This window comes from Bactrocera neohumeralis, chromosome 2 (assembly GCF_024586455.1).
Source record: "Bactrocera neohumeralis isolate Rockhampton chromosome 2, APGP_CSIRO_Bneo_wtdbg2-racon-allhic-juicebox.fasta_v2, whole genome shotgun sequence".
Classification (NCBI taxonomy): domain Eukaryota; kingdom Metazoa; phylum Arthropoda; class Insecta; order Diptera; family Tephritidae; genus Bactrocera; species Bactrocera neohumeralis.
Window position 1 is genome coordinate 30,083,572 of NC_065919.1, and position 121,896 is coordinate 30,205,467.

The 121,896-nt window shown below is 37.6% G+C and overlaps 1 protein-coding gene across 1 annotated transcript; it reads left to right on the plus strand.

Moving 5' to 3' along the window:
- The first annotated feature begins 28,612 nt into the window (after positions 1-28,612).
- On the plus strand, positions 28,613-120,778 carry LOC126767967 (protein tipE). The gene is made up of 2 exons (XM_050485802.1): positions 28,613-31,718; positions 114,403-120,778. The coding sequence occupies exons 1-2, from the start codon at positions 30,949-30,951 to the stop codon at positions 114,470-114,472; spliced, it is 840 nt and encodes a 279-aa protein (XP_050341759.1). The 5' UTR covers positions 28,613-30,948; the 3' UTR covers positions 114,473-120,778.
- Positions 120,779-121,896: the final 1,118 nt, after the last annotated feature.

Here is a 121,896-nt window from a genome sequence, read left to right on the forward strand (position 1 = left end):
TAAAATTAGTTAATACCTCCGAAGGTACTAATTGTTTTTCGCGATATGCGGGTTAAGATTCTAATTACTGAAATGAGCCTCCATTTGCTATATATCGCAGGGTCAAAGCAATGATGTCGTGAACTCTTCAAAATACTTCTCATTTGCAGCTGCTCCACTGAGTTCACTAAACCTTACAGATATCGTTGAGAACATATATGAAAATAAATAGTTTATTTCAAATAATAATAAATTATATTATGTTATATTACTTTGAAATATCATCATCAAATCAATGTGGACAATTATCATCCTGCAAAAATTGTTGAAGTCCTGTCTTTCCTCCCACAAAATACCTCAGTAAATTGATATAACGAAATTAATTAATATTTACATTCAACGTTTAAGCTGTTGTTTATATTTTTCTTATGCCGGGGTAAAAGTTTTGGAATCCGAACTTTGGCATCATATTTCAAGTGCAACTCCTTTCCGCTAATCTGTTTGTACCCTTTGTCTAGTTATTGGCAATTTCAATTGTGCCTTTATCTGGCCGCAACTCAAAGTCTTAATTGTAGCTAAGGCGCGCATCAAATTTAGAACCGCACTCTTCCGATTATTTTATGGTTCTATTTTTGCTGAGTTTTAAATAATAACATAATTCATGTATATAAACTATGGGTTTTTCGCTATTTCAAAAACTTTTACACCATTCAGAGACATTGTCAAACAAGGAGTAAAATTAGTATAATGATCCTCTGAAGGGTAACTCTGACCTAGTCTTCCTTTTCATCCTCCTCCCCGTAAACACGATGATGTCGTGAAGCTGTTCAATAAGTATTTGTTGTGCAGCTGCTGAATCACTGAGTTCACTAAATTCTCTTCAAATATCGTTGAGAATGTATTTCAAATGTTTTAATGAATTTGAAATTTGGTGTCTTTCGACCGAGTATTTATAAATCAATGTGGACAATTATATCCCACGCTGTCCTGGTCAACTCAACATAGCCTCTTTTTTCAAAAAATATGTAAATACACCCAACTCTTTTTTTTCACGGTAGATACGTTCCTCAGAAATCCGTGTAAAAAAAGAGGCGTTTCCTATAGTAAAATGGGGGTTACGTTCCACGTTTTCTGAAAACCGTGTAAGATGGAATGAAGAACTATATTTACTTCGAAAAACCGTGTAAAAAATTTTGAAAATTATAAAATTTCAGATATACATACAAATTGTATGTTCATATAGCATTTTATTGAGCATTAAAACTTAAAATACATAATTCATGTATATAAACAATTGGTAGAGCAAGCAAAAAACAACAGAACAGAACAAAAAACAGGAACAGAAAAATTAGAATAGAAATAATGAACTTGATAACAAACGTAATTATTTGCGACGACCTGGACTAAAGTCGATATCATCGCTGGAGATGTACTTATGTAAATATCATGTGAACAAAATGTGTAGGTAAAGTATATCGAATTTAATGGGATTTTCCCAGTTATTCAATGTATTATGTAATGGTTCATTTGAGCAATGATATCAATAAATAGTGATGTTGATTATAACGTTTTGTAGATCAAAAATTTTTAATAATTTTTTTTCAACCGTTTAAAAAGAAACCGTGTAAAAAAGAGTTGGGTTTAATAAATATAATTAAATTAACTTATATTTAAACATTTTATGCATGATAAAACCATAAGTAAGCTCACCAAAGTAAATATAAGGTTTTTACTTTTGTTTTTTGTTTTTTAGTTCGAGTCGACCGCATCTCTCTCTATTGGTTAATTACGTATTTTTTCATTGGTAGGAAATTGTGCATCACTCTCTACGATGACCAAATTGCCGTCCAGGATCTAGCTGTAACAATTCAATACATTTGCCATATTGTATAAAAAATAGAACGTTTAAATCTTCAAAGAGAGAAGTATAGGATACTTGCGTCTTTTATTTATTTATTAAAGGAAATACAATTATGAATAATTATACTACCTATAAAATATAACAGCACTAGCGACAGGGCCTTCGGCTGAGGGATTAAATTAATTTGTACATTTGATTATCAAATATTAGTAATGAGTTAGGGTTATGACCAATGTTAAAGTATATAGGATATACATGAGTTATAAATATTACAGTCTCCAAAGAGTGTATCTACATATATATACATAAATAGTGTAACTATATATACAAATGTTTAAGCTAATATTTACAATGTGGATACTTATGATTAGAAGTAGTTATGAGCAGAAGTTTACTTAAAATTAAGTTGTAGTGTATGAAATATATAGAAAGCTGTGATAATGATATTAGGTTGATTTTAGATAAGGTGCTTTAATTGGGCTCTGGAGATGAAGTTGTAGATATTTTTATGTTGGCAGTTGTTGGTTCTTGGAGAAGTTTCGAAGGAGAGGTGTCGATGAGATCCCGTCGTATGTTGCAAAGTGTAGGACAGAGGTTTAGTATGTGTTCTACGGAGTTTGGTGAACTGTTGCATAGCCGGCAACCAGGCATTATGTTCCGATCCAGAATATGTTGGTGACTTCACTTAAGATACAGTGTCCTAAGCGAAGTCGTGTGAAAATTTTGATCTCCGGGACGCTGCAAGCGGAAGGGTATGCAGCTTTTCTATGATCAGGATTTATGAGTCGATAGCGGTTGTCAAATGTATCCCATGCCGCTCTCGCTTTAAGCTTTAAGTAGTTTCTTACGAATCGCAAAATGTCGTTGCTTTCGTAAGTTTTCACGTAAATGCATGGACTACGAGTGACGTTTTTTGCTTCTTTATCAGCGAGTTCGTTACCTGGAATGCCACAGTGGCCTGGAATCCACATTAGTTTAACTTTTCTTTGGCCATCAATTAATTTGTCCCGAATTTCTCTGATTAGAGGGCTACTGTTGGATGTATTTTGGACGGCTGTGATTGTTGCAAGACTGTCGGTACATATTACAAATTTGCCTTTGCAAAGTGATGACCAGTGGATAGCTTCTTTTATGGCGTATGCTTCAGCGGTGAAGACCGAGCATGGCGATAAAAGTAACCCCTTTTTAATAATTTTCGAGTTCTCCGAAACCACTGCATAAGCAGTGTTGTGGGAGTTTTTGGAGCCATCTGTGTAAATGAATTTCCATCCTTCTGAAATGAGCACTCTTTCACGATGTATAAAGAGTTGTTTGTATACCTCACCATTCGTGGAAGCTTTGTTCCATCTCATTAATTTGTCTTCTATAACAGAAGAGGGAAGAGTCCATGGTGGGTGTTTGCTAATCTTCGAAGGCTTAGGTGTAAGGGGTATATCAATTTCATGGGCGTACTTTAGGACAAGGTGTATAGTTGAAGGGAACTTGAGTGTTCGTTTGCGTCGTGTGGCCAACCGTACGTCGTTGAGCAAATTAGCGTTAGCGCCTAGATAAACCTTTGGAATTAACTGCATTGTGCTAAACTTCAGTCTTTCGTTTATATGTGGCATTCCGGATTCAGCAAGTATGCTTATGGTGCTGGAGGTTGGAAAGGCCCTTAGGCTACGTCTTACTGCCATGTGATAAGGTGCATAGAGTTTTTTCACAAATCGCTGCCAGCATGATGCCCGTAGATTGGTAGTCCGTAGTCAATAACCGATAAAATTAGAGATCTCACGACGTTAATTAGTATTGTAGGATGAATGAAAGAATGTCGTGAAGATAAGAACTTAATTATATTTAACCTATCAAAAAGTTTTTTCCTTACATATAAACAATGTTTTTTGAACTTAAACTTAGAGTCGAAAATAAGTCCTAAAATTTTAATAGCATTAACAGTAGGTATACTTATGTTCCTAAATGTGATATTAATATTATTACAGTTTTTTTTACGACAGATGTGTAAGATGTTACATTTATCTAATGATAACTTAGCGCCAGATGTGAGAGACCAATTAGATATATCATTAAGTATTTCCATAAAAGTTAGTTTGACGTTATTCAAATCAAGATGTTTTGAAAATATCAGAATATCATCTGCATACATACAATGGTCGACTTGGTAGTTTGAAAGTATCTGGCTGATTTCATTAAATACAATTATAAATATGACTACAGATAAAGGAGAACCTTGAGGAACTCCATTTTCTAGCGGAGAACAGTGAGAAAAACTATTGTGAACTTTAACCCGAAACTTACGATTAGTAAGAAAATTTTTGAGGAGATTGTATATTTTCGGTCCTAATTTCCAATTTGCTATTTGCTTCAGAACTTTGTGAAGACCGATACGATCGTAAGCTTTTTCAAAGTCTAAGCTTAAGCAAGTAACGTGCCCCTTGTTGGAAATAACTTTAGAGCAATGGTGCTCAAAGTGTAAAAGGGCGTCTATTGTACCTTGGTTTTTTCGGAAAGCGACTTGGTTGTGAGTGATTAGTCTATTTTTCTCCGCGTACCACATCAATCGTTTGGAGATTATTTTCTCCAAGACTTTTCCTAAACAAGATAGCAGTGAAATAGGTCTATAACTCGTGATTTCTGATGGAGGTTTCCCAGGTTTAGGTATTGGAATGATTTCAGCTATTTTCCAACATTGAGGATATATACCGTCTGAAAGTATTTTATTGTAAAGATTAACTATTCTATTTTTAACGTCTTGCGGGATGTTTCTTAGCATGTCATAGGAAATCCTGTCTAAACCAGGCGTTTTACCCTTGGAGGTGGAAATTGCGTCATCAAATTCGGCATTGGAAATATTTGATTCTAAATTTAGCGCTGAATTACTAAGGTTGTCGTTAAGTGGGAGTATATGGCTTAAATATTTTTGTTTTTCAGCCACAAACTGTTTAGTAAAAGTAGAGTCACATGAATAGGAGCTCCAGTACGAGGCGAACGCGTTCGCTATGATATTTCGGTCGTTTGTTAATCCAGATTGGGTGTTCAAACAATTAATTGTGTTAGGTTTTTTCCCGCCAGACAAGCGTCTTATATCTCGCCATACCTGTTGAGGAGAGGTTTTCGGATTGATATTTTCAGTAAATTCTTCCAGACTATTTTTCTTTGCCTTTTTGGTTTGTCGTTTAAAAATAGCATTGTCGCGTTTATATGTTAAAAGGTCTAGAAGGTTACGGGTTTCTTTATACTTATACCAGCTTTTGCGTTTTAGTGATCTAAGATTTTCTAGTTCACTATTCCACCATGGCTTATATCGGTGTTGATATGTATTATTGGTTTGAGGTATGGTGTGGTGTGCTGACGAACATATTATTTTCCGAATATGTGCCGCCTCTTGGTTGATATTATTAGAAATAATATATTTATTAGATATAGATGAGCAAAGATCTTTGTAACTCTTCCAATTGGCTTTGTTGGTTAGAAATATTGGTTTGAACTTCTTTGTTGGCGTTTCTGCGTGAAACCCGATTTCTGTCATCAAAGGGAAATGATCACACTACCATGAAGGTCACTAAGGACCTTTCAACAACATAAAGGAAAAATATTTGAGGAACATGTAGTAACGTCTACATGAGTGAAAGATTGATGGGTGGAGAAGTGTGTGGGGCTGCCATCGTTTAAAACTATGAGATTACTGCATAATAGAGCATCTTCGACTTTTGTACCTCTATCGTTTGATAAAGGGGAACCCCAAATCGTACTCCATGAGTTGAAATCACCCATCCAAAGTACATGACTTTGTGGTGTATTCAAGATGTGTAAGACATCTGAGGAGGAGAAATTTTGTTTAGGTGGAATGTAGGTATTAATTATTGTTAGTTTCGGGTTGATTAGTATCTCAATAGCGATAGTGAGTAAGGTATTATCCGTGAAAGCCATTTTATGTGGTAAATTCTTTTTTACCAAAATTGCCACACCTTGCTTGCTGGATTGGAACTGAGGGTTATTATAAAAATATCCATTGTAGCCACTTGGAGGTTTAGGATAGATATTATGACGTAAATGTGTTTCTTGTAAACATAAAACTGAAGGTTTCAAGTCGTCAATAATTAGCTGCAATTCATGATAATTATTAAAATATCCGTGGATGTTCCACTGCAAAATTGAAATCATTGAAAGAAAAATAATCGGTTGCAATTGTACTTGTAGGAGTATTATATATTGTTATATGTGTGTAAATATGTATTATTGTGGGTCTTGGCCGGAATTTATTAGTTACGTAGCCCCACAAAAAATAGTCTAAAGTGAACTTACGGGTCCATTTCTTGAGATGAATTGTAATCGCGAGCTTGTTGTATGAATGGGAAGAACCGAGGACTTTTATGCGTGAAAGGATATATTGAATGTGAATGAAGCAATTGGGTTTTGTTGTATGAATGGGAAGGAGGACTGGGATTTATTGTTTTTTTTTTTCGATGCTGATATGTTGTTGGTCGTCGTTGTTGTAGGTAAAGGTACTTGGGGTATTATTGGTTTCTGTTGGATAGTGGTTTTGGGAAAGAATTTCGTTGTTTTTTTGAGCAGGTAGAAGGTTTTGGTACTCGGTTATACGCTGTGATAAGAATTCGTAAAGTCCGTTATCACTGTTTGGGATTTGAGGAAAGGAGATGATGTTTGATGTTGGATTTTGTTGTTGGTCTAGATTAAGCTTTGAACTGGTTTTTTGGCTTACGCTTTGAGTTGTTTCTTTTAATGTGTGTTTTTGGTTGTTATTTGTTATTGGGTTATTGACAATAGATGCGAAAGAAGGGCCACCAACAATTGATGGAGTTTGATTTTTATATATGTTAATCGCTTCTTTCATTGTACATTTGTTTTGTACTTGTAATTTTAATATTTCTTTTGATTGCAAAAATTTGGGACAAGATCTGTCGAAAGATGGATGATTTCCCGCGCAATTTGTACACATTGTACGTGTGCATACGTCAGGGTTGTGGGGGGGTAGATTGCAATGTTCACACATTTTTGGGTTTTTGCAGCGTTTCGCAGTGTGATTTAATTTACCACAGTTTTTGCATTGCATGGGGTTAGGGAAATAAGGTCTAACCTTGACTGAATGCCAAGTGACATCAATGTGGTTGGGAAGTTGGTACTTGTCAAAAGTAAGAAGACAGACTCCGGTATGTTTTAGTTTTCCATCTATGTTTTTGGAGAATTTGTATACTCCTACAACTCCTTGGTCAGATAGATTACTAATGATTTCTTCTTCACTTAGATCGATTAAGTATGGGGCATAAATTGTTCCTTTAGTATAATTGAGTTTTTCATGATATTTTGCATTCACTTCACAGACACCGTGTAAAAATTTAGTACGTATGAACTTTTCGGCGGTTGATTTGTCTTTTAGTAATAGGCATAGACTTCCATCGCGTAATTCAATAATTTTCATAATTTCTTTGCATACTATTTTTAATGCAGAATGAATTGCAAAACAATTATACCTATTTAATGGTTTATTTATGTCAACGGACGATATGATAACGTATTTAGGATTTCTCACTTGTATTTCTGGTAGGCTGGGAAAAGGCTCAAATTGTTTTTTTATTTTTTTCCGTTTTGGTTGGGGATCAGATGCCAGCAGGGCGAATCTGTTATCCCCAAGATTAGGGGGCCCGGGGGCCATTGTTTTTATATTTCACACTATAAACTTGTGTCCACTATATTTTACAGTATTATAGAAAGTACTGATTAAGATCAATAGATCAAACTAAGATCAAAAACAATTCACTTAAAGAATCAAGCGCAAAAAGGACCGCGAAAAAACACGTCTGCTCGATACGAGTGATAGTCACTGAGTATGTCACTTAAAGAATCAAGACAAAGAAAAAACAAAACAAAACGGAGTACAGAGCAACAGGCGGAGGTACTAACAGGCTACTATACTGAAGATAGTATTATTGGCTTACTCGAGTTTGATGCCTGCATAAACCCGCCGGGAGCCGAATTTGGTCTGGATATAAGTGGCGATGTTGAACCACAACTTTCAGCTCCACCAAGTTAATGCTACAGCTGAAAAGGGAAAAATTGCGGGTTTACAAAGAAGAAGTTTTAAAAAGCCAGCAAGATCGCAGATCAAAACTGCAGTTAAAACTTGCAATTTTAGAGCTAAAAAAAAAATCTTTAAATAATTCTTAACTTTTATATTTAGATCTAAGTTTAAGTGCCTTAAAGAGACTGAATTAATATTTTTTTTTTTTTATATTGCTATTTCAAAATTGTTTATACTTCTAAGTAGAATAGGTAAATGAATTATATGATATTTTTTGTCAAAGAGTAATTTTTTTTACGTAGATAAACATGAACAATGAATTCCATAATAAATATTTTGAATAAATAAACTTCTAATTTATTTTTTTTAATTATATCTAAAACGTTCTTAATATACGATTTTTAATTGCTGCTGCTTCCGAGTCGTTATCAGATTCAACTTCAATGACTCCACCATGACTGTCGTTTGACTCATTAGGAAATTCTTCAGGAAAAAAATATAACGTTTTGCTTTTTTAGTCAAACATATACATATGTAACCAAGTATTGCGAAGACCATTTTCGACTTGCTGTTCTAAATATGCTTTCAATGCTGATATGTTGAAAATCATTGAATCATGCATTGCCCCCGGATTCTTTGCATTTATATACCGTATGTTCATTGTATGATCACAAACCTGTAATTAATATAAAAGCCAAAAATGCTCAACTACAAATTTACGATAAACTTGTTTGCATACTTACAATCATAAAAAAGAATCCTTTTCTGTTGAATATAAATGCTGCAACTTGCTTGTGTGTGTACATTTCCCCAGGAAATCTGGTATTGCTATAAAAATGTTATTTTACTTGTTGCATTTCAGCCTCGGTATAATTGAATTTTATCCATCTTTGGCAAATGAAATTCTCCAGGCCATCGAGTACCTCAGATAGTACCACAGACACCGTGGGCTGTGCAAGTCCAAGCATGTTTTCATTCCCTATTCTAAGTTGATACGATCCCTGAGCACAAAATCGTAAAGCTGTTGCCAATTTTAATATATTGGGAATAGATTTCGCTCGTGTGCATCGCTGCAGCATCTCCTCTCTAGCGGACAGCAAATCAACAAACGCCTCTTCCGACAAACGTTTTTTATAAATCTACAAATAAAATTTCCTAAATGTTGAACATGTAGAAACCTCTAACAAATAGCATTGTACTTACGTAGCGGAATCCAATTCCAAAGGGTTGGAAGCGTCCCTTAGCTTCTTTCTATTTCTAGCCAATTCCATCCTCCTCTGAAGAATCGCCAAACCACACCTCAGTCGTAGTCATATTTTATTTTAACTTTTATTTATATTTTCTTTATTTATAAAATATTTGTTAGTTTTACTTTCACACTTCGTAAACAAAACGCTTTTAGTTTTTACACCATTTGACAGATGTATACTATCGTGAACATTCAAAATGACTGCAATTCACAATAACGCCAATCTTCATCGAATGAGCGTCGTAATACCAAATGCAAATTCGTTCGACCAGCATTTTCGATCGTTGTCGAAGATCGAATGCAACTCATAATAGGGGCCTAATTCTACTAATAGGACAACTATGCAACTATATAAATATAAGTTTCGCTTGTTTGGTTTTCAGATTTTTCATAAAATACGGCCCCATACGATCGAAGCATCACCAAAACCATGTAAATCAGTATTTAGCAGTTCATTGTACAAAATACGTCTACGTCTAGATATTCGTATTTGATTTAACAATGGAAGTTCGCCTTTGATTTTTAACCAAGTGTCCACTGTTTTCTGTGACGGCTTTTCAATCTTGTCGTTGCACTTCCAGTTGCAAGTTATACGAAAGTGGTCGTCGAATGGAGTCCAAGTGACACCTAATGCTTTAACTTTGTTGTTAGTTTTCTTGCTTAAGTCAAGTTGATTTTCTCTGTCTTCAAGAGGAATATTTTTTAAAACGTTGAATCCATATTTATTTAAAGTTAATTTGATATTATCTAGCTTATGTCCCTCTGTAACAGGATCAACAATGTAAAAATATGCATTGATAAACTCCGCTACTTCTGGGTAATCATTTCTCTCCATTTCTGCAATTTTCTGCAAACATTTAACTGCTAAATAATACTGCACCTGCGCAGTACCATACGTAACTGTTTTAAGAGTGTATGTTGGCAGTATTTCGTTATCTTCATCGCGCCAGTAGATTAATTGATATTTTTCATCCTTTCGGCGAATCCATATTTGCCTAAAAAATTCTTCGATGTCTGCTGTGAAGACATACCTATGTTTTCTAAATCCTTGTAAAATTGTAAATAAGTCTTCTTGGAACTTAGGTCCAGAATGCATTATTGAATTCAATAAAATAGTATTTTTTTCTTCTTTTATCAAATCAACGAATATGTCCGCACCTAAAAGTAAGTCAATTTAACTGGAACATTAAATATAGGGTCGGCTAGTTTTATATTCTCTGGAATTTTTTTAACTTTAATGAATTTTGTGGGAACATGAGACACAATATTTTGTACCACAATGGTGTCTAAAATTGTTTCGAAAGGGTCTATTAATGATTTTAAATGACGATTAACTCTTTCATTTTGTCTTGTTTTGACCAACTCCTTCAATAGTCGTAGATTCTCTCCTGGAAGGAAGTTTTAATTTAGTTTTCAGTTCTTTGGTTATAAGGTGAACTTGAGACCCACTATCTAATAAAGCACATGCCTTTACAATTCTTCCATCACGGCCTTCTGCTTCTAGTGCATTCCCTTCATGATTCAGAAACGACTGTAGTGAATTTAAGGTACGTATTTCCTTAGGGTTTTAAAGGGAATTTTCATATCTAAGTCTTAAATTGTTGTCTAATTTTTGCACAAGCGTATAGTTTAATAAAGCTTGTAACAAATTATCTGCAGACAAACCGAGGCTTTCCAATGCTTGTGTACTTTCAGAAATTTTTTTTTTGAAATTTTCGTACACTAAAAGCAGTCTCAGTCACTACTGGTGCGTCTAAAATTTGTTTGAAATAAGTATTTGCTAGTAACCTTTTATTAGTAAATTTTTCATTAAGAAGGTTCCAGGCAACTGAAAAATTTGTCGAGGTTGAAGGCAGATTTGCAATACAACTTGCAGCCGATCCTCTTAATTTAGTTTTTAAAATACACATTTTATACGTGTCTGAAACATTTTGAGAGACTACGAGTTGCTCAAACAATTCTTTAAAAGTTTGCCACTGAGCGTAATCTCCTGAAAAAATGGGAATGTTAACTTGAGGCAACGTAAAATTGGCAGCATTTTTTTTGTTAATAGATTTTAATTTGAGTTTGAAAAATCTATTTCTTAAATCATAGAATTTACTTGTTAATGCTTCATTTTCGAGCTGGCTAATAAATTCAAGCACAGTATCACGAGTTTTTTCTATAAGTCTTTCTATTTCTAGAGAGCATATTTCGTTTATTTCGCAGTCTTCAATACTTTTTTCTAATTCTGTTAATAAGAGTTGAAGCCTGCGAACTAAACCAGGATTTGGAAGGCATTCCATTGTCTTGGGAGCACTATTTTCTTGAATTGTAGCAATCAATTCGCTTACTTGGCGTCCGCTGTCAAATAAAGCGTACCTACCGTCCCTTCAACGTCATTTTTAAAATAGTTATAATTTTATTTTTGGGATCTTTGGATACTTCAAAATGGTTTCGTTGAAACTCTGACCATTTTTTGTCCAAACTATCTTGGACTTTTTCTAAATTTCCTAAATCTTCATTTATATCCATACTCATGGACTTAAAATGAAGTTTTTGCAGTTCTTCTGCTAATTTAATTTGGTTCTCCATTTTCCCAAAAACAAAATAAATAATTCTATATGAATTATGTAAATAAGAAAATGAAATTGTTCTTACCGTTGTAGAATGTGGATGTGATTTATGATGTGAATTTGGTTATTATTAAAATTTTTTTTTTGATTTTGGTTTTTAATTTTTTTTAAACACACTTTTTCACTTTCACTGTTAAACAAGAACGACGGCTTAACTTCACGTACATATAAAACAGTACTCAGCTCTGGTTGCCCAGAGCTCCTTTATTTATAGAATTTCTTATCCTAATGCATGTATGCACCACATGCAGAGTGCATACACATATCTTAATACTAATCTACTGTACATACCGACAGTATGTACACATATCTTAACCCTTATGTTAGTAACCAACTTTACCGACGTCTTTTAGCAACCGGGTACCGGGATACCCAAGATCTGAGTATTAAAAATTTTGTTTGTTTTATTAAACAAAAAAAATCTAAACAATTCTTTTCTTCAAATATTAATAGTCGGTGACAATTTAAAGAAAAAAAAATAAAAATAACAACTTAGAATCGTGAATGACATCTGAAACCTATTTGGGACACCCCAGGTAGTCGGCCGGCTTTTATTGTTCGGAGCCGAGCAGATGCCGTTCGAGAGAGAAAGAAAAACTCAAGGTTATTTCTTTGTTTTCTGTCGCACACTAGGCAGCTCCAATTCGTGATGTGTGGACAATGTTAAATTCAAATTTAGCTCAGATGTACAAACCATCAGCTAACTTAACGATTGATGAACAGCTTTATCCATACCGTGGTCGTACTGGATTTACTCAGTATATTCCACCGAAACCAGCTCAGTATGGTATAAAGATCTGGTGGATTTGTGATGCAGAAAATGCGTATCCTTATCAAGGGATCATGTACACTGGCAAAACAGATAATACTCGAGAAAAAATCAGGGTGAAAGAGTAGTGAAAGAATTGGCGGCTCCGTACCGAGGTAGTGGTAGAGACATATGCATGGATAACTTCTTTACTACTGTACCAGTTGCTAAACATTTGTTGTCGTGGAATATTACCATTGTTTGCACGCTAAAAAAGAATAAACCTTACATCCCTAGTGTTATGGGAGCGAATAAGACACGGAAAAAAAAAAAAGCTGTCATTCTGATATCGACAATGCATTCAGATATATCAGTTTGTGATGACGCTAAACAAAAACCAGAAATAATAAATTTGTATAATGAATATAAAGCTGGAGTTGACACAATGGACCAAATGGTGCGGAAATACACCATTCAACAACGATCTTCGAGATGGCCAATGGCAATGTTCTTCAACATGCTAGATATTTCTTCACTTGCGGCATATATAATTTATTATGAAAATAATAAAATGATTGCCAAAAAAATGACAGAACGTCATCAATTTATGCGTAAACTGGGAGCTTAAAATGAAATATTGAATTTTTTTGAGCTATTCACACAAATACACCGCGGTGGGTACCCGGGTACCCGGTTACTAACATAAGGGTTAAACATAAGTGTTCCCAACGGCATACACAACTATTTCTTAACTATTATTAGTTTGGGATCATTTGCGATCCTTTACATTGCATAGATTAAATACTACAGTCTCTAATCAATATACCCGAAATGAACATTTATCACACTGTTAATAGAAATGGGTATTTGTAAATACATATCTACGTTTGAGACTAGATTCGTATGTGCTGGCGATAATGAACATAAATATTTATAACATGATATATGTTTCTATACAGATTTACAAAAATATCTTATTTACAATTGTGGCCTTTACGGGGCATCTCGACAGGATATAATTTATAGAATACTACCTGCATTGCCGTGCCTATTGCCTGTGGGGACTACACATTGCTCATTGCTTACTAGATATAGAATACTAGATAGTTTGCCATATATCGTAAGCTATAAGCTGTCACTTCAGCAGTTTGACAGCGCAGTTTTCATTTCTATGAAAATTTCGAAGAGGCAACATATCCCATTTGCACATATGCCGACGGCATTTTCATTTCGGTAATATGAAAATTAGAAGAGCGAGTATTAAGACGGTTGTGTTATATTATAAAAATAAAGTACATTTTCAAAATAACATTTTCTCAAAAAATTAATATTTAGTTTAATATTGTTAATTTACAGAAAAATTATGCAAATTTGGTTGGGAATGAGCGAACTCTTAAATTTAATAAACTTATACAAGCATAAATCAAAATATCATTCCTCATTTTAAATTTATTATTTTAATTGGCATATAAAATTTATGCCACAATTATTATACGTATATAGTAGTCTAAAAATATGAATTCTTATTTTTCCCAGAAATACATGTGGGACAAAGAAATTCGACCGTGCGGACTGAACGTTTTTGACACACGACAACACTGACTGAACGAAAAATGAACTCGAACGGGATAAAACCAATAACGGACTTCACTTGAATAGCGGACGGCGACCAAGAAAGTAAAGCACCAGTTATTTAATAAAACATTGATCTTTTGTACGAGCGAGATTTTGAATTAAATTAATTTGTACAAGCAATTTGAATGCTTGTGGAACTTTAAAAGTCATTCTTACAAAAGGATTGCTTTGAAAAGAAATGCCTGGACGCAAATATCCAAAGAGTGTGGGAAGGATATTGTGGAAATTAAAAAAAAAAATTTTAAATCTGCGAACGAAATATGTCGTGGAAAAAAGAAGGTGGACGGGTGTAGAAAGTCCGGGATGTCGTACACCACATCGAACCACATCTATTTTATTATAAAGAAATGTCGCTTCTAGACCCTGTTGTAGTACTGAGGACGACTTCAGGTAATGTAAGAATAGTATTTTCAAATATTATAATATTCAAAATTTGTTTTCATATGTATATATTTTCAAAAGGTAAACGCAAAAGTAGACGGTGAATCTGAAGAGAGTGTGTTCAATCAATCAACGATTGGTAATTTTGAAGTGGATTACCAGATACCATCGCCATCACCAGTGGACAGTTTACCAGCGTGCTTGCCGGCTCCGTCCTCCTCACCTGCTCCATCCACTTCGGCGGTAGTGGCTAGGAGACGGAACAAGCGAACATCCCATAGTCTCATCAGTTTCGAGAAACGAGAATGAGACGGTGTTTTCACCATTCTCGAGGACAATCGCAATGCAGTTGGAGCAATTGCCACTTATAGAAGCGACGGAGGTGATGTCGGAAATTCACCACATGGTAACACGGAGGGTTGTTCTCCATCTATCAACACGCAGAGTCGAAAGACCTCAATCTGACATACTGCAATTGGCGATGGACGACGCGAATATCGAATAATAATGTGATGTAAGTTGTATTCTCATAATTACCAATCACAAGTAATTAATATTGTGTGTTTTGTTACAGATATTTCAAATACAAAAAAAAGGATTTTACTAACATTAATATTTGGTATTTTTGTGATATTTTTTATTTTATTTTATTATATTTATGTTAGATGTAAGATTACAATTTTTGTAACTTGAAATATGTAAGACAAAAAAGAAATACAAGACTGAATTTTTAAATTTTTTTTTTTTGTTTTGGCTATAGGTTTTTTCTAGTTTCAAAAAATGGTTTGCCTCTTTTATAAAAATGGTTTCTGTGAAGAAATAAAGACAGGGTTTTCCATGAGAATGATCTCATGTTATGTATTTAAAAAACTGTTGGGAGAAAGGATAATTAACTTTTTCTTTGAGAATTTGGTGATGTTAGTCAATGTCATTTAATAATTCATTAAAAATGGAGTATTTCTAAGAATTCGGAGAAAGAATTCGAATTCCCAAAGAAAAAGTTTATTATCCTTTCTCCCAAGAATAATTGAAATTCCAGAGCATCGGGGAATTCCCATGCATTGCAAGAAACACAAGGAGATGAATAAATAGTAAATATGTATACATAATATATAATAGGAATTAGTATTTTTATTTCGCTGTTTTTTTCTTTATTTTAATCCATTGGAAAGGAACATCTCCATCACTAATACAATATTTACATACATTATCTCTTATTTTATTTAATTCCAAACTTCGGTTACAAGCTGACACATGTTCAGTTCAACCCAAAAATATCGTCGCCAATAAAATAAAATGGTGTTTGAGAAATTTGCCCTTTTAAAGGTTTATCGGATGGTATAATAAGTTGGCCTCTGGAAAGGTTATCATATAATGAGCTGTTTTTATATGCCACAACATCAGATGCTCTTCCCTTTGCTCCAATATCGACATAAATAAATCGGCTATGTGCGTCGACCACTGCAAGCAAAATTATGCTGAAAATCCCATTATAATTAAAGAAGTCCGACCCAGAATGGGGAGGCGTGCTTATACGTATAAGCTTTCCATCGATTGCACCAAGAGTGTGTGGAAACTGCCAAAGTTCATCAAATTCATTAGCCTCATTTAGCCATTCATTCTCTGTGATTGGTATCTGCAGAGGAAGAATATTTATTTGAATATATGTACGTATGTACGTACACTGAAATTAACTTTATAACTTTACCTTTAGGTACTCTTTCTGAAGAGCGCTTATTATAGAATTCAATACCTCCGAAATAAAGGTACTAATTGTTTTTCCAGATATGCGGGACAAGAATTCTAATGAACAAAATGAGTCTCCAGTTGCTATATATGGCAAGGTCAAAGCAAGGCGAACTCTTGATGAAATGGCACATCTCATTTGCGTATTTCGTTTTCGTATTCCTAAATCAATCTTATATGTGTACATACATACATATATGAATTTAAATAGTTTAGTTTCAAAAACTAACTCAAATATAAATTATATTATATTATACTCGTATTACCTTTAAAATAATATCATCAAATTGGTCAATTGTCATACGAGAAAAATTGTTAAATTCCTGTCCTTCCTCCCATAAAATATCTGTTAGTAGATGCACTTCCAAATCATGAAGACCTCTTAATTCCAGAAATGGATTTACCCAGTATTTTGGTCTTCTTTTTTTGTTTCCTTATGTACTTCATAAAGCCTTTTCAAATTTTTAAGCGCTTCTATAGCTGTTACCTTCCTGCTCGACGTCATTTCGCAAATGATTACGTTATGATAACAAATGCCCACTTAAACTGTTCAATAGCTCAAAACGTGCGCTACATCAGCTCGAACCTACCTACCCTACGCCTTTGCGCAAATGATTATATTATGATAGCAAATGCCCACATACAGAATTGGCAAAGGCAATAGCAATACGTTTGACAGTTTGTATTCTATAAATTCTATCCTGTTGAGATGCCCCGTTAGGAACTGTTCAGAAATCTGAACACCCCATACGACCGCGATTATCCGCAAGGTACAGAGCCAAAACAAACATTCCTCAAGTCGCTACCCGGCAGCACATGGGGAAAAGACAAAGCAACGTTGTCGGCAACAAACAAGGCAATCGGCCGGCTGGTCCTCAATGACACCGCACCAATATGGTCGCCTGGATGCAGTGGTACGCAGATGAGGAAACATGACGTCGACGACAACCTGGATAACCCTTACCATCTTACCGATATACCGTTAAAACAACAACAACCATCCTATCTTCTAAGTTGCTTCAAACTGGACACAACGTGAAATTTTGCTAAAATCGGTTCAGTAGTTTAGGAGTCCATCGCGGACAAACAACGTGACACGTAATTTTTCTATATTTTTCATAACTTACTTTTGGTTAAATTCTGTGCATTTGCACAATAACAAAAGGGATTAGACGAAAGAAAATAAGGAAAAACTTTGAACCCTAAATATTTGAAAAAATTTTAATAGAAAAATTATTTTTGAATTAAATAAAAACAAAAACACATTTACGATTTGTAAGTGTGCTTTATTGCTTTACAAAAATTCTATTATCATATCAACAAAATTCTGTCGATTGCTATAGTTATCTTTTACAAAAACTCTTCTGATCACGTGCCACTGCGATTCGATTCTTTGGGTATGTGTCCCGTCTGGGACGACAGAAGAATTTTCGGGATCGCTATGGTTTGCCCTTCGGTGCGCATACTCATGATCGGATAAGCAATTATATGTCCTCTAAAAGCCGGTACATAAATTCGATCCTTCCGCCACGGGCTTCCTTTATATGAGTATGTGCACCTCGGGAGATCTCACATTTTCGGGACACACTTCCAATCTTAAATTCTCACTCCCATCCTCTTACCTTACATACACATATATGTTAAGTTAAGTTATATAAGTTATATTTCCTTTAATATATATGCTTTTTCCAAATTTACTCTTTTCAATTTGGACAATTTTTCCGGGACTGCCAAATTTCCCGAGAATTTCCTGTTGGTCTATTTGGTATAAAACAACGGCTTCCTGGCAATAGCTGTACCAATCGCTTTAGTAGCCGTGGACAAAATGGCGATAAAACTGTTTTTTCTCTCTTCAGTTTGATACCAGTGTGAAGCATAGGCGATCATTGAATACAAGATCTCTGGCAATGGTATTTTGGCATCTTCAAACCAAGTGCCTTTTGCCCTTGATACCGTTGATCTAAATGAATCCACCGTATTATTCCCTGCTAAAGTTGGGACCATTTTCTTCCGCAAAAGAAACGCACTTTTCCCTTGTGTTAAAAATTTCCAAACTTTAGTAATATTCCACATTTTCTTAGGTTCTCCCACCGTGAGAACATTTGTTGTACTTCTACGTACACCGCGACTGGTGGAAGGTTCATCGGAATCTACAGAGAATACTAAATTTAAAAACTTAAAATTTAGCAATATTTGATAACGTGCCTATGATGATTTGCACTAATTTTTTTTTATTTGTTTTATAAAAAACAAAATTTTTTTAAATAAAAAACTAATTTATTCACTGACCGAGCAGCAGAAAACTTCCTTATTTCCTTCGCCAAATTTAAAAGTAAAAGCGAAACAAAAAAAGAAACAGTACTTAGTCTTAAAAGTAACAGTACAATTGCTGCTGGAATGATTCCCGTTAAAGAAAATGAAGCGTTAAAAAGGAGGTCATACCCTTCCCAGCATTATAACCTTTTAACCAAGACGACCTTTGGCCACGCTTTAAAAAAAAATAACCCTGGTCGATCCAACACCGGGTTGTTCAGAATTCTTTCGGGTAAAACTCCTTTCTGCAACTTTTTTCATGGATAAAAAATTGCTAAAGATTTTTGCGTTTTTCATTTATCTATTTGTGGTACACTTTATTCCTTTTCTTTCGTTGACAAAATGGCCGATATTTGTAATTGTGCAAATGCACAGAATTTAACCAAAAGTAAATTATGGAATTAATGCTATATTTGCAATAAATGTTAAAAAATTAATATACAGGCACAATATAGTGAAGTGTTAATAAGTGAAAAGTGCATAATATAAGTGGAAAACTCAATTAATATATACAAATTATCAATTTAAAAGTAGTGATTTTTTTTAATTCAACAATATAAATATCAAAAAACGGCAGCTATTTATATTTTTGTGATCTAGAGAATGTCCTCTTTCCACTGATACCAATTTTAACCCTGAAAACGGGGGAGGCTATTCTAAAACCCCGCCATTTCTTTTTATGGTGCAAGCCATAGAACGTCTCGGGTTCTCGGGTTCTCGGGTTTTCTTATAGAGCAGTGTAGTAACATAGTTGTGTTCCCTTATAGGGTGGTGAATGTTCCTTCATTATAATTTACATTTTAGACAACTAACATTTGTGCTTTCTCTATTTAACATTAACTTGCTTTGCTTTTTGTTTCTCTTACAGCGCCATCCATCGTAACAGTTAAGCAACGCTTTCTGAGTGTAAAATGGAATTTAGCTACTCCACAAACAAACCGTTATGTCGTATACTATGGTTTGAAACTCTGGTGGCTTGATGCAGTGCGCCATCTAGATGTCAAATATAAAATTATAAAAGTCAAATAAATAGAAAAATTTAATAAAATAAATCAAGTTTTCCAACTAATCGATTGTTTCAATCCATTAAACAAGAGCATCTTCATGCCGCCGGAAAAATACTGAATAAGTGGAACAATCAACGCAACCAGGAAAGATAACCAGACTGATTTCCGGCTTTTTTGCATACTTAAAATATCGCTCGTTGTATTGGTTTACAGCAATGTGGTTAAGTAGCACTCTTGTTAGGATCCTAGAATCTACTGCTAGTAGAAGAGAGAAAGAAGATGGAGAGGTAGTAATTCACTTGCGAAGATATGTCATGTCGCAATTACCGGACAGTGGTCAGCTTCGAACTTAACTAATGACTGACGACCACTTAGCTAATTCTTGATTCATCCCGTAAGTCCTGAACGGAGGAATGAATTTTCGATGTCTTGTGGTATCGGCATAAATTTCGGATTCTTACACTTAGTGACTTTTTATACTATCCAATTATCAATAGTGTAACATAAATATATAGTCTTTTTTTTAAATTTCTTGCCGGCATTTTGTGTTCTTTTAAGCTTCAAAGATTTTGTATACCATTTAATTTAGGGCCTTGTGACATTCTAGTTTTCAACACTCTCTTCACGTTTTATTAGGTGCGCCGAAAGTTTGGGAACATCATCATGCTAAAATAAAGGCATTCTTCAAGGCAACCTGTGCTTGCCCTAGAACGTAAATTTTGTCCAATTTTGTTTCAACGTGGTCCGACCAAAGAGAGAAGGGTGTCATAAATATGTGTAGGGTTAGAAGGTCATGCAAGGAGGTGGCTAGTGCCATGCGGAGACACAATTTACGTTGGACATATATATGTGTGATATTTTAGGGACTATTCTGCATAAGTGGGAGTTTAACTTGCTACGAATCAAGAACGGAGCTGCGCAAATGTCACTCGTCTCTAGTGGCTACTCGAGCCCTTCGACTGAAAAGGGTGGTGGTTTCACTACAAGTACGCCAGTTACTGAAAGCGATTCGGGGAAGGTAGTCAGTGCATGTCTGTAGTTAGTTGCGTCCGAAGTCTGGTAGGCGTATTGTTTTAATTCGTCGACGTAGTTGAGAAAGAACCTCTTGATGCTCCTAGGAGACGGTTCAGCTCTAAGCAGACTCCTTAACTCAGGACATATAAGCCCCACTATCCAGGTGTGCGATGGAAGACATCAAGAGGCATCCTGTAGTAGTCCAGAGTGCAGTGGTCTGACATGTTTGCAATTTTCTCGTCTGCGCTTCAGAGCATCCAGGCGACCATATTGGTCCAACAAATTTTTTTTGTCTTTTCCCAATGTACTGCCGGCTAACGCCTTGAGGATTTTGTTGTGGCTCTGTACTTTGGCAATAATCACGGACGTGTGAGGAGTGAAGGACCACAGACTATCGAAAGTGACACCTAACATCTTAAGGTTATGGAATCTTCCCGCTATCGACTTCTATATTAAGGTGAAGTCTGTACTCCTTCGTCCAGTTTGTGAATATGGTTAGTGGGGGATATGGTAAGTTCCGTGTAGCGAGTATCCGAGAAAGGTTGAAAAGATAGCCATTTACGTTAGACCACATGCCATCGATTCCATTGCCCGACGTCAATATCGTGCATTAATCTCCGTTCGAGGTTATGGAAGCTCCCTCTGATGGCTGTGGGAGTTTCGAGATGTAGAAGTTAAACAGTAGCGGGGAGAGGACACCACCCTGCGGAACCCCCCGTTTAATTCTTCTTAGTTTCGATTTTTCATCTCGAAATAGTACGGATGATTGACGACCGCTCAGGTAGTTCTTAGCCCACCTCTTCAGTCCTGGAGGGAACGTAATTTTTCGATGTCATCGAGTAGCGTTGTGTGATTGACTGTGTCAAAGGCTTTTGACAAATCCAACGCCACGAGTATCATCCTCTCGCAGGGTGGTTTTTGGTTAATACCATGAACTGTCTGGGCATTTATGACGCAACGTGCTGTGGTGGTGGGGGAGAAGAGTTATCGGACGATAGCACTCCCCTTTGTTGGCGAGTTTCCCAGGATTAAGTAGTGAAGCCACTCTTCCGATTTTTCACAGTTCGGGTATTTGAAGAGTGGTCAGTGACAGGTTGAAGACTTTGGTGAGGTAGTTTACTCCCGTTAATTCCATCAGGGCCAATAGATCGGATAATACATCGTTTGGCTTTGTCTGTCGAATTTTAAAATTGAGATCCCTTATTCGGGGATTACAAGGATCTACATGGCGTAAGGAGTCGCGCTCATTAGCTAAATCCTGGAGCAAGCCTGCTGCAAGGCGTTGCTCCAGTGATGACAGTCTTATATTAAGACTTATCGATCTAAACGGGGTTAGATCTCCGAAACAACAGCCCTTGACCGGTTAAAAGCCGAGTCACTTCCGGTAACGTAGAACCGGCTATTGTGGAAATTGTATATTACATCCTAGTTGTCTGTGATCGTCATAAATTCTTTTTTGATGGTGACCACTGTAAACGTGTTAAGGATTACGATTTAATGCACCTGGAATATCCGGTTCCTTAATTGAGAAGGTGCCGCTGCCCAGCTGGTTGATGTCCTCTAGAGCAAAGGCTGACAGCACCGCCGTCCAAGCAGTGCGATGAACTGGACAAGGACTGAGACGAGGAGATCCTTGTGGCATTTACTACAGTGGCCATATAAAGGAGCGTAAATATGGTGGGGGATTCATGGTGGGAGAGGGACTCCGTCGCCGAGTACTGACATGCACCCCGGTGGATGAAGGTCTAGCCACAATCCGCATCAAAGCGAGGTTCTTCAACATATCGCTGGTTTGCGCCCACACCCCGATGGAAGAGAAAGACAATGTGGCCGAAGATGTTTCCTATGAGCGCTTAAAGCGCATCTATGAGAGCCGCCCACGCCACGAGGTCAAAACCGTTTTGGGCGACATTAAGAACAGGTTGGGCAAAGAAGGTATCTTTGGCACAACGGTTGGTAAATTCAGCTTCCACGGTGGAACAGCTCAAATCGGTTGAGGCTGATCGACTTCGCCGGTTATCTGTAGTATTAGATTCTCCGAACCGAAAAACCACCAACCATTTCATGCTGTTATGGATGGAAGACACGTCTCCAGTGTTTTAGATGTGCGTACGCTCAGACGTCCTAACATTGACTCGGGCCACTATCTTGTTGCAACCAAGATACGCACCCGCCTCTGTGCAGCAAAGAACCCACATCAACAAACAAAAGGAAGGTTCAACGTCTAGAAGTTGCAATCACAACAATTAGGTGACCGACTTGCACTCCTGCTCTCTGAGAGCACCCATCAGCAACTCGTTATAAAGAAACTATGGGTCGGCATTTCAAACTCCTTATGTACAACTGCAAACGAAACCATTGGTTTTCCTACAAAACAAAAAAAAACTGGTACGATGAGGAGTGTCGTGTCGGTGTGGAAAGAAAACAGACTGCCTACTTCGCAACATTACAACACCTGCGGGATGGGATAAATACCGAGAGTTGAAGAGGGAAGCGAGACGCATTCGCTGACAAAAAAAGAGAGAGACCGAAATGCGTGAGTACGGGGTAATGCTCGAAATTTCTACGAGAAGATGCTGCAACTAATTGAAGGTTTCAAGACCAGAGCATACTTTTGTAGAACCCCCAAAGGTGACCAGGCGAGCGAATTACGAGACAGCGGCTACGCTGGCTAGGTCATGTTATCCGAATGTACGAAGACACTCCAGCCCTGAAAGTTGTCGGCGCAGTCGAAAATGAACAACGACTGGCGCGCTGTTGTCAACTCAGCTATAACCGCATAAGCGATGTCTACGCCAATAAAGAAGAAGATTTCTGTTATAAAAATTAGTTGGTAAGACTTTGAAAGTCACAAGACCTGGGAACCTTCCAATTGAACATATTTAACTGGTAAGTTCTGCATTTAATAAGAGTACGAGTATAGTATTTTGGAAAAGGCTAGGATCTTTTTAAAAAAATAAGACGAATCAAAGAAGCAACGCAATCTTCATTACGCTTACCTTTTCAGGAAAAGTGAAGCGTAGGTGTAACAAACCCTCCACTCCTCAGAAAGCATATTCGTAGAAATGTCAGTAACCTTCACATTTTCCAGCAAAAAAAAACAAAATAACACAATTTTTCAACTGAAACTCTATACGCTCGTGAGCGCTCGTATTTTATTTTGTGTGCACGGCACACGTGCAACAATAACAGCAAAGGACAACTAAGCATTTATCATAAAATCGCGTAAACTTGGGAGCGGCTCTGCTTACAGCTTGCTACTTGCACGCCTTGGCCTAGTCGAGGCAGCAAGCACGAACAGAAAGTCAAAAATCCACGCGAACTGGAATTTATGGCAAAGAACCTTCGCGTAATTATAGCAAAAGGGAGCACATGAGAGTTGTACACGAAAATCTTAGCCACGTACGAGTCGAACGAGCAAGGAAGTTCACGCGCGTGCCGAGAGCAACTTCGCGAAATGCGCTTACGCGCTCGCCATTTGACATTGCAGCACTCGCAAAAGGAAAGCGATTGAGTTAGTTAATTTGCGCTCATCGCATCGCGCTGCAACGGAGTCCTTTCGAAGATTCGATGGCGCTGAGGCTTTCAGTTTTGGGCGAACGTTTGTGCGGCACGAAGGCTAACGCGCGTGATTCGTATTTCCGTATTTACAGCAGACAAATTGAGCAATGAAAAAGCAAGTCTGCAGAAAATTATATCGAAAGTAAATAAAGTTGATAAAGCAAACGCCAAAAGACATATGTGCGCTCGCATTGTTGCAAAAAAATAAAAGAAAATGAATGTGTTAAGTGCCACTGTTTCCACATTGTTCCAACTTCATTTGATAGGGGCTTGTACGCTCGAAACCGCGTTAATTTAAATTCGCCTTTGACTTACAGAAATCGCTTGGTGCGCTTACGTTATGCCATTGACGAGTGTGCGTGAGTGTATGTGCTGCGCGCGGCTGTGTGCGTGTGTGCGCGTGCAAATCACAATTCCGAATAGTGGGTGTCGTGCGCTGCGCCCTCAAAGCGAGCGAGGCGCGGAGCACAGGGCGGCGTGACATTCGATTTTAGTGTAAATATGCTTGCACGCACATACTCACGCGCAGTCAGCGCAATTCCAGCGAAATGGAATGAGGAGCAGTAGAAGAAGAAAAAATAACGGATTAGCGAGCAGATAATAAAGACGAACTATTTGCTGAATGAATGGCCATGTACTTGTTGTAGCTTTAAATTACGATTTGCAGACGCGTGTTTGAAATAATATTTCAAATAAAAGTGAATGAAAATTTATATTCGAATGCGTTGTAGAAATTTCCGCAAATTAGAATAGAAATATGATATAAAGCAAGGAATAAAAGCAGGGAAAGTGTGCGCCGCTATATCCCGATCATAATATATTCGCACATATATGTGTGCACGAATGTGCATAAAGCTGCGTTCAACTCACGGCGCTGCACCAAGTTTCTACGCCGAAGCCCAAAGACACGCGCCCTTTGCACCTCAACCGCTTATCTGTCATTTGCGTTTCTTTCGTTTTCCTTTCGCGCATTTTCCTCGCAAACACCCCCACCCACCACCACCGCACGCAGCCACGCTGCGGCTAGTACTTGTCGTGCGCCTTACGTTTCGTGTGTGCATATTTCATTGTGGGTGGCGTCCTCATGTGGCCGCAAGCCTCAGATAAAAGCGTAGTGTTGACTGCTTAAGATCCGTTTCTAGCTCGCTGCTGGTTTGTTGTTTGTGTGGCCAGTGCACATAATATAATACGCGCACACACCCACACTTGGCACACCACTCTCACACCACCACCAAATGGCTGGTCGGTGTGTATTTACAGTGGGGGCAAGGTCTTCTCGCGCGAAGGCTGGCTGTTGTTGTGCCTTAAGACCGCACCACACCAAAAATGCTTTCTCGCTTTAAGAAAAGCTCCTTCGAGCACAATTGCTGCAGTTGAGGCCAACACATACAGACATGCTGCAGCGAAACATTTATTGCCAAAGTTATGCACATAACTATTAAAAAGCGAGTAATGCCGAAAGCAAGGCCAGCGTATCTGCGAAACTGTTGAATCAAATGCTAAGCAAAAAATGTTTGCAATGTGCGAGGTTTTGCGTGCGAATTGACGAACTTTAAAATCGGTTACTCATACGCAGTGCTAGGCCGTAGCCCAGTTTTAAGTTTTTAAGTTTTCAGCGTTGAAAAGTCGAAAAGAATTCAAAAATATTTCGTCCCTAATATGCTTGAGCAAGTGAATGGCTTGGCATTTAGCTAATTTGATAATATTACTCATACGCAGCGCGGACCGGGTGTTGCCGCTGGGATACGTATATATGTATATATATACATATAAGGCATGACCTCGTGACTGTCTCATGTTTTTATGTACGCTTTGTTTGAATTCGTACTTGTAGGTGGGTAAATAATAGCAGCCAACGGAAAACAGAAAGTAATTATACTCGAAATTATAATGTTTAGTGTGGCAACTGTGCACTGTAGCGCATGCAACACCCACACCATGTCGACACGTTGCCCATATGTCTCGAACGGCGAATTGACCAACGTTGAGTGGCGAAAGTCACGCAATACCAAAGTCACCGCCATGGTGTGAATGGGAAAACAAAGACCAGCCGACAATAACGCCAGCAAGCGAATCAAAACCAACAACAAATACACACTATTATGCACCATAAAAACAAAAAATAAAAAATAAAAAACTACAAAGTAACGGTCATAAATGAAAAATGATTTCAAAATTAAAAGAAAAATCCACTACGCTCAGCGCTTACTCACACACAGGCCCGTTTTTACACACACACACACACACCCATACATGCGTCTACACATACATACGTACGTACATTCAGGCAGGGCAGTTCGCTGGCTAACATCCTCCTGTCATTTGTCAGTATACCCCAGAATGAACAGCGAAAATGTATACAAACATTTAGCAAAAACAATAAGACAACAACAGCAGCAAAAATGCCATATGCAAGAAATAGCGTATTTAGGGCCAAGAAAAAGTATACACAAGCGATACATACAAACGCGTGCCGAGGCAATCAGACGATGACACCACTGAGTCTGCACGCAACAAAAAACAGAAAAAACAACGAACAAAAGAGACAACAACAAAGCAAACACTATAAAACATTCAGCGACTCGACCACAACAAGTCTCCAAGAGCCTAAACGCAATTAACGGCAATTAAAAATTAAATTGTATTTAAATAGTTATAAAGGGAAAGTTGGGAAATTTCGATTTCTGGAAATCCATATCGCATGTTTCTTAAGTAACTTTGCAAATTCTTGAATACATAAAGCAATAAATAAAAGTAGAAAACAAAAACTACGCACACGCTCGCGTTTACACTGGGGAATATAACGCTAGTCGAACATATGACATAAAGTGTGCCCACCCACACTTGGGCCATTATCAATGGAATTGCACACACACCAACATTCCTAAACACGAGCATTCGAAACGGAAAAGGGAGAAAGAAACACAAAGTCATGAAATTCACAGCGCACTCTGTGTGCTCTCAATCGCCTGTGACTGAGCGTGAGTGGGAATTTTTCGAAATTAGGTTTCGAATGAAAAAATCTGTTATGCGGTTGTATGTGTGACACATTTTCGTTTGACACTCCCAATTCCGCTCCCATTTCTACAATGTAAACTAACCTACATCAACGCTAGTGTGCGACCAGTGGGGTGGCGACGACACAGAGCTGCGCTTGTGGGTCCTTGGTTGCCATAACTTTTTGCTATAATTACAGAAGACGCCAGTTGCGGCCAGAGATTAGTTGAAAGCAATTTAATTTTTTAACGCTCTTATCGAATAACTTATATCCAACTTATGTGCAAATACATCCATTTATTCCTCAGGCACACAAGCTGGCTCTTCTACTTTCACACCAGTCAAATTGAAAGCCTTCTATATGCATATTTAATATTATTTTGTGTAAAAATTCCTTGTTTCCAAAAGTTTAGTCTTTCTTAAAAGTTTTCTTAAAAGTAAGGTCTAGTTTGTTTGGAGGCTAGTACATACTCTATTATTACACTTCACAAATACAAAAGATTCCTTACATACAAGCACTTGATTTCGATCGTTCAGTTTGTATGCCAGCTATATGCTATAGTGGTCCGATCTGATCAATTTCTTCTAAAAACGCAACATGTGTACAAAATTCCATATCGTATCTTCAAAATTGAAGAACTAGTTTGCGTATATACAGACAGTCTGACAGACAGACGGAAATGGCCAAATAGACTCAACTCGTCACTTTGATCATTTGTGTGTATACTTTATAAGGGCGCCGACGGTTCCTTTTGGGTCTTACAAACATCGGATCAAACTTAATATATCCTGTTCAGGATATAAAAACTAGAAGGAAAGTTGTCATTTCTTCAAGTTTCAAAGAGTGTAAACTCGTATCATGGGATATACATATGAATGAAGGAGGAAATAGGATTTCAGACATTGAGATATTTCCAACGCCATTTACATATGTGTAATTTTTATGCTCGGCATATTTTACTCATCATAAATGCGGTCCAAAGATGAGCGCCACCTTTCGGTCAAACGAGTATGTACCCAGACACACTGTGCCATGACTGCTCTGTTTTTCTCTTTCGTTTATAATGCAAATTATAAATTATAATGACACCGAATATGTCCCGAAGCTTTCTCGAAGATTTTCATCAAACCCGGCCGTATTAAAGAATCTAAAGAATGAACATAAAATTCCAATTTCGGTGTTTTAAAAAATTTACATTATTTTTAACCCTTTAATTTGCACGGTTAAATGTTCTCCGATCCATTGCCAAACTAAAATTGAGTAAAGACCACGAATTTATAGTCAAAACTCGATTTTACGAGGGAACATATTTTCCTCTGTCTTACGAATGCAGTTTCGGTGTCGTGGAAGAAGACTTCAAGTTTGATTGACAGATAAGAGGAGAGGACTGTTATCGGTGCGTGGGGATGAGGCTTTCTAAATACGAAATTTCCGCGGCATTTAAGAAAAAAAAAAAATTATCGTTATGTGACAAATATTTTTCTGCTTATGGCAAACAACTAAATCAATTAATGTTGAAAAGTGATTTTTAATGATTTATGTATATATTCGAAATTGGTAGCGAAAAAGATGTAAATCAGTGTGTAAATATTTTCAAATGTGAAATGCATATAATTTAAATAATGAAAGAAATTTACAGTGGTGTGATGTCAGCAACAACCAGTCAACATGTAAAATAAATGTGAATTAAAACACGAAAGTGAAAATGAAATGAAGGTATACAAAATTATTTTCTACTCTTCAAACTAATCTTTCTAATAAAAGTCCACGAAACTAACAAAACAACGAAACTCTTGTCTCATACTGCTGCAACACGTCGATCCTTCATACAAAAAAGAGTGCTAGAGTAGAGAAAAGTGTAATTTTTCTCGTAGGTTTTGTGAAGAAAGTGATAAGCAATTGTGTTATCTGAAAAGCGCAGTTTCCTACACACATAATTTCTTGAATCATTCCCATTAACACGGTCGAAGCGACGTGAGCTTTAAATGTTTCTATCAACGCTGAAAAATAACACCTTTGCAGCAAAAAATAAAGTGTCTTCGGTGTCAGCTGCCAGTCGTGTCTGCCACAATCCCCCCATTTTCCCTGTCATCTGTGCAGCGTCGTTCACAGCGCCATCGCCATCACCATCGCCATATCCATTGCTAGTGCCTGTGTTTTCATTGTCTTCGTGGTCGTGGACGTCGCTGTTGTCGTCGCCTTTCATTGTCATTGTCAATGAGCTACGCCAGCTACTCGTAGACGAACAGCTGATAGCAGCCACAATCGCCATAAGCGACGACACAACGCGCCGCAGAGTCGCAACACTCTCAGACCTCCCAAACTGCATAAGACGCTCCGCTCACCGTTTACCAACACTCCTATCCTTAAACGTTAGCAACATTAGTGCTCTCACACTGTTGTGTTTGTTGTTTGTTGCAAAAACACTGTGTTTTTATCAAATCGCCTTAACCAATTTGTCTCCGGCTCTGAAACATTCGCGAAGAGTGCGAGTGTGAGAGCGCGCTTAGCCGTTGAGCGGTGGCCATTTATTGCGAGAGTTCAAGCTAATGCCTCGAGTTCGTCGGTAGAGAAGCAACTCGGGAAGCAGTAGCACTCAATGCGGGTGGCATTGGTCACTAGGTCACTTAAATACCAACAGGCAACATAGCGTATTTGAGTGACGCCTGTGAGCCATTTTGCAGTTTCCCATACTTTCTTTGCAATGCCACAAATGAAAATGGTGATAATGAATAAAACTACGTGCTAGTGTAACTATTTCAACAACCAAAACTACGTCTACTGCAATTATAATGGACCTTAATAGTGCCGTTATCAAACCAGCAACAAAAGCTGAACTCGTACGCTGACTTGTTGTTGTTGGCGGCAGCTGATTTATACTACACACACTGTTCGCTCTCATCGCTCTCATTTACGCTCTCGGTTTTCCAACTATCGCGCATGTACAAACAGCAGCAACAATATCAACAAAACCATCAGCGACAACGCCGTCAAAATAACAACTCTAACAATTGATTTGCAGCAACAGAAAAAGAGCAGGATACAACAATAAGTTGCTCGGCAGCAAATATATCTTATCGCACGACATAAACAACAATAGCATCAACTGTGGAACAATACAACAGTTATAAGACGACGCTCGCAGCCAAAGCAACAGTGGAAGCAACAAATTCTGCCGCGATTTCGTTTCCATCCACATCGACAGCAATCAGCAAGAACACTGGCAACATATATCTCAACGACAGTAACGATTGCGAACCGACCAGCGCAGCCGCTGCCCCAGCTGTCACAGCTGCGGCCGCTGCTGCTGCTGTTGCTGCCGCCACAACGACTGCAACTACAATCGCAAGTGAAACAACGACTGCTGGTACAACTGAAACTGCAACTGCTACTGCTTCTAATATTGCTGCATCAGTTCCTGCTGCTGTTGGTGGCGTCAACACCGTCACTGTCACAGCCACCACTACTGCCGTCTCAGCTACTGCGACCACCTCCCATTCCGCCCGCGCCAGCTACGCCAGCCGCGCCACCCACACAAACGCCAAAGCCAAAGCTACGAGCGACGCCGACATCAAATATATTACCGACATCGACGACACGGACGACGCAGAAGCCGTAAGTTCGCTCATTGCCATTCGTTGCTCGTGCAACGAGGTGAGCCACAGCGCGCACGCGAACACAATATACATCGCGGAAGCGGATACGGTCGCCGAGGCGAGAGGGCGGTCGACTGCGACAGCGACAGCGGCAGCGGTTGGTTACGGTTACGGCAGTAATCGTCGCCCTGTGTGCACGGACAATAATATGAGGAGTGGCAGTTCAGAATTATTACTCGAGCAGCAACAACAAGAGTTACGGTTACGTAAAAAACGAGATCTGGCTCCAAAAAAGAAAAATGGCAACCGGCGTTTTCGTTCGTGGCGCGAACGTGCACGCTTCTATGGCACGTCTACGCTTGCCTTCTTCTCGGTGACGGCCGGTGCCTCGCTTCTATTCCTGGTGCCGCTCTATGTCGATCCGGCGATATCGACACTAAGTCACGATTTCATCGATAGTCCGACACTATGCACAACCACACGTCGCGAAGACCTAATCGGTATATTTAATTGTTCGTGGAGTTCGTGTCGCGAGGGTTGCACTTCTGATCTATATCGTTGTGTACATATTTATGTGACGTTTATCGAACAAAATATTACGATACCCGAGAACATGACCGATTACACTAACTTCACCGCGGAGTGGGAACAGTCGGAGGAGGCCACACTGCTAGTGAATATAAAGGGGTGTGGCTATCCGCCGACGGTTACATGTAAAACGTTCAATGCCTACTATGGTGTCGAAGGTGCGATATTCCCCTGCTATTATTCGCGTAAAAATAAAACGGTCGTGCTGACGTCGTACAATCACGACAATCAGGTAGCGACGATCATACACTTCTTTACGGTGCCATTTGTGATAACAGTGATCTCGGCAATCGCGCTCTGTGTTATGCATTGTGATTGCAGGTGTAAAAAGGATCACAGCCATCGAAGGAATCGGGGGCAAGGCCGCCGACCGCGTATCGAAAACCTTAGGTGAGTCCATAAACTGACATATTGACGAGTTATATTTTTATTTTGGAAACTAAAAAGCAAAGCGCATATTCAAAAATAGCTGAGGAACTCACTGAAAAGCGGAAGTGTGATCGTGCTGTTTTTGAACCAAATACCCTAAATTCGATCATGTGAAAATCACAAAAAAAAAAACACAATGATTGTTATTAACTTATTTATATCTTATCTTTGATCGAAAAGAAAATTTAGAAAACTTTCGAACACTGTAAGAATCTCTTTGATACTCATTAAACTACAGTCCAATAAGATTCTTTGGCATTGTTACTCATAAAGAAACTTCGAGTGAATACTAGCGGTGCCGGAAGTTAAGATTATAAGGCTTTATTGTTTTTTACATATCGTCTAAATACTTGCCAAACTCGATTTTTGGGGTAGCCTTAAGGTCTTTCAGTGATTGTCATCTACCCTGTAAAACGACGACCTTTTAAGGTTCGCTTTATTTTTTTGGAAATTGGAAAAAGCCACACAGAGCCATGTCTGGCGAATTTGGAGACTAGGACAGTGTTACAGTATTGTTTTTTTATAAGAATTCACGAGAAGCAACGAAAAACACTTCTGACGTTAGCGGTTGCTACAGGCAAAGTAGTCAACGAATACAACATGTATATCAATATAATTAAACAAGTTCGGGTGCAACCGAATATTTTATACTCTTGCAACTTGCAAAAATCAAAGCCAAGGAAATACTTTAAGGTGTAAAACCAATCATAAAGAGTAAAGTTACCCGGAAGTTCGAAAATCCTGATATTATAATTTTATATATAGGGGCTAGGCCAAGTTTTCGCTCAAATTAATATATTATAGGCACGCTATTTTCATTGGGAAGTTCGAATATCTTTATATTGAGTTTATGGGGCCCAAGGGAAGTATTGGCCCGATTCAACCCACTTTTGACATACAGACATATCATTATAAGAGAAGGATTATCCCTTAATTTCAGTTATATATATCACACATTGACCGACATTTTCGATCAAAAGTCAACTACGGGCCGGGTTCTAAATATTTGGTACATAAGGGCTTGAACAGTTTTAATAGGATTTAAACAATTTTTGGTCATAGGGTGGCACACACTAAAGACTTTATTGGTACAAAGTTGTATCTTGTATCTTGATTTGTGTGCTGGTAACAACCGAAGTAGGCGTGATTTTTGTCCGATATTGTCCGTTTTCACAATGTGACATTGAAATGCAAAAGGAATGCTATGTCCTTAATTCTATTGAAATCGATTGGTCAGGTCCCGAGATATAGGATTTCACCAAAAAATGGGGGGTGCCACGCCCATCGCCCAATTTTCACACCGGTTCCCATAAAGCTCTCTCATACCATCTCGATGGTAAAATTTAATGTTTCTGGCATATTTTGTTATTGATTTATCGTCCTTTTAGTAGTTTTTAACAGTACCGTTATATGAGGAGTGAGCAGGGTTATTTCATACGTTTTCACACTGTCGGTAGAAGTTCTCATAGTATTTGTACTCAGCAAATTTGGTTATTGTAACTCAAGTGGTTTAGGAGATATGTACTTTTTAAAGAGCGCGGCCACGCCCAATTTTTCAAAAATGTTTGCAAAATGATTGTGATCCTCTGTACCAAATTACAGATTTATATATTAATTTAGTGCTTAGCTATGGCACTTTATATGTTTTCCGTTAATAGCTATTTGTGGGCGTAGCAGTGGTCCGATTACGCCCATCTACAAACTCAAAGTTGTTTTTGTACTAAGGAATCCACATACCAAGTTTCATCGAGATATCTCAATTTTTACTCAAGTTACAGCTTGCACGGACGGACGGACAGACAGACAGTCAACCGGATTTCAACTTTTCTCGCCATTTTATCTATGTCGCTTAGTAACTGTAATATTCTGTAGCAACTGGTTGCAAGAGTAGTAGTTGTTGTTGTTGTAGCTAATTGTTGTAACGATTAGCTAATCCCCGTTAGGGTGGTAAGTTTCAGATAACTTGTCATCGAGGTCACCCAATGATAGGCCCTACAAACGCGCTGTTTCGACTGGGTCGGACCATAGGGAGAGGAGTGTCAGATGTGTACTGTTAGTTGGGCGTGCAAAGAGGTCGGTAAGGTCATGCGGGGACTCGTTGCTTGATGGACATTTATTTAATATGTCGGGATCGATTCTGGATAAGTACGAGTTTAACCGGATACAGTATACAGAACGAAGCTGCGCAAGGACGTGCTCTGCAGTCCCATAATCCGGTTCTTGCGGAGTTTAGGCCAATTCGTAACTTCCGAACTTCTGAGCTCATTTTCTACGTATGTAACTGAATTATCATTTCAAAAGTTTCCATCTCCATTACGTTTTACTGATATGCCGTTATTTGTCACAGCTTCTTCTTACGTTTCGACTTGAAGATATGCGACAGTGAAAAAGTGGATCTTCTTCAATAAAAAGTGCCTTTGTACAAATTTTCAAATTGCTGTCGGGTTGACCGTTCTCTGTCTCGGGTCTGTTGCGATTACGTAAATACGACTGCGGTCGGCACTTAGTGAAGCTTTTACTCCAAAATTCAGTGCAATTGACAGCTTATTACATGAAATGATTAATTAATTACACTTTGCAAATGCTGCCGCCTTTCTTCAAGCAGCTTTACTAGTTTTTCATGTATGTATGTAGTATTTACATACATATGTACGTAAGTCATTCGAGAATCTATTATATATAACTTATGTGTGGGTAGCCATATAAACCCTTTGAGTCGATATTTTTTACGCCGCTTTAACAGTTGTCTGTGCAAAAATTACTGTTTATTAAGGCGTGCAACTCATCCGCCAAACGAATTAAATTATAAGCCCTTGACATAACTGTAATTTTCTGCTGTTCGATAAATAGTAAACACCCGCGCGCGGATATTACCCAATTCAGTGAAATCAGTGAGTGTCAGTATATAATTGACATAGTAACTGCATGTGACTTGTATACACGCGCATACATGTGTAAATCGACACGAATATTTTTAAATACATTCATATGTATATGTGTGTGCCTGTGTCTATTGTTGCGTCACACTTTCGTTCCATCTAAAATCGAATTTCAATTATTTACCAACTACAATCGGATCGCACGCCGAGTGCAACGCATAATTCAACTCATTCCACGTGCCCACATACAAACTCATATATATATATATACATATGTATGTACATGTATATATGTAGATTTATGATTTGTGTAACTATACGCAACAGAATGTATCTGTCTTCGTCAACATGAATAATGCGTATATGTGTAGTATTTGAATTCCATAATTTATGAGCAGAAATGGGCGAGAGTAACTGCAAATCTACACAATGAATACTCTTATGTACGTATGTATGTGCTCATGTGAGCATACATTAGGGCGTTTAATAGGATTTGTCATGCGGCTCCTATACCAATTTTACTGGAGTACAATAGAAACTACTAAAACTCTCGTATACTTAAGCGAGATGGGCGTGTTTACTACTTTCAGACAGACAAATTGACGGAAAAGCAGACAGACATGGCTAAATCCACTCAGCTCGTCATGCTGATCATTTATTTGTATACTATATGTATGTATATGTACATATATTTCATTGGATCGCCGACGCTTCCGATGTTACAAACTACGTGGCTTAGAAGATTTAGGATTAACTCATTACTATAAATATGAATGTAACTACTAAAAAAGACTTTTTATATTATATTAGTCTTTGAATAATAGCTATAGCCGACTTGTAGAAAATGTTAAGTTTAATAGACGAATTATAGGTTGAATTTTATTTTTTCTATGTTATTAACTCTTCGGACATAAATTAACTTTTTCTTCATATAATTCTAACTATTTATCCCGAAAGATTTTGTGATCCCGAACTTCAAAGTATCTCTCCAGAAAAACTCCCTAAAATGGAACATTTCTGCAGAGACAATCCATTTCCAATTCTGTTACAAACAATCCAGCTCCAAATCTACATCTATATCCCACATATGTATATCACAATAAAAGATCAAATAAAATTTTCGTATTTTTCCGATTGGCCTAATGCATCGTTATACTAAATACTCATACAAGTAGCTCAGCATTCAATTGCACATATGTGTGTGTCTATTCATACATGTCGCGTTACCAGAGCATAGGATAATTGTTCCGCTTATTATGATTGATATTAACTTGGCAGCCGCTGTCAAGGAGCTTTTTAACAAACAGAGCTCTACAATTTGGGAGCACTAGCCACACATAAAAATATGCGTGCTGGTTGCATATGAGGATGCGTAGTATTATTACAATTGTATGATGGGGGTGAAAGGTGTAAGGAAGGGCTAAGTTCCGGTGCAACCGAACATTTTATACTCTTGTAACTTGCAGGAATCAAAGCAATTGAAATACCTTAAGATCTACAATGTCAACTAGAGGATCGCAATCAAAGAAGTTTTATATATAATTACAAGTATATGTATATACTCTATATAACGCATACACTGACCTACATATTTGGCATAAGATTTGTTAGAAAAGCGAAACTCATTATATGAGAGTTGTATTATCATGCCACATACTAAAAAAATATCGCCTGGTTTTCATTAAGGTACCTCACATACAATCACCAATCATATGGAGCAAAGTCAGCCCGATCTTCGAAAATCCAGGTAATAGTTATATGGGGCTAAGTCAATTCTTCTCCCAATTTTATGTATTTTAGGCACAAAGGTTTGATGTTATGGGTAAAATACGTTCTGTAATTTTCATTGAGATAACTCAAATATTGGCCAATATATCCAACGCAAAGTCATCTGGAAGTTCGAAAATCTTTATACTAGGTATATGAGGGCTCATGGCAGTACATACCCGATTCAACTAATTTTCGATACACAAAGTTACCATTGCCAGCAAAGAATTCTTTCTGAATTTCAATTGTATATCTCATACATAGAGCGATATTTTTTGTCCAAAGTCAACTATATGTAGATACTGAGGTACACATTGGTTGGATTTGGGCAATTTTTAGTCATAAGGTGGCATACTTTAAAGGAATTATTAGTGCAATGTTTTATCCCGTTTTATCAATTGCTTCTGATTTGTGTACTGGAAAGTGAAAGAATCAAATGGAATTTAAAATTGTGCTATATGGAAGTAGGAGTGGTTGTAGTCCTATTTCGCCCATATTCGCACTGCGAAGAATGCCCAGTACTAAATTTAGTTTAAATCTGTTGGGCGGGTCCCGAGATATGTGATTTCACCAAAAGTGGGCGGTACCACGCCCATAGTCCAATTTTCACACCGGCTCTCATAAAGCCCTCTTTAACCATCTTGGAAGTAAAATTTAGTGTCTTTGGCGTATTTAGTTATTGATTTATCCCACTTTTAATATTTTTGTACCATTATATGGGGAAAGAGTGGGGTTATCTTCCGATTTCTTATATCTATCTGTCTATGTATATCTTATAAGAGGGTGGTGCCTACAGGTTTCACTTTCTACTGCGATCCCCTGTGCCTAATTAGAGTTTTATATCTTAATTTAATGCTTAGTTATGGCGCTTTACAGGTTTTCGGTTACTCGTAAGTTTTTGTTTATTATGGAACCCGCTTATCATGTTTCGTCAAGATATCTTAATTTTTACTCAAGTTACAGTTTGCGCGGATGGACGGACGGACAGACAGACAGTCACCTGAATTTCAACCTTTTTCGTCATCCTGAGTTTTAGGTGATACGGAGACCCGTTAGGTGTACAAATATAAAAATAAATGTAAAAATAATATACTATCCAAATACAAAAATATTCGTATTTATCTCAGGGTAAATGAAGTACAAAAGCAACACTTGAGCACACTGATATGCCCCCATCACCAGAATCGAAAATATTAGACTTTAACTTAGAGACATTTCCGAAAAAGTATTTTCTAAGCACGCCAATGAAACCTTCATCATCCAATGTAAAACGGTCCATGTTGTAGTTATTCCAAGGTCCTTCCATAATCCATCTTTTTGGAAGCAGAAGATGGCCTTAATAAGTTGTATTGGAAGGCTATGCGAAGAATTGGTAATTTTGGAAGAAAGGAAATAAGAACCATTCTGCTACTGAAACATCATCAAAGTTAACATATCTACATATGTGAAACTTAATACACTTTTGCATTCCTAGGCACTATGAGGAAGTGGTTATTGCAAATGAATGTAATCGGGCAATTGCCACGCCCACGGAATTTCGTTAAACGAAATCTTATAAAGTGCTATAACTAAGCCACAAACTAACTTCTAAAATGTAATTTGGTACAGCCCATAAAAGTATGGATGGAATCTGTGCTTTTTAAAAGTGGGCTTGCCACCCCCGAATAAGTAGATTTAAAGTATATATAGTAGGAGTAAAACACAATATGAGTTCTCTTATTACCTCTCATATTACGTGAAAATGAAATACTCAACCAATTTCAATAAAAATTTTCATATTATTACGTTACGTTGTGAAAATGTATGAACTCGGATTACAACCCTCCTACGTTTTTCTAAAACTTTATTTAAATCATGCCTTTGAGGTATAAAACATAAATTAAAAAAAAATTGCGGCGAAGCTATAATACCCTTCACACATACAAAGATTCTTTATAAGAACTTTATTTTGATCACTTACTTTGTAGAGAAGCTATACAAATTCGACCTGAACAACATCTTAGGAGATTGCACTGTTTCCTAAATTAGTTATCCATGTCGAATTTCTTGAAGATATCTCGTCAATTGGAAAAGTTTTCCATACAAACACTTAAAGGGGTATTCTACTCTAGAATTTTGAAAAATTAGATTTTTTTCATATATTTAAAGTTTAGACCCTTAAGAACATATCCTCCAAAGGATTTTTATAAATTAAAATTATTTTAAGAGCTACAGTTACTTTAGTGACGCAGTACCTAGCCCGGTTCGGCCGTATCGAATTTTTTAAACGCGTTTTTCTCGAAACTACTTTTTTCCACACGGTACCGGCATTATCTCAAGTTCTATACAACCGATTTACTTGAAATTTTGTGTGAACCTTCTTTATATAATCCTTTATCGTTCCTACCAGCATCGTGTCAAAATTTTTGTTTTTAATATTTTAAAAAAATTCAGGAATTTCAAAAAAAGAGCGTAAAAATGATTTTTATTTTCAGGCAGTCGCCATGTTTTTTTTTTTTCTGTATTCTTAAGATATCAATAAAAACACCATAAAAAATGGATAGTAAAAATATTAATTGCATTTTTTACGACACTTTAAAAATTACCTGAAATTCATTCTTCTAGAGTAGAATACCCCCTTAATTCCAGTATTTATGACATTTATGTAACTATATGCGGTAGAGGCGGTTTCGGCAAGGGAGCAGCTTCTTGGGATGAAAAGGAAGTGTGCAAAATTACAAAAACTGAGGGACTAGTCATCGACTAACGTTTTCATAAATATATTCTTTGATCCGATCGCATATTATCTTATATTTACATTGCTATTTATGTGTCTGATACAAACTCAAGCAAATGTGTTGAATATTACATTATATTGGTCAATATTTATTTGGTCGCCTTAACGTACTTTTCATAAATACTTTTTGGAATGGCCTGCAGCTCCTTCAGCGAATTTTATTTTATCTCTTCGATTGACTGAAAACGGGATCCATTCTAATAATTTTTGGCTTGTTTGTATGTCAAACCCTTAAACTCATGTCTCATCCAAAATATCCACCAAAATTATTTGAACGTGTGTTGTCGAGCTCTAGCACTTGCCTTAATATTTTCATGAGTTAAAGAGGTCGAAGGTCGTCCAGAATGTGGCATGTCTTCAATCCGTTGAAGGATTTATACCACTCGTAGGCTTGTGGTTTTGATAGAACTGAATCTCCGTAGGCCTTTCCTAACATTCGCAACGATTCCGCACACGAAATTTTGTTATAAGTATGAAATTTGAGACAAATTCTTTTTTCGATATTTTTATCCATTGTAAAAATCGTACATACCAAAACTTTTCATTAAAATATCACACATTTCTACCAAAATGAACGGCTTAAAGTTAGATGAAAAGTTAATATGATTGAACACCACTCTATAACGTTTGTTGGGTATAGATCTAAACTGATTAAACAAGGTTTTGCCCCTCTTCAAAAACACTCGAGAATATATTTCCAACCAAGATTACTTACATACAGACCAAACTATTCAGCATAAAATTTGCTGGCATTGACCAAAATTTTTCCACACAAATTTTTTACACAAAAACATACTGTTATTTTAAAAACATTCTATTTGAATTTCGGTAATATATCTCACAGATTGACCGACATTTTCGGTAAAAAGTTAGCCATAGGCACTGGAGTGCACATATTTAGAATCTAGTGGCTAGGATAAATACTCTCCTATTCTGTCAATTTTTTTTCGTGAAGTGACATTTCTTAAAGACACTATTTGTGCAAAGGTTTGTCTCGATATATTATTTGTGCTTGATCTATATACTGAAAACAGAAATAATGATTGGAATTTAAAGTAGTGTTATATGGAAAAAGCGTGGTTGTGGTCCATTATGATCCAATTTGGTTGATTCTACGTTGTGGTTTGGGAGATATGGTCATTAAACCTATAACGAATCCCTCCCTAATTTGAATAAGAGCTTTGTATATTTTTGTGTAGCTCAGTTATAGTTTTTCGATTAGCAGCGTTATAGAGACATGGCAATCGTCCAATTGGCCCATCTGCAAACTTCTCGTGGATATATGTGTACCAAGTTTCCGTTAGGTGATGAAATTATTATGTTGCAACATGTTGCGAGTGTATAAAAGCTTTTGTTTCCACTCTACCTAAATGAGTTTTCAATAGCAAATTGAAAGTAACGACTATTGAATTCATTTGCATAAGGTTTTACACAAGGTTTTGCAAAATCCTGCAATCTTTTGTGATCTGTCTGTTAATGTAAATCTTGCAGATATGAGTACTAATCTCTAAACATTAATTAATCTCTAAACATTATTAACTTCTTCCTCTTCCTTATTGGCATAGACACCGGTTACGCGGTTAAAGCCGAGTTTACAACAGCGCACCAGTCGTTCCTTCTTTTCGTTGTTTGGCGTCAATTTCAGATTCCAGCTGATCAATTTCATACATACGGAATTTTACTGGCTACGTCAGGGTAGCCGCTGGATCTTGATTCGCTGAATTATGCCAATGTCGTCGTATATCTCGTACAGCTCATCGTTCTATCAACTACGGTATTCGCCAACGCCAATGCACAAAGGACCTTTCTCTCGAAAACTCGCAGCGCCGATTCTTCAGATGTTGTCATCGTCCATGCTCTGCACCATATAGAAAGATGTGGATGATGAGTGACTTGTAGGGTTTGGCTGGGCGAGAGAGTATTTTACTTCGCGATTGCTTGCTAAGTCCGAAGTAGCACCTGTTGGCAAGAGTTATTCTGCGTTCCATTTCGAGGCTAAGCTGGAATCTAATACTACAGATAGTCATATTTCGGGCCTCGTGGAGGCTGAATTTACCGACTTTCATACCAAAAATATGAAATATTGCCCACCCTGGCGTAAAAGTCAGCAAACACGATTTTGACGTCGTGGCGGGGGCAGCTTTCATAGGTGCATTCCAAGCGCTCATAAAAAAACATTTTTGGTCAGATCGTCCTTCTCTTCCTTCGAAGCGTAGGCGCAAATCAGCGATATGTTGAAGAACTTCGCTTTGATGCAGATTGTGGCTAGACGTTCATCCATTGGAGTGAATTCCAGGACTCGGCGACGGAGTCTCGCTCCCAATTTGCGCTCCTTGATATGGCCACTGTAAGTAATGCCACAAGGGCCTACTTGTCTCAGGCCTTGTCCCGTCCATCGCACTTCTTGGACGGTCCCTAGTCCGAGGTGGGGCTTTTTACGTGGCGGGTCCCAAATCCAGCGCACAACCCTGGAGAGAGGATGTTGCGTCTTCTGACTTTAGCTCGCCTTCAAACGGATGTTTTTTGGCTATATAGAGGATACTTGGTTTCAGACCAGAAGTCGTGAGCTGCATGAGCCAAATGTAAAGGGATAGTTTCGATATAGATATGAGAGCAAAATATATGTATATAGTATACGAATATGTGTGTAATAAAATTTTACAACCCATCCTTTTTCCAAAGTAAAACTTTTTATTTTACCGAACTTTTTTTTCAAATTACATGAATTAAGTTATAAAATGTTCACATGCTCACATAAAACATCCATATAAATCTGGGCATGTGTGAGCGGTTTGTGATTTTATTATAATGCCAGTTGTTCCTACTCTTACTGCGAAAAGTATGCTGCCATTTGACGTGCTTATCGATTCATTTGTGTGTATGTGTCGATGAGAGCGCATTATGTTGCCTCAACATATGGGATTATATGTACGTATAATAAATATACTAGTGTGAGAAAATAAGTAAAATAAACCTTCTTTTATATACTTTTCGTTTACAATAACAAGAGAACTACAAAAAGCCCCAGGAAAACTTCTCACTTGCAAACGAAAATATGAAGTTTTCAGTGATTTTTACAGCTAAAGTTGATATTTGGTGCATTTACTCAAATATAGATCGCAACCTCGTTAATTATAGTATTAATGGTTATTTTTGGGTTTGGGTTTTGGGTAAACCTTGTGTAATGAAGAAATATTAAGATGCGAAAATTTTGTTCCACGTCTAAATATGTTACTCATACGCCGTGTCCTTCAAATTAATTAAACGGCCAAACTGGTGCATTTATCCCAATAAATTCTTACACTTCATCACAAATCTTATTTTTCACCAACAAACAATAAAAGCCCAAACTCACACGCAACAACAAATCCACCATTTACATCAGCAACAACCTCGTTTGTATGATATGTGAATACGTCGACATGGAATTGCATGCATTTGTTGTACCAGTGAGTTGCTCGCGCCGCTGGCGATGTTATCGGTGATGTGTGAAATTTTCGCGCTGATTTCGCCGTTATTTTTGCGGTTGCCGTTATGCTGCCGCCTTGTTGCTGAAGTTGAAAGTATTGCTCAACATTGCTCTTAATTTTCGCTCATTAATCAGCGCTCCGAAATTCGGTCCGCACGAGCGTACGCATTAAGCGTTTGGTGCTTGCTGAAGGTATCGTAAAACATTTCAAAACACGGCTTTTGGTGCGTGCCAATGACAATGCGCGAATGTGCGTTTAGAGAGAAATATTTCCAAATTCCAGTAAATTAAGAGTTGAAAGTTGTCGAATTGACACAGTGTTTGATTTAGATAAAACAAATCCACATGAGATATATTCGCCTTCAATTTATTAGCAAGAGCATTTCTCAAGAATTATACAACCATTAACAGACAAAATAGATTTCGCGTAGGCCCATTAATATTAATTTTCCGAATTTTTCGTAAAGGCTCTGTAAATAGCTCGTTTCGAAATGTAAAATTAGAAAGTTTAAAATAGCTTATTAGCCAGAAAATTTAAATCAAGAAATCAAAATTTATTTTCATATATCTACAGGGTTCTGTCGCTTTTACACGATTCTAATGAGATCCGTACAGATAATCACTTTTACGTACTTTTATTTGTTAGAGAATTCATTTTTTTCAAAGGATGATCCGTTTCGGAACGCCCTACTTTTTAAAGAAAAACACCGAAACTTCAAATTTAATGGGAAATGTTTATTACCGTTCAAAAGAACATTCTTCGGCATTTATTTCTTTAAAGATTATCTCTTTCAAATGTTGGCCACGGCTACGTCTTATATGGTCCATCTGTTGAGTTCAATTTGCGATGACTCGTTCGAGCATTTCGGCTGGTAACTGCCGAGTGACTCATGTGATGTTGTGCTCCCACATATAATCGCAAGTCTAACGGTGTGATATCACACGATATTGGAGCCCTATCGATCGGCCAAAATGCGAAATTATCGCCGAAGTCTTCTCTCCATAAATTTATTGATTGATGCGATGTGTAGGAAGTGGCACCGTCTTGTTGAAACCAAATGTCACCGAGATCACGAGCTTCAATTTCAGGCTACAAATAGTCGGTTATTATGACGCGTTAACGGTCGCCATTGACGGTTACCAAACCGTTGTTTTTTCTGGATGAAATGGCAGCTCTTGAATATTTTCCCAAATGCGGCAATTTTGCTTAATTACATACATGTTGAGCCAGAAATGGGTCTCATCGCTAAACAAAAATTGGCTCGGAAACGTCGGGTCTTCTTGGAACTTTTCAAGAGCCCATAGAACGAGGGATGTCGCTTGGGAAGGTCGAGCAGCATCAGTATTTTGCATGCTTTTAATTTAAAATCTCGACGTAAATGTCAGTCTGAGTTGCTGCGAACGGCACCGAATCGAATCTCCATGGTCTTCGTGTACACTCTCAGCTACGGCTGTTTTATTTTCCTCACTGCGCGCTGAACATGATCTATTCGGTGGAATGTTTTGCAATAATGAATGTTGGGTCTCAAGATGTGTGATGGTTTTGCGAATAGTACGCCGATTATGTTAACCATAAGTTGAGCGAAGCACGATTTAAAGATTTGTAAACGTTGTTTGGACGTAAGTCTTTGAGTCATGATGAAATATCAAACAATACTGAACAAAAATAACATAACCACTTGACACGAAGATAATCTGTCAAAAAAAATCTATTGAAAAAAGTACATGCGATTGGATCACCCGTTATTTATAAAATATGAATGAGAATGCCAAGCATTTTTCGATACCTATTGCCAGTGTGGACACAATAACCATCTTGGTAGGTTTCTAGACTCATCTAAAATCTCTGCTGTACTTTGGGTCTGGTACCCGGTTGCAGTCCAACTTCACTTTGAAATGACCAAAGGTCAGGTCTTCACATTCGATTATATGCTCCCAATTTGCAACACAGACCAGTCGTCTAAGGACTTGTCAGTCCATAAACATATACGTCAAAATTAAGTCACCGGTGAGAGAGCCAAAACTATTTAGCAACAGTAGACGAACTTAACTTAATTCTGAGATAAACGCCTACGTCATCTAGCCAATTCACACGCAAGCATACCAAACGGACCTAACTATTCGACATTCCGACTATTGGAGATAACTCCGCTAACATTTAATCATTCCGAAAACCAGCAATTAGACGATTGATATTGGCTTACCGGTCGTCATTGTCGATAAAAGTGTCTTCTTCTTCACTTCTAGATAGCGTTTTATAGACGCGTAATCTGATCAAAGTTATTTAAACTCAGAATTCGTCTTTTTATGTTTTGTGAGATTATTTTGACGAAAACTCGATTGATTTGGGTCTTCAATTGAAAATAACTATTTTGGCCTGCTTTGTTTAGCTAATTCACAGACTACTTCTGAATCACAGTTAACTCACCAATTCTTGTCACTTGTCTTCACGCACTTTTTCATTAAAAGGAATATTTTCTGTGCCTCAACACAAAGCCCTGCCGCGTTCATTCCTCTCTCTCTTGTAAATGCCACACCAGCTAATACTAGCACGAGTACCCGCTTTGTGCGACCTTCACTACCAAATAGTCGGTAATCTTTATTTGCATCTTTTGACTTGTGATCCCCTGCACCCCGTTCACATTATGACGTATTATATAATTTTATTACGACATTCACAGCCCACCTGTGCCAGCGAGCAAGAAAACGTATCTGCGATTGCACATTCGTACATTTGTGTGTGTGTCCATATGTATGGTGTATGCGAATGGTTATTCTTCGGTGAATGCATGCGAGATAAGCTTACATTGTTGCTACAGTTTACCGTTCGTTGCTTCGCAGCTTTTATGTATTGTTGGCGTTATTGTTACTGTTATTTTCATTGCTGGCGTTTGTTGCCATTACCATGTGAATTTGCTTTTGTTTTTGTTTTTGCTTTCATCATTCGTTTATTTTTACTCGCCAGAAATGAGTCCTTTCGTTTGCTTGCTGAATGAATTTCGTTGGCGCGTATCGCGTACCAAACACACGGCTGCACCGCTAGCTGAAGTGGCCGCACATTCAGCACCCCTTACGAGAGTAGATACCATGTATGGTGATTCTACGTATAGCTATATGTATTAAGGATACATATCCGTACAATAGTGACGAAGACAACAATGAGTCAAAAAAGAAATGGAGAGCAAAGAAGCGCGGACTGTAAATTCTCGAAATAAGAATAGTGAAAACCTGAATGCGATGAGTTGTGAAGATAAACCAAGCCAGTGACAAACAAGTCGAAAAATAATCTCACAAATACACAAATGTTGCACAATACAGGCAGCCTGCGAAAGAGACTTCATTGAAATGTTTGCTCGTGCAAATCTTTAAATACTATGAGCAAATCCTTATTTGAAGTGAAAGTTTAATACGCTATGGTCCATGGAGAGTGAACAGAATTCAACATTTTATATACATATGTATTATTGCACCAAGGTAGATAATTTTTGAAAGCAAAAAAATCATAGTTGGATGAACCCTTTCGAAACGAAAAAGTCGTATAGAAACAAGCTATATGGCAAAGTTTTTTTTACATAACCTCAAACACTCGTTTCACATAACCTCAAAATGTGTTCCAAAAAGTTCAAATATCTAAGTTTATGGGTTTTTTGTTTATATCTCGTGCAAAAACAAAATTTGCTAGTCGAAATTTGGTGTGAACTTACCTTTTTACCCACCAAACACATTGTATTAAAGTGTAAACCTTAAAAATAAGAAATAAACCCAAAGTTTCAATCATAAATTCTGGCATCAATAAAAGCGCTACAAAAGTTATTTTTTTTTTTTCAATAAAAGAAAAATAGTTTGGGATATCAATGAAATTCCTTATTCCTGTGAAAGTATATTCGATGCTATTATATATGGAACTCGATTTCTTTTGCATGGCCACCACGGGCAATCTTGCAGAAGTCCAGACGCTAAACCCAATTTTCGTACGAAGTTCTTCAATCTTCGCTGGCTTGTTGGCGTGCATTGTTCGGGATGCAATGGTGACTCATGGAATAGGTGTGGATTGCATATTTGATTATTGACGAAGCCATTCAGCCAGAAATGATCATAATCGCTGTAGATGATTTTTCTATGAAAATCCGAATCATTTTCAAGCTGTTGCTCAGCCCAATTTACGAACATACGGCGATTCTGGTGCTCAAGCATCTTCAATTCTTGCGACAGTTTGATCTTGTAAGGATGTAGAGCAATATTTTTTCGCAAAATTCATCCCAACGACGTCAGAGAGATGCCCAACCCTTGAAAACGAAGTGCGAGGGACTGATTTGGGTCTTCCTCAATTGATGGGCTAGCGGCAGAAATATTCTGCACACTACGGGCACTCAAACGAGCGGAGTTAGCCAGGTCATAAAAGTCAAGAGAGTTTAAGCGTTTATTTTTTTACTTGTTTAGAAAATTGATTGCCACGAATCTCTTTTGAGTACACATATTATCAAAAGATCTGAATGGATTTTGGAACATAAATAATTAATAATCATTTTTATTCTCTTTTTTTTACCCTGCCACTTTCTCAAAAAGCTCTGCGATTAATACTGAAAATTTTATGATCCTCCGATGATGGAGCGAAAAACTAAGAATATTTATTAGTCAACTGCTTTCCATTAAAGAGTTTCCGAAGTGCTTTGTATTAATCTTGTACCGAGATAATGTATTATATAGTACACCATTATTGCTCCTATAATGAAAATTATGTTTTTTATAAAGCCCGATAACTCAGCAGATACGTATATATCAGGCGTATTCAAAATATTTGGATAGTGTTTCTTAAACGAATTTTTTGCAATTGAGATCATTGTTGCTTTAAATTAACTTACGAGTGCATAAATCGATGCTGCTGTCATTTCCTCTGTAAAATTGTTGCTAGGACGTTAATGATTCACATTGGCAAAAAGATTTTATTTTTGATTTTGATCGGCCAGTTTGTATGGCAACTATGGCATATAGAATATTATCCAATCTTAACAATTTCTTTGGAGTTTACGCCGTTTCTTTGGACAATAATGCGTGCAAATTTCGTAATGATATCTCGTCAAATAAAATAGTTTTCCATAAAAGTACATTGCATAGCAGTATTTGATCGTAGCAGTTAAAATATATTATTTCCGACAAATAAATTATTTCTTGTTCAGGATGTAATTGTTAAAATAAAAAAAAAAATTGGCAAATTCGTGTAATTCTACTTGATAAGAGTTATTTCTCAACAAAATGTAACTGCACATCTTTCTACAACGGGGCGCACATTTTTGTCTTTGCCGCGTCGTAATTTCAAGCAAACAATTCCAACAATTCTCACTAAATTCACTCTAGAAATACCGTTTAAATTATTAATATAAATTTAATAAGGAAAAATTATAAAATAGTACAAGCTGCCTTTGCCAGAATGTTCTCTTTGTCATTTAAGTCTACTTATGTCAAAGAGTTCTGTAATTAAAAAGCTAAATGGGTAAATAGTCGAAGTTTTTCTTCCGAACCCGATACTCGATATTTCATAAATATGTATTCGCTGAGGGCTGATCCGTATCTTAAACCTATTCTGCTTAATCACTTGCCATTCTCTGCGTTAGCAACCGTTATTCGTCGGTTGGACGATCAGACCTTCCGCTGTTTTACCACCTGACTACCGCTTTCGTGTTTCTTTATCCTTTCTTATTTTATTATTGCTGGCTGCTGGCGAAGGTGCAGCCATAGCACGACGAAGCGAAGCTGCTGTTGCCGACGGCACAGTCATCATGCATCCATTCATACGTTTTTCGTAGTCTCCGGATGCGGATGCAAGTGTGCGGCTGAAAATGTGAACGCCATATGTGATGGTGACCCTGCGCACATACCTACATATATTTATATATACATAGACACATATGTATGGATGAGTGTTGTTTTGGTGGATTGTGTGCTCCATTGCCCTTCAGTGCCTTCTTTAGACGACAGCGCGGTGCGCTTCCCTTGATCTCCTTCCCACTTCACCACCATGTCTCACGATAGCTCTCTGCACCCGCTGCCGCATGCGCTTCACGCCGCTGCAGTTCTGCTCAGCTGTTGGTTAGATAAAATATTAAATTATTCTGATGAAAGGACGTGGCATTCTGCACACGGTCGCCTCCTGCATAAGCAATATATATATATATATATATACATATATGCACGTGTGTGTGTGTGTGCATCTGCAGCTCAAAAAAGAAATGTACGCTCATATTTTGCTGCATGTGTGCATCTCTGGCGGGAGTGAACGCGTCCACGGGTGAATGAGTCGTGCGCTTTTAGACAAATTCGCTTTATAACAATAATAAAAAGATTTCTATGTTATAACTGCTAAGTCGACGCAAATGCCGCCAACAGCTCCGCACCGCCGCTCGTGGCACCGCGTTCTAACGTAACGTGGCGACCACTATGGCATATATGTAGCCGCAGTCACATTTCAAATCGCATAAACTCGCATTCACAGCTGTTTGTGGCTTTGTTGCAATTGTGTTTGTTTGTGAAGCTCCATTATTATTTTTGTTTGGCTGTATCCGCCCATTTACACTATTTAAATTGGACTTTTTCTCTTTGCTTTGTCCGCTCAGCACTGTTTAGCATTTCACAAGAGAGCAATGATAATCTGCGAATGTGTTTAACTTTTATTTTATTTATATTTTATGGCTGGCGGAAAGCATAAAATGTTAGTTTTGATTTATAACTGTGAATAATTACAAGAGGAAAGGGTAGCCGAAGTTAACCTCAGCGCGTTTGGATGGAATAAACGTGTCCGTACTCGAAATTAAATTGGGTCACTTTTTTGTGGTTAAGACAATGTAATCTGCCACTTGAAATCTCTGGTAAATGTTTAGAAGTTTAATTTTGTGAATTTAATTCGATTATTACTATCTCTACCCTAAGCAATAAAAATAGGCTATTTATCTCATTAAGAAATCTTCACTAGGAAATATTGTAGTGCCGATTATTGCATAAAAGACACGATTGTTCTACCTAAAACTCTTGTATAATAGATCTTAAGACATTTGCAAATCAACAAAGCGATTTGAGCCTATCATAAATTTGTTGAGACCGCTTAAGTCAGTTTTCTATGTCTTCTGGTTTGCCGAAAGTAAGGCTGCCAAGTTGTTTCAACTTTAGTCTGCGAAAAGACCGCACATTGGAGGAGGGCGTGTCTGAATGTTTCCACTTTTCCGTTTTCCATACAAGAATGACAACTTGCGTCCGCCAAGGTTTCTAGCTTTACCGAATGTGTGTTTGCTAGCCCATATTCAGTACGACATTTGCGGTAAGATGAACTTTGCAAAGGGCAAGTGGTTCAAATGATCTCCGGTGTTCTGCTTTAGGTCGAAAGGATCCTGCAGTCGCATTACAGCGAGTCGTGAACCGGCGCCTATAATACGCGAGGTCCATTGGCTCAGTTCTAGCAGGGATGCCAGGTAGTTCTGGTTTTCAGGAATACAGTTGCAAGAGAGGAGAAGCTTGACATGTCCTTCTTCGAGCTCCTTTATATACTTAGCTTCCCTTAGCCTTAGAGCGCACTTTGCAGCAATGCACGGGTGTTGTGTGTAAAATGGCAATAAGTGATATTGTTGTTGTAATTCACCGTGCACATTCAAGCTTCTTAGGAATTGCTGCCTTTTCGAGTGCTCTCTAGCCAAGCCAAGCCTTTATTGGCTTCACTACGGTTTCGTAGAGCCAAAACACCACCATTTACTTTCTTCTCAATATTTGGCCTTCCTAAAAAGCTTTCTATTAGGGTATTAACTATTTAAGTTTTACGTAGGTTAAAGGCTAAGCCGATTCCATTTGTCGAGTTGGATACTAGCTTCGTTTAGCTATACCACACTCTTGACCATTCTGTCGGAAAATTATAGTCTTCTTTGAGATGTTTGAAAAATTTAACTACCGAACATTACTAAAGGTTCTTCGATGCTGAGAAAGATGCCTACAGCAAATTCCTTGTGCATAAGGGCTCTCTCTAGTCATAACACTACATCGTGCCACATGCCTTCCATCCGTGAGCCTCTCCAACGCTTTCAACAGAAATGAGGATAAACTAGAGCCTGGCACTAAGTGTTCCTAATAATAATGAAATATTCAATAATGTAATAGTTAAGTTAGTAACAGGACATAAAACAAAAACAAAACGCTATTATTGAAAGAAAGAGACGACTAGCTGAAAGGGTATTCAAAAATTATAAGGCATGTTTGGAAGTATAAACCGGTTTCGTGAAGATTTAGAAGTGTTGGCTAACTTAACTTTTATTCTCGGGCTACGAAACAAGGCGAGCTACTAGAATAATCTGGCTAATTTTACAACCATTAGTACCAGAGAAAAGTAAAATTTTGAGTCACTGATTGCATTACATAGAACCTTATTTTCTGGTGTTACAAACAATCTTTATTCTTCGTATACTTGTTCTACTTTTCGCTACGTTAAGTTTGATAAATTCATATTAAGATTCTTAATCATACCAAAAGTTTCAATTCACCGTACATCTGTAGTGATTGGTTTGGTTTTGCCCATGCTAATTTCACAATAGTAAGGCGATTACTATTAATTTTAAATAGAAGGGTATATATTTTGTGTATAACTAAATATTATGGAAATAGTCACAGCGAACACATTAAAACCATCACACTCATTGGAGCTGATATATTCATGAAGCAATCAACCTTAATTACCATTCAATTTTTAATCGATCGTCTCTGCCACATCAAACGAATAGTAATAATACTAAGGCAGACTGGAAAATTACAAATTACATCACATGTGGCAACTTGTTACCCAGCTTGGGCAATTGGCAGTAATCCAAATACTTTTTGGGCGTGAAAACGAACGTTAGGCGAACATTGTGATGCACCAAAGAGCATATGTACAACTGACATATGAGGCCACTGTGTGAAGGTAACCTAGCTCTTCATAATATTTACCAAACAGTTTTTTAATCTCTTTCCACAAACTTAGCGCAGACGTTATTTATTATGCTCATATTATTATAATACGAACGTTCAAGGAGCTGCCAAATATAATTATTTCGGAATTGCGAAAATACTCGACTTTAGCAGACAGTGAAATACAACCGCTTTTAGCGTGATTTCTTTTATTTGCGATAACTTTTCCTCTAAAGTGGCAGCATGTGGGAGTGGAATTATATTTTATATGATTTATTTCGAGCTCAAACTTCGTAGAAACTGTAACGAATGCTAGAAAAATTCACTTCTGTTGAGGCAAACATTTGAAAATCACAAATGACAAACAAGTCTAGATGTCGCAGCAGTAAAGAGGAGCTGATATCTTAATAACTTCATATATTTTTGACAGTGTAAAGCCGATTACATCCTGATCACGAAATTAAGAATTGACAAAAAATATCGAAGAATGAGAATCACACTCAGTGTCAATGACTGTTAGTTATTTCGGAAGAATAACTATAAATCTTATTTGAATTTCCGATAGTAAAATGAATGTGTGTTCTTCATATTTGTTTCTACGGTTTCTCATTAGTTCTCTTCGATTCGCCAAGCGTTACTCTCCAGTGAATCGAACAAACTATACGATTTGAGGTGCAACGCTAACAAGTCTTCTGCCGCATGCACAATAATGATACGATTCTTTCTTAGTGGAGGAATTTTTTTACTCGCGTTAACAAATGTAGATGTAACCCTATACTTTGCTTTTCCATAGATTGTTTCAAGTGATTTTGACTATGAGGTCATCGATAACTCTTCTCTCTGCAAAACGCGTTCGCAGATGTTCTTAGAACAACTGGATAAAAATAAAAATTTTGACTAATGAGATATCCTGAACACTCTGTGGTTAGAAGCTAACGCCCACTTTCCTCAGAACACCATTTTAAATTCCAGCAGCTTATTAACTTAAATGGAAACAGAGGGCATTTTATGCTCATTTAATGAGGAAAATACATATCTCAGTAATAATAGCCTAATGCAGGTTCCATTCCCTTGGCTCCCGTTGGCTCAATTAATGCACTTATATCGTCCATATAGATATGTAGCTCTTCGAGATTTCTGAATAAATTATTGCGGCTTAGTATAAATTGATTTGATTTCGAAATTATGATATAGGTCGATATCCTTTTCACTACCAATTTCGTCGATTTAATATGTCATAAAACTTTTTATAAATACTTTTGGTATCCGCCTATATTTTACAAGAATTTAATACTTAGAAATGGCGAGAGTTTATAGAGTAAGGCTCAGAATACAGATGCTACTGCGATATGTGAGTTAAGAATAGACATCATATAGCAGATATTTGTAAACCCAGAACTACCGGATAGCTAAAAACGAAAAATACACACTCAAATGGAACAGTTACCACGGTACACGGTAAACAGAAAAGTACTACTTACCAGCAATATGCCACCATACTTACGTTGCAGCAGAGTTAAAAATACATAGCTAACGGTACATATCTATACCCTTAAAAAAATAATTCAAATTTAATTACATTTACATAAGTAAGCTGAACTCATTGTGCCCCGCTTCTTTTGCATTCATGTTTTGCTAAGTGAAAAGAAAACGCTCAAAGCGTCCGTGTCAGAAGTCTCCGCAATTATGTTGTGCATAACCAAAGTGTCAAGGAGTTTTCTATATTTTCGACACACGCCGGTTGCGGTAAACAAGAAACGAATTAGAGAAATTCCACTGCGCCAGCTGCAATGCATCAACTGTCGTGACACATGCACGCAGACGTGAGTTGAGTCCCCAAGCAAAGAGACTCAGGAGAACAAAAAATAACTTACGATGCATACATAATATATACGAGTATACAAGTATCCGAGTATCCGAGTATATACCATAACTGTATCCGCCTACATATAGACTGCATTCAATCTCCCAGTCAGCCAAGGGCCTCTGTTTATGACCGGGGGAGGGCGGGAAAGGAATATCTTTATCCTCTTTGAATATACATTGATATTGTAATTTGATTAAGAATCTATAAATATTGGTCCTCAGTTGTTTGAAAAGTATTAGTTATGGTACCTTTTGCTAGCTTAAGCTTTACTTTAGAAAGAGCTTGAAAATTCTAACTGTGACGTTACTAAATATTTTTGTAAAATGTGTATCTTAATCTCAAGATGTCAATAGCTGTTTTATATTTGACGTAACCTCATCTATCGATTGTTGCTCACAGCTTTGGTGAGCTACTAACTATATACCAAATGTATTGATTTCCGACTTGTGCGGAACTGGGTATCCCGGATAATATGCCAGTTAGTATACTTACAGCCACGTAGTTTGTTACCAAAAATAGTAAGAAAACTTCTTCAATTACAGTCTCAATTTCCAAAGCCACACTTTTATACCCTTGCCACAAGTCGGACAGAGAATAAAAGTTTTGTTTGTAACACCTCATACTAATCGAGATAGAGTTTACTTACTTACTGTATATCAAAGAGTGTATAAACGAGTAAAATCAGCGCACCTTAGGTGGAACCAGTTTCAACTACACTCTAGAAATAAGATAGTTTTAAATTCCAACTAGACCCTATGAAGGTATTGGAATTGGCTTAGTGCCTCCAAGGTAAATAATTATTAGTTCTCACCAAAATAATTATTAGTTAGCAGGGAAGAAAGCGTTGGACACCCTATGAAATGTATATGCAAATGATCAACGTTATGAACTGAGTAGATCTAGCCATTTCCGTCTGTCTCTGTCGCCGGTCTGTTTGTATATACGCGAACTAGTTCCTCTCTTTTTGAGATATCGATCTGAAATTTTGCACTCGACGTTTCTTTCTCACAAAGCTGCTGATATCTTCAGGAAATTTCCAAAGGCAATTATACAATCTCTGAAGAAATTGTTCAGATCAGATCACCATAGTATATAGCTGCCATACAAATTGAATCAAGTTCTTGTATGGAATCTTTTACTTTTGCGAGTGGTAATATAAATGCGGTATAAACCGAAGTTACCGCTGTTGCTTGTTGCCATTAAATTAAGGGCTTTATCTATTCACAACACCATCAAAGTAAATTGGAGACCGATTCAAATAAGTTTTTGTAAGTTTGAACCGCCAAAATCAAGCTGTGCGCTATTAGTAAAATTCCCGGACAATTTTGCCACTTGGGTTCCACAGTTTCCCTGAACAAGTTGTTTACTCATGTACTCTGCATGTATATACACAAATACATAATATATAAGCATCTGCGTTGTGTGTGTGTATGTGTGTGAGTCATTGTTGCCTTCAAGGAAAGCCTGTCCCACATTGCTCGATATGTCGCGTTGCTTTCACACATTTGCCCTAGTATGCGAGTACGAGTGACAGTCAGGGCCGTCTGCTGAAGTGTGGGTTTCACGTTTCTCCATGTGTTTTCCCTTTCACTTTCCAATCAATTTTCATTTTTCACTTTCTCATTGCTTTCTAATATTTTCTTATTATTATTTTTATTGTTATTGTTCTTACTCTGCTGTTTATCAGCAGCCATATTGCGGAAAATCTGTTTATTAGGCAGGCGGCATTTCAAACGATGGTCATCGCTGTGAAAGCGTTCGTTACAGTCAAGGCTTGCTGTACTCATTACTGAAATTGCGATAAAATGCCTAGTGAGGTAATAATGAGTTGCCTTTGTACATACGTAGTACTAAGTATATAAGTATATATATTTATATCAAAGGAATTTTGTCATTTTTTATGCACTCACGGCAAGGTTTTTGTGCTTTTGTCACCTGTCATTGGGGCCATTTGGCCATTTATTAAACGGCAGCACTAAATTTGCACCACCTCCACTTATCACTGGTTTCACAATCGACACATTTACGAGCGAAGAGCACAAGCCATAAGTGCTTCCAGTATGACAACAAACATTTATCTCCGTGTCAATTACAATAAAACAGAGTTGCTTTCAACGCCATCTACAAGTATATTGTGCACTGCCACACATTGTTGTAAGAGGTTCCCCTTGGTCACCGAAGTCGTCGCAACACAAACTCCTCAGCTTCACCTCGGCGCTCGGTGTAGAAGTTTAGAGAGTTAGGAGACCTACATATGGACATTAATGTTTCAATGGCGATCAAATCGTTCGGCATTCGAGCTGTAGTGGATTGTCATCGCCAACGTTATCGTTATCGACATCGGCATCTCCATCGCCGCTACCTATGGCATTCGTCTTTCTTTGCCACACATTGCAGCAGCGATGGCAGCCTCTTGCTCATGTCGTAATGAATATTCTATGGCAATGATGCTGTTGCTTGAGTCGTGGCGGTGGCAGTGCCGGTTTGCCGCTTCATTACTGCCGCTGCAATGCCAGCACTACAAGGTCCTTCGGCGTATCCTGGCATCGCATCTCAACAAATGACAATCTAAGCTGTTGTTTTGTTCCGCCGAAGCGTCTCACTGATGACTTTGTTGCCGTTGCTGGTGCTTGCAGGAACATACCAACTAATGAAGCAGTGTGTTTGTTGTTTAATGTGTAGTATATATAATATATACCGTTACAATGCTGTATATGTGCCAATGCCAAAGTGTGCTAAGAAGGTGACACAAAATCGATCTTTAATATTCTGCACTTGTGGCATTTTTACAGCCAGCCTTCAATCGCTCCTTCTCGTCAACTATCGCTCAATAGCCAAGCTCGCGGCCGACTATTTCTCGTAGAGGGCGTTGTGTAATTGGTCGCTTCCATTCAGAAGATTTAATAGCACAATGAATTCTATTGTTGTATTTGATTAAGCCTTTGACTCGAAACATTCATTTCTGAAATCGATGAACTATATGTACATTAGAGCCGATCAATTTTTTTTTCTATAAATTCGCATCATAAATTCTACGAATAATTCTGAACAACTTTGCCTAAAAGAATATGAGTTCAAAACCGTTTCGAGCCATCTATTTTTAAGGCGAATTATAAAATTTTATTTTTAGGGATTATAAAATTGTACTCATCAGTTTTCAAGATATCTGAGTTAGTACATAATAATTTTGATATTCTAATGGTCATATGTCGGAGTCGGCTAGATCAGCAATTATCCTGTTGCCCATGAGATTTTGAGCTTTTTTTTAATTTTTAATTGTTTAATGTTTATTAATATTCGAAAGAACATTCTTTGGCATTTATTTTTTTAAGATTATCTCTTTCAAATGTTGGACGTGGCTACGTCTCTGATGTTCCATCCGTTTAGTCTAACTTTCGATGACACGCGTGATGTTTTGCCCCAAGAGTATACACCCACGGAAAAAGTCAAATGGTGTGATATCACACGATCTTGGTGGCCTTCAACTGGGCGAAAACGTGAAATTATGTGTCTTATCTATCAAACCACACCAAACTGAAATGAACAAAATCGCTTAACAAAACTTTTCTCGAAAACTTCCGATCTTATTGGAACTTTTAAAGAGCCCATAGAGCGAAGCCATGTCGCTTGTGAAGGTCGAGTGGCTTCAGTTCTTGCACGAGCTGCATTTTGTACACTTTCAATTTAAAAATTGGGCGTAAAATGCGACAAGTCATTCCATACGTCACTTCGAGTTGCCGCGAACGACGCTGAATCGACTCTCCAGGGACTTCGTGCACATTCTCAGCTACGTCTGCTATATTTTCTGCACTGCGTGCTAAACGTATTCTATTCGGTTGAATATTGTCCAATAATGAATGCTGAGGCTCAAGATGTGTGATGATGTTGCGAATAGTACGCTCAGAAACCCGATTATGTTGACCATTAGTTGAGGGAAGCGCGCGAAGCACATTCTTTACAGAACGTGAATTTTCGTAAGTTGAACGATTTGTAAACGTTGTTCAGACGTAAGACTTTCCATGATAACATGCCAAACAATACTAAACAAACATAAAATGACAGCTAGACACGACTCACGCGTATTCTTAAAAAAAAAGATTATTGAAAAAACTACATCTACTTGCATCACCCATTATAACATAAATATCACATACTGCCGTTTATTTAAATTTTTTTTTGTAAATCGACCCGTTCTAATATACATTCATATGTATTATTCCGCATAAATCTGCTTCACCAAAGTGGCTCGGGACATGTTCGGAAATTCTCCTAACGTGCAGGCGTCCCTCGATCTATTCCACGGTTCTCTCATCCTATCACTCCTTCATGTAGAGGTGCCACTGCATCAGAACTATCGAATATGTGTTGAATGTTGATGATTTTATTTTTTATTCAATTAATCGATTATCGAAATTAATCGAATGAATTTAGACCACCCTAATGCTAATAAACCTTCATCAATCAATAGCAAAAGCGGGTCATATACTCGTCTGAGAGTAAGTACATTAATACAGACATGTATATTGTATATATGTACATATAACATATAAAATATATATAGTACTATATGCGAGTATTTCAGTATTTTTCTGCATGGAAATATTATATTAATAAGTACAAAATAAATAGTGATGTGTATGTAATCCAGATTCAATGAACTTAGCCTTGATCTACGAATTTCTTTGTATTTGCGCATTGTTTTCACTTTAAGGACATCTGCAAGTGGCATTCGGTACTCCATCTGGCTTTTAGATGCTTATACGACTACAACAACATACTATATCTACATACAAGTATATGCATACGCCTAAGCCAATCGCACTTGGCAACAGTTGTTATCAGCTTCTATTTCATATACCATTCGTGATGGATACATACTCATTCGGCACATTCGCATTGCCATTGACTTCGGAAATGTTAATACACTTTTATGATGTTGGCAGATGGGCTTTTGCAAAGCTGGCGAATTTCGTCTCGGAGCGCATTCTTAGCTCGATAGTTCATAAATGCGCATATAAGAAAATCATTTTTTATGGGGAAATGTTCACATGGAAATTCAATGTTGTCAATTTCAGAAGCAATAATTTAGCATCGGAGAAAGTCAGTCTTTCGTGTGGCACTTTAATATTTCGTAGCACTTTACCATATCACTTTTTCAAATCACAATTGTATTTGAAACTATAAACAATCAAAATACAGGGAAATTCCTGACAACCGGACATCCACCGTCGCAGTGTTTTTGTCCGGCTTGGGGGCTGTGGGAGTCACAAAAATGATCAGAAGCTGTTATTCATTAAATATTGCACATATTCGTTATATATACTATGTACATATATTTACACATTTTATGAAAACTTGTTTATCAGAGATAGTTTGAACGATATATTACCAAAATAGTATCCGCGTTCGGTCATTAGAACGTTTTCATGTCCAATTATTGGTATTGGTTTTGCATGAAAATATTAATGAAAATGTTGTGTGCATTACATTGGTCCGGTTATGGGAGGTGTCCGGTAACAAGCGTTGTCCGTATTGACGAGTTTTACTGTAGTAGTATTATCAACTGTCGACTGTTGGGCGAAGGTGAAAACACATGGCCTCAATTTGTCATAACAATTTACTTGGTATTTACGAATAGTAAAGTTTTCATCTAATTTGATATTATAATATATGTTCTATTTCCTGAGGTATCCATTGACCGACGAATTTCAATACTTTCGAAATTTTAAGTTAACCTCAAATGGTGATCCAAGTATAGATTTTCTTACTAAATTTGAGTTAGAAAGATTTTTTGGAAAGTTAATCAAGAATATGGGCATGGTAATTGCGGACTTTTTTTCATTTACGATTCATATTTCTAAGTATATGGAAATACATGCGTAGGGTATCTAGTTTTCAAAACATTATACTGGGGTTTTGAGCCCAAATCCTCACTCTTAATAACTGGAGAGTTCCTCCCCAAAAGTTAAAAGTTATATATATATTATTTCCATCATAAGTGACGCTTCGCGAAGAAAAAGACCGTGAGTTGCAAGTACAAAATTATATAGTTCCCCCCCCAAAATTCTTCTCTGGATCCGCCCCTGGTATATGTAAATGCAAGTACAGAAGTTTAACCAAATTATTCACTTGCGTAGCCAGTCAAATACTCCTAGTTTCACCTTGGGAGCCCAAAAGTGAATCAAACAGATTAACCGCCTGAGGGCCCCTGGCTCACCGATTCACTACCGAGCAGTGCTTTGCCCCAAAATGAGGAGATGTAACGGTATTATTGCCAGCACTGCAAGTTAGTCGACAGTCTCCATTGTTGTCATTCAGTCATTCATCTGCGCACTTACTTTGCATTCGAAATGTTACAGACACCGTTGCGTATACGTAACGTGTGAGCTGAGGGTAATACAAAAGCGATTCACAGCAGATCACTTCACTCCAATTTAGACTTTGTACGGAAGGGTGTTGCTTTGAATGCGCAGTGATGTACCACACACACACACTTGTACACGTGCTCATTCTATCCGCATACATTGTGGCAAGTAGATGTTTTTGTCAACACGCTTGCTGACAAAGCTTTGCTTTTGTTTGTGGCACGAAAAGTGTTGTGTAGTGTTGTTGTGCAGTTTTGTTATGTTCGTTGCTTAATTGCAAGTGAGCCACAAGCGCTCACACACACAAGCACATAAAAGGCTATACAAATGAAAATATTGTTGCAAATGTGCACAAATATGAATGCGTGAGTAACATCCCTCCAAGAAACTGCTGATGGATTACTTGCCAGCTGACCGTCACTGTTTTTGCTAAAAGGCGATACCTACAAATTGCAGCTATCATAGCTTTTCAGTCAATACGACTTTGATGAATTTATGGTTAGCAATGGCCTCGAAAACAGCATGAGAGTGACCAGTATAGATATATAGTGATCAAGTTTGAATACCCATGTGTTAAAGAGAGATGCAAACTCACACACATACGTTTGTTGACATCACTTTTTGCTCAAGGCCCTTAAGAAAAGGATACAAATCTCAGCTGTGACTGTCAAGTTATCGGTCAGATGACTGTCAATGTTCTTGCAGGGATTGAAGCATACAGCCTGGTGTGCGTGTCTCTCGTATGACGTGCGACAACAAAACATTGTTGCAGCGCAATTTGTGGATTCATTTGCGGAAGGGCTGGCTGTGCTGCTTCCGGGGCTCTTGGCAGCCAGGCGCATCCTTTGACGCAGTGCTTTAAATTGAAATTGCAATTTCGGCCAATGCAGCGCACATGCGTGTGTGCGTGTGCTTGCTGCACGAGGCAGTTGCCGAAGATTTATTAATATGGTTTATGGCTACCAACGGCATAACGGCAATCGTGTGTAAGAGGCACGCAAACGCAAAGGGAATGCATTCGAAACTAATATGAAAATCCCCAGCAACGACTGTATTCGAATATCCGCACTTAAGCCCATATTTATGTTGCAAGTGCGCTGCCTCTTTGCTGCTTGCTGCAAATGAGCGGATACATAAAGAAATATTAAGATGTAATTGTGACTTGAACGTGTCTCGGAGCAAATAAAGTGCGACTGCAGGTTTAATTGTTTGCTATATTTATGGAAATCCACAGCACACCACATTCTATTTCATTCTAAGCTGGCTTCTGCCGACCGGCAAGACAGCATTCGTCAGTGTAGATTAAACTGCAGGTTTCATTTGCGCTTCAGGTGTGGCATTACTGCTACTAATAAATTGCTCCTTTGCAAAGGCTTGCGAAAACAAATGCATAGACTCACACACACACACATACATACTTGTGTGTATATGGCCTTATGGCAGCAGCTGCAAAGCAAATATGTGCATTTAAATGCGCCTGCAAACACTTTCATTGCACTTATAATCTCACTTGCCAACACTTGTAATAACATAATCCTTTAAAAGGCTTTTGTTGGTGAAGATAAATGGATTACGGAGCTGCTTTGTATTTAATTCGTAAGATCCTTCTGGTATAATTCTTGTAATTAGACGTAAAATATCTCTTGATTTAGAGTAAAATTATTAAGCAAAACAAATTTAAATAAAACATGAAAAAACGTTAACACCGTAACTATAGTACCCCTCACAAATGCTAAATATGCCTTACAAGAACTTGACACCGATCGTTCAGTTTGTGTGGCAAGTATATGCCCCATTGATCCGATTGTATCGCTGCCTGCCTTGGTTCTAATCCATGCCAAATTTCTTAAAGTATTTATATTTGCTCGTTTTATAATGACTTCCCAGTTTGCTCATGGACTCATTTTACCTTTTCCAGGTGCTTCTTCTCTAAAATGTTTTATTGTGTTCTCTCACAATGCCCGTCGAATACTTTTATTTATGGTCCCGGTTTCGTTGTATTGAAAACAAGCTTTACATTTAGCGCTATATAACCGAACTAAACACTTTGTTTTTTTTTTTTTTTTTTTTAAGCCAAAAAAACATTTATTTTAAAGAGAAATACATTTGTTGATAAAACTTAAGCAAATTACGGTTAGTATGAAGCTAAATAGAAAATAAGATTCTCTCTCTACGAAGCTCTAACTAACTCCACTTAAGTCTAATTTAAACCATTTAGGACCAGAAGCTCACAAAGTTCAGAACTTAGCGTTTCATGCTACACGCTTAAGCTAAGGCGCAAAAGTTCATACCATGAAATAGAAAGTATTTCGAGGTGTTCCGATTACTTTCTCTTTTCAATTTCTTGTGAGGAGTATCAATACGATTTTTTCCTTTCATCAAGAATGTGTCCAATGTTAAGCATATGTGACCTGGTCTACGAAAAGGGGGCTTAGGTGCGAAAACTAGTTTTCTGGGAAAAGATGTTAAAACTAATCGTCAGTTTCTCGTTATCTCATTAATTGTTCTCCTTTTTTTGACACCTAAGCCCCCTTTTCGTAGACCAGGTCACATATATTAGCTTAATAAGCTTTATGGGTTATATTTATATTGCAGAACCAATTGCATGTACGATCAAGACAATGAGCCATTAGAATGAGCATAATGTTGATAGGTAAAAAGATAAATGAATAAAGCAAAAATTTGAGGGCAGCCAAATGATTTTCATACCTAATTTTAGACAATTTATTAATACAAATATTCATTTGGGTTCTCACAACAATAACAAAAAAACACCAACCAACTCGTTCTCAACAGATGGAAAACTTCAACTTTCAACCCCAACAATAACAAACAAGAAAGCGATAGATATTTGTACCATTATTTGTTTGCCATAACAATGAAAGCATGAATATAGGGTGGATGTCAACAAAATCATTGATAAACTCGGACAGGACATGTTCACGACACCAACATAGCTATCCGCAATATGCGATCCCTCCACTATCAGGGCACATATGCAAAGACTAACCCACTAGCATTTAGCCCATTCCGCAGATAGTCCGTGACTCCCACCAACGCATACAGTTATAATTTAAGCATACAACATATGTAGCTGTCGTTTGTATCCTTAGCATTAATAGGCAACAAATCGATTTGTCCTTCCAATAAAAATGCTACGCACGACTCTCATTCGCTTCGACAACCTGATGTCCGAGACAAACATCTCAAAATATTGTAATCGCATACGAAATTGAGAAAGCACACTGTTCTTGCGACATGAGAAAAAACCAAGCAAACCGGACGAGGGTAGAAACACAAATAAAACATTTATTGGTTGCATAAAATATATCAGACTATTGCAAACACGACTAGTATACGCCGAGTTAATGGTATTAGGTGAGGAAGGTCAAAGCGGTTGGGTGGCGTTGTGGCAACGCCTCTTTGTTGTCGCACGAAACTTTTACACAATCATCAATGGATGTTGAGCGCGATTTTTTACGGCGAAGCTGCCAGCAGAGGCGCCCATGTGTACTCATACAATGAGAACCTGATTGACATTGACCGCTTTTGGCAGCGCGTACCAGAAATAGAAAAAAAAACCCAAACAAAATGTCGCAGAAATTCGCTTGATTAGGATTTTATGCTGATGTTTTGCATGTTGTGGCACTCAGATTATGCATACATCTGAAATGTTATTAGCCGTATCTGCACATCCTTCTAAAACCAATTACCTGATTATTTTGTTGTGTTGTTGTTGTACTTATATGAAAATTTCAACTTTTCTCCAAAGAAAATAATAAAGTAATAGCTTGTAAAGGGCTCGCACTACTTCGCCGCACTTTTATCGATGCCTTGAATGATTTATCTCATAAATCTTGTTCGAAGCAGAATTTTGAATAAAAAAATAATGTAAATTGGAATAAAAAGCGCTTTCGCTTAGTGTCCTTACCGCTATTTTTTGATATGTCTTATGACCACGACAGAGTTAGCAAACTTTTTTCAAATAATATTCTTGAACAGAAACTTTAAAAATAAAAGATCCTTATCTCAGAATATTTACTACATGGCAACCTACCTTTAAACTGAATTAAAAGTTTTAACTCATAAAATTGTATTTAAAAAAAAACCATAGTAATTAAATTTTTGTAATGCTCTCCATGAATGGGGGATTGGAATTCGATAGATTCCGGGGAATTTAATTACAATTTTCGGGTGCTTTTGTCATAATGTATGTTATTTAGAAGATTCTCGAAACAATTCAAAATAAGCGATAGCATAATACTTCCAATACAAAAATAATATTTAAAGAAATATTTCTTAAACTTATATCCGAATGGTAATATGTATTACACAATTTCGTCAGTTTAATTGAATTATAATTATTTAACAGGTGGCAGCGCATATTAAAAATTTATTTTATCTGTTGCCATTCTCAAACCTCTTGAGTTTGATGTTGCATTTTCTATAATCATATTTTAATTAAAACTTTCAATTAAGTGGCAACCGTTTACCTTTTTTGTTCTTCTCTGAATGCCGTCATGCAATCCAAAAACATACTCAAATCGATGTATCCTCCACTAAGTCATCGCATTGCATAATGCGAGAGTGGCGGAATTTTGTTATGAAACATTATTTGGGTTAAAGTGACCGATTGTATTATCTTGCCAAATAGGTTTTAAAAATAACAAAATTTAAGTCATGTATACCGAACAAAACAAATCATATCACACTCTTATTGAGAATCATCGTCTCTCTTTATCTGTTTCACTGAACAACGAAACAAATATCAAATACAAGGTGCGCACCAAAGTAAACAGTACTTTAAAAAAACAAATGGTTTTTTCGGCAGAATCAAATTATTTTATGTCGCAGCATGTCGAAAGAGTGTTTTAGCTCGTTGGCCGGTATGGCCGCCAGTATGCCGGTGCAAGCCTTTTGAATGCCTCTACGTCTGCATAACGCTTTCCTTTCATGGGAAAATGCATTTTTCCGAAAAGGAAGAAGTCGCACGGTGCCATATCAGGTGAATACGGGGGTTTTTGGTCAAATAATCGATCCCAAGCTTCGAATCGAATGTTGGATTCTGAGCAATTTTTGGTTGTCTGTCAATTTGTGCGGATTAAACCCTGCACACACATTTCGTAAGCCCAAATGTTCGGTCCAAATGCGATAAATCGATGTTTTGGAGATGTTCAATTCCATTTCCATGAATTTCAATAATGATTTTGGCTGAATTTTTATGAATTTACGCACAGTTTCGATGGAATTTCCGGTGTTCACGGATTTTGATTGGCCAACATGTTGATCGTCATGACCACTTTGAAAACATTGAAACCACTCGTGCACTCTGCTACGGGATAGGCAACCATTGCCATAAACTTGTTTCATCAATTGAAACGTTTCAGTAAAAGTTTCACCAATTTTAAAACAAAATTTAAAGTTGGTTCGTTGTTCGAAGCTCATTTTCGCACCGATAACACAAACATACTGACACTTAAAACGCAATGACTTCACTTTCAATCCATGAAATGTCATGAAATTCTCACGGGACAATCGATATAGAGAGAAGCATATGACAGTCATTCAGTGCCATTATGTTCACCGTCGCCAGAGTGCAGATTTAGAATCGAAAGAAATAGCAAGGGAGAGCTAATCACTCTAAGAAAGTTAGCGCCTAAATCTCTCCCTCTCTCTGAATTGGATTCCCGGGCACAGGAGCACAGAAATGATGGGACAGATCAAGGTAGAGGCTAACTTTATTTGAATTGATTGTGATGGGTAATTAAGCAAAATTGTACTAGGTAAAGCTTCTCACGACCAGCAATCGGTACCTGATCTTGTTAGTTGGAATTCAAGCAACGCATGGGTTGAAGAAAGGAAAGAGTCGTTGTTATTGGAAAGTGATAGTAAGGAATCAGAGTAGCATTTCTCTGTGTCTGTCCAGGACCTACAGAAATATCAAATTCAAGCTGAAAGAGCTTCCCGAACTAAAAATTAGAATAAATGCTCAGTCCAGTTGTTTAAAATGGGTCAGACCCTAGCTATAAAGTTCCAAAGAGACAAACGCTGAGTTATAGTATATGAAGCTGAAATAGGCTCATAGAGCAACGAGTATTACACGGGCAGCACCGCAACTAACCAACCAACGATACTCAAAAGCATCTTGGCCTCGTGTTGGCCGAGTTGCGCCTTCACATCACATTCAACTTCATGTTTGTAATTTCTGTTGCTGCTGAACGTCAATCAGGCGCTGTAAGCAATGCTGTATGTATATTTAGCTCTCCGTAGGTCAATAATTAATATTCAATGCCAGAAGTGTTTAAATATACCGCATCATAATTGAATTTTTATTTCACATATCAATTTTTCAGAGTGCTGTACGGATGCACTTTTCAATTCTATGAATGCATTCTGGCATGCTTCCAACACGCTTAAATATCAGCTATGACGTCACTATCAGCCCGACCGAGTTGACATGACCAACAGCTATGCAGTTCACCAGCACAGCCACACAGCGGCCCTATAACCATATTCAAAGCCAGTGCTGACCATCGAACAAATTTCGATTCATTAATTTTCATATCGCCATTACTCGGTTTATCATTGTGGTCAAGCACACTGCGTCCCACATACTTACCTATTTACGTTGACACACTAACACATGCACACATGTGTAGTAGTTTTTATGTCAAACAAGCACGCATTGATTGCCTCCAACTTTATTAATTAAGCGAAATGAAGTGCTGAAATTGTTGACTCACCGCAACTCAGCAAATACTATTTGTTAAATTTATTTGCGCAATTCAATATGATTGCCATCCTCCCAGCAATAAATTGATATTTTATGCTGTAATTGAGATGTTTTAACACATTTTCAAAATTAAATAATTCACATACAATCAAACATAACATTACATACATACGAAGAGATATGTATATAAGAGTATTCCAGTCTCACAAAGCAGTTAAACAGTTATAAGGGAGTTGAGAAATTTGTAAGCTTGTTGGTTGCTTGGAGAGACTAAAAATGCTGCGCGAAGGTTAGCACTTCCAAAGAGTAACTTGCGGCATCACTACCCTGCGATCTTGTTTAAAAAGGGCAAGCTGTTGTTGCCATCGTTTATTCTTCAATAATTTGCTACCTGATACCTTCTTATTTGACAGTCAAGATGGTACGATTTGGGTAACCTATGATATGGAAAAATCACAATGCCATCATCGACTATTAAATGCACAAAGAAAATCAAAATAATCAATATTATTTTCAAATTTTGCCTCTGCATAGTTAAAGTTCTTCTTGTGATGTTGCTGTCTCGATGTATCAAAGTACATAACAGTATCTTGCTGAGAGCTCTTTGAAATGGTCTCTATTGTTGTTTTCGCTCTGATTTTTTGCTTCATCCTCTTAGTCGGTGGTAAGCTTTGACCACTTTAGATCAAACAATTCTACGACTTTCTTCATTAACTGCCTTCTAGGCCCTTCAACAGGCAAATCTTATTCAACGGCATTTATTGAAACTTAACTCGGATAAAATAAAGTCTTACTAATCTATCCAACCGGTGGTAAGAGCATAAACAACTTTTTCACTCTTTCTATATTATTATTTTCTGCAACATCAATCTCTTCTTAACTAATAGAAAACTAAATTATTCTTACTCGAAGTTGCATTCCCTCTTAAATGGTATTAAATCCAATTATGCCGTGTGATTTCATTACATTTTGCCTTACACTCCTCCCAAATTATTAAATTAAGTGCTCTAAATCGAAAAATGCGTAACGGTTTCTTGATTATTGTATCAATATGTATGACGGTTAGTATAACCGAATTATCCTCCGTTAGTGATACTATGTTTTTACCAGTCTGTATATGATGGCAGGATGCATCCTCTTGCCTTTAATTTATAGCTGATATCTTTCCTTATCTTCTTCCTCTTTATTAGAGTTATATTCGAGTATTCAACAGCGTCCAGCAACCAGTCGTTCTTCCTTTTCGCTTTTTGGTTTCTCCCACAGAAAGAAGATCTTCCTCGTTCTCTGCTTCCCCCGGCGAGCACTGCGTCGAATACTCTCAGAGCCAGCTATAAATCTTTCGCATATTCTTTCTCTCTAAAACTTGTAACGCCGACTCCTCGTTTGTTGTCATCGTCCATGCCTCTGCATCATATAGCAGTACGGGGATGGTGAGTGACATGTGGAGTTTGGTCTTTGTTCGTCGCATTTACTTCTCAATTGCCTACTCAGTCCGAAGTAGCACCTGTTGGCAAGACTTATTCTGCGTTGGATTTCGAGGCTGATGCAGTTGTTGTTTTTAATACGGGTTCCAAGACAGACGAAATTATCTACAACTTCGAAGTTATGACGTGGAAGACAAGTCGCGAGAGCGACGACTGTTTGTTTGATGACAGGAGATATATTTCGTCTTGCCCTCGTTCACTACCAAACCCACCTGCTTCGCTTGCTTATCCAGTCTGGAGAAAGCGGATGTAACGGAGCGGTTGTTGAGGCCGTAACGTATCGGAGTAAACCAGCAGCTGTACACTCTTCTCCTTCCCATGCCCTGCTAAAATCATTTTACAGATGGCTAATTTTGTCGTTCTATAATCATACCTTTGCAATAACATCTCTCCTTTATCAAATGTAAACCTAAACAGAGTAACATTTTTAGTTGTTTAATACAAATTATCTGTAGACGCTGCTCCGTCCGGCTATGCTTTGGAAATTTAGTTCCTTACTATTTTAAGGAAGTTTTTTCTCTTATTGCTTCCTTGTACAAGTTGCGAAACTCGTTTTGTTTACAAAAAAAAAAAACAAAAAACATTTTTAAGACATTCCAGTGTTTGGAGAATTTAAGATTTCCGCTGCGATGCCTACAACACACACATGAACTTACCGACTGCATGTGCAAAAAGTCGGAGGCTATTGTAGTTACCAAGTCAACAAATTAAATTAAATGTAGCAACATTTTATTCGACCGTCCACCCGCCAGCGCCCAAAGCAGCACATTCGGTTTTTATTTTGCTTTACGAACGGAATAAATATGTAAATGAACATGGGAATAGAAAAAGTACAGTTATATATAAACAAGAAATAAATAAAACCGCAACGTTTTAAGTCTCCGCACAGTATTTAAAAAGGAATAACAACGGAAACAAGACAGACAGTTGGATACATCCGGAGCGGCACTTCCTTCCCAGCAAATGTTCGGCTATAACCACCATGTCGCTGGCGTCCGTCCCCATGTGGCCCGCACGCTCGTTGCTCTTCGCATGTGCGCGGCGATCGGGGGTTTGGGTACAGTTTTGAAGGTTTCCGCAAAAGCCACCAATACCATCTCCGGCAACGTCACACAACAAACCAAAACAAAAAGGCAGCACAGCCACACACGTTACTCGATGTTGTTGCTGTTGTTTTATTACCCCTAACTTTTATTATTGTGATTTTTTCGTTATTCTTGCTTTGAATGGCAGCCGAGAAAATAATTCCTTAAAAAATTATTGTTTCTTGTGGCACTTTGTGTGCGTTTTCAGTTCCAGTAAGCGCCAACTTAACTCAAATTTGCTTAAAAGTGTGGGAGTATAACGGTATAACGTGTTTTGCGAGAATTTGCATTCGTCTTTACGGCACACAAAAGCTGAAGGCTCGGCTCTTCGAGGCCGCCTTCCCCGCGCGTCTATTGTCACAACGCGAGTGTTATTCGCGACGTTGCGCAACGCGCGGTGCTGTGAAGCGTCGCTGGGCTTTCAACAGCGTCAGTGCCAGCGCCACGCGAATGATTTACAGCGGAAAACGGGTGTTTTTAATTTGCGAAATTCATGTTGAGATGTTTGTTTTGCCTTCAGTTTTCTAGTTGGTTGGGGCTTCGCTTTATGAATCGTTGACTTTCACAGAAATGTTATGTTCGTAATTATGTAAATACAAACATGAAATTAGTTGTAGTACTAGACTTTTGCAAGGTCTATTCATATGCATAATTTCAGTAAATGTTTGTGGCAAAAAATAAAAAACACAGTGGAAACAAATAAATTAGTTTAAAAATGTGGTTTTAATCCGTTAACTAACTTGCTTGCTTTCAAGCGTGTTGCGTGTTTCATTCGTAAAACTCTTCTATAAAATCTCAGTCGACTAAGCTTTTGTGTCGTAAAGAGTAAAGGTTATGGAAATTGTCAAAGTAGTTTAACTCTTTTCAATATTTCACATTTTCTTTTAAAATTCTGTTTCTTTGAGCCTAAGAATTTTACTGCAAATATTGATGTAATGAAAAGATGGTAGAACAAATCTTTCCTCGATCTTTAACTTCAATGATTTCTTCTTCTTTATTGGTGTAGACACCGCTTAAGCGGTTATAGCCGACTTTGCAACAGCGCCCCAGCCGTTCTTTCTTTTCGCTGTTTGGCGCCACTTGGCCAGGTCCTTTCCATCTGGTCTTTCCAACGGAGGGGAGGTCTTCTTCTTCCTCTTCTTTCGTCGACGGGTACCGCGTCCAACACTCTAAAAGCCGGAGTGTATTTATCCATTCGGACGACATGACCTAGCCAGCGCACCCACTGAACTATGTTAACGTCGTCGTATATCTCGTACAGTTCATCGCTTCAGCAACTACGGTATTCGCCATTGCCAATGCGCAAAGGACCATAAACCTTTCTCTCGAATACTCGCAGCACCGACGCATCAGATGTGATCATCGTCCATGCCTCTGCACCATATAGCAAGTCGGTGACAACAGTGACAGTGAAGTGGGAGCCAAAGATATTTCGTCTTGTCCTCTTTCACAACCAGACCCATTTGCTTTGCATCCTTATCCAATCAGGTAAAACCGGATGTAACGGCGCGGTTGTTGAGCCCAATGATGTCAATATCATCGGCGAACGCCAGCATTTTAATGATTTGCATAAATAAAAACATTCTTAATTGAATGATCAGTTTTTATCTGCTGTTAATAGGATCCGGTTAGTTCAAAATTCGTTTTAGGTAAACACATTTAAAAGGACGATGTTGGAGTAAAGCAGTAGGGACCTAAGAGTTGCCCACATCCAAAAGTAATTATCTGCAAATTGGTCTATTTAAAATATTTATGTACTTAAAACCTAATGACTGTCATTGCTCTACAACTGGAGAGCCTATGCGTTATTTTGGCAAAATGTACCCATAAACATATGATTTGACACCAGTTATGATAGAGCAGATCTGGGTCGTCAAGGCCCGAGTCCAACTCTCCTGAGCAACGTTTTTGGTCGAAAGGGAGAAATTTTAGCACAAAAATCGAGGACAAACCAAAACACGTCCAATCGTTACAGCATAAATAAAGGATAACCAAGGGATATAAACGCAACATAACACAACAAATCAATCGAAAATCGATTATTGTTTAAAAATCTGTTAGTTATTAAAAAGTAAGGCGAATACGGTGGTTGCGGTGCGATATTGGTTGAAAATTTGGGGAAAGACTCAGGAAGCCTTCGGTAGGTTCAGCATTGCCGGAAGCGGTGCTGCACCACAAGCGCCTACGGGATTCCAAATTCCAAATTTTTAGTCAGCCTTAGATGCAGGAACACAATTATTGGGTCAGGCTTTGCAACAACCAAATAGTGATTCAAGTTCTGGTTTCCAGTTACCAAATTTTCAATCAGCTTTGGACGCAGGTACACAAATGCTGGGCCAGGCCTTTCAACAAGCTAATGCCGATGCAGATCCTGGCGGATTTCAACTACCCAATTTTCAGTCTGTCATAGATGCGAGCAACCAAATGCTGAGCCAGGGAGGCATACAGTGCAGTATGCGACGGTGCATTATCGTGGTGCAAAAACCATGGCCCATAAATCCGGCCTCTTTTTACAAATAACTTCGGGTAAACGACGCATAACACTCAAACAGTATTCTTTGTTGACAGTTTGGCCGTTCGGAAGGAATTCAGAGTGCACCACATCTCGATAATCGAAGAAAACTGTCAACATAAACTTGATTTTTGATTTGCGTTCACGTTGTTTTTACAGCTTCGGCTCACCTTTGCCACGATATTCGGCCGATTGATCGTCTGTTTTCGGGTCGTAAGTATAGATCCAAGACTCATCGCTAGTAATAATACGTTTCATGCCATCCTGATAGTCGGAAGGCTTTGTTTCGCAGACCTTAACGCCATGCTGTTTTTCGAAAAAATTTAGTGATTTTGGAACATTCTTTTCTTAGATCCGAATGATCTTTCAAAGTGTTTTCACTGATCCTTTCGATATACCAACTATGCCAGAAAGATATCTGTCCCTTAATCGTATGCAAATGACACTGAAAGTCATACCAACCTAGTAAAAAAAAAAAATATTTCGACGAATTGTTTTTGGCGAAACTTAAATTAAAAAATCTTGCAATATTTTGCCCACGGGTATGTTACTAAATATTCGTCAATACCATAAATCTCATACTAGTTTAAAATAGACAAGAAAATATTGATTTTTCAAACGATTGACTAACAGAAAATAATATCTTTAACAAAATATTTTTTTTGTTGATAAATTTCTATTTCAATTCGGCAATCATTGAATTTCCAATATCTGCTTTATATTAAATGTAACTATATACATTTGTAAAAATTAAATAAACTGTTTCATAATTTGGATAAGTCTGATGAATTTCGAATTAGTTCGATTTCATTCGCTCATTTAGTGATTCATTTCTTAAGAGGGAGTTGGAAACACAACGCCCTTTTTATGATTTTTTTATAACAGTTGAAATCTATTTTTACATGCCTAGGTACATTATGATTTGACATTTAAAGATTATTCTGTTGTCGTATTAAAAACCCCCAAAATAGGAGTTCAGTAATAATAAAAGATTGCCGAAAATTGATACGAAAATTTGCATGCGCAAAGTAGTTGACAGATCGATTCGCAGAGTTCGCTACTCTCATAAAATCAGAAGGGGGAAAAAATGTGGATTCAAAGTCAGAAGAATTTACGGAGCACCATCAATATTAAAAAATCTCAAAAATAACTTTTTGATCCGCCACTGTATTCCACGTTATAAATACTTTCTAATCATTTCTTTGATTTATATAAAGGGCATATGGACAGTGTATAGGCACATGCAGTAATCAAAATTTTTTCAATATTTCAAGAGCAACATCGCTTATTAATAAATTGCATTATGGCAGCGGTTGCAGAACTTTAATATACAAAAACAACTGATTTAAATCACGTGACTCTTTGTAAGCGCACTGCGGAGGCGGCATATTGCGCCTGCAGAAATGCAAATGAGGGTAGGGCAATTAGTTGGATAGTGTTTGAACTCGTGTCATGCGGTTACTCATTGAAATTGCGAATTAATTATAATTAAATTGACAAATATCAACAAAAGCATACTGTTATTGGCAACTTATACAGACACATATGTATACCTACATAAGCGAAACTTTCCGCCCATAAATTGGTAAAATGTGTGCAAATATTGGCGCAGATGAATGTATACCTACACATACAAGCATACGTATATGTGAATATGCGATCTGAGAACCCTTATAATGCAGGGTGCTGCCAGCAGGGAGGGAAAAGTGCTGATTCTGCATTTCAAAGTTCAACATAATTATGTTAATGAGCATGCTGAAGGTTGACTTAAAGCGAACTGATGTCATACGACACTTGTGTGGAAGCTCATGCGATTTGATTAAGGAACGATGAATAAGCTCATTGAAAGTTTTTTGCGTAAGCCATATGCAACGTGATCCCTGACTTGATAAAAACTATAACAGAATATAAAAAGAATAATAATTTTTAAAAGAGTAGGCCGCTTATTACAATATTCACAATATTGAACACTTCACCCCTCCAAATTTTGGTAAATGTATCAGAAAACAAGGAAAAAAGGGCTAAGTTCGGGTGCAACTGAACATTTTACACACTTTCAACTTGGAGGAATTAATCCCAAGAAAATACTTTAAGGTGTAAAATGTTAACCAGAGGATCGGAATCTAAGCAATTGTATATATATATATATACTACCATATATGTATATAACTCATACACAGACCGACATACTTATTTGGCAAACCTTAGTTTGTTAGAAAAACGTAAATGATTATACGTATGTAGTATATGGGAGTTAAAGTTAGTATGGACCCAATTTTATCTATTAAATATTAACATGCCAAATACTAAAAAAAATGTTTCCTGCCAGAAGTCTTTATATTAGTTGGAAGGAGGCCCAGGGAAGTTTTGACCCGATTTAACCAATTTTTGATACACAGAAATTTTATTATCTGGAAAAGATTCTCTCTGAGTTTCAATTGCATATCCGATATTTTAAGTCAAAAGTTGACTATAGATACTGGGGTTTACATATTTGGTACCTAAGGTCTTGAAGGAGGTAAAATTGCCTCTGGCGTATTTAGTTATTGATTTATTGGAGTGAGCGGGTTTATCTTCCGATTGCATCCAGTTTCACACTGTCGGTAGGAGTTTTAATAGTATTTGCTCGGAAGAAATTTGGTTGTTGTAGCTTTAGTAGTTTAGGAGATTTGTATATTAAACTCATTAGAATTAAAATGTTTTGCTCACAAGTACCCGTTGCAGAAAAATACATGCATTTGTGACGTAATTAAAAAAAGGGAAGGAGGCTTTTTTACAGTTACTATGAAAATTTGTTCCGCCTTTAAGCAAGCTAGTTAATAGTAGTACATAGTCAGAAAAAGAACATATTAAAGTGTATTTTGACTGAAGCCCGATGAAGTAGTCACCTGCGATTCAAAATGTCATAACTGAGTGCCCCTTTCAATTACAATGTCGTTTGTTTAGAACGCTAACTTGTAATTCCTTAATATTTGTATTTCAATCATTTCCCTTACGTAATCCACCAACAAGCATAGAAAATGCTATGAAATGTGCAGCCATTTTGATGAGTCATCACGCCTTATCGCAGGTTAATCTCACGCAAATAAAAGACAAGTAAAATTGCTTTAAACATTCCAAACAACTACACCGCGGAGCCGCTACAACAAAACGGCAAAATCCGGCATGCATGTTTTCGCCTCATTAATTTGATAAATTAGAAACGAAACGTGAGGAAATGCACGAACATATTTGAAACAAGTCGTGATGCAGACAGAAGGAAACTGAAAATATGAAATGCGATTTTAAGTGTGTAGAAAATAGTAAACATATGCATATGTAAATATTAAATTTTGCATGCAAAATATAAATATGCCTGTAACGGTATGCATGTCGTCGGTGGCAAGCGTTGCAATCATTCTTGGCAGCAAAAGCCTGCGCATGCAACCCTATTTTTACCCTTATTCACTATTTACTTGTTTTCTATCTTTTTTATTTTTTATTGTTCGCTTACGTGTCACTTAATTATTGACGGCACGCGATTTTCATACAAACCAATACATTTTCAATGGTCCAGTATTTATATACACACATTTAATATTACAACAAATTGTGGCCCGAATATGTTAACGGTAGATACTCAACGAAATATGTTCTGGAGCGAATGCTCTTTTGAAAAAGGGTTTCATAGACATGACCCTCTATGGTCCGCCCGTTTGTATATATGCGAACTAGTCCCTCAGTTTTTGAGATATCGATCTGAAACTTTGCTTACTTCCTTTTCTCCTTAAGAAGCTAATTTCTCGGAAGTACTAAAGCTTTATATTGTAGTTATCATACAAGCTGATCGATGAAAATCCTGTACTTGGGTGGAAAGCTTTTTTTCGGCATGGAGTATTCTGCAAGGCAGCGGTAAAATCTCGAAATCGGACTATAACAAAGAGCTGTTATATACACTGCCCGATTCAAATCAAGATAAAGATATCATATCCGTTTATGCTATAAAAATACACCTGAGAAGGGTAGCATAGCTTCGATGCAGCCGAAGTTAACGTTTTCTTGTTTACTACAATTTCATATCAAAAAGAGCGAATAACCCCACTAGAACTTATATTCTGCACTACACTGTACTTTTCGCACAACTAATTCGCTAATTATTTAATTAAAATACACATACATATACACACACATGCCATGATATATGTATATGTAGTTGTAAACGCCGCATAAAATGATGATCACGAGCTTTAAGAGTTTATGTGAGAATCGTAAGGCCGCCATCGATCACGTCGGCTTTTCGGTTTCGCCACCTGACTCACTGGCACCTTAATTAATTACTGCAAATGTGTGTTAATTGACTTTCGAATTTCTATTTGCTTGACACAAGGGCAGTTACACACACACTCTAACAGTTATATGAGCCATAGTTTGTATGTGTGGGTATCGCGTGCGCATCAACAATTCGAACATTCCACTGTCCCTTGTACCTCGCTTACATACACTGCACTGTACGATTCCGTGCGAATAATAAATTTTTCTCCTTTCTGTCCATCACCGAATGTCCATTTCAATTTCGGACATGGCGTCACATTCAATGTAACAGAGCTCGTCCACCAGCCATCTATTTATTCTACCAATCCTGCCATTGTTGCCCTAGCCGTTAATGATGCCGAAAACGTGCGAGCGGCGAAGGGAAACGATGGCCGAACAGACACACGAACGTTCGTCCACCCGACGGGCAGGTGACATTCACCGTGATTTCAGAGCAGACTCATTGGCCACCATAAGCTCGCTACTGATACGACACTCCCCCGCCTTACGTTTGTATGTGTGGACTGCTTTTATGAACCGTGAGGCGGGGTGGGAGGTGTGAGAAAATCAATTTCGGAGCGCCGCCAAAACATCAACGCAACAGAATTTCGCTCAACTGCGGTTGTGGCATTGTAACTGTTGTTGTTATTATTGTGATTTCGCTCATTGTACGCAAAGGGAAAACAATATACAAGAAAATTACAAATACAAATAAAACGAAAATAAAACAGAACAACAGAAAAGAATAGTCAAACCATAAAATCTTCAGACCGCCAGCAAAAATTGCACATGAGCGTTGGAGAAATGCAAGAGTGTGCGTATATACAATGCCCTGCAGGAAATGCGCTAGTTCACAGTTTCGCTCGGTCAAAATACCCACGCACTAGGGGTCCTCTACTGTATTTTACGAAAACCGCATTTGAGTGGCATTTTCAAAGGTTAAGTCATAAGCACGATGATTCGATTATATAAAAAACTTACCTAAGAGCTCCATTTTCTTCACTTTATCGGGACAGTGAAATCGATAGTATAACAACTTTTAATTCAATGTCAAATTAGGTTTGCCACACAATCATTTAACGGTTGGTTCTGAAGACACATATTTTCGCTCAGTATGTTAGATATATACGTCTTTAGAAGCATGCCGAAAGATTATTATATTTATGGGAGTTTTTTTATATGAAGAGCATGATCTGTGCATCATCTGAACGGGCGAATTAAGCTTCTCAGATTTACAGGGATTTCATTTTTAGTTGATTTTGATGAAGAAACACCAGATAAATCATCAAGAACATTTCAATTAATATTATTCTGGTCTAAAGCACAGCATCTTCATCGTTTCCCAATATACATAATACAGAGTTTAAGTAATTTGGAACCTCAATTATTCTTTTATCAAGCGCTATCGTGTGAAGAAGAGATAAACGCAGTACTTTTTCTGTTTAGTTTTATTCAGAATACTATTATCAATTGAATAAACCATATCCGTTCATCGGCAAAATTCGGTAGATTTACTATGGGTGAAGGTTGAATTAACTTTGCGAAATCAATCCGTATGTCCTTACAGATTAAATGAGCTTTGGGTTCCCACAAGCTTGAACGAGTTTAGAGAAATCTTCCTTGAGGGTTATCGCTATCCTTCGCAATTGTTGGAACACCAGGTGTATATGAAATGTGAAAAAATACATAAATACTTATTAATATGAAACTTTGTAAATACACACAGAGATATACAAGTGTAAGAATGTGTGAACTCGTGTGCTAAAAAGTTTGTGCTCATTTGCACGACGAGTTTTCATTGTTGCTTTTATTGCCGTTGCGTTGATGGCTATGGCAGTTGACTTTACTTGATTGCTTCGTCATCAGCAGCAATGGCCAACCGGTCGGTCGTTGCCTGACTCACTTGCACGCCAGTCAACTCACTCTGTCACTCAAATTCAGTGTTGTCAAATTTATAGACTTTTCCCTAACCACCAACACTAACAACAACATCACTACCACCCACGCCAATGGCACCTGGCCGACCGAAAGCCGAATCGAAAGCACCCACAGCCAGTTCTATTTAGTTGAATAGATGTATTTGTTGACTCGTTGCATGGCAGTTGCTTAGTCATATTGTTATTTTATATACATACCATACGGTTTATTGTGAGAGTCGGACAGCGAGTTCTTGTCTGCCCAACAGTTGGTGGGAGGCGGCAGTGACAGCTGTGTTGTGACAACACTGCCGTCGGGTCTTTGGGGCTTTGGCAAAACTATGTCAATTGCTTTGTACTTGAAATGGTTTTACATATCTGTAGTTTTAACAAATTAAATCACGAAACTTCTGCTGTACGACGAGTGCGTAACGCTAAAAGCCTGCGATTGCTAATTTTCAATTACCTCTGAAATAGGCAATTAAAATACAAATACTCGCATATCCGGCAGACTTCCGGCAGCCCTGCGCAACAAATTAATGGAAAATAGTTAAAAGTAGTTATTATTATTGTTAATTTGTTATTGATATTACCCAGAAAAATATATTGATGCATGTCCGAAATATTAATATTAAAATGAACCGTTGAGTAGATTGAAGTCGTATGTTCAACACGTACGTAATTTTATTAGAGATGTTAGGCTTAGAGAAAGTTCTCGGCAATTCACCGCTAAATCACTGATGTTTAAGAAATCCATTTAATTTTATTAAATTATCTCACATATTGACCAGCATAATCACTCTAAACTATGATCAAAGGTAAAATGGATGGATCGCTTATATTGGTGCTAAGGGAAATCCTGGACTGATTGCATTAACTCTTACATTTAGTCAGATATGCTCGTGAGCGAGTCTTCACGCAATTTTTATTAAGATAACTCACACGGCATGAAGTCTGCTGCAGTAGCGAAAGCCATTATATACATACTTGTATATTATATGGGAGGTGCTGTAACTCGTGGACCAATTTTATACATTTCCGCAAGTAAAGTATAGTAGATCTCATATTATATGTTCACAGCATTTTGTTAAGACATCTTACTTATAGGTCAATATATACCCTATAAATTCAAATGTAAAGGTAACATCCACTTTAGGAACTAGAACAAACGAGAAAGACACTCTCTGAATTTCTTTAAGGTATCTCACATTTTGACCCGTATGTCTTCTTCTTTATTGGCGCAGACATCGCTTACGCGGTTATAGCCGAGTTAAAAGCGCGCCAATCGTTCTTCCTTTTCGCTCTTTGGCGCCAATTGGAGATTCCAAGTGTAGTCAGGGGAGGTCTTCTTCTTCCTCTGCTTTCCCCGGCGGGTACTGCGTCGAACACTCTCAGAGCCGGAGTGTTTTCCTCCATTCGGACGGTATGACCTAGCCGACCGACAATGTTGTTGGTGTTAATACTGGTTTCAAGATAGACGCATCTACGACTTCGAAGTTATGACTGTCAACAGGAACGTGGAGACCAAGTCGCGAGTGCGACGACTGTTTGTTTGATGACGGGAGATATTTCGTTCCGATCCTGGCGAAACTTTTGGTATTGCTCAGCGTCAATTTACACAGTCGTATTAGTTTTGCGGGGATCTCTTTTCCGAGGCTGTTTTCTTCATTTCATTGGTAGGATTTTTTACGTGGCGAGTACCAAACCCAGCACACAACACGGGAGAGGGGATGTTTCAAATTTGGCCGTTATAGTTTAATCAGTTTGTGAGATATGCACATTAAACCTACTAGAGGGAGTTGAAACGCCCACTTTTCGAAAATTTTCATCCCACAAATGTCCTTCTCCAGTATGATTCCCCTTACCTAATTACATTTTCAATATGCCGCCGAGTTATAGCGATATATAGATTTTTAAATAATATCATTTTGTAGGCGTGACAATGGTGAGCTTTACGCTCATCTTCTATGCCAATCATCTCAGAATGCAAAGTCACATTTGTATTAAGTTTTAATAAAGATATCTATATTTTTATACTCTCGCAACAAAGTTGCTAAGGAGAGTATTTTTATAGTTTTGTTCACATAACGGTTGTTTGTAAGTCCTAAAACTAAAAGAGTCAGATATAGGTTTATATATACCAAAGTGATCAGGGTGACGAGTAGAGTTGAAATCCGGTTGTCTGTCTGTCCGTCCGTCCGTGCAAGCTGTAACTTGAGTAAAAATTGAGATATCATGATGAAACTTGGTATACGTATTTCTTGGCTCCATAAGAAGGCTAAGTTCGAAGATGGGTAAAATCGGCCCACTGCCGTCATAACTAAGCCATAAATAAAGATATTAAAGTGAAATTTGACACAAAGGATCGCATTAGCGAGGGGCATATTTGGACGAAATTTTTTTGGAAAAGTGGGCGTGGCCCCGCTCCCTACTAAGTTTTTTGTACATATCTCGGAAACTACTATAGCTATGTCAACCAAACTCTATAGAGTCGTTTTCTTCAGGCATTTCCAAATACAGTTCAAAAATGGAAGAAATCGGATAATAACCACGCCCACCTCCCAAAAGGTTATGATGAAAATCACTAAAAGTGCGTTAACCGACTAACAAAAAACGTCAGAAACACTAAATTTTACGGAAGAAATGACAGAAGGAAGCTGCTTCCAGGTTTTTTTTTTAAATTGAAAATGGGCGTGGCCTCGCCCACTTATGGACCAAAAACCATATCTCAGGAACTATTAATCTAATTAATTTTACAGCAAAATAAAAAATATGTAAATGACGTATAATGAAATCTCGATTATCACTTTATCATGCGAGAGTATAAAATGTTCGGTGACACACGAACTTAGCCCTTCCTTACTTGTTCCTCTTGAAATTTCTGTAATGGTTGCAAAAATGCTCGGTTTCAAATGAATATTTGCATTAGGTTCGTAAATTTGAAAGTCATTATCAATTTTTTGCATGTAATATGTAAAATTTTATGCAAATATGCGTAATAAAATAGATATGTTTTAGAAAAGTATGAATTAGAACAAAAATTAGACAACAAAAGATATTGTTGTACACCGCTCAGATGAAGCGTACAGGATTTTGAAAATGTGGTATGAAAGAAAATGTAGAAAATTGCCCTACTAAAGCTGTCGCACTCGTGTCGCTCGGCTTAATATTGCATTCAGACACCAAAAGGATTTTTTCCAATAAAAATTGACATAGTTTGAACACAACCTAATAAATATAAACAGTGCTGTGATAAAAAGCTGAATTTCGTTATCCAAAACAGGACTTAAACTAAATTTTTATCGTTAAAAATATAGAATAACAGAAAATGCCATACTTTATATAATAGTATATAATAAAATAAAGTAAATCGGATCATTTGTTTTTATGCCGATTTCTTGTATTCTTTTCAATGGTTCCCCATTGCATTGATATTTCTGAATAATTTATTTGTTTTAATGCGTATAAATGTACACAATCTTTAATCAATACAATTTGGCTACGACTGTTCCCCAATTCATTCTTTCCCACTTTATTTTCACCTACTGACTGTGCTCAATACCTTCCGCTGTCGAAAAATCAAACGGCACATTTCTGCCATCATTCGTGCCGATGAAGGCAGACGCTGTCCAACATTTCATTTCGATTTCCTTTCGTCAGTCATCACCATGCCATTGCCCACAGATACCGCATTCATATCCGCCAATTTCCCCGCGCTCGACGCAATTGCATTGAATATCGATTTTTCTTTTCATTTTTAATTTCGAATTTCACTATCACATTCACATTTTATACCGTACCATAACCGTTCTGTTGTTCTTGTAGCGAGCACAAATAAGAAAGCACTCCATGTCGTGCTTAGTATATATTCGTGACCCGATGTGCGTCATATACCACCCACGCACAGCACACACACATACACAAATTACTTGCTTGAGGAGACTTTGTCTGCCTCACACCGAAAACCAACATAGAACTCACGACGATGACGGGTTTATATGTATGTTGGTATGTGCATATGTGTGCGTGTAACTTTGAAGTCGGCAGAAGTAGGGCGCGAATGGGATAAGGAAGAAGCGCAAGTTTATTGCATTCGCTTCGCACATTAAATTTTAAGTCAAGATAAAAATGTTTCGCTCTTCAAGCGCAAACTGCACACGATGTGCGTTGATGAGGAGTTTTTCAACAATCCCACAAAATTGGAGAGCTGCGCCGTGTGAGGCAGACTTGTGGGCCGTACCTCAAACAACGCATCATTTCAAGATGTTCGCCACATTATTCTACGCATGTATTTAATGCTGAAAAACACAAGCGCCAAGATATAAAGCGGTCCGAGCTCGAAAAGTAGATCCCACAGAGTTGAACGCGCTCAGCGCTAAGCTACTTCTTTATGTCCGGTAGTCCTCCGCTAATAATACATCGAAATTGTGATGACAAACTCACTAAATTAGTTTCATAAAAGTTTGTTTTTTCTGCTGATATACCCACTAACAATGATTTGTTGATCGAGGTTAACTTTGCTGCGGTTAGCTATATTCTCTAGCCTTAAACTATGAGAAATTAATTTTCAATTCAATAACGGTATATTTCACCTTAGTTTAAGGAGAGAAACTCTTCTATTTAGTATATGATCTTTCTAAACTAATATAATATTTCGCTGTGCCTAACACTGGACGCTTGACCTTCCTTCCAAGAAATATTTAAGATACTTGTGAGAAGAGAGTAATAAAATTATTAAAGATACTGCCAGAAATTACAACAGTCTCCGAAATTTAGTCTTTGAAGTTGCAAGTCAGAGTCCACAATATGGGTTCCACAAAAGAAAGATCAACGGAATGAAAACCGTTCTATCACTGGTGGAGTATATGACATGTTAGAACCTTCTCATGCTCTTTCCGCTTTGATCGTTTACTGGCATGCGCTAGAATCACGAATTTTAAAAATGCTTCTACATACAACCAGCTCATATTTAGAACCTCATACCAAAAAACCAAAAAAGGATTATAATTCTATAATCAATAAATTCTCAGTAGCCGTCGTTAATGATATACACAATGCTTTAAAAACACAATTAATTTTCTATAACGCCACATACTTCTCTACGAAATAAGGGGTGAGTTAAGAATAAGCCAATAAAGTTTAAAAGCTATAATCTCTAAGGTGTCTAAGAGTAATTGATGGTATTCAACTAGGCGAATAGAAGCAGTTTAACTGTCGACCCCAGAAGAACTGAATCGTTCCTTTCTTCTGTTTCGGACACTCCCGTCTTTAACCTCTTAATAAGATGAGATGTCTGGAGCTTATCGTTGGTAGAAAGCTTTGATGAAAGCCTTCCTTATACTGCTGTAGAGGACAAATAGGAAAGAGGCTGCACGCAACCAGAGATAATTAATTAATTAAATAACCAGAGAAATTATCTATGACGAAACCGCAGTCAAGCCAATAATCTTCTATGGTGTATTAATCTCGCTCGATAAGGCTACACTCGCTAAGAGGCTTGAACATGTTCAAAGAGGAGCTCTTATCCCAATCTGCGGTGCGCTGCAGGCTACGTAGACACCAATAATGCCATTCTACATAAAGCACCTCTCCTCTCCTCCAAGTACACACCTGAAACGTGGATATCTGCACCACAGAGACTACACCTTCTTGCTGTTTCACATATCAACGTGAAATATGTGGTCGGGGAGAAATCGCTGGGGAAGCGACGCAATGAGAGTTTGCACGGATGGGTTAAAGCTAAGAAGGATGTTTGGGAATGGAGAGTTTTCTGGCCACTTGCTTCCATCATGCTGTAAGATTGTCAAAGTTGTGTAGAAGAAGGTAAGGTGGAAACATCAAGGCACTTTCTTCTCCATTGTTCAGCCTTTGATAAATTGACACTGTAACTTGTCGGCAGTCATTCCTTCGGCGAGGCAGGAGATCTATCCCAAACTGACATTGGCTACCACAACAAATTCGTATTCGACTCAAGGCGCTTTGTCGAATTATGAGTGTCTTTATTATAAGTTTTATAGGGAGCTCTAGGTGTCATAACGGACTAACGTTATAAACTGTCTAAGTAAGATCCCTACCAGGATCGATTTCACTATTAACACCGAAAAAACAGCATTCCAAGCTCTTTACTGTTTCCAAAACTCAGACTAATAAAACTTAAATCGATGATGTTTATGTGCATAGAACTTTATTTGATCCGCGACCAACCGGTACTTCTTACTACTCACCTTTCATATTTATCACAAACACCTGTTTTAGGTGGTCTGCATGCCGTTAGCTGTTGGGTGAGCATTTGCGGAAATACAGATGGCGCAAAGCTAGATGTGCCATATGAATATATGCAAGCTAATTTTTACTTTCATTTACATTCCATGTAATGTTCTTATATAAGTTGTTTATCTTTTGGTATACTTACAAACATATTTGTGAAAAAATACCGAAACTGTCACTTCAAGACGAAAAAACAATGTTTACTGGGTATTTTTCACCTTCGGAGTTAATGAAATCATGCAAATGAACACCAACTTTCGAATGTGTGTACATTAGGGTAACCGTTATTTAACAAGTTTTTCTCTCTAATCTAAAATAGGATCCAACCGTGCCTTAATTATAGTTATTTTCCCTGGCTTATACATAGGATTTTTTGGTATTTTGCGCACTGTACAACTTTGAAAATGTTTGATACTATAAAAAAGATATTAGCGATTTTTTCTTCAACTTGGGAAATAGCGGACGACTTAATGTACATATGTATGTGTGTAATTACGCTTCCCCATTAAAGCGGAAAAAATTGCTGTTTCGTGAAAGGCTCGTGCAGCCACAAGAATCCACGTTTACGGAGATATGCACCGCTATGTCTCCATTTTAACAAATGTAGAAGGCCAAGGTGCACAATTATTCACGCAAACAGCGGTTGCCTGCCCCGCGCCATACCCCACCCCCTTCGTGCCCATATGGCGACAATTGGCCAAATTTGCGCACAGTGCACAAAAAATAACGGCAAACAGCGAGCGGAATGCGTATGTCGTTTGCCAGTGCACGTTTCAGCGATCATCGACATACATACATAAATTATGCGTAATTTATAAATTTTATTGCCTTAATGAAATTTCCATAAAATTTACGAGTCACCCAAATGGTGGCAACATTTACTTTATCACTTTTTTGTCACGACAACACGAGCCACTTACCCAAATAGTAGTCATTAATGTAAGGCTTATGCCCAAAGAGAAAAAAGAGGAAACACGAGCGAGGAGTAGAGTAAAATGCAAAAATTAACACAGAGGTAAATCCTTCTGGAATGAGATGCTCACCGTGTATTTGCAGTAAGTAACTAAAATTCAATTGCTATTGAGCACAATCAAGAGTCTCAAAGGCTTTCGTTAGCGGCGCAAATCCACCAGATGATTAAAATTTGCCTTGTACAATTAAAAGAGGAAAAAGTGGAAAAAGAGGGCAAAAATGGAGGAGGCGAGGGAATCAAGTGCAGATAATGTAGATGGCGCACGGACTCTGCAGCGGCAGCTGAGTGTTCTCTAAACTCATTAGAGCGTTTCTACTAAATACAAGTGCGCCAAGTAGTTGCTGAGTCGTTTGCAGCTGCCTTTACACAATTAAAATGAGTAAATCTTCCGAGTGTTGCGAGAAGCGGGAGAAAAAGCACTAATCCTATTCAAAACTCGTTAATCCATGCAATTTATAACGTTTCATAACTGCTGCCACTCGCCGCACAACGCAGCACTCTGTCCAACTGTAATTGCTGCTTTTAGTTGGGGCTATCAACTCACGAATTCACTTGTGCGAGAACTCTTCCGGCCGCAACATAATCTCAACAGCCCACACACAGAGACCCGCCGGTGGCCTGTCAGGGCGGAGAAGCGGCGGATAATTAGAAGCCGTTCCATTCATTCACGGCTCAGCACATGGCCATTACGATCACACACACACACACATACCTGCAAAAGTGCATATATGCATGTGTAACGGACTGCGGGCACGCAAGCAATTCAGGACGCTTAGCGCTTAGCAATTTTCCACTCTTGTCTTCTGCTCTGCTTCTCATTTGTGGCTGGTGCAAGTGCAATTTATTCGAGGTATTTCTAATAACCCTTCGTCCTTCCACATCCTCACATAGGAGCACTCGGGAAATTATGCGTGTAACTAGTCCAACAGCAACAATCTTACCGGTTTATGTGCGGAAAAAAATCTGCGCTGAGCAGTTGTTATATCCTTGCACACATACATACATACAATCAGGGGTACATACAGTTAGGGTCTGCTAGTTTCAGCTACCTTCTTGGTTTTTTTGCAGTTCAAATGCAGATTGCACCGGCTTGATTCATATTTCCTCTTTTCTCCGCAAAGTGGATATTATTTTGCGCACTTAAGCCATTTCATCTTTGCAAAGAGCGTCTTTCTGCCCTTCAGCGTTGTTTTGCTACTCGAGACATGTTGCTACAATTATAGATGCAAAGAGTTGCTTTGTCGATCTCAAGGAGAAGTTACAAACACACATAAGAGCTTGTATACAACGTTTCATATATACATATGCATTTAAGGGTGTCCACTTTTTTTCCAAAATTGATTGTTTTTTAGTAAAAATATCCTGAACTTTCTGATATTGCTTTAAAAAATAAAGAAAGTATGCAAGCTCTTTAATTTCAATTTAAACTTCATTTCCCATGTAGATATGTATGTATACGTTAAGGCGATATTTTTGTTTTTCGCATTAAACAAGTAAACCTACAGCTTGGAAATAATGATATTCTAGTACGAAATGTCTCGCTGTGCAAAACGGTTTTTCGTCAAAGAAATTCATTTAAAAGTTATAAGCAGCTAAATTTATGCATTCTGAACATTTATGCAAGTGATTTATACATTAATTTTTACTCATACGACTTGGTGCACTTCATGATGCATAATTTTAACTGCGCATAACTTTTAAAATAATGTTCCTATGAAAAAAATCATGAAGATTTTTTTGCCGATAACTTTTCTATTAGAAAAAAACCAGAAACTTTGTGAGGCGTTTGAAAAAAGAGAATAAGCTTGTGAATAACGGTAACCCTAATGTACTTACTGTGCAAGTGTGGATGAAATCCTTAGCAGCAACGTAAAAAGTGGATATACAGGTGCTCAATTATAACTAGTTATTCTGTAACCACATACTTAGTTGGCTTTATTTAGCAATCAAACTTTCTCTCTCTCTATACGGCATTTCCACGTTTGCCGAAACTCAATGCGAGCCTCAGCTGCTGCTAAATCCTTAATATTGAAAAAAGTTATTGCGAATCGCTGAAAATACTCAATTTTTTAGAGCAAATCCTTTACACAAAGCACAATCGAAGCAAATCGCGAAAACTGATCATCGGTACTGAAAGAGGAAAGCTCTGCCAATCCACTAACTATATATCATGTATTATTTTTCACAAAGTTTTCACGGGACAAAGCTTTCATTCAGCTTATGTTGTACCACCGATATATTGATCTAACTCACCATATTCAAAAACTTAAGTTTCCAGCGACTATTTCTGGTCCTTTTCATCAAACTCTACTGTACTTACACACTCTACTCAAGAATAACGGGATATTTTAATTCAAAAACACTGTTTCATTGTGAGCCCAAAGGCTTTTCGACCCATTCTGCATTATCATTTTCAAACAGGAAAGCTGTTCTCTAGCATTTTACCCAGAAATACATCAGGATGTAGTTTATTACAGACGGCTCTTAAATTCAGTTGAAGTTAAATTTGGTAAATATCAACAAATCTTTAAATTTAATAACTAAAAAAAAACTTTTTAAAAACAACTTGCAGGAGCTTATTACCAATATTAAGTACCTTTAGGCATTATTTTACCGCTTTAAGAGATCTTAATTAGACCTGCACAACTGGGTGCTAGTTGAATTTACGCCCTGGCTTAAATATATTCTCACATAAATAGGTGTATATGTGAGCACTAACTCATTTGTGTGACCAGCATCAGATATTTTCTTACAAACATATGTATGTACATATATACCTGTGCTAACAGATGCGTGCAAAGTGCTCTGGGCATCGAGAAGTGTTGTTTACACTTTTCAAACACTTCGTTTGTTGTGGTTAATATTACTTAAATCTGACGATTTTAAAAACATAAAAGTATTGACTTGCCAGGAACTTTGGAATATTTATATTGTAGTGCTCACTTTTGTAATGAAACACGATTTTTTTTAAGATTACTGAAAAGTGCAAACATTCTGAAAAGAATTACATATATATGCCAATGAGTTCAAATGGCCAAGTGATTTAAAAAAGCAAACTCTTACAGGGTTGGTCCAGTTTACCACGAATTTTTCTAAATTTTTTATATGTCATTTTTCCACAAAATGCCTGTGTTTTGATCGATCAGTTTGTATGGCCGGAGATTGGAGAGTGTAGCGATGCTCAGATAACAATCTAAGCCAAATGTGATAACGAGTGTGACAGCTATATGGTATAGTGGTTCCGACAAACGAGCAGCTTCCTTAAGAGAAAAGATGTGTGCAATATTTCAGGTTGTTATCTCAAAAACTAGTTCGACTCACTTCATCACGCTGATCATTTTTTTAGGTATTACAACAATGTGAAAATAGATTGAATCCGAAGATAACCCCGGTCACTCCCCATATAACGGTACTGTTCAAAACCACTAAAAGCGCAATAAATCAATAACTAATTACGCCAGAAACATTAAAGTTTACCTTCGAGATGGTATGAAAGGGCTTAATGAGAGCTGGTGTGAAAATTAAACAATGGGCGTGGCACCGCCCACTTTTTGGTGAAATCCCATAACTCGGGACCAGATCGACCGATTTCGAATTTCAAAATTCAAAATTTACAGTGCGAAAATGAGAGAAATCCGACTACAACCACGCCTACTTCCCACTCTCTTCCTTACTTGTTTATATGTGAAATGACTGACAGCTCGAAAAAGTTCCGTAAAATTATTTCTGGCATAATTTATGTCGATGCAACAACAACAACATGTTTATATGAGAAAAAGTCGCTTAGATCACAAATCTTGTTTACCATGACAATTTATAGTAGTGCTACTGCGATCTCGGCACGCAATATAGGTTTAAAGAGTCTAGTCGAAGAACCTATTCATAAATCTATCTCAACATGTGGCAACGCCAAATTATGGCACACAATTCCAACCTTAAAGTGGCGAGTTCAACTGCCCATTCACTTTATTCACATTTAATTTTATAAACTGCAGCTCTGCGAGGGCTTAACCATAAACATGCCGGCCCGCAAGCGCTTAAACGATATTAAAACCGCATTTATTCAGCAAAACTAATGTGATAAATGAAAATTCAATGAGCGTTTTTCGGAATTTCTGCCAAATAAACGAATACACAACAACAAAAACAACAATTTTTTATCATGCAAAGTGCAGTTCATTGCAATGTCGTAAACACAATGTTGCACGTTTATTGTGTGCATGCCACAAAAAATACAAAAATAAATTCTAACTACACATGTATATGGATGTGTATGGATATATTTTGAGCCCTCACACACACATAGCAAGTATATTTTCAAATACTAACGCACACACACACATAGGCAAGTAAACAGCATTTATATTGAATTCACTGCAGATAAACTGCAGCGCCAAGTTGCAGTGTCCCTGGGCAACACAGCAGGCCGCACGGCTAGCAAATGTAGCAAATGGACTTCGGCATGAGCTTCCGATCCGGCCAGCTGCTGTCGCTCTTACTGTGGCTGTCTCGCCGCCAGGCCGAGTCATTCAAATGGTCACTTGGACAATTTTTCGTCGAGTAGATTGCTTTCTCCACCTCTTGGCGGCTCGGTCGCTTCGTCTGTCGGTGACCGCAGCACATTTTGCTTCCATTTTAGCCGTCATTTTTCCATATTCATTCTCTTCATAATTTCATTTGCCATAGTTTGCCGGCGCAAACCGGATTACGTCCCCCGCCCACAGTAAAACGCGCATTGTTATACTTAGGTAAAGTTGGTGGCTAAATAATTCACACACAGTGGATACTGAGGCAAAAGCTAAAGCGAATGCGATGAACGAGGTACTTAAGGATGTTTCATTTTGCGCGAACATTCTTTTTTGTCGTCGCGTTTGTGCACCGGTTGTAGGTGTTTGGGGTGGCGAAGCGGCAGGGGCACGTGTACCGTAAGTATTGCAAGTGTTTTTGTTTGCGCTCTTCTCGGCCGCTCCTCACACGTTTGTTTTCACTGCTGTCGATGGTCGTCTTCGTTCCACTTCAGGCGTATGAAATGCAAATTTGCACTCAAGCACTCAATGGTGGACCGACCAGCGCTTTGTAGCGCGGCATTCGCTTGCAGCATTTTTTCCTCTTTTTGACGTTAAAGCCAACAATTTTTTTAACTGATTTTGCCTGCGTATTTGTCAATTTTAGCTGTTGCTTTGTGCATTCGCCGTCGTTCCCCTCAAAGACTGCGGCACCCAACCGGACAAACACGCCCTACAGGTGTACTTAGCATCGAAGACTGTGGGAACTCCATTAAAACTCTCAAGTATTTTTCATCATACACTAATAAGAATTTATTTTGTTATTTACCACCGTTCCCTTGAACTAGTCGGGTTTACGCAGCCGGCTGAAATTTTCAAATATCCAAATATTATTTATTGTCACATTATTATACTTCGGTAATCAAATGGCTGGACTTTTCGAAAATTCATAGTCTGAGTAAACTCCTCCACTTAGACATTTGTGAAAAATTGAGAATAAATCACAAAATTTCCAACTGGGATGCACTAAGTTTATATGTATGTATGTATTTCTAGAATAGGAATGTACCGGTGTAGTTAGAGCAGTACTAAGTCCAATTGTGAATACTAGAAATCACATTTGTTTCGAATTGTCGATTCTACGCCAAAGCCAGTCGATGTTGTATTGGCTTTGATTGCATCCGAATGAAATGAAATGAAATGTGAAATTTATTGAATTTCGACTTTTATTACACACAAAATGCTATATTCTTCTCTTCTCGCTTTTCACACACATTTCTCATCCGTACGCACACATACACTTACATACGAACTCGTCCTAATGCTTCTATTATCAGTAGTTGCCAAAGCGTTTTGCCTTTACTGCTGCAAATGCACTGCACCGGGCATTCGGATATTGAATTCCAGTGATTGATGAATCAATTTCATTCGAATTTATATACAATAAATAAATAGTTGTAATATGCTACAAACACAAGGAGGAAGAAAAACAAGTCGAGAAAGCTGTTTGTTTATAGTGGACTCACATAAGTTAGCGCACACATACGCGTACACGCGGCCATTCTTGGAATCTGTTTTTATTTTTTGAAATCCACCAAATAATTGCAATGGTCAATGGTTTTGGTGCCAAGCAGCTATAATTTTACTTTATTTGTATTCATTACGCATGCACGCATATAAATTTATGTTCTACTTGGAATTTACTGTTATAGATTTGGACTTTGGACACAGAAAAATTAAAATTCATATATACACTCTTTAAAATAAAATAATAGGTTGTCAAAAAAGTCTTGCGTATTTTCGCTAGTTGGCGCTGAAAGCGCGTAGTTCTAGTTTTATTTCGCATGGGGTCATGCTGTACCTTTTTGGAAAGCTCATTTCACGCGCTAACACGTGTTTGATTGATTGTCGTTTGTTTTAAGTCGTTCGTGAGTTATAGCGTCGCAAACGTGGAGCAAAATAAAGAGAAAATACGGCATATTTCACAGTGCTACTACGATAAAGGCAAAAATGCATCTCAAGCCGCCAATAAAATTTGTGCAGTTTATGGACCCGATACAGTTTCCATTTCCACCGCACAACGATGGTTTCAACGTTTTCGTTCTGGTGTAGAGGTGGTCGAAGATGCGCCACGCTCCGGAAGGCCTGTCGTGGAAAATTGCGATAAAATCGCTGAATTGGTCGAAAGAGACCGGCATAGTAGCAGCCGTAGCATCAAAAATTCATTTCAATTTCAATAAAAAAAATTCAATACAAATACTGCAAGACTTTTTTGACAACCCAATATATGAATAGTATATATAAGGCAGGGTTAACTTCGGTTAGCCGAGCGCTTTGATGGGAGTTGGTAGAGTCTTCTCTGATATTTAGGATTTCACATTGTCAAAGTTTTACACCTTAAGCGAGGGTTTCAACCATGAGGTGAAATTTAACGCTTATGAAATATTTATTTGGCGAGTTATCGCCATTTTAGTAGTTTCCAAAGTATATGGAGAGTGGATGCGGCTGTCATCCGATTTCACTCATTTTCACTTTGTTAGCGGGGGTTCTAATGGGATGTGAGATATGTACACTAAACCTACTAGGGGGTCCAGGTTTTACAATTCGTCGACCCACAAATTCCGTTCTGTTGCAGCATGTTACGAGAGTATAATAATTAAATCTAAATCGCAGTTTTCACATCGCTTAGCAATGGTCATTATCTATTGAACTTTATATGTCTTCTCCATGGCTTTATGATTCATATGACGAGCTTGCTCTTCGATATAACATTTTAAGTTTCCTGGGAATTAAATAAGATTACAGTATATTAGGAATATTAGTTTTTGGGTACCGTTATTTACACGTCTACTACTTTTGACATTAACCTTAAAAATTCCTTAAATTTTCATTTAAGTTGCTATGTTATATGTATTTATAAAAGTCTTCAGCGCCACAAAAATTAACTTGTAGAAGTTACAGTCAACAAAGATTTTTCTTTTTTTGTAATTTACATTGCAACCGCACTTTTGATGTAATACGACTTCAAAATGAACCCCGAAATTGTTGCAAATCAAGTTGAATATTGTGGTAAAATTAATAAATTTCTTAAAGCCCGTTAGCGGAATCGACTAAAATGAAATATTGTTGCGTGTTGTCACGTTCAAAAAATGAATCTTTCGTTAATATTTTTATTAATAGAAAAAAATATACAACTAAAAGGCTTTTTAAACTTTATAGTTTAAGTTAGAATATATTTTCATATTCCCATTTCTTGAGATTAAATTTATGGAACTAATTTATTAATACATCGGCCTCAACACCCGCGCCGTTAGTTCTGCTTCCTCCAGGCTGGACAAGGAAGCACAGAAAGTGGGTCTGGCAGTGAACAAGGGCAAGACGAAATATCTCCTGTCATCAAACAAACAGTCGTCGCACTCGCGACTTGGCACTCACGTCACTGTTGACAGTCACAACTTTAAAGTTGTAGATAATTTCGTCTATTTAGGAACCAGTTTTAACACCACCAACAATGTCAGCCTGGAAATCCAATGCAGGATTGCTCTTGCCATCGCTACTTCGGACTAAGTAGGCAATTGAAAAGTAACTTTACTTCTCTCTCGACGAACAAAAACCAAACTCTATAAGTCGCTCATAATTCCCGTCCTGCTATATGGTGCAGAAGCTTGGACGATGACAGCAACCGATGAGTCGACGTTACGAGTTTTCGAGAGAAAGGTTATGCGAAAGATTTATGGTCCTTTGCGCATTGGCCACGGCGAATATCGCATTCTATGGAACGATGAGCTGTACGAGATATACGACGACATTGACATAGTTCAGCGAGTTAAAAGACAGCGGCTACGCTGGCTAGGTCATGTTATCCGGATGGACGAAAACACTCTAGCTCTGAAAGTATTCGACGCAGTACCCGTCGGAGGAAGCAGAGGAAGATGAAGACCTCCACTCCGTTGGAAGGACCAGGTGGAGAAGGACCTGGCTACGCTTGGAATATCCAATTGGCGCCACGTAACGAAAAGAAGAAACGACTGGCGCGCTGTTGTTAACTCGGCTATAATCGCGTAAGCGGTGTCTACGAATTTATTAATACAAGCAGCCATTTAAAACTACTTTGAGCATAAAGCCTTTTAATAATGCGATAGGTGAGGTTAGTCTGATGCACCAAAAGACCCACGTTCCTTTGTCATGCTCAATATGACCTTACCACAATTTGTTTAAGATGGCTGTATCAAACTCAGCCAATTCACTAGGTTGGCCGATTTTATGTCTACAAAGATGTTTTAACCTCAATCTGGCAAAATGTGGACAGTAGAGGAGGAAGTGTCTAAATAGTTTTACGCCGCTTTTCCTCATACAACCTTTGGCAAATAAGATATTTACGCTCACCGCGTGTAAGCTTATTGCGAAATATCCAGACGGGACACCTAAAATTGAGGTAAGATGAACACTGAAATTAGGTTAATGGTGCGCTTTATAGTCAACTCAGCAATTTTCGGCGATTGTACTGTGAACAGGCTCCCAAACAAACCGGATTACACAGTTGCTTGAGATCAGACACTCACTAACTAGGTTTGATCGCGCTGTCAACGAGGTGAAAGCCAGTATTGCTGCTCAGCTATCAAAGAGAATACACATTTCTCTGAAGGAATCCGCTTTTCGGAGTAATTCATACACTGCTACTGTGACAGCAGCTACCTCCGTTTGAAAAAGACTTCAGTAATCTGGTAGTCTGAAGCTAAGGTTTATGGAGAATTGCCGACAGAAGACTTCCCCTCCCACCCTTAAACAGGGATATAATAGAAAATTTCAAAATATGCGAGATCCCTCATATACTCAGCCACCTTGAACCTAATTGTAGTCCTCTCCGAAAGGCGCCTGCCAGTTATATCTATAAGTGCTATGAGTAGAATTTCTTTGAGTGCCATTGTTAAGACGCATATTGCCCTTAGTGCACCACAAGGCTAATATCAATTCCTGTGTTTTATAATTTGCAGTTTTTAAAACTTTTAATCGGGATTAAGAATACGAAGATCCTTTAAAATAGTTTGTTGTCCTCTGGTAAAATTTTATAGTTTCGTTACAACAGTGTGGGTAATCTAACTGTAACTAAAATAATCCTTATTCTATAAAGAATATATAGTCTTCCAAATGTTCATGATTACCTTCGTATGTCTATATGTCAGTCATTACTTATTTGAACTTTATTGGAAACTAGGTGGTTATTAAAAATTAATAAGATCAGTAGCCGCCACAAATGTAAACATTGTATACTTACGCTTTCTTTGCCAAACTCAATACGTTTTAGGTTTAGAATTTATAAATACGTTCTTTAAATTTACGAAAATTACAGAAACTCTGTCACCGAGAGCACCAGAACCATGCAGATTTTGGAAGAAGAATTGAAATCCCAAGAATGAAACAGTTCTGAAGAACAGTTTAGAAATATTCATCCAATTGTTCCAGTGACCGGAAACCCATATTATGGACGAGTGGAGTTGATCTGACAGTAAGTTTAAAGCCTTCCAGCAGTTTCTGACTCTGTTGGCATTAATCTGTGCTGTCGACAAGGCAAGCAATTACATCGGCTATTAGTGATATGGTTGTTTTCTATAAGCTCCCGTGGTTATTTAGACTAGTGTAGACTCTTTACTAGACCTCTTCTTCATTCACCTTGGAACGATATAATCTGACTTGCTTATTTGGGATGGTGCTATGTCCGTACCATTAAAGGAAAATAAGTTAAATTAGTTTCTGTCCTCAACGGCCATCACAATGTATTTAACCCACTCTATTTTATTGCATTTCTTCCAAATTAAAGGGCATCTAATAATTTTGAGGTGCGTAGGTACCAATAACCATTTCTTTGTCATAAAATTTAATATTAAATTTTCGTTGGTATTCTTTAAAGACTTTTGAAATGAAATGTGTCATGCCCAGCCAGTCACCGAGCAGATGTTTGGTTGCTGTGCGCTTTTATATTTAGAAAATGCAAAAACACTGCTGAAACTGAAACTAGAAAGTTGGTCAAATAAATAATGGAATAAAAATTTAATTAACACATTGGAGAACTCTTTAAACGAAAGTCAAACGCCTGACCAAACAGGCCGGCGACCCGCCCTGAGGCCCAACGCCTGTGCTCCATTAGCTTCTGCGTGCCACAGCAGCTAACGGCAATCGCAGTATGGAATTTTAGTTGCTAAAAGTATTTTCCTTTTGGCCGGGATCTCTAAAAAAGCAAAAAAAATAGGAAAAATAAAAAAATACACTTCGCACATTTAGTTTTGGCTGCTGCAAACTTTCGGAAACTGAACAAACTAAACACCAAAAGCCCAAAATGCTCGTGTTCGAATTTTTAATTGTTGCAAAGTGCTTCGGTGCTTGGAAAGTGTGCCGCAATTGGATGTGCGCCGAACATTGCAACGAAATGGAAATTTTACAAAAAAAAATAAAATAATTGCACTCGCAAGTGCGCCCGATTCTGGGCCATTAGTCACAAATAAACAATTTGAGAATGAATTTTAGAAAATATGAATTTAATATTCAGCCCATCTCAGGGCCAAAACTATTCTCAATCAAGCATTAAAAGTGGAGATGGGTTCGCACAGACATTTATTAAGGCAGCGGCTCCTCTCAGATGTATAAGCTGTACATATGTATGTATGTAACTGTGTATATGCTATATTATGTTCACTTATAAATTAAAATTTAAGCTCTAGTTTATTTCAACTAACAACTAACGCAAACACACTCTTTTAAATTACGAAGGATAAAACACAGACGCACTCACACGCATTGGAGAAGCAACGAAGCGACAAACAAGCAAACATATGAATGAGCGAATACACAAATAAAGAGGCGAACAAGCAGGAAGCGAGCATCAAACTTCGTCAAGGAAATAAGAGTAAATGGGATTTTAAGTTTTCACACGAGCAACGGTGCAGAGCCAAGTGATGGGTGTTACGCTCAGCTTGGATTGGCGCTTGAAGGCTTGGCTGGCGTTGCCAACGTCGGTGCTCGCTGCTCCATCTCCTTGGTTGTTTGAATTGTCGCTACGCCTTTTAGGTTTTTTCATGCACACTGCATCCATCCACAGCTTGTTGTTGTGTATGTCCACGTGGTATGAATTCGATGTGAACGATTCGGGAACTAGTAGTACGACTACACTCTTGGTAGCTGGTATTCATCTCTGGTATTTCACCTCTCCCCAACTTTTCTTCGGAGATGAGGAAACCCCTATTTTTGGTGTGTTTTCATTTGCAATAACTTTACAAAAGCTTATGAAATGCGTAAAATATTTTCGGAGGTGAAAATTTTGTTTTGAATGAAATAAAGTCTCCATAGATTTTTACTAAAAACACCATAAGAATAACCGTGACCACAGTTTTCATGTAGCTCTATGCTTGATACAAATGCTCTTACAAAGGCCGCACAGTCGACAAAGAAATATAGAGACTATTAAACTTTTTGCAAAGCAATATCTTCATCTGGCATCCACAACGACGAATAATTCCTCTACAACTAGGGAAAGGCAAACCCTACTTACTCTTGTAAAGCCGAAAAAGCATTCCTAGAAATTGGGGCTTTCCACTTGTTTTCCTACTTATAAAACCCATTAAAAAAAGAATAACAATAATATCGGATTATTATTTAGGGTTAATATAAAGGAAATTTCTGATTATAATGCATTTTGAAGTTATTTGATTTCTGGATCGAAATGCAACCAAAAAGTGAAAGATTTTAAATAAGAAGGGAGTATTCGAATGGAATACAAAATTGTCAGCACAATGATTAAACTCTGAATGCACCACTTCTTTCATTGGAGGGCTCTGGACTTAACACGGCCGATAAAGTGAAGTACTTGGGCCCCATACTTGATAGAAAGCTATCACGAAAGTTGAGGCGAGGCTGGGTGGCGGTGGGGTCTTTCACCAAGGAGGGCACAGTTAGTTTTTTCAGGCATGGATCGAAACTCAAGCAAAAAGTAAACTCAAGCTGTGCGTAGCCTTAAGGTCGCTGACACTGAGCTCAAAGCCAATCAATGGCCTCAATGGTAGTAACATCAAGCTCCTTCCAAATAAACTTGTCTGGGTGCTTGGCCACAGCAGCAACCAGCTCTTGTAGAGTTGCGAGAGCCACAAATAAAGAGTATTTTTAGGATAGGATTAACCTAGCCTCACCCATTACCTACCAGAACCTATAGGTTTCAGTTACGCAGTCACTCTTTCGACAATGCGTTGAACACTTCTTCATATTTCAAAAACAAAAAGTAACTAGTAATTTTCAGTTCCGAACAAAAAGGTTTGCATGCATGTATATAAGTACGGTTACAACCACGTGTCTGTTTTAATTGGCCCCGGATTCAACATTCGCTGCAATCAAGAAGACTCTTCTGGTTCGTTGCGTTCGGTGTTGTTGCAGAATATACAGTGTGTCGCATTGCCACATGTGTTTGTATGTCTGCACGAGTGTGCGTTGCAAGTAGTGTGTGTGTGACAACTTCTGCATCTGCGTCATTTAAAATCTAATTAAGTTTTGTATAAGACAAATGCTTGACTCCAACTGAAGCGCCGTGCCGTGTGCACCATAAATACATACATATTTACAAGGATAGTTATTTGTAATAAATCACAGACACCGGATCAGCAACCGTTGACTTTTTATTCCATTTCCCCCACACAAGCTTAGCTCACAGTTATTTGGAACAATTTTTAGAAACTTTAACAACAACTACTACTTCATAAAGCTTAGAAACACTTCTCCTAGAAGCAGATAACAAGATCTTTGAAATTGGTGTATGAAAATAAATTATTTAAATTCAATTTTATCGGTTCACTTCGGAAGCATAACCGATCAAATAGGAGACCGGGGTGAGCGACCATCCTTAAAAATGTTTATAATGTTCTTATTTACAACTGCGTATATGTATTAGTTTTTACTGGCCATGTGCAAACTTGAGCTTCAGACCCAGTAACCATAATGTTTCTCCCACAATAAGCAGATCTTTTTCTCTCAGAAGCTCAAATTGAAGTATTAACCCAAGTAAGATAACGATACGTCGAATGGCGAACTTATTTTTTTACGCTTTCAAAGTTTCATTTTTACTCAGAGCAAATTTGAACCCAGTGGTAAATAATAGATACATCATAAAAAGACTATCGCGAATATCATTCGTATCTTTGGGCTGGCAGATACAGAGATCAACAAATAGTAGTATTTAGTTGATATTACTTTAGATTCATCAATAAACTTTCTTAGCCATTCTACATGGGTACAACATGAGTCCAGTGAGGGGGAATGTGCATATGTATGTATGGTGTATGTATCTCTTAACGCCTCATCCTAAATGCTAACAGTAATCGTAGAGCAACGATACAACATTTTATCGAGTTGGGGTAAACTTCAATAAGCTCTTAAGGTTTGATATTATGAACTCTATTTTTTCAGTCCGCACCAAAGTCGAAGTACACGCGCATTCAGACCTAATTCACAACATCGCCATTACTGTGTGTTTACTCACTTGCTTGGATTACACGACACTTGCTGCGGTTGGGTATCTCACACTGGTGTCCCCACCGTTCACTGCACCGATTTCGAGGATCCTTTTCCAGACGTCAAATTATTATTGTTGTTTCATACTGAAGTTCGTTGGCTATCAAGAGGCAATTGTCTGACTCGATTCTACAACCTGTTTGACTCTGTTATACTAGAGTTCTTGGAAACTAAAGATACAGAATTTCAAGACAAGCTCATAACATCAAAGAATGATATAGCTTACATGACAGACCTGTATAAATTGTTCGACGACATGAATCTCCAACTGCAAGGCGATAAATTAAATTTAATTAAAACAAAAAACGTCGTTGCTGCTTTCGCAGCCAAACTGCCTCTACACAAAAAGAATCTGGGCAGACGTGAGTTTCACAATTTTCCGAATTTATCAGTATCATGCAGTAACGACGAATTGTTTGCCTAGTGCCAACATTTGGGAAACCTCCACATTGACTTCACCGAACGATACCAGGACATTTTGAACTTGGAAATACCAGACTGGGTGTTGGATCCGTTTTCAAATGTCAACACAACAATGTCACCTTACCTGGAAGAAGAACTTATAGAATTGACAACAAACGAGGAAATAAAAATCAAGTTCAAAAATGGTTACCAAGAATTTTGGCTACAAAAACCGATCTCGCAATTGTACCCTGGATTGTGGTCAATCGTTCAACGATTCTTGATAGCATTCCCATCGTCATATATGTGTGAACGTGGATTTAGTGCTGTGACAACACTGCTTACTAAAAATAGAAATCGTTTGCTTGTTACCGAACGTGGCGACTTGCGACTGTTCTTGAGTAAATTGGAACCTGATATTAACAAAATTATTAAACAGCATCAGATTCATCCTTCACATTCGTTTTTACATATGGGTCGATTATTTTAGTTTTATTTTTAATAAAATATTCTCTGTTTTAATACTATAAAGTTGTATTTCAATAATCATTCTTATTGGAAGGTGGAGCCCGTAAGAGTTAACTTGAGACCTAAGCGCCGTTGTATGTTACCTACTGCGCTTAGGTTTCAAGTTGCTGATTATAGTAAAAGTTTCGTTTAGAATTCTCCGTTAATATACATACATACATGTATATAAGTCACAATAATTAATTTGAAGTTATAGTGGTTTTTAAATAGGTGAAAAAATGGGGGCGCTAAAAAAATATTTATTCTCAAAGTGGGCGGTAGACAAAATAAGTTTGGGAACCACTGATATAAATGATCAGAATGACGTGGCGAGTTGAAATCCGGGTGTCTGTCTGTCCGTCCGTCCGTACAAGTTGTAACTTCAACAAAAACTTAGATATCTTCGTGAAACGCGCATACCAGTTCCTTGGCAAAAAAAAAAAAAACTACGAGTTCGTATATAGTCGTAACCGGACCACTGTCATGCCCACCATACCGCCATTTAACGAAAACGTATCTAGTGCAATAACTAAGCACTAAATCAAGATAAAAAACTCTAATTAGGCACAGGGGAGGGCATTAGCAAGGGGCACCTGTTGGTAAAAGATTTTGAAAAAGTGGATGTGACCCGCCATCTAATAAGTTTAATGTAGATATCTCATAAACCACTAAAGTTACAACAACTCAGCGCTTATAATATAAGAACCTCTACCGTTTTGTGAAAATGGATGAAATCGGAACATAAGCCCGATCACTCCCTTTATAACGGTACTGGCCTGCTAAATCTATCACTAAAAACACCAGAGACAATTAATCTTACCCTCGATATGGTATGATAGGGCTTTCAGGTGAAAACACATATCTCTAGACCAAGTTCGGTTCATGTCATTCTACGGATATTCCTGAATCACAGTGTAAAAAGAAGTGAAATCTTACAACAGCCACGCCTACTTCCCATTTAACGCAATTTCAAATTCCATTCGAAACTTTCACTTTTCAGTATACAAATCACAATGAGTTAATATTTCAGGATGAAACTTTGAACGAATGGTGCATTTGAAGAGCGCCACCTTATGACTAAAGATTGCGTAAAGAAATAGTCCTTTCTTGATAGTACTAGTATGTCTGTGCCCACATATACCTAATATAAAGATTTTCGAACTTCCGCGGGACTTTATACCGCATATATAGGCCGATATGTGAGTTATCTTAATAAATTTTAGATTGTTTGTTTTTCTTATAACGGTACACATTTGTGCTTAGAACGAATAAATTCGGGTGAAAACTCACCCTAGACCCCATATACGAGTAGCTTACAAGCCTTATGTACTCGTACCTGAAGGTCCTTTGCTGGCTTTAATCCTTGCAAGTTGCAAGAGTATAAAACGTTCGGTTATACCCGAACTTAGCTCTTCCTTATTTTGGTTTTATTTATCCTCGTATTCGTATGTACCTATTTAGGTGACACCTGTCCGGAACTTCTAACGGTCTGTAGAAGAGTGTGTCTCTCACAATTCAGAAAACGCCCTAATGCAATGACTTTGATAAACGAATGCTATAAAAATCGCTTAAACTCACACTCATAAATGGTTTAAAACTGTTTAAATCTCTTCATCACTTCTAGATACTTCGAGAAAGTGCTTTTATTAGCAAACTGCCTTGTTCACACGTGCACAAGGAAAGTAAATGCTTGTAATAACCTTTATGGGCAGTTTTGAATTTCAAATTTACACTTTAATTGCCGCAATCGTACTCATGTTGCATGCACGTGGTCACTAAAAACGGCGACATTCAACGTTTAGGCAGCAGTACGAACGATTAAATCCGATGAGCCAAATATGGTGTTTGCCAGCAACAAGAAAGAGTGCCACAAACTACAAAGACAAGCGCCGAAATGGCCCGGTCTCACAATGACTCAGCAACTTACTTGCCAATTTACCAACAGGACACTGCTTTCGAATATCCCAGCAAACACAAGGAGAAATGCTTCGAACTATGCATGTCCCTTCAATGCTTGACACGGCCTTAGAAATCTTTAATACAATGACTGATATAAAAAGACTGCTCCCGAAATCGATCGACTGTGAAATATAAAATCTTCAACTAAATATACAAAGTGCAATCTGAATTATAACTTTACAAATTATAAATGTATATTTAGCCTTTAACATTATCAATTTGAAAATTCCATATTTATCAAAGGAATTGAACCTTTACCCTTACCCTTACTTCATGTGAAGCATATTCCACAATAAAAAATAAAACTAAATATTTTTCTGTGGTGAATTCTTAGTCATCGAAACGAAATTTCAAACACTCATAGCAATTGCAAATACAAGCTTCCCCTTCTTTCGTTCATGATATCACGAAATAACGTATTAATTTGTAAACGCTCTACCAAAAAGAAACCAGACAAAAATATCGTAGTCGCTACTTCTACTATTCTTAATTGAAACAAACATTTATTGTAAGGCTGGTAACAAAGGACATGTAAACAGTATCCGTGTAAAAGTATTCGTGTCTAGTGAAGGCGAGAGAACTGCGCGTTACAATCCGGTGTAACCAAAATGCAAATTGCATCAAAATATCCCTAAGGATAGATTTTACTAATATTCTAGAGGGATTAATGGAATTTCAAACCAGGCTTCTTTAGTGTTTCTCATAAAAGATCGTATATTCTCCTCTTCCAGTGTATACGATCGCGCCCTCCTGTTGAAAAATCTATTGAATAGGTTGAAGCGTTTTAGAAACTTTGGGAAAAACTGAATTCAATAATAATTAATCGGCACTATTGCCAGAAAATACAATCACTTATATCCATTCGAGCCTGCAAGATTAATTTTACTTTCGCTATTATTTATACCATTTTCGGAACATGCGGCCATTCTTTTTTACAAAAAAATCAACAAGCTCATTAAAACGCGTCTAACGTTAGCGTCTGCTACAGAGAAAAGGAACAGATTTATGCTGCAAATTAACTTTTAAGTACTTTCTATACTTGGGATAGCTTTTGAGAACGAAAATTCATACGAAATTTGTATAAAACAAGTAAGGAAGGGCTAAGTTCGGGTGTCACCGAACATTTTATACTCTCGCATGATAAAGTGATAATCGAGATTTCATTATCCGTCATTTACATATTTTTCAAATACCGTATTTATGTAAAGTTTTATTCCGCTATCATCATTGGTTCCTAATGCATATACATATAATACAGAGAAGGCATCAGATGGAATTCAAAATAGCGTTATATTGGAAGAAGGCGTGGTTATGAACCGATTTCACTTATATTTCGTACATGTCATCAGGGTGTTAAGAAAATATTATATACCGAATTTCATTGAAATCGGTAGAGTAGTTCCTGAGATATGGTTTTCCTTCTGCCATTTCTTTCGTAAAATTTAGTGTTTCTGACGTTTTTTGTTAGTCGGTTAACGCACTTTTAGTGATTTTCAACATAACCTTTGTATGGGAGGTGGGCGTGGTTATTATCCGATTTCTTCCATTTTTGAACTGTATATGGAAATACCGACTCTGTAGAGTTTGGTTGACATAGCTATAGTAGTTTCCGAGATATGTACAAAAAGCTTAGTAGGGGCGGGGCCACGCCTACTTTTCCAAAAAAATTACTTCCAAATATGTCCCTCCCTAATGCGATCCTTTGTGCCAAATTTCACTTTAATATCTTTATTTATGGCTTAGTTATGACACTTTATAGGTTTTCGGTTTCCGCCATTTTGTGGGCGTTGCAGTTGGCCGATTTTGCCCATCTTCGAACTTAACCTTCTTATGGAGCCAAGAAACACGTGTACCAAGTTTCATCATGATATCTTAATTTTTACTCAAGTTACAGCTTGCACGGACGGACAGACGGACGGACAGACGGACGGACGGACAGACAGACATCCGGATTTCGACTCTACTCGTCACTCTGATCACTTTGGTATATATAACCCTATATCTGACTCTTTTGGTTTTAGGACTTACAAACAACCGTTATGTGAACTATAATACTCTCCTAAGCAACTTTGTTGCGAGAGTATAACAAAAACGCTTGTTGGGTTACAATTTATAAGCATACATACATACATACGCTTATGTGTGTGCATGAGCCTACCATCTGCCATATGTGGCTGGCCATTTTGTCAGTATGTGGTGTGGTTTGTTAGTGAAACTCCATTTCCCCGAAGAGTGTTTTTGTGGTTTTTATTAACAAACCGCGTTCACACCGCAAAACGGCGTGTTCAGAGCAAACACACATCAACCTCACGGCCGTCCGATGTTCCTGTATTTGCATGCACACACACACAGGCATGCGCGTGCACATGTGCGTGTGATCAAATTAATAACCACACTCAAAGCCTGCCTTGTGTCAAATAGCATTGCCGCACATTTTTCAAGTGCTCGCGCTGGCACTTATTTGCCTTCAGCATGGCGTGGCAGACAACGGGTTCGAGCGCGCAGACAGCAGAGCCAACAAGTGCTACACACACACACACACTTGCAGAGGCACAAATTCATACAGAATGTGACAGGTGATGGCGTAGTCACTTCGGCTGCACGAGTATAAATCGCAAATAAAATAAAGAATTAATTAAACCATTCGCAGTCGCGGACCATGTGCCGACTGTCTCAGGAGACACGTGCTGTGGCACATTGGTGCGCACACCTCGCTAAACGCAATGTACACAGTTTCACCACTCAGGTCGTTACAGACAAACCGCGGTCGCACAAATGTTGGTATAAACACTTGTAAATCAAAAATTCACCCCCCCGCAGCAACTGACACTATTTTTTTTTTTTTTTTTTTTGTTTTATAGTAGGGGGAAGCATCGAAAGCCGGAGTGCGGAACTTTAATCCGCTAAACCTACGGAACCACCGGCTAAGTATTACTTCGTGGGAGAGACAAGACATTTAAGTCTCCTCTATTGCGCGGACTGACGGATGCCTAGTCTGTTGAGAAAATCTCAGCTTGGCCATTATGAAAGCTGACGCTTCGCTGACAGCTTTCCATTTATCAGTCGACTGACACATGAGTGTCGTCAGATTATCGACCGTAAAACTACCACCGAGTGTGGTTTTTAGCTTTTCCCTTGTATTCGAAAATCGAGGGCAATAAAATAGTACATGTTCAGATTCTTCTATATACTCTGTACTCGTCGGGCAGTTCGGACTAATGTCATTGTGGAATCTGAAAAGGTAGCTTGTGAAGTATCCATGTCCACTAAGTATTTGGGTCAGATGGTAATCTAGATCCCCATGTCGTCTCTCTATCCACGAGTGGATGTCCGGTATAAGTCGCTGGGTCCAGCACCCTTTGGATGAGGAATTCCACCGCTCTTGCCACATTTTAGTGCTCTTGTTTCTCTCCTCTGTCTTTGCCGATACTGTTTTAGGCGTTGATAGCTGATATAAACGCTCGAGTTCATCTCCCTGGATGTCAATGGGCGGCATGCTGGCTGATACTTCAGCAGCGTCGGTTGAGCACTTATTACCCGAATTTCAGGAAGCCTATGCACTGCAATTATTTGTTTAGCATACGATTTTATAATCGCCGGCTGGAACGCACACTGCCTCTATTGGTCATCATTCTCGATATAGATAAATTTTGTTTGCCTTCGCGGAAGAATATTCCAGGCGTTCTTTAAATTTTAATTTGGAATCCAATATTACTCCCAGATACTTCAGTTGCGGCTGCGAAGTAATCTCGCACTCCCCTATGGTGAGCTCTATTCGTTCTTCTATCTTCCTAGTGCTTCTGAGTAAAACTTCTGTTTTTTCCGTATTAAAAATCAGCCTTCTGTTTTTAAAATAACTCATTATTATGTTTATGAGGTATTCAGGGGCCCGTATTTCATCCAGCGCTTTGATTGTATCGGCCCATTTTGCCGAGTTGAACGCATTCTTGACATCCAGGGTAATCAGCGCGCAGTACTTTTTTGTGCCACCTTTCCATCTTTTGCCACTTACTGCACATTTCGAAGTATCAACGACTTATCGTAGTGCGTCACTAGTGGATCTCTTTCTTATAAAGCCGTATTGTCTCTCTGATAATCCGCCGGCTTTCTGGATTGCTAACTTCAAGTGGTTTCGTATTATATTTTCGTACTCTTTACCCATTGTGTCGAGCATACACAGAGGTCGGTACGATGAAGGTTCTTCAGGTGGTTTCTTTGGTTTTGGGAGCAGAACCAAATGCTATACTTTCCAAGAGTTGGGGAATACCTCTTCCTTTATACAAGCGTTGTACATTTTAGCGAAAACTCGAGGTTTTGAGCTTATGGCTTCCTTCAGAGCTCTGTTTTGTATGCCATCCAATCCAGGCGCTTTGGTGTTTTTGATTTTCTTTGCTATTGCCAGTAGTTCGTCTTCCGTGACTAACGGGGGTGACTCTGCAGTTTCGTTTCGTCGCTTGGCATATGAAATTCGGTCATGTTTCAGGAATAATGTTCCGACGACTTTTCCCATAAAAGAGGCGTCTTTAGGTTGCTGCTGCTTGTTTTTAAATCTGGACATACAGATTTTGTAAGCAGTACCCCAAGGGTCAATGTTTGCTTCCTCGCATAGCTTCTCAAATCATGATTTTTTGCTTCGGGTAATTGCCGACTTAAGAAGCTTCTTGTGGCTTTTAAATTCTTCCCTAAGGCGATTCTCGTTCGTTTTGCCCCGGTTACGCTGTAGACGCCGTCTGGCACTATGTAGCGGTAAATCTGTTGGTTATCTTTTTGGAACAGTCGTGTTCACATGCCAAAGCGCTCACATTTATTATATTTTAAAACATGGTAGTTTTTAAAACTACTTCCATTTGTCATTATGCAGTTCAGTGCGAAGAACGGAACTCTATAATACCAACCACTTGAATTTGCCGTTTTAGAGTCCTCACCCTGCGCCAAACGAAAGAACCATTCAAAAGTGGTAAGTTCTGTATAAACCAAAAGAGCACAGAAGGGGATGATCCAGTAATTTGTAGAAAAGTATCCTTCATAAATCAGGAAGTGGCTGTAATGCAAGGACTTTAATAAAATAAGCTACATATGTTAAGGTTAAGCGGCCGCCTCTGCAAGCTTTACGAAAAAAGCTGTATCGCTCTAGCTATGTTCTGATCTAACTACAGTCGCTTTTCAACAAGCATTCACGATGGAAAAACTTTGTCGGAACTCAAAGATCAATTTTAAATATCATGTAAGAAGTCTCCTATGAAAAAATATATCGATTGGTAATTTGTACCTGGGCGGACTTTGCGAATCAGCAGTAAAAAGCTTTAACTCCCACTTAAAGAAAACCGCAGGTCATTATAAATTATATTATGAGGAGTTTACCACACCACTCGCTCGTATCGACGGAGTTCCAAATTCACAACCAATGCCACCACTATTGCAATGTAACTCAGATTTCATAGTTACTCTTCCGACCATACCTGAGGCAAAAGTAAACTCACTAACAGTAATTAACCGATGAGAAAGAATCAAGATGCTACATCATTAATGCAGTCATAGATGGAAGATTACCTCAAAGATCTCCATAAGCCACATCGGTATCAATCTAAAAGGAACCCAGTACAGAAGAATGTATCATCGTACATGTTAATTGTCTCCGTCCAACGAAATGGCGACTAGACCGAATTGAGATGACCCATCAGGAACCAGATGGTCATATTAGAGTAGCAGATGTACGATCGCAAGCCGGAAAGAAATATTATTTTCTAGAAAACCCATTGTTCAGCTCACCTTTTATTACGAAGTCTATAAAAGTTTGCCAGAAAGTTTTGGTGTAATAACTTTTTATATCCTGAACAGAGTATATTAAGATTACCACGATATATTGTACATAAATCATCTGCGTGACGAGTTGAGTTGATTTGGCCAAGTCCTTCTGGGAAATCCCTCAGAATACACATACTCTCAAGAAGCTGCTCATATGTCGGAACCGTCGATATCGGACCATTCTAGCATATAGCTGCGATACAAATTGAGCGATCGGAAAACAGGGATTGTATAGAAAGCTCTTTCATTTGACAAGATATCTTCAAGAAATTCGATGTGGGTTTCTCCGAAGAAATTGTTCAGATGTGATCACTATAGCACATAGCTGTCATATAAACTGACCGATTTAAATCAAGTTCTTGTAAGAAACCCCTTGTATTTGTGAAGGCTAACTTTCTTGTTTTAGTAGGTATTTAAATAGAAAAAACTGAATTAATATTAGCACCAGTCCCATAATCAATTATCTTTAAAAAGATACAGAACTTCTAAACACATCTTATGAATTTTAAAACACTTGAGTCTGAGGCTAACAGAAAAGAAAATTATCGCCCGAGTCGTATGTTTGCCGTCTCCGTCTCTTACTTCTCAGATGTACCTTGCGATTAATCTGTGCCCAAAATTTAAATATCCGGTTTGAAACATATGGTGTCGGCTGAGAAAGATTAGAACAAATTGTAAGAAAATTAGATAAAGAGATACCAGTCTTGCATTAGCTCGAAAGGTATGATAAGGATTCGAGCATCGTAGATAGTATTATTTTTTAAGTTTTACAAAATTATTTTTAGACTGTTATTAACTCAACCTTTTCGACCTTTTACAACGAAAGAACTGAATAAAGCATTGAAGATCAAAGCATGGAATTCGGATATCATATAGAGTGCAAGAGGATATGAATTACTATTTTACCCCAATGGTTGTGTATGGGTTCATACACATACATATCATGAAAATATCACGAAAATTGTATTACAACAACTCGTTCTCATGTCCCACTTTAGTAACTTCCCAGAATAATTTTTTATATATTCCAATGTCTCTAAAACTTCAATAAATGGAACGAGGTTCATATTACCCCAGATTGGCAGCCGATTTTAGCAGCACTCTATCACATTAAAAATGACTTTATTATTTGTATGTGAATGTGTGTTACACACTCGTCTCAAAATGAAGCCATAAGCTTGTTGAACTCATTTCGGTTTAGGATTTGCAAGTTTGTTTACCGCAGTGTTTTATTAAATAAAACACTTGGAAGAAGCTAATCATGTAATCCGAAAAGGCAAATGTTCACCGGGAAGGAGAAACCGCTTTCAGCCTTTTATACTTCTAAAATTTTTTAAACATTCGTTTAAATTGTGTTGTCAAGAAGGTCTAACATGATTTCAATTATGATGTAGCACTAATAATAAAGGATACTGATAGGATTATAAGTACGGGTTGTTGGGAAAGCTAAAATATTTGAAAGGTATGCCAAGAGACTTCCATAGAAGTGGTTCTTCACCTCTATACTCGAATATGAAGGACTAGCAGACCCTGAAAATTATCCACCAGTACAAACAAGATTTACTCCGCTATCTCACGTACTCTAGCTAGTTAGGGATGACTTAAATATGTATCATAAAGATGTTATAGAAATGTAGGAGAGAGACATTCATTCATTTACCAGCCGTCATCTAGACCAATTCGGTCCGGTTATTGGATATCAAAACGAGCTTACCAAGTTATGCAGGTGTTACTACTAATAAAACCTCTAAGTATTGCCTAGCGATAGAACCAGCTCTTCGATATTAACGGTCATACTGCAGGGAGTTATCAAATACTGTTTCTTATATCGGAAGAAATATCTTGTCTTCCGCCTAATGCTTAGGTACAACTTGAGGAGCGTTTAGTTTGACAAAATAAACGAAATGTTTACAAGTACCAGCAAAATGCATACACTTACAGTTCTAAGTTCGAATATTTTTGCATGCACCATGCCACTATCAAAACTTATTTGCATGCACATTGGAAATAATAGATAGATATGAAACACTTAAAACTTTCAAGTATTGCTTTTGAGTTTTTCTAAGGCATAGATGGATATCTATCGCCGCTTATGTTTGCTTTCTGTTTCCTTCAATTTCCAACAAAGTTACTTATACTTGTATTTCTTGCAATGTTTGAAATGAGCAGGTACTCGAACATACTTACCTTGCCGGCCAAAATCCTCCGTCCATCCGAAAACGTTTTTCTAGAGCTTTCTAGACAAGTTGTTTGGTATAAGCAACCTTCAAGTCGAATTAAGATTACATAATAAGGAAAAAATCTTTATCTTAATTTTTAGTCAGTTTGTTTGGCAACTATGGTATATGTTATAGTAGTCTGATCTGAACAATTTATGCGGAGATTGTAGCCTAGCCTTAGGCAATAATCTTTGTCAAACTTCGCGAAAATGTCTCTTCAGGTAAGAAATTTTTAAATAAAGTTTGGCGGGCTCCGACAGCAGCTCCTTTGGGAGAAAAGTTATTGTGTCAAATTTCATAACGATATCTGAGTGGCTAGTTCGCGTATATTCTGAGAGATAGACAGACTAAAATGGCTAAATCGACTGATTATAGGATGTCTACATCCCGTGTTCAAAGTATAAAAAATTACAGTCCTCATAACTAATTTAGGTACATTAATATGAACAGTTGCGAGGGGAAAAAATTATTTGCTGTATCTGTACGATTGACAACCATATTGGACATAGGAATGTCTCTGCGGGGTAAAGTCTATTGGGGCAGCTAATATCAATTCCAACCAACGCGTTCGGTTCCTGCTTGAAAGCTACAATTCGAAATGAAACTACGTTCGCGTAGTTGAGAATAAAGTAAATGGTCAGATTGGACATCAAATGGAACTTTACTATATTTCTGACATCGTGTAGCCCCTTCCTCAGCCAGCGAACCCTTTGAAGCTTATTTAACCAAAAAGTACTAACTTTTCCGATTTCAAAATTGCGTTTAAGAAATAGGAAAGGGAGGCAAAATAATTCCATTATATTCACTTTACGATGAGAAGACGTGCCTACGCAACTTCGAACTCATTCCTAAAAAAGTGAACACATACGTATCGACACCTCCTTATGCTTCTGACTCGCTGGAGAATACGAACAAATAACTGCTTAAACTGAGAAAAATGCTTTCCAAATTTTTATTTATGATTTGCGGGAATTGAGTCAGCTTTCGGCGCTCCACTGTTCTTGCAGTAATCCAACAATCAAGCACAACCGTACATACGAATAACAACAAAAACTGCCGATTTGAGAAGTTTACAAATCAGACTGGGATTTCGGTTGCCCACAACAACAGGATGAATGCTCCAAGTACACAGGAAGACCTTTAGCTGTCTGTCTGAACCTTTTGCGTGTTGCTTGGCCGATAGATTGATTGATTGGTTACGCGCGTACTCGGTGGGCGCGTTAGCCGCATTAATATTGGCTCGAAAGTTTTCATAATGGCGGCAAACACGAATTGGTCTCACGGATGCATAAACTCACACAAATATATGTACATGCATAAAAACGTTTTCAGCCCATAAACCAATAGATGTGTATGTGTGTTTATTTCGTGACCAGCAACCAAATATTCAACGGGCGAAGTCGCATAGATAAATGATGAATCATTCTGTTCGACAGGAAGCGAAATGCTTGGAATACCTCTGCAGGATTTTATGTTTACTTCGGCTCTATTTATTTTCTGCTTTCGCCAGTATATACAGCTGCCCAAATATTTATTATAAGGAGTTCGAAATCAAATAAAAATGTTGATAAGAAAATCCATTCCTTCATTTCCGGCGTTCTCCACTGCTTAGGAACAGCTATCTTTGCAGCTCTTTCATTACCTTCACTTTCTGTTGCTCACTAATTGTGCAAATGCTGGAGCTTAGCTCATCAAGCCCAACATGAAATTAAAGATTTCATTTCACCGCTAGTGATGCCTACTCACACACATCGCATCCGAGAAGCTTGTTGTGATGTGCCCCAGTTAATACATATTTACAACAATAAAATTAATATTAATTGCTTGGCAACAACGAAATTATACAAAAGTGGTACACAACCGTTAAGTTCCAGAGAACTGCAAAAAGTAATAAATTTTTGTTTATACTTAAGTACTGATCCGTTACTCTGTCTGATTCTGTCAGTTCGGTTCATGTACACGGAGCAAACCGTTTGTCTTCAAATCAGCGATAGAGAACAACTTTGAATCACTAGCGATCAGCTCATACCTGATTTATTTATGAATGTTCGCATCAGCAGAAAATACCCGAAGTGATGCCAACTCATGCTTCAATGATTGAAATGATCGACAGCGTTCGGTTTGTATATCATCCCCTAAACACTGATTTACTCTAGTGCACTTCTGTTCTATTTCAAATACATAAGTATGTATATACATATGTTCTATATATAATGGAAACTCCATCGAGAACGTACATATAATACAATGTTTACGCTTCGAAAATTTGTAACATGCGCACATTTTCAAAGCTGATACATTTTTTGCCACACATGATTCAAATCAGTCCAGCAAAAAATTGTTGTTGTTTGTTGTACTCATAGATTTACCCGTAGATTTACTTATAGTTTACCCAAAGTTTCACATCAATTCAAACAATCGTCGCAACGCTATGAACTGACATGATACGATTGGAACCGAAGCCAGCCATACCGTTTACTCGATCGTGATTGCCGAAGAACAGATTGTTCGTGTTGCAGCAGCTCAGTTGACGCTGGCGGTTACTCGAATTGATAAACAATGTTGTCTATGCTGAACTGAATTGATTTGATTGTGTTATTGGCACGACTGTTTGCTCTGATTTTATCATACTGCTCGTTGCAGCTCTCTGATATATATTATAAGTTATGGTGATCCGATCTTTCTTCGTAGATTGCAAAATTGCCTTAGACAATAATCCTGGCCAAATTTATTAAAGATACCTCGTGCCATGAAAGAGTTTTCCATCCAAGCACTTAATTCCGATCATTCAGTTATCTCAGAAACGTCGGACAATCTGACGGAAATGGCTGAATCGAATAAGCTTTTTGTCTGTTCAAAGTATAAACTGGAAAGGAAATCATATAAGCCAGAAAAGTTTTTAGTTTACTTTATTGGTGGAAAAAATATAATATAACCATTTATCAGTCTACAAAAGCATCTTTGTTTTGTCGAAAAATCGAGGTAAAATTTTTCGGTCCTCAATTTTACAAAATGAAAATATTTTGTTTGGATTTTATCAGATCTAAGTATGCACTTTCCAACGATTTCATATACATAAGTATATATTCGGCTTGCTCCAAACTGAAATTCCGTCCTACTGATGTTTGTTTCGCCCCATATACATAAGTAACTGCTTAATGCAATCTATTTGAGTCGCTCTGCTTCGTCAAAATTAATATAAGACATATTTTTGTAAGTTCTAATATGATATGCATAACTTAAAAAAATACAGCATTTATTATTTTCCCTCTTAGATTAAATTCTCATTTAGTATTCATGGCAGGCATCTTTTTTGAAACCGTATAAGAGACTGATCCGAGAACTACTTAATTTACAAAGCAAAACCAAAAATTGTGGAAAAATTTTAAATTTATATTCTCACAGTTTCCTTTTAACTCGATATACATATGTAAGTATATACTTGGCTAAACTTGCCTGCTCCAACTTATTTTACCTCTCTGAAAATTTCATATTCTGGAGGCCTGACAAATAAACCGCTGTGACATGGGTAACATAATCATTTAAAAGATCTTATTGCTCGGCGTGTAACTTTTACAAGTTTAAAAACAAAAAGAAGCCGCATAAGACAGCATTTCATAGCCCAATTCCACCAAGTTCGCTGTGGCAACTTCCGAATTCTGACCTGGTGCGCTGTCATGGCTGAAATGCGTTTCACCTGGTATTCTATGCAGATTCTTGTGAATATCAGAACATAGTTGGCAGGTCCAATATTATAACTGTTCCTTCGTCTCTGGTGTAAGTCAGTGGATACGCTTTTCGTCGATAGCCAGGAAATGATACAGAGCAGTACTCTTGCGACTTGTCTCTATCCGGCGTTGAGACTAGTTCCAATGAATGACTAAGAGAGTTTTAACTGCAGTATCTGAAAATCTTAAAGACAAGGTAATCGAATGGCCCTTTCCCAGCCGACTTCCATAGTTCGAATCTGCCAACATTTTTAATCTTGTGAAGTACGTATCCCTTCTACATACTAGCATTTGAAGCGTTACCTTTTTTCTTCAAAGTAGAAGCTAAGAATAACATTTCCATGAAGTGGTTGGATCTTGATTAAATATATTAGCGCTCACCATTCGTGGCTCACGGTCAAGTCGCATTCTACATATTTCTGGCCTTGGAGAATGAAGAGTTCTTAACATAACTCAAGATGCAGCATTCTGGGAGTTTCGAGACTTATGAAACTATCCAAAAGCCACTCGGAGCTTTAAAGTTAGAAACACTCGGTCAGAAGCACTTGTCACTTCAGCACCGCACAAATTTGTTTAATACTTATTATAATATTTATGTACATATATCTTACTTCCTTTAAAGTTTCATAATTATGACTGATTTTGATTGTGTGTTTTTGTTGCTTGCAGTGATACATCGATTTCAACGCGCGTGGACATGCTGACGCCGGCCATCGAGGTGTACAAACCACCGCTCTGACATAAGGATGACACGGTGGAGAGCAACTTGGGTTATCCATCGACGAGTAGCGATTTCTAGCATAGGCTTATCACGACAGCGGAGATCACCGCTACGTCAGCTACGGATAATCTATTTGCGCTTCCATCATAGTGTCAATCAAAGTCAACCAGTAACAAAAAATACTAACAACAACAATAAGCATATAATCTACTAGCAGAAAACCCCGAGAATTCCAACAACATTTATACACAAACATACATGCATACGAACAATAACGGCAACAAAAACTGAATCAAAAAACAAAATTAGAAAAAATACATGAGCGTGTAGGCAATTTGGCTGTGTGCTTGTGAGCCGAGAGCGCAGCGAACTCATAGAAAATATGCGATTGCCGCAGTGGATTTGGCGAAGCGGGCGGTCTGGCGGTCTGGCGGCTGGCTAAAGCGCCAGTGAGTGCAGCTCAACAAGCGGCAGCCATTGACATGCTTACACGCACACATAAACACATACGTGCATAGCAACATATAATGATTGATCCAACTGAATAATTCCTAAGATTGATTACAGTTAGTTACTTAAGTAGTGTTAAAGAGAAAAGATTTTTATGCGGAAATTAGAGAAGCAAAAACAAAACCAAAGCAAAACAATTACGCATGTATGTATGTATGTTAAGAGTTAATATATAAGTAGGTATACACACACATACACATGCATGTGATAGGTAGCGTACATGCAACAGGAGTGTGCTGAAAATTAGCAGCGCTGAAATTCAAATACCTACAGACCTAAGATGTTATAAACAAATTGTTATTTTCATACGGCAACTATGGAAATTAAGTTAATTTAAATATGAAAACAAAAACAAAACCAAAAACAATGTTTGATAAATACGAATAGAGTTATATAATTTAATGTAGATATACATACATATACATACATACATATGTATGTATGCATATACTCATTGAATATATGTATAGGCATGCATATGAAATACATTTTATGTGACAAAAATTGCATAATTAGGAGGAATTAAGGTGAAGTTGAACTAGACCTAGAACAAATTAATTATAACTAAACTTAGCTTAGTTACAAACAATTGAGAATTAATTTTTGCAAGGACTAATTTTTGTACTGCTGAATAAAAGTACTTAGTGAATAAATTGAATTAAGACGAAATTAACTACTTAAGCATAACGGTATGCAGCTAATTAACCACTCAACTATGCAAGGTGCTGCACACACACACACATACACACTGTTACAACGGAAGGCATAGCAATGGTGTAGCTGTGAAAATGAAAACCAAAATAAAAAAACATGCATATAACGGTAAACGCAATTTTATAATAGTTACAATAATAACAAAAACTAGGAGCGAACCAAATTAGTTAAGGCATGTGAAATTAGCGTAAAACTTAACGAATGCAAGCAAAATGAAGAAAACAAAACAGCATTATGGTAATAACAAAAACAAAAACCAAAACTAAGAGTAAGCGTTTAGCAAACATTTATAAGTATGCATATATATACTTACATGTAAACACACGCACACAAACTGCTGTATAAGGCACCGTCGAATTACATATTAGGTATGTATGTATATAACAGCATATATGTATGTATGTAATTACAGATCCAAATGGCAAAAATTATAACCGAAAACCCGAAAGCGTTAAAAGGCAGCTTTCCAACAACCCACCCCCCGAAATGTTACTTACGTGCATAGAGAATCATACATATGTAGTTTTAATAATAATAATAACAATAATATGGATAACAATAAATAAATATGTATATGACAATGCATCAAATACCAGTGTAAAGCTTACCAACTAAACTAACAAGGGCATTGCATACTTTGAGGCGTTAGATTGCACATTGTTGCTTGCACACGACCTAGCCAAGCATGCGAAATGCAACGCTGCAGACTACAGTTAGACAACGCGAGCGCTTCATCATTGCCAGACCATAGAAATGCCGCTTCAAATGAATTTATTCAAATTATTGCATAATACACACACAAACAAAAACAATGCACAGCCGAATTTGCAAAAAACGTTTAAAAATTATAACATTACAACAGCGTGCAGCATTTATCGCACATTCATGCAACACACACATACACCCCACATGCACATACACACACACTCATACATATATTCATACATATGCAGCAAACGCCTCGTCATGTCCATCGTCATCGTCAGCGTCAGCGTCAGCATTTTTCATTATCATATCATTATCATGAAGAAATGTTCTATTTTATACCCTGAACAGGCTATACTAAGTTTTTAACACACCCCGAAGGAAATGTTGGAGTTCACTTAATGAGCTGAGTCGATTTAACCATGTCCGTCTGACCGGCCACCTTTCTGTATATGCGAACAGTCCTTCAATTTTGATATCATTCTGCAATTTTGTACACGTCATTTTTTTCAAGAAGCTGCTCATTTCTTGGAACCTCCGTATCGGACCACTATAGCATCTATGTAGCTGTCATACAAAACTGAACGATCGGAATCAAGTGCTTATATTGAAAAATGCTTTATGTCACAAGATATCTTCAGGAAGTTTGGCATGAATTATTGTTCAAAGCAACGGAACCATATTCGAAAAAATCGATCAGATCGGACTTTTATAGCAACATACAACATGTACATATATGTAGATGCCACGCAAACCGACCGATCAAATTCATGCACTTGCAGAGAATATTTTGTATTTGTTTAGGGCATTACAGCTTCGGTACAACCGATGTTAACTTTTTTTCGTTTTTGACTGTGATCATTTACGGACATAACAAAGCATAATATGTATTTGAAGTTTTGTTCCAGCGAATAAATGCAGCGTCGGAGCAATTTGTTTGATTTTTTATGTAAATGTATGTACATATATTGGAATAAACGTTAGAGCATTGCACCAGAAGCGTGTAAAAATATCCACATTTTGGAAAAATTATTTTAATATTTATCGAAAATACCGCAACTACACACACACACACACATACATGTAAGCATGCACACACATATGCTTGTATAATTTACTGCCCAGCAACAGTACTAGTTGTTTTTGTTGTTATTATTTATTGTAAATGCAAGATAATTTGTGTCATTGAAATGCTCTGCAGCAAATAATAATAATTGTGCTAATTTAGGAATGCACACACTCACACATACATGTATACATGCTGGAAGAGTGCAGGTGTGTGGGTAATATATAAAAGAAGGCGATCAATTGAGCAATAGTAAAGCAACGGAGATAAGCAAACAGAAAACAAAAACTAATAATGCAAGCAAAAAATGGTGGTGCTAATTATGAAATAATAGCAACAAACAATAAAACACGATTAGCTATTGTCTTGATAACGAGAGTAAATATTTTAAATGATTAGCAAATAATCGTAAACGGCAATAAATACTAAAAACTGTGAGAACGCTTGAATGCAACTAAATACACGCTCGCATAGAGTCGGTGCAAATGCTGTATGCTAATCTAGATGCAAGAGCTGCGCAAAGTACCGTTGTGTGCATATATATATTTAGATATATACATATGTAGATAAATGTTAAAGTCTCTTTGTTGTTGTTGATTTTGTGTACAATTTGATAATCGAATGTTGTTGTTTTAATATGTAATATTATGCTTACGCATACATACACACATATGAACATTAGAAATGTGCATAAAAGCATTGGAAATGCGCGCGAAAAACACAAGTTAACTGTTTTCTGTATGGCACACCAAAAATGCAAGCAGACAAACGTACGTCCATACTTAGATAGTCTCTAGGTATTATTTTTTTTACTCGGCTTACACAAACATATTATGTAACTCAAATTTGTTGAAAAGCCTTTGGAGAGTATTGAACGTAACCGTGTTATACTTTTTAGTCTCTTAATCTTTTATTTTAAGTTCATCTTCGATTCGCCAAGCGTTGGAGAGTAGTGAATCAAAAAACTGTACTAGATGTTCAAACAAGCGGGTAGCACAGGCAGTGCAACCCTGCGCTAACATGTCCTCTGACGTATGCGTAATTCTGTTACGATCCCATCTTTTGTGGAGACATTTTTATTTTTGTATCCAAACACGTTTTCATAACCCTTTAGTCTGGTTTCTATAAAAGATTAAAATGTATATTATTTTAAAACTTGGTAGCATTTCAGATAGCGGTATTACCACTTTAATGGCTTGTTCACTCGCACAAACTTAACTCGGCAACTTTATTGTTGTTTTTATATGTAATTTTTTTACCAGAGTGCAGAGCGCAAAGAAATGTCGCATCGAAGACAACTATTATATCTTCGAGTCCATAGTTGTTCAGGGTTAGATAAAAATCAATTGTGCCTAGGCGATGAGAACGACGGTAGAGATCACATATAGTTGTTAAACACTTCTCTTATCACAAGTTTTCACTGGACCTTCTGACACTAAACTTCAATGGGCCTTTAAACCGAATATGGCGGTACGGGACCAGAAACAAGAAAGCCTCAGATTGCCACAAATTTTGTAACACCCAGATGAAAACGTCGGAGGCCCTACACAATATATGTCTATATATATAGTACAAGTATAAAAATTTTCAGAGAGACGAGTTAAGTCGACTTAGCCATTTCCGCTTTTCTGTTTGTTGTTCCACAGTATTTGAGTCTAAAATTTGTCACACATTTGTCGAAAATCGCCGATATCGGACCACTTGGCATATAGCTGTCATACAAACTGAACAATCAACATCAAGTTCTCGTAAAGACGTTTTTTCATATTTGAGGAATATTAAAGCTACTCACCACTATGACTCACCACAATTAAGATTTTTGTTTGTTTTGAAGTAATTTAATTAAAGGAGACCTCGCTTTCAACGATAAATATTGCCTAGTCACTGTCTTCTTAATTTAGAGTTCGATATTTTAGCGATGAACGAATTCTGTATGGTGAAAAATAAATCTGTGTCAGCGCTTGAGAACAAATCGTTTTAAATAATGAAATTGTGAATGAATAGCAACGTGATTGACAATACAAATTATTAATTTAATATTAAATTATTAAAAATATTCACTTGTGTTAACAAAAGCTGCGCACATAAATACAAACACATGCATTTACATTATTCTCAAATTGATTTTTTTATTTTTTTGCAACCGTTATATAAAGTTTCACTTTTGGCCATAAAAACAAAGGACCCAAATTATCCCATATATTTTACAAGGAATTGTTTGATCTTTTGAAACAAGTTTTTAACAAAGTGCTATTCTAACTTAGAATTGTCTGCTCTAAAAAGCAGATCTTTATCACTTTTTTAATAAAAATGTGCCTTTAAAAGTTATACGCAGTAAAGTTATGCATCAAATTTACTGCATACAAGAAGTACACCATGTCGTATGAGTAACACCGAAGCTAATTTACTCTTCACAGGTGCATTTCTTTTAGTAACCATGTGTCCAGTTTGTATGGAAGCTAAATTCCATAGTAATCCGATCTGAACAATTTTTTCGGAGATTATGTTATTACCTTAAGTAGTAATCCATGTCAAATTTCGTGAAGATACCACGTCAAATGTGAAAGTTTTCCATACAAAAACTTGATTCCGATCGTTCAGTTTGTAGGGCAGCTATATGTTATAGTAGTCCGATATCGGCAGTTCCGACAAATGAGCAGCTTCTTGAAGAGAAAACGACGTTTACAAATTTTCAAAAAGATATCTTAAAAACTGAGGGACTAGTTCGTATATATACAGACAGACAGACGGACAGACGGATATGGCTAAACCGACTCAGTTCAACATACTGATCATTTATATATGTATATACTTTTAGGGTCTCCGATGCTTCCTTCTGGGTGTTACAAACTTCGTGACAAACTTAATATACCCTGTTCAGGGTATAAAAACATGTTATGCATATACAAGGGAAAAGAATATGGATTGAAAATAAAGCGCGTGTTTACGTTGGATCCTTAATATACTTTTGCGACAAGAAAATAATCAATCTGGAAATAACACACCCTAATATATATACATACTTATATACAGTTAGGAAGACTAAAAATAATGCAATGAAATGAAATGTTCACAAAATTATTTCAATGCATATTTATTCAGTTGATTTCATAAATTATTGAAATTATTGCACAATAATTTTAAATTCGTGCTTACAAAAGTAAATGTTACAGTTTTAATTGTCCGTACCTCTGTGTTCCCTTGGTCTCACATTTCGCTAGGTTTTTGTTTTCACTTTTTTCTATTTTTAACGAAAAGCAAACAATTTTTGTTTTCAAATGTTTTGTTTCACTGTCAATACATACACACAAATACACATACACACACAAGTAGAAACTTGCTTATGTGTAACTCCTTTTTTCCACGTATTTTGAAAGTTATTTTCGCCATCTCATCCTTCGCAAATCGCCAAAGCTTAAGGCATCCCGCATTAGATTCATAACTGAATTCTCCATAGAAAATTGCGCAATGTTAACATTATATTTAAGCAAAACTTATCAAGCATACACACGTGAGCATACAAGCATACACGCATAACATAATTGATGTACATAGCTATAAAGAATGTAAATGTATGTATGTCATAATGAATAATGAAGAAAGCATATACACACATGCATACACTTAGATACATACGGTAGTTGAGAATGCATGTGTATTGTATTGGTTAGCCGAGTGAAATTATTAGAAGTTGTAACTGTTGGATGATAGCGAACACATTTATACGAATACATTAGACTAACTAGTAAGAGTTGAGTAGATAAATATATCCATGAAATACGAGTACGGTAGTTTACAAATAAATTGGCAGCGAAGTCATCGGAATCGGCGGTTAGTATAGTAGACATGTACACATGTGAGTGCGTAAAACGCGACGACTACTCTCGTAGTGTCTCGGCGCACAACGTGTGTGCGAGTTTTTTCGAATAAGCGTTAACTTACCAAGTTCGATTCAAGCCAACAATGTACCATATGAATAACTAGCGTTTAAGTAGAGAAAATAATGAAGAGAAAAGAGACAACGCTTAAAGATATTCGCATAGGAATAAGCATAATCGCAAACACCCATTCCGAAATTCTAGATAAAATGACAAAACTAAGCGCAGCATCCCCATTTTTATAAACACACATACACATGGCTTTTTATATACAGAATGTGTACGTATGTGCGTACGTACATATAAACCATTACAAAGATCGGTGCAAATTTTAAATCTTTACCCAGTAATCCAGGAAACTCAACGCAACGTTCGAGGACTCTCTCAAAAGAGTGCACTCTCTACAAGATACTTGTAATAGCCCTTATGGAGTACTCCTTTTACTTTTTTTTAAATATCGGCAAGGGTGAGTTTTGACCGATTCCCATACAACTTTAATCGCTTTTCTTGGCATTTCATGCTTTAAAATGGCGACTGTTGCTTGGCAAAGCATAAAACGATAAGAGATC

Bases quoted from the DNA above. Each gene is read 5' to 3' on its own strand.
- LOC126767967 (XM_050485802.1), top strand. From the start codon at position 30,949: ATGAGGAGTGGCAGTTCAGAATTATTACTCGAGCAGCAACAACAAGAG. The intron at 31,719-114,402 runs GTGAGTCCATAA...TGTTGCTTGCAG, and splicing joins CCGCGTATCGAAAACCTTAG to TGATACATCGATTTCAACGC.